The 144,179-nt window shown below is 44.4% G+C and overlaps 4 protein-coding genes and 1 long non-coding RNA gene across 5 annotated transcripts in view; 4 read left to right on the forward strand and 1 right to left on the reverse strand.

The window, feature by feature from the left end:
• Positions 1 to 6,135: 6,135 nt before the first annotated feature.
• LOC142378146 (sialoadhesin-like) lies at positions 6,136 to 37,011 on the forward strand. Its single transcript, XM_075462374.1, has 19 exons — positions 6,136 to 6,199; positions 6,942 to 7,298; positions 7,394 to 7,621; positions 7,888 to 8,151; positions 9,025 to 9,285; positions 9,390 to 9,653; positions 14,914 to 15,174; positions 15,279 to 15,539; positions 20,177 to 20,258; positions 20,356 to 20,416; positions 20,572 to 20,753; positions 31,041 to 31,246; positions 31,342 to 31,566; positions 31,833 to 32,099; positions 32,868 to 33,128; positions 35,137 to 35,230; positions 35,328 to 35,388; positions 35,544 to 35,725; positions 35,891 to 37,011. Exons 1-19 carry the CDS (start codon positions 6,145 to 6,147, stop codon positions 35,949 to 35,951), a joined length of 3,633 nt encoding a protein of 1,210 aa, XP_075318489.1. The 5' UTR covers positions 6,136 to 6,144; the 3' UTR covers positions 35,952 to 37,011.
• Positions 24,395 to 25,447, forward strand: LOC142378597 (uncharacterized). Its single transcript, XR_012769618.1, has 4 exons — positions 24,395 to 24,480; positions 24,943 to 25,013; positions 25,121 to 25,232; positions 25,334 to 25,447. It is a non-coding gene; the product is annotated as an uncharacterized LOC142378597 (long non-coding RNA).
• A 10,112-nt stretch (positions 37,012 to 47,123) lies between the features above and the next one.
• gpm6ab (glycoprotein M6Ab) lies at positions 47,124 to 76,485 on the forward strand. The gene is made up of 7 exons (XM_075463291.1): positions 47,124 to 47,331; positions 62,096 to 62,288; positions 63,081 to 63,237; positions 65,704 to 65,857; positions 67,935 to 68,011; positions 68,093 to 68,158; positions 71,234 to 76,485. Exons 1-7 carry the CDS (start codon positions 47,295 to 47,297, stop codon positions 71,384 to 71,386), a joined length of 837 nt encoding a protein of 278 aa, XP_075319406.1. The 5' UTR covers positions 47,124 to 47,294; the 3' UTR covers positions 71,387 to 76,485.
• A 1,952-nt stretch (positions 76,486 to 78,437) lies between these two features.
• LOC142378599 (docking protein 1-like) lies at positions 78,438 to 86,802 on the reverse strand. Its single transcript, XM_075463292.1, has 7 exons — positions 86,686 to 86,802; positions 85,843 to 85,921; positions 81,317 to 81,450; positions 81,134 to 81,244; positions 80,277 to 80,349; positions 79,674 to 79,846; positions 78,438 to 79,566 (listed from the first exon to the last, which is right to left on the reverse strand). Exons 1-7 carry the CDS (start codon positions 86,740 to 86,742, stop codon positions 78,640 to 78,642), a joined length of 1,554 nt encoding a protein of 517 aa, XP_075319407.1. The 5' UTR covers positions 86,743 to 86,802; the 3' UTR covers positions 78,438 to 78,639.
• A 13,277-nt stretch (positions 86,803 to 100,079) lies between these two features.
• glra3 (glycine receptor, alpha 3) overlaps positions 100,080 to 144,179 on the forward strand; it is a 74,850-nt gene continuing 30,750 nt past the window's right edge. The window contains exons 1-6 of the mRNA XM_075463293.1: positions 100,080 to 100,371; positions 118,138 to 118,268; positions 119,572 to 119,639; positions 136,653 to 136,876; positions 138,198 to 138,280; positions 141,999 to 142,136. Of these exons, the coding sequence (XP_075319408.1) occupies positions 100,307 to 100,371; positions 118,138 to 118,268; positions 119,572 to 119,639; positions 136,653 to 136,876; positions 138,198 to 138,280; positions 141,999 to 142,136 (709 nt within the window). The 5' untranslated portion in view covers positions 100,080 to 100,306. The remainder of the gene's footprint in view (positions 100,372 to 118,137; positions 118,269 to 119,571; positions 119,640 to 136,652; positions 136,877 to 138,197; positions 138,281 to 141,998; positions 142,137 to 144,179) is intronic.

Genomic DNA, 144,179 nt, shown 5'->3' on the forward strand with positions numbered 1-144,179 from the left:
CCCAAGTCATTTTTTGGCATCAAAGGTGTGGTCCAAAAAATGCCCAAGTCATTTATTTAATCTTAGTTTTTATGAAAAACAACAAGCGTTCTTATGTCAAGCATCCTTTGATACATACTTACTGACTGAAATTATTATTTTATGCTATAATTTAACTTTTGTGTTTCCTGAAAAACCTGAAAAAATGACTTATGAGATTATTTTAGGAAGGTGACGATATTTGAAAAGATATTTGTAGCCTACTTTGATTATGAATAAGTTGAAATTGACTGCATGTGAGTAAAACTATCTAAATGTAACTCCATGCTCCTCCACTGTTTCATTGTGTGTGTGCGTGTGTTTTTGTGTGTGCAGATTTAACATGACTGGGCCAAAACGGACATGGCAGCAAGTCAAAGTGAAATATAAGAACATCCTGCAGAATGGTAAGTCCCCTGACAAATACTTAACAAGTGTACTTTTTATTAAGAATGTGCCTGCCCACACATTGCCTGTACTGTGCATTAATTGGTTTAACATCTTATCATTTCAGATGGTCTGCAATGCTGACTATTTGTTCAGTAATGTTGTGGCAAAGTGGCCCGGCTCGGTCCACGACTCCCGAGTGTTTCAGAACTCAGAGATCTATCGGCGCCTATCACAAGGTGAGCCACAGAACCTCTATTGATAACCACTTTTAACACCATGGCTGTGTTAGGAATGTCACTACTTAGGAGGTTGTGATGGTAACATTTTGTATTCACAGGTGAATTCCTGGGTGTATTGCTGGGTGACAGAGGGTATGCCTGCCAGCCTTTTCTGCTCACTCCATTTGCAGACCCTCTGGAGGCACAACTGGCATACAACCATGCCCATGCCAGAACAAGGGCCGGATAGAAATGACATTTGGCCTACTGAAGGCATGCTTTCAGTGTCTGACCCACCTGAGAGTCAGCCCAGACAGGGCATGTGATATCATTGTGGCCTGTGCTGTCCTCCACAATGTGGCCTGCCTGAGAAAGGAGAGGGCCCCCAGAGTGCCAGCTCTCATAGACTGGGACAATCCTGCCATCTTCCCGGATGACGACTGTGGTCGGCTGGTCAGAGACCAATATGTGTTAAATTATTTTAATTAATATTGCATGTTTATTTAAGTTGGGCCTGCAATGGCAGAGGAATTTTTGTTAGGTTTTTGTGCTGTATAGGCAAGGCAATTTTATTTGTATAGGCCATTTTTACAAACCGTTTGTCTCAAACTGCATGCTTTGATTCTGTGCTTTTTGTCTTGTAGAGCACTGTGTGACTTCAGTTTTGAAAGGAGCTGATGGTTTACTTACTTTGATTCATCCTTGTTCAATAAAGGAACATCGTGGTACACTCTAATGTGTATTTATATTTATATGGTGATGTACTTTATGTGTAGTCTGTGGGAAACTAAATTATCTAGTGGTTCATCTAAAATCATCAGTTATCTAAAATGATTGTAATTAATGATCACAAATGTTTCAATAATGATAGTGGGTATAGTTAAATGTTTTAACAATATGTTCTAGGCAGTGGAATAAATATTGGTTTCCATTTGTGGCGACCGCTGACTGAGATAAGGAATGAGATTAAATAGATCCTGGAACTTAGCCTGGTCTGGAGCAGGCTAGCTTCACAGAATAAATCTCCATGGTAACTTACGTCTGAACATATCCCACTTCCCTCTATCCCACTTTTGTGCAACTGGATCACGGATAAGTTGATCCAGGATAGCCAACATATCCCGGCTTAATCCCTTATCCTACTTTTGTGCAACGGGCCCCGGGTTGACGAAATTAACACTGCAACAGTGTTGTTGAAGCAACTGAAATGCATCCAGAGGGGTTCAGAGAACTCTTGCAGGATGGCTCCATGTAAAACATGACAACTGTATCTGCAGCAGACTTCAGTGTCCTGCAGCAGCTGGACTTTATAGGTCTGGCGGTGGGTAGGGTAACCCCTAACCCTAACAGGATTTTCTTGACTCAATATCTTCTTCAGGAAAAATGTAAAGATTATTCTGCTCCGGAGACAAATATTAACTATAGACCTTCCCAGAACTATTCTCCAGGCCCAGTTACATAAAGGTCAGACAGATCTTCAGTTCTACACCAAACTCCGTGGCAGCTATCGAGTGACGGAGGGAGACACTGAGAACATTCTCACAGACCTAACCCTTCTGAACATTGTTTCTTCACACCTTCATTCGAAGATGATGTGCATGGCCGCACGCAGGGCCCAAAAAATACTGAGGTCATGAGTCAGAACTTCTAGGCGGGTTCGGGGGCACAGCATATCATCTCTGGCAAGGCGAGTCAAATCACCCTAGCAATTAACTTAGGCTCAGTGCCGCAACGCAAATCATCAGGCTCGTTCAGGGTCACATGGATTTAAGACCACATCTTTTCCAGGGACGTCCATGCATTGTTCAAGCAGACCATGTGTCACGGATCACAGCTATCTGTGAGATGCAGCTCCACACTACTGTTACTTCTACATATCCCATCGACGACCAGGTGGATTATGGGGTGTTTATTACAGCTCTTTTTCTGCAACACAGCATACAGCACCGCAGTGGTGGGTGAAAGTTAGCGTCACAGTCTCGGGACAATCAACAACACCTGACGCAAGGGAAAACATTTAAGCTCGTTTAGCAACATTAACAACTCTGTAAACATACTTTTTAGTCTAATAACTCCCAGTAAGCGCTCAAAACAGTTAGCAAAGGTCACAGTGAGTACATGACACAGTAAATTCTAAAGTATAAACATCTGCAACGTAATATGAAATAATTAATTATCCCGGACCACATAGGGACGTCTTACAAAAGTAATATTATATAAAGTCCTCTTTTCTCTGTGCTGTACCCAAGCCAACCACTACGCCAATAGATTGCGGTGTTGCACCTCTTTTTCTAAATTTAATAGGCACAAATCTACTCTGTTACAGATGTGTTGCCATTTCAACATCATGTATTTAGATGTGTCAGAAATCTTAAAAAACCTTAAGGGCGGTGCGGAGCTTTTGAAAATTTGAGGTAAAAATGGGGCATTCTGAGGCTTTTTGATGGACCATTATGGTGACTCATGAAGTAAGGGCAAGTTACCACAGAAAATGATTTATTATTATTATTTTGAAAATTAACCGGATATTTTATTTTGTTTCTGCACACGACTTCCTGTCCCGCACGATCTGCTCTGTGCCGTGTTGCTGCGTTGTGCTCCGGCATCCGGCAGAAATATATAACAGGTTCAACATCCAACATTGAGAAATAAACGTTTCATTTTCAACTGAAGACGTCGCTGACATATCAATCGCAAAATGAATGTTGATTCAACCGGTGGAAATTGATTGACGAGCGGTACTGACGGAGTTAACCAAACTTAAACTTTGGTTCTATGTTTCCTTGCTATCTGAGCAGTAACCTGGGCTGCAATAAAAATATTTCCACATGAAAATGCATTTTTTTTCTCCCATTCATCTACCTCTTAAGCTGCTCTCCACCTACACTTTTAGCTTGATGTGCTCCTCTTCCAGAGACTGGTGTGACTGACTGTGTGGTAGTTACCAGAGTGGCGTCAAAAGAGCTTAGCAACACTCCCATAGACTTTTAGAGAAAGAAAGGAATGCGGAAGTCACCTGGGTCACGGAGCCGCCGATAGTTCCGGAGACACCATCGAATGCAGTTGTTTCTGAAGTATTTTCTCCGGTACGTTGATGAAATTACAACATTTTTGGGCATTGTGAGGCATTAGCTGACTGGTCTTTAACTAATCAAGTAAGTTTTAGTTAATTAATCGTATTAACCAGCTAGTTGTAGTTTAGCTGCAAGCAAGACGGGTTTAAACGGGTCTCAAGACATTTGCCTATTACTGTCTATTTCAGCTTTTCAAAATATTCATTTAATTTTGAAATTGTATAATGTTTGTATAACTTTCATAAAAATAAATAAACTATTATCAAACTATTAATTTCAGCCTGAATGTAAAATGTTCCGCTTCTAATAAGTTTATTTAATTTTCTTCTGATTACACAAGTTAATTCCTTCAAAGAAACACCTATTGCCATCTTTTTATTTCAGCATGACTTTGCAGCTGTGATCATGAATTTATTCATTTCTCTGTTGTTGTTGTCAGGGAGGTCAGCAGATGTGGTGGTCGCTGCTGTCATGGATCAACCTTCATTAGGACTTCAGCACATTTCTACAATGTCGAAACCCTTGAATTTGATCAAATACAGTTCATTGTTGAAGATTAATCTACCCAACAGTATAAATAGCAGTAAAATAACTTCTTTATTAAGGCTTGTTTTACATTTTCCATGATGACATTTTATAATAAAATGTTTGGTTGAAATCTGTTTGTTTTTGCGCAATTAACACAATTGTGTTGTCATTTAATAACAGAAAATGTTTGATTTAGATTAATATTTTAATCAATTCATTAATATTTTACAATAGTTTTCTGACTTGAAGCACAAACATAAACAGGGTTACAGATGCATGTATTCAGTTCACATGAGAAATATAGAATAATTACGTCTTCTACAGAAAATAAGAATTCATCCCGGCTCATCAGTCAACGCATCTACAGCCACACATTTCCCTCCAAGTAATTTAAAGCTTCTTTAAAATGATTTATTCAGCTCAGCTTTGCCATTCAGCTCATTTTCCATCTGACACCAGAGAGAACAGACAGACTGAATGACATCTTCTACAGATGGAGTGTTTGGGACAACAGGAGTAGATCCTGGGAAACAGACGGTAATATCATGCTCTGTTGAAAGATGTAGATCTGAAAGTAAGCTGGGCCACTGGCATGATGAAGTTTAAAGGAGGACGAGGTTAGCTGTCCCCTCTACCATTAAAACGGTGATAAATGTGTCTCTACTGCTCCAAAATAGAAAAATGTTGATAAAATACATAGTCAGTGTAGTAATCAATGCACATTATTGGTCAATATTTACAAAAAATTGCGTTATGAATCTTAGGCTACGGCTACACGAAAACGAAACGAGGTTTTTTTTGAAAACGGGTTCGAAAATTCTTGCGACCACACGGAAACGCGCTGCTGTCCAGACGAAAACGATGAAACGAGGCAGTACACACGCCACTGTGTCACGCCACACTGTGAGACAATAGAGAAGTGTTAAAATTGGCTCCCAGCGTCAACGTGTGACTGACGCAAAAACGTTTTAGCTGTAACAATGGAAACGAAACGAGGCCGTTTTCAAACTTTCCCACTCTGGAACCCGTTTTCAAAAACTATCGTTTTGGGGTAGTGGGAACGCCGGCTCCGTGTGGCCGCGACAGTGAAACGATAAGAAAAAGTATCGTTTACAGTGAAAAACGTTTCCGTGTAGCCGCAGCCTTAAAGTTGTTGTTTTTGGGCTCCGTTCCGCTAAAACCCGTTCAAACTGACTGACAGCGCTGTGACGTTGGAACCAGGTTGGAACTATTGGGGCGTGACCGGCTTGTTCAAAGAGTGTCGTAACTCTCATTTTATAAGGCTCTGGTAGTTACCATAGCGACATTGCGTGTTGTTGATGCACTTGTGCCCAGATTCTCGAGTGCTCTACTCTTGGCTCTTCAAGTGTAAAATCACCTTACGGTTTTGTGGGAGACCAAGATCATCGTCCTGCAGTCAGTTTTGCGTGTAATTTATTTTGAGTTCATATTCCACAATTTATGCAAAAAAAAAAAAAAATAAATACAGAGGACACGGCCTCGATGTCCTCAATGGTGGTTATGGTCTTGATGATGTTAAACTGTAATATGATCTGGATGTGATTCAGTGAATGCATTGGACACCTCTTTCCAAAGTCTTCCTGATGCACAGAGAGCTGCTGTACAGCTACACGTAGTCAGTTATTGTTAAATGTTGTCAGATAATTCTCACTTCATACTAATTAAAGGAAAGAGGAAGGAAATATAACTTCACGGCTCTCCTTCTGCCTTCAGCTCACTGCAGACACACAGGGAGCTTATCTGTACAGACGTCTCAGTCTATCGTGAGTTCAAATGTTTATTCTTCATCATCCGTGCACATCTTGTTACATGATTGTTGCTCATTACAAACATCACTGAGCTGCTGACATGTTTTATTGTGTGTGAGGAGTCCTAGACAGACGAGAGGAGCAGCCATGAGTTTAACTGCAGCGCTGAGTGGATTTCTTGTCGTCCTTCTCTCGGTGTCAGGTACCGTATGTCTACATTTACCTTCACTGGAATCAGAGAGACCAACGTGGGCCAACATGGAGTCTGTAAACTGGGGCTGAACCTCACTTTATGATATGATATGTTGAAATGGACGGATCAGAGCTGCGTGAAGAGGAACTTCATTAAAATGCTGGATGTTTTTATCCAAGTTAAACAGTGATTTTACTTTGATGGATTCTTCATAACTGAACAAACTTTAGTGTTGTTAAACAGTCATTTCTGCCTGCAGCTTTATGAGCTGATTCAGACTCTGAAGCTGAGACTCTCTGTTCCTGATGGTGGAGATCATGATGTTTCCATGCTCTGTGCAGATAACACAAGACAGTTTAGTTTTTACTCTACAATAGATGCTGTCAAGTGTTTCCTGTAAACTTTATGCTTTACATTTATCTGACTCTCACATTTAACTCAGCAACAAGTCGAAGGCAGAGAGAACAAACGGGCTACAATAAGCAGAAAGAGTGTGATAATAAAGCTCTTCCTCTTTCTCTGCTCAGTAAACTGAATCAGAGTTCTCTGGTTCACCACTTCTCTGTTCCTTCACTGCATCCTGACACTCTATGATCTCCTCCCTCAGAGCAGATTGAGACTGACTGTGGAGAGCATGTGTTCATCTTCCAGTCTTCATCACACTGACCATGTGGAGCTGAGGGACCACTTTGTGTTTGGTTCCTGAGGCTGTTCGTTCTGACTGTGGGCTCTGATGTGCTCTGTGTTACAGCGGTTCAGGGTCAGAGTGACTGGAGTGTGACTTACAGTCGTACATCGATCTGTGCTGTGAAAGGATCAACAGTGGAAATCAGCTGCACCTACACCCATCCAGACAGAAAAAATGATAAAGTTATTGAAGTTATAGAAAGATTCTGGTTCAGGGAAGGTGATGATAAAGCTCCTGTGGATCTGATGACAGACTCGGACTACACAGGTCGTGTTCAGTATTTCTTTACAGGGAATGTCTGGTCTCTGAGAATCAAAGACCTGAGAGAGAGCGACTCAGCTCAGTACAAGTTCAGATTCATAACAAACCAACAAGGAGGACGTTTTACTGGTTCACCTGGAGTCTTTTTGTCTGTCTCAGGTAACATTTTCTCTGAATCATCATTTGGCTCCAGATGCTTTTTGCATGTATGTAAGAACATAAATGACATTTCTGTTGTTTCTTCATGTGTTCAGCTCTCCAGGTGCAGGTGATCAGATCATCAGAGTACAAACGGGGTTATTACTGGGCAGAACTGAAATGTCACAGCAGTCGTCTGTCTGATCATCGTTCCTATGTCTGGACCAAGAATGAGCAGATAACTCTGAGAGGAACATCTTCTACTATTTCAACCTCATTTTATCCTGCAGACAGAGTTTCCTGTGCTGTAAAAGGATACAAGGAGTGTCCCTCTCCATCAGTGTGTGAGTTCACTCAACAGTCTTCCACCAACTTTTCACCATCTAGATGAGCCTTTAACATATTGTACTGCAGCCTAACTAGTAGTTACACAGTTGCTGATTTAAGAAGAGACAGTTTTATTCAGAACTGGGTGTCAAACATGTCTGGATGTTCAGGAGATTCAAACCACCAATGACACAGAAAACCACCTTTAAGGTTTCAGATGCTTCCACAGACATAAAAATCTCACGTTATTAGATGTTAAATGTGTTCATGTTTTCTCCTGCAGATGCTCCAAAGCTTCCCTCTGTGTCAGTGAGTCCCTCTGCTGAGATAGAGGAGGGCAGTTCAGTGACTCTGACCTGCAGCACTGATGCTAACCCAGCAGCTCAATACACCTGGTACAAGGAGAAGAATAATATTAAACTTCTCAATAAAGACTCACAGCTCTTCTTCAGCTCCATCCAGTCCTCTGACTCTGGACAGTATTACTGTTTAGCTGCAAACCAGCTGGGGCGGAAGTGGTCAGGATACAGACGTATTGATGTGAAATGTGAGTAAAAGAAATGAGATTCATGAACATGTTTCCTTCAGCTCTGTCTGTTTAACACTGACATTCTGCTGCTGGACTTCACTGAGCAGCTGAAAGAGGAAGTTTTATTCCCAGTTGGCTCCCAGAGATAAATTCAGGAGATTCAAACCATCAGAGATCCTGAAAACCACCTCAAAGTTACACATGACTGAACAAACATGAGCACACATTAATCCAACCTGTGTCTCCTAGAAATGATGTTTCTATACTGCTGATTTAATGAGTCAAACACATTTAGAAGCCTCATGTGGCAACATTCAGTGGATGGTAGGAAGGTCAACGTCTTTGTTCCCCTCACAGTTATATTACAGAACAAACACCACAAACCATCAAATGATCTCTGTGACAGTAAATCTGAAGAAGAATGTTCACAAAAGAAAACATCAAACACACATTGATCTCTTAGTTTGGACTCACCAGGACTGTAATATCAATAACTGTATTGATCCAGCTCTGAATATCAATAATCAGTCAGACCATCGCTGCAGACTTTCAGACACATTTCAGACATGTTTGTGTGATATAATCTGACTGTGGTTACCTTCACAGATGTGGAGAAACGTTTAGTCCAGATGTGGCAGCAGCTGCAGTCAGTTTGATGAATTATGGAGACAGAAGTTTATCTTTAAAGGATTTGATTTCTGCTCTTCTTCACTGCTCATTTAGCTCAGACTTACTCATGTTAAAGACACACTGTGGACTTTTGCAGCTCTCTGTGCATCAGGAAGAGACTGGAAAGGGGGGTCCCATGCATTCACTAAATAACATCCAGATCATATTACAGTTTAACAAACACATCATCTTCTAATGAACATTTCATGTTTTCTCCTGCAGATGCTCCAAAGCTTCCCTCTGTGTCAGTGAGTCCCTCTGCTGAGATAAAGGAGGGCAGTTCAGTGACTCTGACCTGCAGCAGTGATGCTAACCCAACAGCTAAATACACCTGGTACAAGGAGGATCAAACACTGCATCATGAAGCAGGAGGAAGTTACCGTTTCACCTCCATCAGCTCTGAGGATAAAGGGATCTACTACTGCAAGTGTGAGAATCAGCATGGATGGATCAACTCTTCATCTCTCTTCTTAAATGTTCAGTGTAAGTCACATGAGGCTGTTTTGTTTTATGAAACAAAAGTCCTCCAATAATTTAGAATATTTCTAATAATTTCAGCGATGTGTTTCTGCATACATGTTCTCCAGATGCTCCAAAGCTTCCCTCTGTGTCAGTGAGTCCCTCTGCTGAGATAGAGGAGGGCAGTTCAGTGACTCTGACCTGCAGCAGTGATGCTAACCCAGCAGCTCAATACACCTGGTACAAGGAGAAGAATAATATTAAACTTCTCAATAAAGACTCACAGCTCTTCTTCAGCTCCATCCAGTCCTCTGACTCTGGACAGTATTACTGTTCAGCTGCAAACCAGCTGGGGTGGAAGCAGTCAGGATACAGACGTATTGATGTGAAATGTGAGTAAAAGAAATGAGATTCATGAACATGTTTCCTTCAGCTCTGTCTGTTTAACACTGACATTCTGCTGCTGGACTTCACTGAGCAGCTGAAAGAGGAAGTTTTATTCCCAGTTGGCTCCCAGAGATAAATTCAGGAGATTCAAACCATCAGAGATCCTGAAAACCACCTCAAAGTTACACATGACTGAACAAACATGAGCACACATTAATCCAACCTGTGTCTCCTAGAATTATGTTTCTATGCTGCTGATTTAATGAGTCAAACACATTTAGAAGCATCATGTGGCAACATTCAGTGGATGGTAGGAAGGTCAACGTCTTTGTTCCCCTCACAGTTAAATTACAGAACAAACACCACAAACCATTAAATGATCTCTGTGACAGTATATCTGAAGAAGAATGTTCACAAAAGAAAACATCAAACACACATTGATCTCTTAGTTTGGACTCACCAGGACTGTAATATCAATAACTCGGGTCGGGAATGAGATCCTTCCCCAAGTGGAGGAGTTCAAGTATCTCGGGGTCTTGTTCACGAGTGAGGGACGAATGGAACAGGAGATTGACAGACGGATCGGTGCGGCGTCTGCAGTGATGCGGGCTCTGCACCGGCCCGTCGTGGTGAAGAAGGAGCTGAGCCAGAAGGCGAAGCTCTCGATTTACCGGTCAATCTATGTTCCTACCCTCACCTATGGTCACGAGCTGTGGGTAGTGACCGAAAGAACGAGATCGCGAATACAAGCGGCCGAAATGAGTTTCCTCCGCAGGGTGTCTGGGCTCTCCCTTAGAGATAGGGTGAGAAGCTCGGTCATCCGGGAGGGGCTCGGAGTAGAACCGCTGCTCCTCCGCATCGAGAGGAGTCAGATGAGGTGGCTCGGGCATCTGGTGAGAATGCCTCCTGGACGCCTCCCCGGTGAGGTGTTCCGGGCCCGTCCCACTGGGAGGAGGCCCCGGGGAAGACCCAGGACACGTTGGAGAGACTATGTCTCTCGGCTGGCCTGGGAACGCCTCGGGGTCCCCCCAGAAGAGCTGGAGGAAGTGGCCGGGGACAGGGACGTCTGGGTCTCTTTGCTCAAGCTGCTGCCCCCGCGACCCGATCCCCGGACCAGCGGAAGATAATGGATGGATGGATGGATGTATTGATCCAGCTCTGAATATAAAAAATCAGTCAGACCATCGCTGCAGACTTTCAGACACATTTCAGACATGTTTGTGTGATCCCTGCAGAGGAAGCGCATTTTCGACCGTTTGTATCCGCAATCTCGTTCTTTCGGTCACTACCCACAGCTCGTGGGTGAGGGTAGGAACGTAGATTCGACGACGCTAGCAGAACCACATCATCCGCAAAAAGCTGAGACCCGATTCTGAGGTTGCCAAAACGCCCTGGCTGCACCTAGAAATTCTGTCCATAAAAAGATTATGAACAGAATCGTTGACAAAGGGCAGCCCTGAGGGAGTCCAACCCTCACCGGTAACACATCCGACTTACTGCCGGTAATACGGACCAAACTCTGACACCGGTAATCCAGAGACCGAACAGCCCCTATCTAGGGGTCCGGCACTCCATACTCCCGGAGCACCCCCCCACAGGACTTCCCGAGGGACACGGTCGAACGACCACTCTGATTCAGATGGGGGGGGGGGCCGTTCCTACCAATCACCCCCCTCCAGGTCTCACTGTCATTGCCCACGTGAGCATTGAAGTCCCCCAGCAGGACGAGGGAGTCTCCTGCAGGAGCACTCTCCAGTGCCTCCTCCAGGGACTCCAAAAAGTGTGGGTACTCTGAACTGCTGTTTGGTGCATAAGCACAAACAACAGTCAGGAACCGTCCCCCCACCCGAAGGCGGAGGGAGGCTACCCTCTCGTCAACCGGGGTAAACCCCAATGTGCAGGCACACAGCCGGGGGGCAATGAGTATGCCCACACTCGCTCTGCGCCTCTCACCACTGGCAGCTCCAGAGTGAAAGAGAGTCCAACCCTTCTCAAGGAGACTGGTTCCGGAGCCCAAGCCGTGCTATTGAGAATGAGGAGTTGTCGTCATAGTACAGAGCCCCGCCCCTATCCGCCATGTTGGCAGAATGCTAGCGAGAAAACGCCATTCTCTCCGTTCGTTTACAGTGTACGCGTGTGTTTTTAAATCAGTAAGTTTAAACAGTGCGGAATTGCAAGAACATGCCTGGAAATCACTGCTGTGTGAAGAACTGTTCCAGTACCTCACATAATACGTTTGGGAAACATAGGAACAACGAAAAACATTTTTTTCGGTTTCCTAAATGGATGCAGCATCAGGGAGAGCAGGCGTCTGACCTGACGAGGAGACGCCGGGTTGCCTGGCTGGCTGGACCTTACTTTCGATTGCACCCCTCCGTCGATGAGAGTGTGTTCTCTACATTTTCACTTGGGTACGTTCTCTAAAAATCTCTTTATGTTGTTGTCTCTTAAAGCTACAAAGTTACTTTATGTTGTTGCAAACCCTGAAGTGCACCTGACGTTGCTGCCTAGCTAGCTAACTAGCGAACTGTTGCCTCTTCGAAAATGCTCAATTTGCAAACTGTTGCCTCTTCGAAAATTAATGTTAACTACCCCCTAATGTGGCTAATGTGTTAATGTGTACCCCTTCAGCCCTTTTGTCATACCATGAGCAGCGTTACCCTCTCAGTCTGTATCTTTATTTTGCATGTGTTCTGTGATGGGTTTGCCATTGATTGCATAGGTTTTTTTCATAAACTATTTATTCTGTTGTAGGTAAGCCATCATATGAGATGTTGGAGAACCACGCTGACTGGACAAATTCAGCTTTTTACATTCAACTGTACCTGTGCACATGCTGCTCAAATGTGAGGGTGAAAACCTAATGCCTTTAGATAAGATTGTCACTGTTTGCTGTGCCTTAACGAACATGTGCAAAAGTGTTGTTTGAGTTCATTCCTCATTGTTCATTACTTTTTAATTTGTTTGAAATAAATGTTTGAGTGCCTTGTTCATTACCTTTTAATTTGTTTGAAATAAATGCTTGAAACAACTTGATATGGCTTAACAATGTTTATTAACAGAACAGGAAAAAAGAATAAGGGCGCAAGGTGCAGAATGCAATATACCTCTAGGAAAAGTTAACAGTGCAAAAGAACATGTGTGCATTCAGAATAAAAAGTATAAAAATTTCCAGCATGTAAACATCGACAACAAGCAATAATAAAATAATACTGTTACTAGTGCAAAAGAACAAAGAAACACTATTAAGCACAAGAAGAGCAAAACCATGGCGTGTCAGCGGAGGGTCTGTCCACAAGCCCCACACAACTGAAGTGATACCACTGGACTGGTAAGTGGAGGCTCAGAGTCTCCGTGAATGCAGGACCTGTAAAATAAATAAAGTGAAATAAACTAAACAGTAAAAAGCATTTATTTCAAGTTACAGTCTACACTTTAGACACATTGATAATGGCTGTAATCTAACCAGGACATGTACACCTTGCATTCAAAATGTTAATGGCTTAAATCTAACCAGGAATGTACGCCTTGCAATCACACATAAGTACCCTAGCCAACCCAGAACTGGTTTGTTCACTTTGCAGCCCCCAACACAATAACCTGCTACAGTATGTGTCGTTGGGCTAAAATCAAATGACAACTAAATACCTAAACATAAGCTTTAGCATACATCAAAACATTGGAAACGTTTGTGTACATTGAACATCTCGTTAATCTAGTGTTTACAAAACAAGTCGCAGTTAATTACGTTGTCATTTTGGTCAAGAAGTGTCTAAATGCAATGTAATTACAACACACTAAAATGCATGACAAGAACCTTACCTTTGCCAGTACAACGCTGTTATCATCACCAGAGCCACCTGGAGGCTTGTAGATGGCCAAGTCCTGCACCCAGCCACAGCAGAAAGTCTCGTACAATTCCAAAGATTTGTGACTTTTAAACTCCTGCATAGTGTAGTAACTTACACCAAACACAAGATAATTGACTATGTCCATATATGTGCACGGAGGTAACTGGTCCAGGTCTTTGTGCCATTCTGCTGCAGGGAGCTCGTAAGGATCAATATTTTGGATGCTGGACAGTTTCTCCAAATACCGCTGCTTTGCGCTTGTAATAAGCTTGTCCCTGCAAGGTCCCTTTTCTTTCGCCTCATCTCTCTCCATTGCTTTGCTTTCTTTCTTTCTTTTGTATTCGTCTCTGCCCTGCCGAAATGACAAATGCGGGAGGATATCCGTTAAGTTAATGGCGTTGCCCCTGGCAACCAATAGATTCTTCTGCCAACATGGCCGATCGGCCGACCGGAGTCACGTGAGTTCTCATTCTCAATAGGCGCATTCCATCTGTAGGACCCTTTGGCAGTTCCTATAACCTTTTCAGGAACGGGGACGTTTTTTCCCGTATTCGGACATACAGGAACTCGGGACCATCGCCCTCAGTTCCTGTAACCATTTAGCTCCTTCTCCGAGGCTGGGTCTGTTCTGGGTTCTATAGGAACACATCTGACGGAGGTGTTTGGTGGTCGGTAGCTACGCCGCTTGTCATGTTGTGACGGCTGAAATGTTTCCTCATAGGACACGGACACAACCTGCGGGTGTTTAATAAGTTAAACTTACACGTCGCCTCCTTTGTCTGCGGCGCTCTGCTCTCCTTCCTTCATGAAACCAAGAAGTATCGCCTGCGCTCGATCCTGCCTCTCTCCGTGTGCTCTTCCAGCCTCGACGTTAGACGCCGATGTGATCGTCCATGATTAATATCACCATCATGCAGACCATGAACACGGTGGCCTCCCCGCTCTCCATATTAGCTTCTTGGTGGTGTTTTTTTCTTCTCTCCTTACTTTTCGCGGGTTTTGTTTTGTTCTGTTTTGTTGTTGAATGTGGCGCTAAAGTAACACGTCGCTGTCGCAGACGGCTGCGCCGCATCAGTCTCTATTAGGGTCCCGACTCATGTGCGAATGCAAAATGAAACAGTTCCCCTGGGGAAGGGCAGTTATTAGAACAGAATTCCAGGTGGACCGTTCCTAGAACTGCGTTCTTAGAACTGCTCTGTCCGAATGCGGCTTATATCTAGCTGGAACCGCTCAGCCTCGTACACCAGCTCAGGCTCCTTCCCCAACAGAGAGGTGACGTTCCACGTCTCAAGAGCCAGCTTCAGTAGCCGAGGATCAGACCGCCAAGGTCTCCACCTCCGGCTGCCACCCAACTCACATTGCACCCGAACAAACACATCATCTTCTAATGAACATTTCATGTTTTCTCCTGCAGATGCTCCAAAGCTTCCCTCTGTGTCAGTGAGTCCCTCTGCTGAGATAGAGGAGGGCAGTTCAGTGACTCTGACCTGCAGCAGTGATGCTGACCCAGCAGCTCAATACACCTGGTACAAGGAGGATCAAACACTGCATCAAGGAGCAGGAGGAAGCTACCGTTTCCCCTCCATCAGCTCTGAGGATAAAGGGAACTACTACTGCAAGTGTGAGAATCAGTATGGATGGATCAACTCTTCATCTCTCTTCTTAAATGTTCAGTGTAAGTCACATGAGGCTGTTTTGTTTTATGAAACAAAAGTCCTCCAATAATTTAGAATATTTCTAATAATTTCAGTGATGTGTTTCTGCATACATGTTCTACAGATGCTCCAAAGCTTCCCTCTGTGTCAGTGAGTCCCTCTGCTGAGATAGAGGAGGGCAGTTCAGTGACTCTGACCTGCAGCAGTGATGCTAACCCAGCAGCTCAATACACCTGGTACAAGGAGGAGGAAGAGTCCCCAAAAGCTTCAGGACAGAACTTCACCATCGCTGACGTCAGACTTGAACACAGTGGAAATTATTCCTGTGAAGCTCAGAACACAAGAGGAAGTCAGAACTCCACAGTTCTTCTGACGGTTGTTCCAGGTGATCTTTTATATTCAGTTAATATTTCATGTGGTTTTAATGACTGATTGGCTGTGATGAGGTCATGTGACTCGGGTCGTTTTATTTCACAGTACCTAGAAGGTGCATGACCTCCTTCCAGATAATCTTCTTATAAAGTTCACATTCTACCAAAACTGTAAATATTCTGTAAATAACTATAATTTCATCATGTTTGATTTTCATATCTGAAAATCTGTGATGCTGCTTTTCTGTAAAAACATCTATTTTTTATCCAGAAGAATCACTTCAACATTTGATCCTCCTGAAGCTTCATCCATTTTCTTTTCCCAGTTAAACTGAAGTTGTTTTTAAATATCTAATTTGAAGAACTGAGGGTTGAACAGACTGTAAACTCTCCTGAGGTAAATGTGTGATCTGTAACCTTCAGCTGCTTATATAATATTAATTTGGCTTTTTACTGAATTATCCAAGATATGAATCCACAATGAAAATAATCAGCCACATCCCAATAGTGAGAAATAAGATTTTATAATTACAGCAGGTAATGAAATATATTGTCTGATGGTTTGTGTTCCAGATTATTTTAATGTAGTCTTTGCATGTGGTCCTGTAACACTCAGTCAAGTTAAGGTTCCTCCAATGGACACGAGAACATTACATTACATTACATTACGGTCATTTTGCAGACGCTTTTATCCAAAGCGACTTACAATAAGTGTGTTCCACATCGGTAGGCAAAAGAACTTCAGGTCACAAGAAATCATAAGTGCATTTCCTTCCAAAACCAAACAGCTAAGAGCATAACTAGTGCCAGAGTAAATGCGATAAGTTAGGTACCTAGACAAATGGGAAGACAATTTAGAAAACAAAGACAATTTAGGAAACAAATAAGTGCGTAAGGAGCTAGGACGAAACAGGTGATGTCCTAAGAGGGCGGATCAGGGTAGTGTTTCTGTGAAGAGGTGGGTTTTCAGCCTGCGGCGAAAGATGGGCAGCGACTCAGCTGTCCTGACATCAGTCGGGAAATCGTTCCACCATCGGGGTGCCAGAACAGAGAAAAGCCGTGACCGTGTCGATCGTGCTCAGGGACCGCTGAGTGACGGGGCAGCCAGGCGCCTGGAGAGCGAAGTGGTCGGGCGGGGGTGTAGGGCTTGACCATAGCCTGGAGGTATGAAGGAGCTGTTCCTTCCACTGCCCTGTAGGCGAGCACCAGAGTCTTAAACTGGATGCGAGCAGCTACGGGGAGCCAGTGTAGAGAGCGGAGAAGGGGAGTGGTGTGGGAGAACTTGGGGAGGTTGAACACCAGACGAGCAGCAGCTTTCTGAACAAGCTCCAGAGGTCTGATGGCAGAAGCCGGGGCGCCAGCAAGGAGGGAGTTGCAGTAGTCCAGGCGGGAGATGACAAGAGCCTGGATGAGCTCCTGTGCTGCCTTGTCGGTGAGGAAGGGGCGAATCCTCCGGATGTTGTAGAGGAGGAATCGGCAGGAACTGGTCACTGATGCGATGTTTGGCGAGAACGACAGTTGGTCGTCCAGGGTCACACCCAGATTCCTCGCGGTCCGAGTTGACGTCACCACGGAGTCATCCATGGTGATGGCCAGATCTCGGAATGGGCAGCCGTTCCCCGAGAGAAACACCAGCTCAGTCTTGTCCAGGTTGAGCTTAAGGTGGTGCATCGACATCCACCCTGAGATGTCTGCCAGGCACGCAGCAATGTGTGCTTCCACTTGGGTGTCAGAAGGGGGAAAAGACAGAATCAGCTGGGTGTCGTCTGCATAGCAGTGGTAGGAAAAGTTATGGGAGTGGATGACAGAACCAAGAGATGATGTGTAGAGGAAGAAAAGAAGAGGACCCAAGACCGAACGTTGGGGAACCCCAGTGGTGAGCCTACGTGGCTTCGACACAGATCCTCTCAGTGTGACCTGGTAGAAGCGATCTGTCAGGTAGGATGAGAACATAGAGAGTGCAGAGCCAGAAACCCCCATTCCCTCCAGGGTAGAGAGAAGGATGTCGTGGTTCACTGTGTCAAATGCTGCAGACAGGTCCAGGGTTAGGGTTAGGGTCCAGGAGAATCAGGACAGAGGAGAGAGAGTTAGCTCGAGCAGTTTGGAGTGATTCAGTTACTGCTAGAAGGGCCGTCTCAGTTGAGTGGCCCACCTTGAACCCGGACTGGTGGGGGTCCAAGAGGTTGTTCTGGTGGAGGTAAGAGGACAGTTGTTTAGCACGTTCAAGAGTTTTGTTAAGAAAGGGTAGAAGGAATACCGGTCTGTGGGTCAAGAGCTCTCTGAAGGGTCAAGAGCTGGTTTCTTTAGAAGAGGAGTGACTCTGGCAGTCCTGAAAGCAGAAGGAAAAGAGCCTGATGTCAAAGACGTGTTAATGAGGTGGGTCAGGTAAGGAAGAAGATCAGGGGCAGCAGAATGAAGGAGAGGGGAAGGGAATGGGTCAAGGGAACATGTGGTGGGGCAGCTGGATGTTACAAGGTGAAGGACCTGATTTGCAGAGAGGGGAGAGAAGTGGGGCAGAGAGGGAGGTGAGGGAGAAGGTGGTAGGGAGGGAGGAGTGGGAGAGCGACAAGTGTGGGTGGTGTGGACAGCTGGGGGTTGAGGGAAGGAAGATCAGATATCGTTAACCTTCTTGTCAAAGAAGTCGGCGAAATCGTCAGGGAGGAGGAGGGAAGAGGGGTTTGGGGTTGGAGGAGGGCCGAGAAAGTTTGAAAGAGTTTTTTGGGGTTGGAAGCAGAAGTTTGAATTTTGTTACAGAAGAAGGCAGTTTTTGCAGCAGAGAGAGAGGAGGAAAAAGTGGAAAGCAAGGACTGGAAGGCAAGAAGGTCCTCAGGGTTTTTACTTTTCCTCCATTTGCGCTCAGCCACCATCAAGCTCCACCTCTCAGTACGCACTTAGTCCGACAGCCAAGGGGCAGGTGGAGCTGAGCGTGCAGGCCTGGAGGCGCTAGAACAGTGCCTGGTGAAGATAAGGTCCAGTATGTAACATAAATAGTTTGTTTGATAGACCCTTAAATACGACTCTTTCTGGTGTCCTGTAAAGTACCGCCCCTACAAGCCGCAGGAGGGAAATACGACTTCTTTAAGTGTTTCCACATCAGAGCAGACGTTGTTCTCTTTCATTTAAAAAGCTACAAAGTCCTCATAAGAAGGAAGGAGGGTGGTTGGATGTAGCAGCGGCACAGACTGCTTTCAATCATGCACCTCTATGTGAGGTGAGATCAAGACCAACATACGACAACTCTTTCCTCTTCTCTGACTTCCATTCAGTCTATAATATAGCATCATATTACATCATCCATCCATTTGAACCTTTTTTTTTTATATATATATTTTTTGGGGCTTTTTTATGCCTTTAATGGATAGACAGTTGGAGAGAGACAGGAAACAGGGGGCAGAGAGATGGTGAAGACATGCAGCAAAGGGCCATCCGGTGCGGGACTCGAACCGGGGCCAGCTGCAGCGAGGACTGTAGCCTCTGTACATGGGGCGGCTGCTTAACCCACTACGCCACCGCCCGCCCGCCCCCATCCATCTGAACCTTAACTGGGTCCGGACAGTCTAAGCAGAGATCCCCAGACCTCCCTCTGCCCAGCCTCCTCCTCCAGCTCTTTCTGGGGGATACCGAGTTGTTCCCAGGCCAACCGAGGGATACAGTCTCTCCAGCAGCTCCTGAGTCAAACTCCTCCCGGTAGAACATGTCCGAAACACCTCAGTAGGCAGGCGTCCTGACCAGATACCTGAACCACATCAACTGGCTCTTTTCGATGCAGAGGAGCAGCAGCTCCACTCTGGGCCCCTCCTGGATGACCCAGCTCCTAAGGGTGAGCCCAGCGACCCTTTGGAGGGTCATGACCATCATGACCATCGGTCAGGGTTGGAATGTAGATCGAATGGTGAATTGACAGCTTCACCTTCTCTCTTCACCACAACAGACCGGTCCAACACCAGCAGTACTGCAGATGCTGCCCCACTCCACCTGCCAATCTGCCGCTCCTTTATACCCCCACTCGTGAACAAGACTCTAAGATACTTAAAATCCCCCACTTCAGGCAGTGACTCATCCCCAGCCTGAAGTGGGCAGAAGATTTGGGCCAACAAACTGTCATTAGGAGCATAAACGCAAGCAACAGTCAGCCCTTTCCCCGACCCAAAGGTGCAGGCAGACCACCCTTTCATCCACCAGGGAAAACTCCAACATTTGAGCCCACAAACGGGGAGCTGCAGGTCAGCCAACCCCCGCTTCCACCTTTCACCCAGGGCAGCTCCAGAGTGGATAGAAGTCCAGCCTCTGTCCAGTAGATTGGTTCCAGATAATAACACAACATTATTTCACTGAAACACTTTTATTGTTTCCTGGTTGGCTTCAGGCAGTAACATGACTGTGTTAGGGTCAGAAAACAATCATATTTAGGGCTAAAATACATTCTTTTTACCAGGCGTTCATCAGCATCATCAACACCATTTTTCTCATGCTGTTGCTCTCACGACCACTAGAGGTCTCCTGTTCTTTGAACATAATTATAGATAGATAGATAGATAAATAGATCAATCTATCAGGGGTTGTGTTTCTTGTTTTGTGGGTCCAATGAGGACAAACCTGCTGTCAAACTCGATGACGTGTCAGAGCCTGATTCTGATCCATGTTTGTTCAGGAGCAGTAAAATCTACAGCTGCTGCAGTAACTGCTGCTGTTCTGCTGCCTCTCGTCTTCCTCTCTGCCTGTCTGTGGATCCGGTGAGCAGCTCTGTTACATTATTGTTCATTAAACTCATTCAGTCATGTTCAGAGTTCATATGTTCAGCTTTCGTTCATCATCGATTCTCCTGAGCAGAACAAAGAGGACCTCCAATGGATCATCTGAGCCTGAGCTCAGAGCAGACGGCAGGGAACAGGTGAGGACACTTGTATCATTGTGGTAGAAAACTACAACATTTGGCTTTGGACTCATTATTCTGTTGTAGAACTAAAAACTGACTCCACTGAGAAGAGCCTCCCTTTGCTGTTTGCTGTCCTTCTTTAACTTCCATGTGTTTTACCACATGTGAAGTGTGTTGGTGGTCAGGGAAAGCCAGAGGAGCAGGATGAGCCTCAGTATGCCAGCGTCCACTTCAGCAACAACCAGGCAGATCCTCTGTACTCCAACATCAGAGCAGCTCAGCCTCACAGACACTCAGAGGAAGTTACTGAGTACGCTGCTGTCAGGTTTCACAGAGTCAGTCCAGCCCCAAGGTGAGCAGCTCCTCACACTCTGACATCACCACACAGACTCATTTCTGCTGCATCTTCCTGCTCTGTTGTTACGTTTTCATCATTCATGGGATTCAATGGGAATGACATCATTTACTGCTGTATCTGCACAGTCAGCTGATTTCTCTTTTTGTCTCCCTGAACCAGAGCTGAGGAAACCAGAGAGGATGCATCCGTGTTGTACAGCACCATCAACAAAACCAGATGAACACAACAGGAATTTCTCAGCTGAAACTTTACATTTTTTCTCTCTTTTTAAATCTCATTTGAGCTTAAATCTAATTGTTACATGTCATACATCTGCTGTAATGTTTATAGAGAGATTTAACTCATTTCAGGGTCTGTGTCTCTGACGTTTGAGTTGTTGACTTTTTTATTCTTATTTTATTGTATATTTATCATATCTTTTGGCACTTATTTTTATTGACTTATTATTACTTCTTGTACTTATTCGGTCTTTATTGCTCTTTTGTCTTTTATCTCCTCTTCTGTACAGCACTGTGGTCCACTGTGGTTATTTTAAGGTGCTTTAGAAATAAAGCTGGATTGGATACAAACACAAAGTGTAACTTCATCTGAAAAAGCTCCAACAGTGCAGTGTTAATTTCGTCAGCTTTTTTTAATTTAGTCTTAGTCACAATGTCGAAAATCAATTTTAGTCTTAGTCAAATTTTAGTAATTTTAGTCAACACTGTACATAATAGAACTTCTCCACACATGGCGGCATGATCAATCATTATCATGCAGGTTGTTTTGTTGTCCTTCGCGTTGTAAACGAAATGGCTCCATTCATCCAGGGGGGTATTCCACGAAGCTGGCTTAGCGGAAAGCCTGGCTTATTTCACTACTTCTGGCTAAATTTAGCGAGAGTTCCGTTCCATAAAGGTGGCTTATTTGAACGCTCGCTGAGTAACCATGGTAGTTTATGCTGCTGAACTAGCCTGGTTCCTGGCAGGCTAAAGTTGAAGCTTAGCTTAGCTGCAACTAAAAAAATGCTGAAACAGACTCCCGAAAGAAATGTTCACCAAGAATTCTGCGCTCCCGCAATCATGTCTAAAAAACGAAACAAAAACTGTGGTTATCATATCACCACTTTCACTGTCTCGAAAAATCAATCAGTCGGTGCCAGTGCAACTCAAGAAACGCAACTATACACACGTATTGAACATGAAATTAAATGAGAGAGAACATGGTATTCATTAAAACTAATCAATACCTAACAAACATCCGATCTACACCCACGTAGGACCCGACTCAGAAAAATGGGGGACAGGTAATAATGTTAATGAATTATTGAAAGCTCGTTTCAAAACAGTCAAGGACTGTACAAACAAGATATTAGATAAAACGCAGGAATTAAAACATCATACCATATTAAAAATACACAGAACGGAGCAATAAATGGAGGTAAGCAAAGTTAAACGGATGGGTTTTGAGTTAAGACTTGAACAGAGGGAGAGTGTCAGTATTGCGAATACCGGGGGGGGGGCTTTGTCCTTTCAGACTGCTGCTCCACATTTACAGTAGCCGATAATGTAAAACAACCTACTGGCTGAAGAATTTGCATTAAGTTCATCATCTCCCTCAGGCTTCCCTAATGTTATCGGTGCACTTCACTGTACCCATGTACGCATCCAAGGCAAGGCAATTTGTAGAGCACAATTCGTACACAAGGCAATTCAAAGTGCTTTACAGCTACATAAAATCACAAGGCGCCAATAAAATCATTCCAAAAAACAAAAAAAATCATTAATTAATTTAAAAGTGAAGAGTGCAGATAAAATACTTTCAGGTGTCATATGCACATCTAAATAGAACTGTTTTCAGTCTGGATTTAAACATTGTCACATTGTCCAGGCCCCTGCTGGACCCGTGGAGGCTGACTATGTAAACCGAACATTTTTCCATATCCTAAATGTACAGGTACACTTGGGGATAATTGTCCATAGACTCTGAACTGGATTTCTCATTTTGAAAAATACCACATCAACCCCTTTGAGTAATGCTGAGCAATGTTACATTTATGCCCTGTGAAACCTCATCATTGACTCCTTTCCTGCGTGCATACAGATGATCTGTGATGGAGGTCATTTAATTTCCAACACTGAGGCTAAATGGCCGGGATCAGTTCATGATTCTTGGATCTTCCGAGCATCCTCACTGGCACAGAGGTTTGCACAAGGCGCAAGAATTTTACTAACCCGAAGGAGTGTACTTTTGAAGTAAGGTGTAGCATAGGCAGAATTTTGGTAATGTAATGAGAGGTCAGGTGTAGAGGTCATCTTAAGGAATTTAAAGTGCTCGTCATACTTTATTATAGATAGCCATATAAGGCACATATTGCATCAAATTGTCAAGTCTTAACACATGTATATCCATCCAACATTTCTCTTATTCTGCAGGAGAGTTCAGTGGTGTCCTGCTTGGGGACAGAGGCTATGCATGCTGGCCGTACCTCCTGACGCCATATCCTGATCCAGGAACAAGGGCATGCACATGCACATGCTAAAACAAGGGCACGGATAGAAATGACCTTTGGCCAAATTAAATACAGGTTCATTGCTGAAACTTCTCCACCATGGCTGACTTCTGACAGAGCCATCTTAAATTAATAGTATACTTCATATTTTATACATTTTGTCTTGTGGACAACTTTGCAGGCTCAAGTCTTTTCTTCGTTGCGTCCCCCAAAAAGAGCATTAAACATCTGCAGCTCATCCAGAACGCTGCTGCTGGAGTTTTAACCCGGACTAAGAGATCTGAACACATCACAGCAGTTTTAAAATCTTTACTCTGGCTTCCAGTCAGTCACAGAATAGATTTTAAAAGCCTGCTGATGGTTTACATCTGTGATATGTTCAGAGAATATAAACCCAGCAGAGCTCTTAGATCCAAGGACTCAGGTCAGCTGGTCCAGTCCAGAGTCCAGACTAAACATGGAGAAGCAGCATTTAGCTGTTAAGCTGCAAACTAGTGGAACAAACTGCCAGTGGAGATTAAACTTTCACCAAATGGAGACATTTTTAAATCCAGGTTAAAAACATTTCTGTTCTCATGTGTCTATGCATGAAATCTGTGCGGTATCTTCAACACATCATCAAGAAACACTTATATTAACAATTACAAATTACAAATTAATTATAAACAATTACATATTTTAATGTCCATTCGTCCATGGCTTGTAAATTTCGTTTTGTCTTAGTCTCATTAACGAAAACCATTTTTTATTCTCGTCATATTTTTATTTTCTGGAAGCAATTTTGTGCGTCATCGTCTCGTCATCGTCACGGGAAAAAGGGGCGTTAACGAAATATTTTCGTCATCGTCCGGGGGCTGTTGCACAAAAGTAGGATTAAGACATCCAGGATGAATTACTTAGCCAGGTTCAAGGAATCCAAAACATGGGCGCCCAGGCTTAGTTGGTTGCACAAAGGCCAAGCCAGGATGAGCAGACACGGATTCATTAAGCCAGGTGAAAGCGATCCTGGATAAGTGCTGCACACGGCTTGCTTAAATAGACCCCACGATCATCATAGATTCACTGATTCACCATGGCAACAAGGGCGGCGTATTTCTCCCCAGCGGAGCAATAATTATTAATGGAAACCTATGAAGAGGTGAAGGAGAAAATAAAACAAAAAGGAAATACTGCCACAGTCAAAAAACAAAGGGAGCAAGCGTGGCAAACCATTGCTGACCGCCTGAATGCGTAAGTAGTGCACAAATACACACTCACCACTCCACTGAAACTATCACAATTAGGCTACAATCCAAATAAAATGTTAATTAACATATCGTCACCTTCCTAAAATAATCGCCCAAGTCATTTTTTGGCATCAAAGGTGTGGTCCAAAAAATGCCCAAGTCATTTATTTAATCTTAGTTTTTATGAAAAACAACAAGCGTTCTTATGTCAAGCATCCTTTGATACATACTTACTGACTGAAATTATTATTTTATGCTATAATTTAACTTTTGTGTTTCCTGAAAAACCTGAAAAAATGACTTATGAGATTATTTTAGGAAGGTGACGATATTTGAAAAGATATTTGTAGCCTACTTTGATTATGAATAAGTTGAAATTGACTGCATGTGAGTAAAACTATCTAAATGTAACTCCATGCTCCTCCACTGTTTCATTGTGTGTGTGCGTGTGTTTTTGTGTGTGCAGATTTAACATGACTGGGCCAAAACGGACATGGCAGCAAGTCAAAGTGAAATATAAGAACATCCTGCAGAATGGTAAGTCCCCTGACAAATACTTAACAAGTGTACTTTTTATTAAGAATGTGCCTGCCCACACATTGCCTGCACTGTGCATTAATTGGTTTAACATCTTATCATTTCAGATGGTCTGCAATGCTGACTATTTGATCAGTAATGTTGTGGCAAAGTGGCCCGGCTCGGTCCACGACTCCCGAGTGTTTCGGAACTCAGAGATCTATCGGCGCCTATCACAAGGTGAGCCACAGAACCTCTATTGATAACCACTTTTAACATAATGGCTGTGTTAAGACTGTCACTACTTATGAGGTTGTGATGGTAACATTTTGTATTCACAGGTGAATTCCTGGGTGTATTGCTGGGTGACAGAGGGTATGCCTGCCAGCCTTTTCTGCTCACTCCATTTGCAGACCCTCTGGAGGCACAACTGGCATACAACCATGCCCATGCCAGAACAAGGGCCGGATAGAAATGACATTTGGCCTACTGAAGGCATGCTTTCAGTGTCTGAACCACCTGAGAGTCAGCCCAGACAGGGCAGGTGATATCATTGTGGCCTGTGCTGTCCTCCAGAATGTGGCCTGCCTGAGAAAGGAGAGGGCCCCCAGAGTGCCAGCTCTCATAGACTGGGACAATCCTGCCATCTTCCCGGATGACGACTGTGGTCGGCTGGTCAGAGACCAATATGTGTTAAATTATTTTAATTAATATTGCATGTTTATTTAAGTTGGGCCTGCAATGGCAGAGGAATTTTTGTTAGGTTTTTGTGCTGTATAGGCAAGGCAATTTTATTTGTATAGGCCATTTTTACAAACCGTTTGTCTCAAACTGCATGCTTTGATTCTGTGCTTTTTGTCTTGTAGAGCACTGTGTGACTTCAGTTTTGAAAGGAGCTGATGGTTTACTTACTTTGATTCATCCTTGTTCAATAAAGGAACATCGTGGTACACTCTAATGTGTATTTATATTTATATGGTGATGTACTTTATGTGTAGTCTGTGGGAAACTAAATTATCTAGTGGTTCATCTAAAATCATCAGTTATCTAAAATGATTTCAATTAATGATCACAAATGTTTCAATAATGATAGTGGGTATAGTTAAATGTTTTAACAATATGTTCTAGGCAGTGGAATAACTATTGGTTTCCATTTGTGGCGACCGCTGACTGAGATAAGGAATGAGATTAAATAGATCCTGGAACTTAGCCTGGTCTGGAGCAGGCAAGCTTCACAGAATAAATCTCCATGGTAATTTACGTCTGAACATATCCCACTTCCCTCTATCCCACTTTTGTGCAACTGGATCACGGATAAGTTGATCCAGGATAGCCAACATATCCCGGCTTAATCCCTTATCCTACTTTTGTGCAACGGGCCCCGGGTTGACGAAATTAACACTGCAACAGTGTTGTTGAAGCAACTGAAATGCATCCAGAGGGGTTCAGAGAACTCTTGCAGGATGGCTCCATGTAAAACATGACAACTGTATCTGCAGCAGACTTCAGTGTCCTGCAGCAGCTGGACTTTATAGGTCTGGCGGTGGGTAGGGTAACCCCTAACCCTAACAGGATTTTCTTGACTCAATATCTTCTTCAGGAAAAATGTAAAGATTATTCTGCTCCGGAGACAAATATTAACTATAGACCTTCCCAGAACTATTCTCCAGGCCCAGTTACATAAAGGTCAGACAGATCTTCAGTTCTACACCAAACTCCGTGGCAGCTATCGAGTGACGGAGGGAGACACTGAGAACATTCTCACAGACCTAACCCTTCTGACCATGTGTCACGGATCACAGCTATCTGTGAGATGCAGCTCCACACTACTGTTACTTCTACATATCCCATCGACGACCAGGTGGATTATGGGGTGTTTATTACAGCTCTTTTTCTGCAACACAGCATACAGCACCGCAGTGGTGGGTGAAAGTTAGCGTCACAGTCTCGGGACAATCAACAACACCTGACGCAAGGGAAAACATTTAAGCTCGTTTAGCAACATTAACAACTCTGTAAACATACTTTTATAGTCTAATAACTCCCAGTAAGCGCTCAAAACAGTTAGCAAAGGTCACAGTGAGTACATGACACAGTAAATTCTAAAGTATAAACATCTGCAACGTAATATGAAATAATTAATTTTCCCGGACCACATAGGGACGTCTTACAAAAGTAATATTATATAAAGTTCTCTTTTCTCTGTGCTGTACCCAAGCCAACCACTACGCCAATAGATTGCGGTGTTGCACCTCTTTGCCTTAATTTAATAGGCACAAATCTACTCTGTTACAGATGTGTTGCCATTTCAACATCATGTATTTAGATGTGTCAGAAATCTTAAAAAACCTTAAGGGCGGTGCGGAGCTTTTGAAAGTTTGAGGTAAAAATGGGGCATTCTGAGGCTTTTTGATGGACCATTATGGTGACTCATGAAGTAAGGGCAAGTTACCACAGAAAATGATTTATTATTATTATTTTGAAAATTAACCGGATATTTTATTTTGTTTCTGCACACGATTTCCTGTCCCGCACGATCTGCTCTGTGCCGTGTTGCTGCGTTGTGCTCCGGCATCCGGCAGAAATATATAACAGGTTCAACATCCAACATTGAGAAATAAACGTTTCATTTTCAACTGAAGACGTCGCTGACATATCAATCGCAAAATGAATGTTGGTTCAACCGGTGGAAATTGATTGACGAGCGGTACTGACGGAGTTAACCAAACTTAAACTTTGGTTCTATGTTTCCTTGCTATCTGAGCAGTAACCTGGGCTGCAATAAAAATATTTCCACATGAAAATGCATTTTTTTTCTCCCATTCATCTACCTCTTAAGCTGCTCTCCACCTACACTTTTAGCTTGATGTGCTCCTCTTCCAGAGACTGGTGTGACTGACTGCGTGGTAGTTAGAGTGGCGTCAAAAGAGCTTAGCAACACTCCCATAGACTTTTAGAGAAAGAAAGGAATGCGGAAGTCACCTGGGTCACGGAGCCGCCGATAGTTCCGGAGACACCATGGATCGCAGTTCATTTGTGATGTTTCTGAAGTATTTTCTCCGGTACGTTGATGAAATTACAACATTTTTGGGCATTGTGAGGCATTAGCTGACTGGTCTTTAACTAATTAAGTAAGTTTTAGTTAATTAATCGTATTAACCAGCTAGTTGTAGTTTAGCTGCAAGCAAGACGGGTTTAAACGGGTCTCAAGACATTCGCCTATTACTGTCTAATTCAGCTTTTCAAAATATTCATTTAATTTCGAAATTGTATAATGTTTGTATAACATTCATAAAAAATAAATAAACTATTATCAAACTATTAATTTCAGCCTGAATGTAAAATGTTCCGCTTCTAATAAGTTTATTTAATTTTCTTCTGATTACACAAGTTAATTCCTTCAAAGAAACACCTATTGCCATCTTTTTATTTCAGCATGACTTTGCAGCTGTGATCATGAATTTATTCATTTCTCTGTTGTTGTTGTCAGGGAGGTCAGCAGATGTGGTGGTCGCTGCTGTCATGGATCAACCTTCATTAGGACTTCAGCACATTTCTACAATGTCGAAACCCTTGAATTTGATCAAATACAGTTCATTGTTGCAGATTAATCTACCCAACAGTATAAATAGCAGTAAAATAACTTCTTTATTAAGGCTTGTTTTACATTTTCCATGATGACATTTTATAATAAAATGTTTGGTTGAAATCTGTTTGTTTTTGCGCAATTAACACAATTGTGTTGTCATTTAATAACAGAAAATGTTTGATTTAGATTAATATTTTAATCAATTCATTAATATTTTACAATAGTTTTCTGACTTGAAGCACAAACATAAACAGGGTTACAGATGCATGTATTCAGTTCACATGAGAAATATAGAATAATTATGTCTTCTTCAGAAAAGAAGAATTCATCCCGGCTCATCAGTCAACGCATCTACAGCCACACATTTCCCTCCAAGTAATTTAAAGCTTCTTTAAAATGATTTATTCAGCTCAGCTTTGCCATTCAGCTCATTTTCCATCTGACACCAGAGAGAACAGACAGACTGAATGACATCTTCTACAGATGGAGTGTTTGGGACAACAGGAGTAGATCCTGGGAAACAGACGGTAATATCATGCTCTGTTGAAAGATGTAGATCTGAAAGTAAGCTGGGCCACTGGCATGATGAAGTTTAAAGGAGGACGAGGTTAGCTGTCCCCTCTACCATTAAAACGGTGATAAATGTGTCTCTACTGCTCCAAAATAGAAAAATGTTGATAAAATACATAGTCAGTGTAGTAATCAATGCACATTATTGGTCAATATTTACAAAAAATTGCGTTATGAATCTTAAAGTTGTTGTGTTTGGGCTCCGTTCCGCTAAAACCCGTTCAAACTGACTGACAGCGCTGTGACGTTGGAACCAGGTTGGAACTATTGGGGCGTGACCGGCTTGTTCAAAGAGTGTCGTAACTCTCGTTTTATAAGGCTCTGGTAGTTACCATAGCGACATTGCGTGTTGTTGATGCACTTGTGCCCAGATTCTCTAGTGCTCTACTCTTGGCTCTTCAAGTGTAAAATCACCTTACGGTTTTGTGGGAGACCAAGATCATCGTCCTGCAGTCAGTTTTGCGTGTAATTTATTTTGAGTTCATATTCCACAATTTATGCAAAAAAAATAAATAAATACAGAGGACACGGCCTCGATGTCCTCAATGGTGGTTATGGTCTTGATGATGTTAAACTGTAATATGATCTGGATGTGATTCAGTGAATGCATTGGACACCTCTTTCCAAAGTCTTCCTGATGCACAGAGAGCTGCTGTACAGCTACACGTAGTCAGTTATTTTTAAATGTTGTCAGATAATTCTCACTTCATACTAATCAAAGGAAAGAGGAAGGAAATATAACTTCACGGCTCTCCTTCTGCCTTCAGCTCACTGCAGACACACAGGGAGCTTATCTGTACAGACGTCTCAGTCTATCGTGAGTTCAAATGTTTATTCTTCATCATCCGTGCACATCTTGTTACATGATTGTTGCTCATTACAAACATCACTGAGCTGCTGACATGTTTTATTGTGTGTGAGGAGTCCCAGACAGACGAGAGGAGCAGCCATGAGTTTAACTGCAGCGCTGAGTGGATTTCTTGTCGTCCTTCTCTCGGTGTCAGGTACCTATGTCTACATTTACCTTCACTGGAATCAGAGAGACCAACGTGGGCCAACATGGAGTCTGTAAACTGGGGCTGAACCTCACTTTATGATATTATATGTTGAAACGGACGGATCAGAGCTGCGTGAGGAGGAACTTCATTAAAATGCTGGATGTTTTTATCCAAGTTAAACAGTGATTTTACTTTGATGGATTCTTCATAACTGAACAAACTTTAGTGTTGTTAAACAGTCATTTCTGCCTGCAGCTTTATGAGCTGATTCAGACTCTCTGAAGCTGAGACTCTCTGTTCCTAATGGTGGAGATCATGAGGTTTCCATGCTCTGTGCAGATAACACAAGACAGTTTAGTTTTTACTCTACAATAGATGCTGTCAAGTGTTTCCTGTAAACTTTATGCTTTACATTTATCTGACTCTCACATTTAACTCAGCAACAAGTCGAAGGCAGAGAGAACAAACGGGCTACAATAAGCAGAAAGAGTGTGATAATAAAGCTCTTCCTCTTTCTCTGCTCAGTAAACTGAATCAGAGTTCTCTGGTTCACCACTTCTCTGTTCCTTCACTGCATCCTGTCACTCTATGATCTCCTCCCTCAGAGCAGATTGAGTCTGACTGTGGAGAGCATGTGTTCATCTTCCAGTCTTCATCACACTGACCATGTGGAGCTGAGGGACCACTTTGTGTTTGGTTCCTGAGGCTGTTCGTTCTGACTGTGGGCTCTGATGTGCTCTGTGTTACAGCGGTTCAGGGTCAGAGTGACTGGAGTGTGACTTACAGTCGTACATCGATCTGTGCTGTGAAAGGATCAACAGTGGAAATCAGCTGCACCTACACCCATCCATACGGAACATATTATAAAGTTATAAAAAGTTTCTGGTTCAGGGAAGGTGATGATAAAGCTCCTGTGGATCTGAGGACAGACTCGAACTACACAGGTCGTGTTCAGTATCTCTTTAAATGGAAAGTCTGGTCTCTGAGAATCAAAGACCTGAGAGAGAGCGACTCAGCTCAGTACAAGTTCAGATTCATAACAAACCAACAAGGAAGAAGTTTTACTGGTTCACCTGGAGTCTTTTTGTCTGTCTCAGGTAACATTTTCTCTGAATCATCATTTGGCTCCAGATGCTTTTTGCATGTATGTAAGAACATAAATGACATTTCTGTTGTTTCTTCATGTGTTCAGCTCCCCAGGTGCAGGTGATCAGATCATCAGAGTACCAACAGGGTTATTACCGGGCAGAGCTGAAATGTCACAGCAGTTGTCTGTCTGATCATCGTTCCTATGTCTGGACCAAGAATGAGCAGATAACTTGGAGAGGAACATCTTCTACTTTAACCTCATTTTATCCTGCAGACAGAGTTTCCTGTGCTGTAAAAGGATACGAGGAGTTTCCCTCTCCATCAGTGTGTGAGTTCACTCAACAGTCTTCCACCAACTTTTCACCATCTAGATGAGCCTTTAACATATTGTACTGCAGCCTAACTAGTAGTTACACAGTTGCTGATTTAAGAAGAGACAGTTTTATTCAGAACTGGGTGTCAAACATGTCTGGATGTTCAGGAGATTCAAACCACCAACGACACAGAAAACCACCTTTAAGGTTTCAGATGCTTCCACAGACATAAAAAACTCACGTTATTAGATGTTAAATGTGTTCATGCTTTCTTCTACAGATGCTCCAAAGCTTCCCTCTGTGTCAGTGAGTCCCTCTGCTGAGATAGAGGAGGGCAGTTCAGTGACTCTGAACTGCAGCAGTGATGCGAACCCAGCAGCTCAATACACCTGGTACAAGGAGGAGAAGGATTATATTAAACTTCTCAATAAAGACTCACAGCTCTTCTTCAGCTCCATCCAGTCCTCTGACTCTGGACAGTATTCCTGTTCAGCTGCAAACCAGCTGGGGTGGAAGCAGTCTGACTCCATCTTTATTGATGTGAAATGTGAGTAAAAGAAATGAGATTCATGAACATGTTTCCTTCAGCTCTGTCTGTTTAACACTGACATTCTGCTGCTGGACTTCACTGAGCAGCTAAAAGAGGAAGTTTTATTCCCAGTTGGCTCCCAGAGATAAATTCAGGAGATTCAAACCATCAGAGATCCTGAAAACCACCTCAGTTACACATGACTGAACAAACATGAGCACACATAAATCCAACCTGTGTCTCCTAGAAATGATGTTTCTATACTGCTGATTTAATGAGTCAAACACATTTAGAAGCATCATGTGGCAACATTCAGTGGATGGTAGGAAGGTCAACGTCTTTTTTCCCCTCACAGTTAAATTACAGAACAAACACCACAAACCATCAAATGATCTCTGTGACAGTAAATCTGAAGAAGAATGTTCACAAAATAAAACATCAAACACACATTGATCTTTTAGTTTGGACTCACCAGGACTGTAATATCAATAACTGTATTGATCCAGCTCTGAATATAAAAAATCAGTCAGACCATCGCTGCAGACTTTCAGACACATTTCAGACATGTTTGTGTGATATAATCTGACTGTGGTTACCTTCACAGATGTGGAGAAACGTTTAGTCCAGATGTGGCAGCAGCTGCAGTCAGTTTGATGAATTATGGAGACAGAAGTTTATCTTTAAAGGATTTGATTTCTGCTCTTCTTCACTGCTCATTTAGCTCAGACTTTACTCATGTTAAAGACACACTGTGGACTTTTGCAGCTCTGCATACATGTTCTCCAGATGCTCCAAAGCTTCCCTCTGTGTCAGTGAGTCCCTCTGCTGAGATAGAGGAGGGCAGTTCAGTGACTCTGACCTGCAGCAGTGATGCTAACCCAGCAGCTCAATACACCTGGTACAAGGAGGAGGAAGAGTCCCCAAAAGCTTCAGGACAGAACTTCACCATCACTGACGTCAGACCTGAACACAGTGGAAATTATTCCTGTGAAGCTCAGAACACAAGAGGAAGTCAGAACTCCACAGTTCTTCTGACGGTTGTTCCAGGTGATCTTTTATATTCAGTTAATATTTCATGTGGTTTTAATGACTGATTGGCTGTGACGAGGTCATGTGACTCGGGTTGTTTTGTTTCACAGTACCTAGAAGGTGCATGACCTCCTTCCAGATCATCTTTTTATAAAGTTCACATTCTACCAAAACTGTAAATATTCTGTAAATAACTATAATTTCATCATGTTTGATTTTCATATCTGAAAATCTGTGATGCTGCTTTTCTGTAAAAACATCTATTGTTTATCCAGAAGAATCACTTCAACATTTGATCCTCCTGAAGCTTCATCCATTTTCTTTTCCCAGTTAAACTGAAGTTGTTTTTTAATATCTGAGTTGAAGAACCGAGGGTTGAACAGACTGTAAACTCTCCGGAGGTAAATGTGTGATCTGTAACCTTCAGCTGCTTATATAATATTAATGTGGCTTTTTACTGAATTATCCAGGATATGAATCCACAATGAAAATAATCAGCCACATCCCAATAGTGAGAAATAAGATTTTATAATTACAGCAGGTAATGAAATATATTGTCTGACAGTGTGTGTTCAAGATTATTCTAATGTAGTCTCAGCATGTGGTCCTGTAACACTCAGTCAAGTTAAGGTTCCTCCAATGGACACGAGAACATAAATAGCTTGTTTGATAGACCCTTAAATACGACTCTTTCTGGTGTCCTGTAAAGTACCGCCCCTACAAGCCGCAGGAGGGAAATACGACTTCTTTAAGTGTTTCCACATCAGAGTAGACGTTGTTCTCTTTCATTTAAAAAGCTACAAAGTCCTCATAAGAAGGAAGGAGGGTGGTTGGATGTAGCAGCGGCACAGACTGCTTTCAATCATGCACCTCTATGTGAGGTGAGATCAAGACCAACATACGACAACTCTTTCCTCTTCTCTGACTTCCATTCAGTCTATAACACAGCATCACATTACTAAAACCATTCATCCATCCATCTGAACCTTAACTGGGTCCGGACAGTCTAAGCAGAGATCCCCAGACCTCCCTCTGCCCAGCCTCCTCCTCCAGCTCTTTCTGGGGGATACCGAGTTGTTCCCAGGCCAACCGAGGGATACAGTCTCTCCAGCAGCTCCTGAGTCGAACTCCTCCCGGTAGAACATGTCCGAAACACCTCAGTAGGCAGGCGTCCTGACCAGATACCTGAACCACATCAACTGGCTCTTTTCGATGCAGAGGAGCAGCAGCTCCACTCTGGGCCCCTCCTGGATGACCCAGCTCCTAAGGGTGAGCCCAGCGACCCTTTGGAGGGTCATGACCATCATGACCATCGGTCAGGGTTGGAATGTAGATCGAATAGTGAATTGACAGCTTCACCTTCTCTCTTCACCACAACAGACCGGTCCAACACCAGCAGTACTGCAGATGCTGCCCCACTCCACCTGCCAATCTGCCGCTCCTTTATACCCCCACTCGTGAACAAGACTCCAAGATACTTAAACTCCTCCACTTCAGGCAGTGACTCATCCTCAGCCTGAAGTGGGCAATCCACCCTTTTCCAACGGAAGACCATGGCTGATGATCACATGAGTATTGAACTCCCCAGTAGGACATTGGAGTCCCTAGTTCTTTCCTGCACCGAACCCAGAGACTTCAAGAAGATTGGGGCCAACAAACTGTCATTAGGAGCATAAACGCAAGCAACAGTCAGCCCTTTCCCCGACTCAAAGGTGCAGGCAGACCACCCTTTCATCCACCAGGGAAAACTCCAACATTTGAGCCCACAAACGGGGAGCTGCAAGTCAGCCGACCTCCGCATTCTTTTTACCAGGCGTTCATCAGCATCAACACCATTTTTCTCATGCTGTTGCTCTCACGACCAGTAGAGGTCTCCTGTTCTTTGAACATAATTATAGATAGATAGATAGATAGAAAGATCAATCTATCAGGGGTTGTGTTTCTTGTTTTGTGGGTCCAATGAGGACAAACCTGCTGTCAAACTCGATGACGTGTCAGAGCCTGATTCTGATCCATGTTTGTTCAGGAGCAGTAAAATCTACAGCTGCTGCAGTAACTGCGGCAGTAACTGCTGCTGTTCTCCTGCCTCTCGTCTTCCTCTCTGCCTGTCTGTGGATCCGGTGAGCAGCTCTGTTACATTATTGTTAATTAAACTCATTCAGTCATGTTCAGAGTTCATATGTTCAGCTTTCGTTCATCATCGATTCTCCTGAGCAGAACAAAGAGGACCTCCAATGGATCATCTGAGCCTGAGCTCAGAGCAGACGGCAGGGAACAGGTGAGGACACTCGTATCATTGTGGTAGAAAACTACAACATTTGGCTTTGGACTCATTATTCTGTTGTAGAACTAAAAACTGACTCCACTGAGAAGAGCCTCCCTTTGCTGTTTGCTGTCCTTCTTTAACTTCCATGTGTTTTACCACATGTGAAGTGTGTTGGTGGTCAGGGAAAGCCAGAGGAGCAGGATGAGCCTCAGTATGCCAGCGTCCACTTCAGCAACAACCAGGCAGATCCTCTGTACTCCAACAACAGAGCAGCTCAGCCTCACAGACACTCAGAGGAAGTTACTGAGTACGCTGTTGTCAGGTTTCACAGAGTCAGTCCAGCCCTGAGGTGAGCAGCTCCTCACACTCTGACATCACCACACAGACTCATTTCTGCTGCATCTTCCTGCTCTGTTGTTACGTTTTCAGCATTCATGGGATTCAATGGGAATGACACCATTTACTGCTGTATCTGCACAGTCAGCTGATTTCTCTTTTTGTCTCCCTGAACCAGAGCTGAGGAAACCAGAGAGGATGCATCCGTGTTGTACAGCACCATCAACAAAACCAGATGAACCCAACAGGAATTTGTCAGCTGATACTTTTAAATTTTTTCTCTCTTTTTAAATCTCATTTGAGCTTAAATCTAATTGTTACATGTCATACATCTGCTGTAATGTTTATAGAGAGATTTAACTCATTTCAGGGTCTCTGTCTCTGACGTTTTACATCAAAACTCCATCAGATGGAGCTCTTGTATCTTTTTTTCTGATATTTGTAAAGTAGTGGAACATCAAACCATCACTTTGGATCTGATCTGCTGTTATATTCATGATATTGACAGTCATCCATCATCAGGTCCTTTCTGACATGTAAACCCGTTTCACCCCTCAGATGTATCACAGTTCTGTTATTATTACAGATTACTGTTCAGGTGAAACTGAAACTCAAATCCAAAATCAAAAGCTCTTCTACTACACCTCACCACTCTCATGTAACCTGTGGTGTGGCAATCAGAGTATAGTTCAGATGTATGCAGACACATGTGTCTGGTGACTGTTACTCTTGTGCTTTTAGATCTAACTGCTGCATCTGACACAGTGGAACATACTGTTTTACTCTCTGGTTTGGAGCAGTGGGTGTTGGGGGTGTAGCGCTGGAGTGGTTCAGACCTACTGGGTGGAGCAAACATTCTGTGTTCGCTTTGGTGAATTTGCATCTTCCCCAAGGGCTCGGTTTTAGGTGCCCTCCTCTTCTCTCTTTATCGGCTCCCACTTGGCTCAATTCTGAGGCACCACGGTATTTACCTCCAGTGTTATGAAGATGACAGTCAGGTTTACGGAGCTCTTAAAAAGAAAGAAGAATTAAAAAAAAATAAAAATCAAGTCTTTGCTCTCAAGTCCAAGTCAAGTCCAAGTCCTAAGATTTTTGTTTCGAGTCCCAACCAAGTCCTAACAAATCGATTATAATTAATGATACGGATCATGACCACGCCTCAATTAAGTTGTTTATATTTTATTGTTAATGTTCTGCCACTTATTCATTTGTTTATTTTTATTAATATTGTGTTTAGATGCTTCGTCAATATAAGCACTGCCTTCTTGTGCCAATAAAGCTATTTGAAATTGAAAAAATTGGGCGATATCTTTATAGTATCTTTTTTTGTGTGTATTGGCATTAATTATCCAGCCAAGACTGATAACAGGAGTGCATTTGTAAATCAATAGACAATAGACTTTGGGAGGTATTTCTCCTTTTATTTCTACACAAACTTGCAGAAACTTGCATCACTGTGCACTGGTAATCCATATTAAATTTCGTTGCGAAAAATTGCTTCTGTCGTGTTTTATTTGACATTTTGTACTGGATGTTAGTTGATATTACTCCGCCACTGCTAAGAAAATAGTGCGAGCATGAACGAGCTGCCAAATAAAACATGACAGAAGCAACTTTTCGCAACGAAATTTGGATTACCAGTGCACACCAGTAACCACTCCGGTGAGTTGATTATTTTGAAAACGGACGTTTATTGTGCTTTTACGGACCTTTTTGGACATGCGCATGACTTGCCGTTCTGAAGCAGGTTGCGATGAATCAAAATTAGGCAAATACCGGAGACAGCAGTAAACATTAAAAAAGCGGTGAGGGGGGTTCTAAAACATTGCAGACGACTCAGAAAAGAGGCTTAATGTTGAAAATACCGCAGTTCCCCTTTAATGCGCTCATGTGCGAGTTTCAACACGTTTTTTAGAATTAAGTGCAACACCGCTGCAGCAGCAAAAGCGTAAGTTTAAATGTAGTCCTTTGCAATCACAATAATATTACAGGGAAACTGCTTGAATGGTAGCCCATTCATTTATTTCATTTAGGTGCAATCCCGTGGGGGAGAAGCGCACTTCAAACAGGTGAGACCTCGGCATGGAGGCTCATTTTGATCATGTTTTACACTGTAAAGTAAATATTAAGTGGCTATTTGACTGTGCAGTTATTTTATTCCCAACATAATGCTGTTTTCACACACATAAACTATGTCTTCTCATCTATATCTTCCATCCATCCATTATCTATACACCGCTGAATCCGTCGGTCGGGTCGCGGGGGGGCTGGAGCCTATCCCAGCGGTCAATGGGCAAGAGGCGGGGTACACCCTGGACAGGCCGCCAGTCCATCACAGGGCCACATAGAGACAAACGAGACAAACAACCATACACACTCATAGTCACTCAGAAGGACAATTTAGAGTCATCATCTATATCATGTTCTGTTAAATAATTAAGCCTATTTAAACTAACACAGACTTCTACTGAGCCAACAGAAAGAAGGCAGATGCCAGTAAAACGGGTGGTGGCCACCACCTCTAACAGGAGGGCAGTGGGTGAGGGAATCCCCGGAGGGAATCCACCCCCAGGACACGAGTGCCTTTATAAAATATAATAGGCCTATATATGTATTTTTTAAGCCTATTCATACAAATATTTATTTGTCTTTTATGTCTTTTTTTCTTTTGTCCCAACACATTCTGATGGTGCCGCTCAAAAAGATAATTGTCTGTAAATGCAAAAATCTATGCGCGGTCTGATAACCATCTCCTGATGAATATTTATTTCTCTGCGCAATAATGCTGCACCTTCATCCACGGGATCGTTGTCAAAAGGACATGTTGGTGAAAAAAGTCGCCTCCTACTGTGCCTAATGGACTTCTAGAAGTAGAAGAACTCGCTCTGCTGACTGAATGAATGAGGAAATCAAATGGCGTGTGTGGCTGAATGAGGGCGGAGACAGAAAGAAACTCGAGGTTTCTTGAGGAAAACCTGGTCCCGACCAGGTTAGGTTCAGAGAGTCTGTTACTACGGTAACTGACCGAGAGGTTAAGTTACCTCTCTTTGTGAAACAGGCTAGAGTTACCCCTCTTTCTCGGGGTTGAGTTACCTCCCTTTGTGAAACGGAAAACTCAGTTTCCCTCATTTCAGGGTTAACCAACTCAGAGTTTTCACTAAACCTGCTTCATGAAACGGACCTCTGGTTGAACCACTGGTCACAGCTCTGGTTCCTTTTAGTGACGAATGTCAAACGAGTGATTAACACAGCTAATCATCAATCAGGTCATATGTCATATGTCTTGTAGCATTATATTAATTGCAAATGAACTTTTTAATCTTAATTCCATTCTCCCTCCCTCCCTCCCAGACCACCACCTCTATCTCTCATCCCATTTACAATGTTAACTATAGGCAGGGGTCATCAATATGACTTGGCCTTAATGGCCTCTGCCATAAAATTATAGGCGGAAGTGGGCGTGGCCAATTAAAAAAATCTTCAACTCCATTCAGGGAACATGGTTATGTATAAAGTTTTTGAATTTGCGACATACGGTAATTCACCAAATGCTGAGGGAATTTTAAATGTCTGTAGGGGGCGCTATTTCGCCATTTTGCGTTGAACGTGTGCTAGCAACCAAAAATATTGAATTTTGGATCCGGCCGCAAGACTTGCCAAAGTTTGGTGAGTTTTTGAGCACGGGAAAGGGGCGAAATTGGGGCACGAAAAGGGTAAATAATAATAATAATAATAAAAAACATTACAATTTCAATAGGGTCCTTGTCGGACGAGCCCTAATAAAAACGTGTGCTTACTGTAAGACGTCGGACCCCCCCGCTCCCTCCCGCCTATGGTTCAGGGTGTTTGGTTTGGAAATGATTTATTAAAAGGCGCGTTTTCACCATAAACCATAATAACCATAATAAAATTTTTCACCATGTTACTTACATTTCTTTGTGTCGGCTAGCTTTAGTAGCGCCGAATTCGTCGGAACAAAATTGGAAATAGCCGGTATTTTGTCAGGTTTTCAACACGTTGGGGATCTAAACGACTACTTTCTCGACTGAAAATGTTTCAAATGTTGCTAAAGTTTACAGAGTTTAAAGCTTAAGCGAAATCAGCTTCAGGCTGGCTGATTTCGGCTCGGGCAGGAGCGAAATGCATTGTGGGTAAACGCTCTGTATACTGTTTGATCGATGTGCAGTATGGAAGTATGCAGTTTGCAAGTATGTAGTATCTAGTATGCGGTTTCGAACACAGCCATACTGTCCATACTGGACTTGTCGGAAGTACGGACTTCTGAGTACGCAAGTACGCTCATTGTGCATTTGGAACGGAAGCGTACTTGATTATGTACTTGATGATGTCAAAGACGTCGACGTTGCCGCCAAAAATAAAAAAAAACGTAAAACGATTGTTTTTGATTTTTCTGTTCATTGCTGCCCATGTGTGATTTCAACAGCAAAGAAATATCAAAACTTCTAAATAAGATTGAAAATGGACCGAGCCCCCTAAACACATCCTGGATTTCTTCCTTGCCTCTTCCAAAAGTCTGTTTACCCTAAGTGCTCCCCCTGCTGGGCCCCCAGCTGCTATTGTTTCTTCTTATCCAAATCCACTGACTGGACTTTACTGCCTCATCTGACACTTCCTTCACTATTTTCCTCACACTCTGTTCACTTACACCCAGCTCCCTCAACAATGAGACCACTAGAGCTGGGACCACGTCACACATGTGCAAGTCTCAAATAAGTCCCAAGTAATTCTTTCTTGGGCAAGTCAAGTCAAGTCAAGTCCTGTAACAGGTCAAGTCAAAGTCAAGTCACCTTATTATTACAATTTTACCTGCAGAGTCTGATCTTAATAAAGTGAAAAGACAAGATATAAGTAACTGTCAGTAAACATCATTGGCCAATGTGTCCAACCTGTCCACCCCGTATCATATCAAGCTAACATTAGCTAACTGCCGACTAGGCTAACAAGATAATATTAGTTAATATGACAAGCACTTACTGGTCAGAATGGATCTTCAAATGACAAACAAAGTTTGAAGTTGTCGTCTGGCTGTCCGAGATGTCTTGCACTGTGCTGTTCGTCTTTTGCTGTCAAAATGGTAATTACAAAAGCCGAAGACAATGACTCTCTGTACCCCTCCCGCTGACATGTTGATGCATATCTGATATGAGTTTATTCTCTCCAATAAACACGTAAGGTATGTAGAGAGGGCTTGACTGATTGACAGGATAGTGATTCAATCATGACGCCATTCTCAGCCTGCGCTCCTACCGGGTAATCAATATTATTAGGGACCGAGCAGTGAAACTGCAAGGACCCTATTGTATCTGTATGAGTTCATCTATATTCTTATTCTTTCTTTCTTTCTTTCTTTCTTTCTTTCTTTCTTTCTTTCTTTCTTTCTTTCTTTCTTTCTTTCTTTCTTTCTTTCTTTCTTTCTTATTCTTTGCAAAAGGTACTCGAAAACTCATGAAATTTTGCGAGCACCACCTGCCAGTCGACGACATGAAAAAATCTAAACTTTATATATTTGGGAGTCGCTCATTGACTTTGTAGCGCCCCCTACGGTGCTTAAAAATGGTCCCCGCATTGGGGTTAGTTTCGCGTGGGACGACAAAATTCGGTACACTCATTCATCATGCCCAGATGAATACAATCATCATCGCAAGGTCATGACACTTGGCACACACGTCCACCCTGTCGACCTCATACATATGTAAAGGGTATCGTGTGTGGGCGGAGCAAAATGGCTCAGTGGCGCCCCCTAGAAATTTTCAAAAACCCCTCCGCATTGGGGTTATTATGTGCTTGTACGTACGCAGAGGGTATCGTGCGTGTGGGCAGAGCTGCGCGACTACGACGTCCAGCGCATGCCCCAACGTACGCACATCTCGGTCCCGCATACAGCTGCTTGCAGCTTTCTAGTTTTATATTCAAACTGAAAACATGAACTGAATAACACTCAAGTCATTTAAGTCATCGTGTCTCAAGTCAAGTCAAGTGCTGAGTCTTTAACTTCCAAGTCCGAGTCGAGTCTCGAGTCTTTTATTGTTTGTCAAGTCAAGTCACAAGTCATCAAAACAGCGACTCAAGTCGACTCGAGTCCAAGTCACAGTGACTTGAGTCCCCATCTCTGGAGACCACGGACTTTGCAACAAATCCTCTACATCCTACTTCCACTGGACAGATCCTAACTTTCCATCCTCGCTGCTTTGCTTCTGCCCCCAACTCCACATATCTTTTTTAGCTTTTTCCTTTCATATGCTTCTGCTACTAATTCCTCCCAAGGAACAGTCAGCTCTATGAAATAGACTCTCATTCTACTCCTAGACCACAAGACTATATCAGGCCTTAGATTTGTAGAGGGGGAACAACAAGCTTATTTCCTAAATCTACCTGCATCTCCCAATCACAAGCATCCTCCAAGCTGCCTTTCCTCCTTATCATCTTATTAACTTTCTCCCCAGAGAAATTCTGAATGGGGATTCAGTAGTATTCATTCACTTTGTGGCCTTGTGTGGGAACAATCAGCTCATCTTAAACTGTCTCCATCCAAGGTGAAGAGGTGGACGTGGTTGAGGAATGACACCTGGGGGTTCACCTGGAGAGCAGACTGGACTGGAGATGCAACACTGAACTAAGACTTGGTACTTCGTTGGCTCTGGAGTTTTAAACATGGGGTTCACCACATTTTAGCTGGTCTGGTTGGTCTCCATAACCCCAACCTCAACTCCTGACATAAATGGTTCGAGCACTCATGTTTTGGTGCCGGAGTGAGAGCTTTGGTGGTTGAAACAGGAAGAACTGGCTCTAAGTTCGCCTCTGGCTCCGAACCAGCTTTGGGTCTGCTTTAGTGGAAAAACCCTCCATGAAACTTTTTCTTATGTCCAGTTTGTACTTAACCTATTAGTTCCAACATGTTCATCCAGCTGTTTCTTTTTAGGATCACTTCTAGTAACTTTAGTAACTTCTTTTTGCCCTTGTTTAGACTTTTTTGGGGTCACACTTATTCTGAAGTCGTTTAAAGTTTTGAACAATCGTTGAACTCTTACTTTATTAAAAAAACAGAAGCAAACAGATTTATTCTTTAGTTACTTCTCTGTTTCGTACAAACAGTGACGCGTGTGACGTGCACTCAACATAAATCTTTATTTTCTCTGTTGTTGGAGTCTTTAACTTCCTGAAATCAGTTCTGTCGGCAGCAACATTTTGCTTTTCACGTCCTTTTCATTGATCACATCATCAGGTCAAAGTTCAGGTCACTCTTGGTTTTTATCTTTATTGATTTGTTCCATTTATTTAGCTACTTCCCTGCAGCAGCTGCTGAATCAGATGTGGAAGCAAAGAGTTGAGCTCAGTCTGTTCATGCCTCCAAGGAACTCTTCCTAATGTGTGCAGATATGCTGCCCTCAGCTGGAGGCAGGAGGAAGCACCCAAACACTGAGAAGAGTTGACTGAGATTTTCTTCTGCTCAGCATTTAACTGCAGTGATCGAGATCCATTCACCTCAAAATATGGTTTCATCCACTTTACATGAACTGTTTAACCACTGAAAGAAAAGAAACCTTATTTTTAGGACTCACATTAAAATTACAGCAGAGAACTGTTTGGCTCCTCCTACAGTAAAAACAAATCCCTGTGACCGCTGCACATGCACACCCATACAGGAGAATTCGTCAAGCAACAAGGTAGAGTGATGTTACAGGACTTAGAATAAGATATTTTATAATAACTTACATTTATGAAGCATTTGAACGAGGAGTGTATGTGAAATAAGTACATGTGCAACATAATCCGTGTTGTGTTGAAGTGCTGTAGGATACCAGAGAACCTGTTGGAACCTGCTGCAAACATTTTAACATGAGAAGAACGTATTTCTGTGTTCGTCTGAAACTGACCTGAGAGGCTCACTGAGGCCTCATCTGTGGGTCAGAGGTGAGAACGAAAAGGTTAGAACTTACGTTTAAACACAGAACAGGGATGAACACACTGCTGCTGGAACCTGTTTATTGTTTATTGTCAACCAGCAGCCACAACTGAAAGAAAATAGTGGAACATTTTTGCACTTTTATAAAATATATATTTAAGGTTTTCCACACAAATATCCGCTCCCCTTCCCTGTCACCACCTCAGATGGATGCCTAACCCTAAACCCAACACATTTCCCTGTTCTTTGGGATTCTGGTCTGGATTCATTATTATTTATCGGTTCCTTGGTTTGCTCTCTGTTCCGTTTGGTGTCTGTATGTAGATTCTTGTTCTGTCATTACTCCCAGTTACCCTCAGTGTGGTCCTCAGCTCCACTTCCACATCTGTCTCCACTCAATCAGCCACAGCTGCATTATTTCCTCTGTGTAAAGACTCCTTTCAGTCCTTGTCATATCTTTACCACTACTTCATCAACTGTTGTCTGACTGACTAGTTTATTTATTTAGAGTTTCGCATTCCCGGCTCGGTTGTTCGTGGTTTGTTTTATAATAAAGATCTTAGTTGTTTGTCTCTTACTTCTGGACTGCTGCCTCCTGCATCTGGTTCTTCCAGCATCATTCACCCCTGATCATTGGGACATGACCTAATAACCTAACCCTTACATTGAATATTTAACCATGTTTTGAGCCTTAAAAATCCCTTTAAAAAAACTGGAAAATCACAAAACCACACAAATATAACAGGCTTCACCGCCAGAGGGTTCCTGGTTCGAATGCCTGGGTCCTTTGTTTGCATGTTTTTCCCTGAGTGTGCGCTGCTCGCCTCCAGGTTCTTCGTCTATCTCCCCCCTGCCAGAAACATGCATGTTAGGTTGATTGTTGATTTTAATCCTCTGTAGGAGTGAATGTGTGTGAACGTCTTTGTTTGGTCCTGTAATGAACTGGCAACTTGTCCAGCCAGCGTGCACCCCGCCTCTCACCCAATGGCAGCTGGAACAGGCTGCAGCCCCCCTGCCACCCTGAATTGGATTAGAGAAGTATAGAAAATGGATGAATGGATGGAAGTACACACACACATCTATGAAAAGCAAAAATATTTTTTATCTTCTCACACATGGAAACAACTCTTCAGCTGGTACAATAACTCATCATAACGAATGTTAAAAACTACCAGAATTATGAGAAGAAATCATTCCAGCAGCACAAACAGGAAATGTTAATAAAAAATCTGTGTTTTCATAGAAAAAAGATCAGAAAATATCAGGAAGATACAAGAGCAGCTGGCTGCTGCCGTGAGTACGCCACCATTAAAGAAGTAAAATGAAGGGCAACTCTGAGCAAAAAGGATGTTTAAGGTAAAGTAAATATTTTAAATACTGGAACAAATTCAGTTGTGGAGACTGTCCTCCTCCACAAAACATGCAACTGTGCCTTCATCCAGGCAACTAAACGGTAAAAATGGCGCCCGTGTTGGACTATAAACAGGTTGTTTTCTGCTGTATCCAAGTAGTTTTGATGCTGTGTACACAAGTAGACCTGCAAAATGGGCTCCATGATGGTTATGGTCACCATCCCCCCATCCCTCCATCCATCCATCCCACCATCTCACCAATCCTCCATTCATCCATCCCTCCATCCATCCATCCATCCATCCATCCATCCATCCATCCATCCATCCCACCATCCCACCAGCCCTCCATTCATCCATCCCTCCATCCATCCCACCATCTCACCATCCCACCAGCCCTCCATTCATCCATCCCTCCATCCATCCCACCATCCCACCATCTCACCAGCCCTCCATTCATCCATCCCTCCATCAATCCCACCATCTCACCAGATTCATCCATCCATCCCACCATCCCACCATCTCACCAGCCCTCCATTCATCCATCCCTCCATCCATCCCACCATCCCACCATCTCACCATCCCACCATCTCACCATCCCACCATCCCACCAGCCCTCTATTCATCCATCCCTCCATCCATCCCACCATCCCACCATCTCACCATCCCACCATCTCACCATCCCTCCATCCCTCCATCCATCCCACCATCCCACCATCTCACCAGCCCTCCATCCCTCCATCCCTCCATCCATCCCACCATCTCACCAGCCCTCCATTCATCCATTCTCCATCCATCCCACCATCCCACCATCTCACCATCCCACCATCCCACCATCTCACCATCCCTCCATCCATCCCACCATCTCACCAGCCCTCCATTCATCCATCCCTCCATCAATCCCACCATCTCACCAGATTCATCCATCCATCCCACCATCCCACCATCTCACCAGCCCTCCATTCATCCATCCCTCCATCCATCCCACCATCCCACCATCTCACCATCCCACCATCCCACCAGCCCTCTATTCATCCATCCCTCCATCCATCCCACCATCCCACCATCTCACCATCCCACCATCTCACCATCCCTCCATCCCTCCATCCATCCCACCATCCCACCATCTCACCATCCCACCATCTCACCATCCCACCATCTCACCATCCCTCCATCCCTCCATCCATCCCACCATCCCACCATCTCACCAGCCCTCCATCCCTCCATCCCTCCATCCATCCCACCATCCCACCATCTCACCAGCCCTCCATTCATCCATCCCTCCATCCATCCCACCATCCCACCATCTCACCATCCCACCATCCCACCATCTCACCATCCCTCCATCCATCCCACCATCTCACCATCCCTCCATCCATCCCACCATCTCACCAGCCCTCCATTCATCCATCCCTCCATCCATCCCACCATCCCTCCATCCCATCATTCCTCCACCTTCCTTCTTTCTGATGAGGATGTTGTGGCATATTTTCCTCATGCAGCTTGTGGGGCAGACTTGTTAAACTTGTTTTTTGTGTGTAAAGCCAACCTGCTTTCACTAATGTTCATGAAACTGTCACAGAAAGAAATAAAAATAAAACATTATCTACTGATTAAGAAGCCTACCTTTGGAGTTTTGTTGGGTTATGACGGAGGATCAACCTTCTCATGGGTTCTTCTGTTAAGTTTGAAACTCAAGTTTTGTTCTCTGTTTGATTAATTATTAAATATAATGCATTCAAACAGGAACTCTCTCAACTCATCACTTAAATACAACGTTAACATGTTGGGTGTTTCCTCCTCTGCAGATGACACAGTGAATAAATAAACTAATGAACACAACGTGTGATTATTTCACACTTTGATGAGTCTCAGTCGTGTGTTTTCACTCCTGGAAGTTCTTGTGATTTGAGGATGTTTCATTTAATCTGTTGCATGTGTTATTATTGGTTTATCACTTGTCCACACATGCATTGATGGTTAACAGCTCATTAATGTACCTGTATCTATTGCATGCTACATCTTTATAGCTCAAAATTATTAGGATCTACATCTCTGGCATTCTTGAGACATTTTTCAGGCTGTTGACTGATGCTCAGGTGTGATGCTGGAGAAGCCCACATCACATCACCAGTGAGGAGAGAGCATTGAAACAGGGACTTCCCTGAGCCTCCATCATCTGCAGGGAGGGAAAAAGCACTCGCACACACACCGCCTCCCACACACACACACGCACACTGTGCTGAGAGCTAGCAAGAGGCTTTACAGCTTCACACGAAATCGAGACAAAGGGACTGTAACCTGCCACAATGGAGGAAAACATGGATGAATCTCAGAGCCAGAAAGGTAGGACCGAGGAGTAATTTCTACGTTTTTATCTTCCATCAGCTGCTTCTTTCTGTGATTGTTCTGTTTGTTCATCCCTCTCGGTGTCAAAGGATTCCTTTGTGTGAGTGTTTTGGTCAGATAAAAAGAAGAAGCGTTCATACCCTGCAGAAGAAAACACACCTCACATTTCTGCACGTTTAATTTGAACAGTTCCTCGCTGCAGTTAGCAGAAATGATTTTCCTCGTCGTTTTTCTCAGCAGAAACAAAGAGACAGGCTGTGAATTTTAATGGAGCCATCTATATGTCTGCTGCTGATAACACCCCAGCATCACGGGAGCTGGTTTTCCCGAGTGTTTGGATGAATGATGCAGAAAAAGGCAGATTGTTTGGGTAGAGCATGAGAGGAGCTGATAGACACTGGAGGGTCGTGTTGTTTGGGAGGCTGAATGGACAGATGGACGGACAGATGGATGGATGGAAGGATGGAAGGAGGAGGTGGGAGTGGCTGGGGGGAGGAAAGCGGGAGAAGTGGGTGACAGAGGGAGGGAGCGTGGGGCAAAACCTTGAAATAAAGAGTAAAAATCAGAGGGAGGGGGGGATAAGTGGGGCAGTGATTGATGCCTCCTTTGAGATTTTCTTTGTTAGCCTCCATTGTTGGCGCTTCACGCTTGTCTGAACGCCTTTCCCTCACCCTTCTCCCTTCTCTGCATGCCCCCCCCCCTTCTTTGCTGTCTGTGTCGCTTCCTACCCTTTCCCTCCATTTTCTTCCTATCTCTCTATCAGCAGCCCTCTCCCTTTTCTCAGCAGATTTCAGGCAGAGCGCTCTGCTGCTTTCTGTTTCTGCCTCTTCTGCTTCGACTCAGCGTTGGCATGGTTCCCTCTTTCATCCCATTTCTGATCTTTTCAACACATTCCATGTAAATCAGATCTAATCTCTCACAGTTTTCTGGAGGCAGCGTATTGATGTTTTCAGGCATTCTCTGAAAATGATCATTATTGTTGTTGTTGTTGTTGTTGGCGCTCAGAATGGGCGTGTCCGTCTTCTTCATCGCACCTTCTCTCTTAAATCAAACGTACACGGCGCTGCTCGCACACATTCAGACACAAACCATACCTGAGGCATTGTTCAAACATATCACCTTATTAACGTTTATTAACACTGTATCTATGGTAACACCATTAAAGCACTGTCTTCTGTTTTGTGATAGGCTGATTTGTGTGTGTTTTCTGGATGGAACCTGTTTCAGCCAATCAGAGAGCTGAATGGTGTTCAAGCAAACGTGATTTTTCTTTCCTGCCACTTTTTTTTTAAGCTTTCACCCCCACTCCTTCTGTTCATCCATTTAATCTGTTCCCATCCTGAAAGCGCCACCTTCTCTCATCTTCTGTTCAATTTCTCTCCATCTTCTCTGTATCTTCTCTCTCCTTCTCTTCAATTTCTCTCCATCTTCTGTTAAATTTCTTTCCATCTTCTCTTTAATTTCTCTCCATCTTCTGTTAAATTTCTTTCTATCTTCTCTTTAATTTTTCTCCATCTTCTCTGCATCTCTTCTCTATCTTCTCTTCATCTTCTCTCCATCTAAATAAGGATACATTTCCTTTTGATATGGAAAGTAAATTGTTATCATCAATAATGTTGTCTGACTGGCAGCAGAACAGCTCATGAAAAAGATGAGAAACTTCAGGTAAAGATAGTTAGAGAGTTAGAAAGATAGAAAGTTAAAGTTTCTGTTTGCAGCAGCTGCCAATCAAAGTCCACATTTACCTTCATTCAACAGCGTGCTGAAGAATCTGAGGCACCAAGCCTCTGTGGAGCAAACTGTGAAATGTTCAGCGGATGTTCTCACAAAGTACAGATCGGATAGTGAAAGTGACTCACAGTTGGAGCTCCTGATTAAACACAGGTGATAAAATGTTTGGGTCTTTCATACAAAGTTGCAGGTCAAAGAAAACAAGAAATTTTGTGAGATGCCACCTAAAGAAAGAGCTGAAATACAACACCTGAAATGAATTTCCTCTATAATTTGGCCTGGATGTGAACAGCCTGGGGAGCTCGAAGGTTTCTGTCGGTGGAGGCCCCCTCCCCCCAGCCCCCCCCCTCCCCCCCCAGGACGAATCACACATTCCATCGGGTTCGGGAACACCTCGGACACCTAAACAGTGAAAGTGTTGCTGGATACGCTGCGTATGCTGCAACAGTGATGGATGAATGACGGCTCAGTTTCAGCTAACAGAGCTAAAGCTCGTAGGTTTAGTTGTTCTTAGATTCATTTAAATTGGTTTTATTATCTTATTATAGAATAGAATAGAATAGAATAGAATAGAATAGAAAAGAAAATTATGTAATGTAATTATGTAAAATTATGTAGTACAAAGGAACAGTCCATGAATTATTCATCAGTATACAATAAGATTTACGAGGCATCATTTAATTTGCCTTCTGGCTGTAAACAAAATAAACCATAGAAGAAGCACAATGTTTTAGAATTGATGGTGAAGCTCGTCAGGCCTCCTCTGGGTTATACTGACACACGTCCGTGTCGGTGGAACACTCAGCTCCGACTTTCCTTCTCTGTTTTTCACAGCTGTGGATAATAAATCATTAAAGTCTCATGATATTTAATTAGCTCTGAAAGTTTAACAGCCACAGAATGACAGCTTTAGATCCATCTGAGCTCCTTAAAAGCATCTCAAGCTGTTTGTTCAGGTGCATCTTTTTTACTTCCCTTTCATTTTTACAGTGAATGATAATCTGCTGCAGGTCAGTTTTCTGCTGCTCGAGTTGTTATCATGAGACACATTTGCATGATATTTATGTGGAGCTGTGTGGAACAGGGGCCTGGTGGTGCTTTTAACTGTTGATGATGGCAGGTTTGAACCCAGCCGACATTAACTGTAATGGTAGTTTACAGTATAAACCGATGGATGATTTCTGTCCTCCACACGACTCGTGTAGCCTCCATATTTGTGAATGAAAGTGATGGAGCAGGGTTCACAACTGCAGCCTGAACGCTGCCATTAGTATTTGCACAATTCAGTTTCTCATTTTGTGCAAATAAAAAAACACATTGAACATTTTTAATTGAACATGTTTGTTGATTCTGTCAATAAAACCTTTACAGTGGTCATCACGCAGTCCAAAACTCTGATAATTGAGTTCAACACTGAGCAAAAATGGATGTAAGTCAACAAAAATGTGGAAAATGAGTTGGATTGCATGAACTTACTGTAATTTGTGACAGAGAGCATGTTTTATTCTTCGGGTATCTGATGGCTTCCTCTGCAGTGGATTCACCCACAAAATAATCTTCTTTAGGAAATGACACGTCTGGATGATCCAGCAGCTGAATTCGACTGTTCTGCCCACAGTGGGTCTGCATCCCTGCTGCTCCAACAGTCCAACAGTAGGAGGAAAACTAAAGGTCTGTCCCTGTTAATGAGAACTGGGACAGGGAAAAGGGGAGCAGACAGTTTGAGATGACAGGGTTCATCAGATAACAACACAACACAAAGAGCAGCCTGCAGCAGACTGTCTGCTGCGTTTGTTTGATGGTTCCTGTTTGATCTTCAGCTGGAATTATGTGGCACTCGGTTTCTGGTAAATTTAGTTCCTCAGAAAGGATTTTACCCAGGAAACTCTGTGTGTTTCACACAGAATGTGCACCTACTCTGATCATCTCACTCATAAACCCCAGTTAGATAGATAGAGTGGTGACAGATAACAGGGTTTCAGGTGTGTTTGTGGTGTGGTGTCAGGCTGCTGCTGAAGTCTGTGTGAACACACACTGTAACTGATAGCAGACTTGGAGTCTTTGCCCCATCCTTTTCATTATAGTGACCACTAATGGAAAGGAACTTAATGCAGAGGTGAATAAGTCGATACAAATGGACTTAGCAGGGCAGGGAGGGAGGAAACAGGGACCGGAGAGGCAGCTGAGCCTCTTTTCTGTCTTTCTGAAGGGAATTTCATCTGTTCAGCTCTGCAGCCTGTCAGTGTTTCACCTTTACTGACAGGGAGCAGATGGCTGAACGCTGTGTGTGGAGCAGGTTAACTCTATATATAATTGTGACATGTAGTGCTGGTGGAGGTTTGACCCACCAGCTCTTTGAACCAGATATTCGCAGTTATTTAATCGCTGGTGCTCAGGTGAACTGACACTCTTATCACACATCTACAGCACGTCTGGTTTCTGTGGGAAATCGGTGCTCGTGTCGGAGCAGTGAATGTTTTTGTGCTTCCTGTATCAAAATAAAAATCCTCTCTATCTGTGAAACAACAAGCGCTGCTGCTTTCTCAGCGTCCTGGCAGCGTTGCCTGTTCGTGGAGTCGCTCCAGCCTCAGTCTGAGGATGACATCATCACCACAGTCTGTCTCTGTGCTGCTGCTCTGAAGGGAGGGGTTCAGATTCTCCATGAACATCACGACACTAACGGAAAAACGACACTTTTTTCCGTCTAACTGTAGCTAAATCCTGCATATGAATTATTGTTGAAATGCTGGAGTTGGAGAGGCTTTCCTCTGCTGTGAATGATCGTCTTGGTCTGTTTGGCTTGTATTTAAAGGTGCACACATGCAGTTTATTCAGGGCGGTGTTTGCACACTGAAAGATGTCATCACATGCAGTTAACTCCTGTGACCTGTCCTTGGTGTACCTGCCTCTCACCCCCCAGGTGAGAGGAGGAAGCCAGTACAGAGCATGGATGGATGAATGAATGACACAATGAACTACAGTTATCTTTTCATTCAGTCTTTCTTTTTATCATCCTTTTCTCTCAATTCGGTATCTTTGTTTGTAATTGTACGAAAAATATCTGAATTTAGAGATTTTGCACTTTTGACAGTAATATTTTATACAAGATCCAAAGAGACCCGTAGAGGCCGCCCGTAGCCCGGAGAGGCTCATCGTGAGTGTGCGGAGTGATGAAGAAGAAAGGAGGACAGCTGAGAAATGGAGGATCATAAATCAGCACAGTCAAAGAAGAGAAAACCTGAAGATGGAAAAGAATGATCAACATGAATGAGGCTTTTCTCTGGGTGGAAATCACAGATGAACTTCAGGTCTGCAGAGTTTTTTCTCCTGATCAGGTTTTGGTCTCAGACGTTGATGCATTTTGATGTGAGATGGTGGGTGGACGACGCTTGAGATAGTAGCTCTCTCCAAATTAGATGGCAGTAAATGCATCACACTCCTCCTTTAATCTGTAATCCATTTGTGGAGCTTTTCATTCTGCAATTCGGTCCGCAGAGTTTAAAGAGATTAACTTCCTTTGTGTTCTTGATGACATTTGACCAGATGTTGATCCAACAGCTTCTCAGTTCAGTTTGAAGTTAACTGTATCTTTAAGTCAGTGCATGAAATATCGAGATGGTTTAAAGAAAGTTACCCTTTAAAAGTGTAGTTTAACCTCACAGGTAACTTTGAGCAGAGCCTGACCCGTCAGCCAGTTCAGTTTTCAGTGCCTCCAGGCAGACTGAACTGATTGGCCCCGCTGGGTCTCCCTCCTGAACCTTTACAGATCTGTATTGAGCATCTCTGAAAAAAACACAAATGGCAGCTCAGTGTAATCTGAGAGATAATCTGTTCTGGAGGAAAGTGAAGATGCCTGTGAGGATACCAATAATCAGAGTATCGGCACAGAGTGAGAAACCTTTTTTATGCTGAAGTACTGATGGGCGTGTTGTTGGCTTGCTCTGCTGTTTCATTCACTCCACCGGTAACACCTGGATCATTTTACAGGTAAGCGTGTTACCAGAGCTGTTAGTTTGCTGGTGTTAACTGAAGGAACACAGTTCTGTGTGAGCGATAACAGACCGTTTGATTGGCAGCTCAGAGATCGTTTCAGGACAGGAGGCCACGCCAGCAGAGGCTGCTGACTGTTTCACAGCTTTATATATATATATATATATATATATATATATATATATATATATATATATATATATATATATATATATATATATATATATATATGTATGTACAGGGAGCTCCTTTAGAAAAAATTAAAGCATATTAATCCTTCCAACCTGTTCAGACACACCTGCTCATGTTTGATTGTCTCCAGTCTAAATATTCGCCTGTGTCTGGGTTACACTTGGCTGTGCTGAACACTTCTTGGCCTTGATGTTGCAGTGGGGCTGAACTTGTCATTTTCCATTAGAGTAGGACTCTGAGTGCATCTTCAGGCCACTTTGTGTGTTTGTTTCGTGCTGTAGTTGTGTCTGTGTGACAGCTCTAAGACACAGACACAGCTGCTATGTTTGTCTGTCAGCCGATCAGGCGAGACAGACGTGTCCAGATTGCTTATGGCTCACACAGTGATCACAGACTGAAGATCCTCTTCTTTCTCATCTGCTGATCAGTTTTTCTCCCACAGCTGAAGGTGATGTCGTCACATGAACAAAGTCTAATGATTTAATAAAATACGGCTTCTCTGGACCCTCACAGAATAGTTCATGATTTTAGAATTTAAACACATTTCTTCAAATGCTTCTCAAGTTTGTGCGCAGATGGTGGTCCTTTAAAAAAAGTCTAAAATCAGACCCAGACAACACTCTCCAGCTCCTCCTGGGGATACCGAGGAGTTCCCAGACCAGTTGGGATGTATAATCCCTCCAGTGAGCCTGGATAGGTTTAGCCTACAGGTGTAGCCTGTGCAGGTGTAGCCTGTGCAGGTTTAGCCTGGATAGGTTTAGCCTGTGCAGGTGTAGCCTGTGCAGGTGTAGCCTGGAGAGGTTTAGCCTTGACAGGTGTAGCCTGTGCAGCTGTAGCCTGTGCAGCTGTAGCCTGGGCAGGTGTAGCCTGGGCAGGTGTAGCCTGGGCAGCTGTAGCCTGTGCAGGTGTAGCCTGTGCAGCTGTAGCCTGTGCAGCTGTAGCCTGTGCAGGTGTAGCCTGTGCAGCTGTAGCCTGTGCAGCTGTAGCCTGGGCAGGTGTAGCCTGGGCAGGTGTAGCCTGTGCAGCTGTAGCCTGGGCAGGTGTAGCCTGTGCAGCTGTAGCCTGTGTAGCTGTAGCCTGTGCAGCTGTAGCCTGTGCAGGTGTAGCCTGTTCAGCTGTAGCCTGGGCAGGTGTAGGCTGTGCAGGTGTAGCATGTGCAGGTGTAGCCTGTGCAGCTGTAGCCTGTGCAGGTGTAGCCTGGGCAGCTGTAGCCTGTGCAGCTGTAGCCTGGGCAGGTGTAGCCTGGGCAGGTGTAGACTGGGCAGCTGTAGCCTGTGCAGGTGTAGCCTGGGCAGGTGTAGCCTGTGCAGCTGTAGCCTGTGCAGCTGTAGCCTGGGCAGGTGTAGCCTGGGCAGGTGTAGCCTGTGCAGCTGTAGCCTGTGCAGCTGTAGCCTGGGCAGGTGTAGCCTGTGCAGCTGTAGCCTGGGCAGGTGTAGGCTGTGCAGGTGTAGCCTGTGCAGCTGTAGCCTGGGCAGGTGTAGCCTGGGCAGCTGTAGCCTGTGCAGGTGTAGCCTGGGCAGGTGTAGCCTGTGCAGCTGTAGCCTGTGCAGCTGTAGCCTGGGCAGGTGTAGCCTGGGCAGGTGTAGCCTGTGCAGCTGTAGCCTGGGCAGGTGTAGCCTGTGCAGCTGTAGCCTGGACAGGTGTAGGCTGTGCAGGTGTAGCCTGTGCAGCTGTAGCCTGGGCAGGTGTAGCCTGGGCAGGTGTAGGCTGTGCAGGTGTAGCCTGGGCAGGTGTAGCCTGGGCAGGTGTAGCCTGGGCAGGTGTAGCCTGTGCAGCTGTAGCCTGTGCAGCTGTAGCCTGGGCAGGTGTAGCCTGTGCAGCTGTAGCCTGGGCAGGTGTAGGCTGTGCAGGTGTAGCCTGTGCAGCTGTAGCCTGGGCAGGTGTAGCCTGGGCAGCTGTAGCCTGTGCAGGTGTAGCCTGGGCAGGTGTAGCCTGTGCAGCTGTAGCCTGTGCAGCTGTAGCCTGGGCAGGTGTAGCCTGGGCAGGTGTAGCCTGTGCAGCTGTAGCCTGGGCAGGTGTAGCCTGTGCAGCTGTAGCCTGGACAGGTGTAGGCTGTGCAGGTGTAGCCTGTGCAGCTGTAGCCTGGGCAGGTGTAGCCTGGGCAGGTGTAGGCTGTGCAGGTGTAGCCTGTGCAGCTGTAGCCTGGGCAGGTGTAGCCTGGGCAGGTGTAGCCTGTGCAGCTGTAGCCTGTGCAGCTGTAGCCTGGGCAGGTGTAGCCTGGGCAGGTGTAGCCTGTGCAGCTGTAGCCTGTGCAGCTGTAGCCTGGGCAGGTGTAGCCTGTGCAGCTGTAGCCTGGGCAGGTGTAGGCTGTGCAGGTGTAGCCTGTGCAGCTGTAGCCTGGGCAGGTGTAGCCTGGGCAGGTGTAGCCTGTGCAGCTGTAGCCTGTGCAGCTGTAGCCTGGGCAGGTGTAGCCTGGGCAGGTGTAGCCTGTGCAGCTGTAGCCTGTGCAGCTGTAGCCTGGGCAGGTGTAGCCTGTGCAGCTGTAGCCTGGGCAGGTGTAGGCTGTGCAGGTGTAGCCTGTGCAGCTGTAGCCTGGGCAGGTGTAGCCTGGGCAGGTGTAGGCTGTGCAGGTGTAGCCTGTGCAGCTGTAGCCTGGGCAGCTGTAGCCTGGGCAGGTGTAGCCTGGGCAGGTGTAGCCTGTGCAGCTGTAGCCTGTGCAGCTGTAGCCTGGGCAGGTGTAGGCTGTGCAGGTGTAGCCTGTGCAGCTGTAGCCTGGGCAGGTGTAGCCTGGGCAGGTGTAGGCTGTGCAGGTGTAGCCTGTGCAGCTGTAGCCTGGGCAGCTGTAGCCTGGGCAGGTGTAGCCTGGGCAGGTGTAGCCTGTGCAGCTGTAGCCTGTGCAGGTGTAGCCTGGGCAGGTGTAGGCTGTGCAGGTGTAGCCTGTGCAGCTGTAGCCTGGGCAGCTGTAGCCTGTGCAGGTGTAGCCTGTGCAGGTGTAGCCTGGGCAGGTGTAGCCTGTGCAGCTGTAGCCTGGGCAGGTGTAGGCTGTGCAGCTGTAGCCTGTGCAGCTGTAGCCTGGGCAGGTGTAGCCTGGGCAGGTGTAGGCTGTGCAGGTGTAGCCTGTGCAGCTGCAGCCTGGGCAGCTGTAGCCTGGGCAGGTGTAGCCTGGGCAGGTGTAGCCTGTGCAGCTGTAGCCTGTGCAGCTGTAGCCTGGGCAGGTGTAGCCTGTGCAGCTGTAGCCTGGGCAGGTGTAGGCTGTGCAGGTGTAGCCTGTGCAGCTGAAGCCTGGGCAGCTGTAGCCTGGGCAGGTGTAGCCTGGGCAGGTGTAGCCTGTGCAGCTGTAGCCTGTGCAGCTGTAGCCTGGGCGGGTGTAAACCTGTAGCAGGTGGTAAGTTGCACAGATTGCATGTTGTTGAAAAATGAAAGTTGGGATATTAACTAAAGTAGTGGACTGTTGAGGCAGAAGAAACTCACCAAAAACAGTAAAACAGTAAAATGAGAACTTTCCCTAAATCCTTTCCCTGTGAGTTCGGTCAATTCCATCGTCATTACTTTTTATTTCCACACTAACACGAGATCTCAAGACTTACAGCGGCCATTATAAGTGGAATTCATACTAGCACGTACATAACCATCTGTGATGCTCTCGCCCAACACAGAGTGAAGGATTGTGGGTATTATTTCAACACAAACGGGCTTGCATGCAGTCTCAGGCAGACGCTAACAACGTTCGCTACACGTAAGAAGCTTAAGGCCTCAGGGGGCCTGTGACAAAAGCAGATCTCTGACCACTACAACTCCCAGAGAAAAGCTAAAGAACCAACACAGCCAACAGTCCACGTCTTAGGCTGTACCACATATTCTGAGACTGCTTGCGAGTGGCAGCAAAAGAAGCTTCCCTCTCTCTGGTGACCTCCTCCAGCTCTTTCAGGGGGACACCGAGGTGTTCGTTAGCTAGCCAAAAGATATCATCTCTGCTCTGGAGCCTCCATTTGGAGGAATGCATGAACCACCTCATCTGGCTCTTCTCGATGTGGAGGAGCAGCATTCCACACTGCTCCCGCTGGATCCCTGAGCTCCATATCCCTGAGGGAGAAGATGGGGGAAGTTGGTGAAATCTGCATTCATAGTGGCCTGGAGGAGAGGTTGACTGAGGCGGGCCTTGTAGTCAGTCCATGGAGTCTGAGCGGGCGTATCCTAAACGAGCATGAGACCACCCTCCTGGGGACCCACCACCTCCAGGAGGCTCCTAAAGGGTCTGGTTGGATGTGATTATGGGCAACAGGCCTGGGCGGTCTGATCCTCGGCTGCTGAAACTGACCAAACCAGTAAATATGGTAACTACATTTTCCTCCAGTGATGAAATAAATCCACGTCATAATATTTCAGTCACGTTCTTTGGTAAAAACACAGCTTCTCTGGGTCACAGAAGAGGTTACTATGACATACAGTGATTACAGTAATCCGTGTCACGGAAATCTGCTTCCAGCTTTTTTGTGATCATCTTCTCAAATAATCTGTTATTGTAACAAAGCAGCGATGCTGAAACGAGAAGCCGGTTGGACGAGTTTGATATTTCAGCTGGATTCATTTATTTATTACTTCACTATTTGGTTGAATATATTTTTACACTTTAATCTCTTTATAAAGAATGGCTCCAGAACTGATAAAGTAGGCATTGCATTAGTTGGCTGCTGTTCTATAAGTCAGTGTAAAGCTGATTAATGGGTGCAGCACCAGACTACAACATACTGAGAGTGATTTAGAGAGAAGGTTACACCAACGAGTCAGTCCATTCAGAACAGGTGGAGTTTGAGCAGGTGTTGTAGCTGTGAGTTAATGAATAAAAACTACAGCCCGTCATCAGTTACAGTTCATGATCCAAACATTAATAAAAGTTTAAAGCATCAGAAATATGTTGCCAACCGTTATCCATGAGAGGCCACCATCTGCCCGTGTTTTTAGCAAGCACATGAGATTTAGTGTGTACTTTACTAAATGAGCCTCATGATTTGACCTTATCGACCCTGCAGTAATTTCATTTGATGGAGCAGCAAATCGATGCTCGCTGCAGTGTCATCTGAAGGTATTTCTCTCAGCCAAACAAAGAAAACGTACGGAGACGCAGCGCGCAGCCGCTGGAGTTCAGCCTGTCCCAGTTTTTACCAGGTCACTGGGTCTTTCCTGCATTTAAAGCCCAAACATGGAGATATGATGAGGATTATAACATGGCTGGAATTCAGGACATACACTCAGTCTGAGACACAACTGCACAGTCAGACTCATGCAGATATGTGCACATAATGAAAATATTTATTTGCAACATGCTGCACAGCCTCCCCCACCACACACACACACACAGAGGCCCATAACACATTTATATCACAGCATCAGACTCCTCCTCGTGTGTGTTCGTCCATCTGAGCTGTGATGAATCTTTCTCTGTCTGCAAATGTCGGAGCCACATGGACATAAACTGACTCACAAGTCTGTTCAAAGACACAAAATGAGCATGAACCTCTTTTATTAAATGGAGTCAGTCAGAGCAAAATGGGACCTTCTTACTGGGCACAGCGGCCATCTTTGTTGCTCAGTTGGGGCCTCGCCGTTTGTTGGGAAACACGGTGAACGTGCGCGTCGTTGTTTCAACAAACTGAGACAGAAACGCTCGATGAGAGCAGACGAAAAGGCGGAGATGAAAATGGATGCTGTGTGTGTGAAAGTGTACATCACTGTGGCTGTAACACTCGCAGAGCAGCGCTGTTGCCATGACAACGCTACAGGCAAAGTGGGTCAGCAGGCTCCTGCCACACCCCTGTTGGCATGGCAACTAGGCTGGTCAATTAAACCTGTGCAGCATGATGACTCACACACACAAACCTTCTGTGTGCAACATGGAGGTGAAGCAGTGAAGCGATGAATGTGTGAACGTGTGAATGTCCTCGTCTGCTTGTAGGCTTCACTAAGTTGGTGTAGCTGCACGAATGCGTGTGCATGTGTGTGTGTGCTCATCAGGATTTGTCTGAATCAAACATCTTCATCATGTTTGTGGACAGACAGTCTGATGGGTGGAGCTGAGGAGGGATGAGCGAGCAGGAGACGGCTGGATGTGGTTGGCTGATACAGCTGTCAATCAAGCAAAGAAGTACCAAAATCCCTATTCAAGATTTTTTATAATTTAATTTAATTCAGTTCGATTCCGTTTTATTTATATGTCGCCAAATTACAACATTATATCATCGTATCAACTCCAGCCAGTTGGAATCGATTTATTGTAACACATAATCCATTTCATGAAATAGGCCTATAACAGCTTAACTATGGGATGTGTCAGGGTCACCTGAGCCATCCCTAACTGTAAGCTTTATCAGAAAGGAAAGTTTTAAGCCTGATCTTAAAGGTAGAGAGGGTGTCTGCTTCCTGAAGCCAAACTGGTTCCACAGAGAGGGGCCTGATAACTGAAGGCTCTGCCTCCCATTCTACTTTTAGAAACTCTGGGAACCACAAGTTAAACCTGCAGTCTAAGTGCTCTGTTCGTAAAGTATTTTTATAATGAGACCTTTAAGATATGATGGAGCTCGGTCATTAAGAGCTTTATATGTGAGGAGAAGAATCTTAAATTCTATTCTGAATTTAACAGGGAGCCAATGAAGAGTGAAACTGGTGGTCTCCTCTCACGCCTCCTGTTTGAGGGTCGTGATTCTCCTCCATCCACAGTCGTCTTAGGGAACGTTGTTGCTCGTTCATCAGTAAACACTTTGCAGTGATCTCTTCAACACCTCAGAAGCTTTGACAAAATGGAGGGTTGTTAATGTTTGTCAGACCTTTATGGAGACAAACTTGACCAGATCGGACCGGTCAGCTGTAGCTGCCACCTGATAAAACCAGCTACAACTCTGCCCTCAAACCAGACCAGGTCTCCCTCTTAAGATGTTACATTCTGCCATGTCCTTGTTATCACTGATATTCTTCTCCTAAACATGTAGTTTGGTGCCTAAACCTTAAGATTGATGTTGTGTTGTGCTGTGTTCTTGCACAGCTGTTGGAGAAACTGGACGAGCTGAAGTATCTGTGCCACAGCAGTTAGAACAGATGAGATTTTTGAGAAGACCTGTGTGGCCCAGCGTTGTGTTACACCACAGAGCTACGACCGAACAAAGAAAAGTGGGATGTTAAAGTCTTTCTGGGCCCCCCACACTCCCCCCTTATCTGGCTGCAGCTACAGTGAAATCACAGGCAGCCGCACAAGTGAGTCACTTGATGAAGCCTGAATTGTTGGTGCAGTTATGTAATGTGGCAGGTGCAGAACTCCAGTTAATGAGTCCAAACAGGAGAACGCCACAGAAAAAAACAGCAACCCTTCACCAACAGCGAATCGTTTGATGGTAACAACTGTGCAGAAGCAGCTATTATGATGATAAAATGAAGGCAAAGCAACAGCATCTGCACACTTAACATCATCAGGATTATTGCTGGAACGGGTGATGCTTTTCTTTTCAAGTTGAAATGTGTATATTCTTACAGTTCAGGACACTTTCTTACACAGCTAGTCTTGAAAGTTCTGAAGAAAATCTGCAGCATCATGGCAGGAAAGAAAGTTAAAGTTTTAAGTTAAAGCAGCCGACCGTAAACAGCTTGTGGAGTGGCAGCGGGATCATTCCTTAACTTGTGCTGTTGGTACATTGGCAGATTCCCCCGGATTCTGGTCATTAAAGGCAGCTAAGCTGCAAAAATCCTGGCTGCATCTCTGCACTGGGCAGAGAGGGTCCTTTCATAAGCACCTGATTTTACTTATTCAGCTGCTACAGATTAATGTGTGCACCAGAGCTGAAGTATTATTCAGGCTTTGTCTGTTAATGATATTTTTCCCTCGGTAAGCTGCTAACCAACCCGAGACCTCATAAGAGAATCCGGCTGCTCGCTGAAGCTTTCTGTCTGTGCTGTCATGAATAAAACTGTAAATTCTTCCTCTTTGCTGTAAATGCTGCTGTGCTTCACTCAGAGGAGGAATCCTTTCTGCCATCGATCTCTCTTTAGTTTCACCGCTCAGTTCCCTTTTTTAGAACTGGTTTGAATCTTCCTTCATGTTTGAGGGCTTCTTCCAGTTTCTCATTAAACCTAAACTCAAACACAACCTTTTGTTTTAAAGCACCACCTTCTCCTTTGATTATGGAAATTTTTCTGTGCCATCAGTTTGAATACGAATTTTTAATATTGAATTTTTACAGCATCAAAATCAGACTTTGAATTTGAAAAACCAACAGTGTAAAAAAATATATATATATATATATATTTCTAAAAACAGAAATCAGTGTAAAAAAATTCAACATCTAAAAAAAAATTCAACTTCAAAAAATTAAATGGAAAAAAATTCAATGGTAAAATATTCAATGGAATATTTGATTCTTTGACTCTAAAAGTCAAAGAATCAAATCCAGAATCAAATAGGCATGAAACAAACATCTTGGTACTTACGGCCGTTGATGCAAGTTATCCAGCTCTACTTTCACAGTCATGTGTTTCATGAGGGTTTCCTTCATGTTGGAGTGGGCTCCTGAGGGTCTATTTATAGAGACACCTTAAAACTAATCAAGTGGTTCAAACTGCCAGCCAAACAGCAAGAGAAAGTGGAGCTTTTGAGACTTTGGGGACGGCTCTGGAGCATCTGGACCTGATTGTGCAGAAAAGATATAACACAGAAGCTGTTCAGTCAGAGGCTTCTTCAGCTCTGCACCATAACCTGTTAAACTAGCTGCTTAATTCTTCTGATGCTTTTATTATGCGTATGTTTCTGTTTATTATTCTGTTATTATGATATTATATAGAGTTTGTGTGTTTAAAAGGAGGGTGTGCTGTAACCATCACAAGAACATGTTAAAGATGTCACAGCTGTCCCTGTTTGTGTGTCCAGGCTGCAAGGAGTGCTGTGAGCGATGTGTGGGCAGCCTGCCCTGGGCGTCTCTCATCGCCACCATCCTCCTCTACATGGGCGTGGCCTTGTTCTGTGGGTGTGGCCACGAGGCTCTGACCGGCACCGTCAACATCCTGCAGAACTACTTTGACGTCATCAGAGCTCCTGGAGATACGCTGGACGTGTTTATCATGTGAGTGACCGTCTGTAAAGACTTAAAATTGTAAAGATTATTTCTGTTTTATGGATGTAGGTGTTTCATTCTGATAAACAGCGGCGTTCTCAAAGCATATCATGGAAAACTCAAACTTTCACACTTTGATAAAATAATCTCACACATGGTAACTGTGTCCAACCTGCCACAGGTGGAGTTGTTCAGGGGTCTCTATTACAAACTTCCTTTGGGGAAGGAGGGCATCTCTGCACCGGCTGTGTTCTGACAGAAACTGATGTTTAGGACAAAGCACTGTGGTGATAAGACAGCTCACATCAACAGTAACAGCAGATAACTTTGGTCTTATTGAGAGGTCTTATCTGGCCGAACTTTCTTTTCTCAGTTTTAGCCTCCATCCACAATATTTGGCTGCATTCCTTCATGATTTCCCAAACTACGGCGCGGATCGAGGGTCACGTTCAATTAATGTGCCAATGTTCATGTTGTGTCAAAACAATTAGTGACATTAAGAGGAATTTACATTCTCTTATAATTAATGCATTCATTTTGACATCCCTCATGAACCAGGCAAATCTTATTGATCCGACAGTTATCTGCCGATCATGAGGGGGCCACAGGCCCCGCCCACTGTCTCCACAACCCTCCATCCCACATCTCAGAGTTGTTTTTGGCCGTCACACATGGTGATTAAGCTGAAGATGCACAGTTTGAAGTGTGCAAACATCAAGATGCAGCGTGGCATGTAAACAGATAAACACTCTGAATCACTGACACTGAGTGTGTGTGTGTGTGTGTGCGTCCTCTTCACAGCATCGACATCCTGAAGTACATCATTTATGGCCTTGCAGCTGGATTCTTTGTGTTTGGAGTGCTGTTGCTGGTGGAAGGATTTTTCACCACCGGAGCCATCAGGGATCTCTACGGAGAGTTCAAGATCACCGCCTGCGGACGCTGCCTCACTGCATTTGTAAGAAAACCCCGAAAGTCCCTAGCCTGGGAATTCCCATGCTGCTTTGCGCACGATTTCATTCACACTGCAAAGGCAGCCTGGAAACCACCGCCCTTATTTTTGCCTGAGTTAGGGAACCAATCACAGAACGGGGGGGGCAGCAAGACGATGACGACGTCTATGCGCTACACCGAAGCTTGTAGAATGTTAATCCAACATGGCAGCGGACACAACGTTACCGTTCGATGCAGCCTTAGAAAGTGTTTTAAGTAGCTTAGAACGCAAGTTTACTTTTATTTTACTTTTTTTTCTTCTTCCTCTTCGAATTTCTGTCGCTTTACATACGTCATCTGGTATAAGTGATACAATTGGCTATGAATCGCGCGCAAAGCAGCATGGGAAGAACCTGACGCCATTTGATAGACATTCGTAGCGCCCAATAAACGGCTCTAGGCATTCGTAAACCACGCCTCAAATACGAGAAAATGCACACCTAGTTCCCAGACCACCATCTCATCGAGATGTGGACGCGTCAGCCAGGCTAGAAAGTCCCAGAAACTAATCACATTTTAGATAACAGGTGCTAAGGAGATGTTGGGGAGGTCAAAAGTGACAAAAAGTACCATCAAACAACAGGCCAAGTGATCCTAAAGCTCCTGTCAACGGATGAAAAGATGATAAACATGAATTCACCCTTTTAACAGGTAACCCAGGTACAGGAAAGATGAATATCTATCAGCTGTACGTTTTTTCACCTTAACCAAGTATTAAACTGTGGAGAAGCTGGATTTTTATGGGCACCATCAAGAAGACATAGAAGCTTCTTTCACATATTTTATGTTCATAATTCAGGAAACAGGGAATCTCCACAGTGCAGTGAAAGAGATCTGAAATGACTGATTAAAAAGAGGCTACAGTTAGGTGGCAGCAGGATTCTCAGTAAATAAATGGCTATCGGGACGGAAATGTAAGATTAGATTATTTCAGTCTCTTCAGAAAACATGTGACAGGTAAGTTTGTCCACATCAGTAAAACAAAGTGTTGGTTATCTGTTCAGTCGCTTCCAAAGAACACGACAGGAACCCCAACACTGTGGGTTTAACCCCGAGTCGTTAACTAGCTAAAGGGAAGGCGGAAAGTTAAAGGATTGTGGAAGACTCTAAGGCTCTGTTTACATTAATTCATTTCACCATTTCTTCGTGTCGGCGTCTTGCAAACTATTTACATTTACACTGAAACGGGGATCGGCTGATTCGCTAGTCACATGACTAATCAGCCATCACATCACATGATCGCCCTTGCATCTGGAGCATGAGCAACTGCTTTATATTAACCATTCTTCGGCGACAACAACTTGGTCCACGAAATTGTCCCACCATGCGCTGCTTCTTCCCGGTCTAACCCAAAAGCGGCGCTCCATGTACGGCTTGCGTTGCTGCTGTGGCTGGGTTCTCATTATAAAAGCCGAGTAGCTAGAGCTCAGCACTGCGTATCCCCGTTTCTCACCGTTTACAACTGCTAAAATCAGCATCGTATGCGAATGCTTACGTGGGCTCCGGCGTCTTTGAACCCTTCCACCTATGAAGTCGTATTCCAGTATTTTAATGTAAATGGACAGTGCATCCGCGATAGAAACGATATAGAAACAGATTAGTATAAACGGACCCTGAGCAGGGTTGGTCACAAATTGGCAGCGTTAATGAAGTAGTTAGTGAAGTAGTTCGGCTGCAATCCACCAGGTTAAACAGGTTAACCAGGTTAAAGGTGTGAAGTTTGAACCGGCAGGAGGAAGTACTTGAGTTTTACCCAGGCTCCGCCCTCGCAGTGACGCAACACCTTCGGCTCTGCTACACTTACTCAGGCAAACTGCTCATTCAGGTGGATTCGAGTTCCCGAAAAAATGGGAACTCCACCCACTTTTTCGGGAAGCAATCAACTTTGAGCAGCGGCAACGGCCCAGGGTGGAGGCGTGTTCAAGGTAGTGACGTGGTTGAACTGCCACTCAACCCATGGATTGTACACGGAAGCGCTTCATTCAATACCAACATGGAGCAGCGTCAAGCTTTTGACACTGCTGTAGATGCTGTAATGAAAGTGTTTGACGAGAGATTCTCGTTAAAAATCGAGCAAAGAACAGCCCTTGAATCATTTCTTGACAGGAAAGACGTTTTCGCCTTGCTCCCTACTGGCTTTGGTAAGAGTTTAATCTACCAGTTAGCCCCGCTGGTAGCTAAATCATACGTCAGAGGAAAGAGTGGTGTGATTGGCTTAAGCTCAGGCACAGCCTTTTCTGGCCACAACCAGTAGCAACCCGAGGGAGGCGGGTTGACCAGGCCATTTCGAATCGTATTCGTTATGGTCTTGGTCAGACCAGAATCTCGAAGAGATTTGAAAGTCTATGTTAATCAGGCTACTTGAGTTTACCAAAAGCCCCTAAATGGTTCAGTCGCTCTGACTCATGGCGTCTCACCTCTGTGTTCACAGCTGATGTTCCTGGCCTACCTCTTCTTCCTGGTGTGGCTCGGTGTGACGGCTTTCACCAGCCTGCCGGTCTTCATGTACTTCAACGTTTGGTCCATGTGTCAGAACAGCAGCTCGATGGAGGGAACCAACCTCTGCCTGGACCTGCGTCAGTTCGGTACGTGCAGCCATGACAGACTGTTAACGATGTCTCCATCTATTCCGATGCAGAAAGTGTTCAGACCTCTACTTTTTTATATCCTGTAACTACAGTTCTATTGATTTTAAATGATTATATTTGTTTTTTTCCCCCATAAATCTACCTCCTATAACCTGATATAACTATTCAACAAATTTAGGAAAGATCATGACCTGAAACTTGCTGCTGAAAGATGAACTATCATCCCAGCCTCCAGTTTCTTTGAGCAGGTTTTTGTTAAGAACTGTCCTGTATTTGGCTGCATTCATCCCTCCCTCAGTTCAGTTCCATATAACATACTGCCACCACGAGCACCGGTCGGACCAGTAGTCAGACCATCAGTCGGACCACCAGGACCACCAGTCAGACCAGCGGTAGAATAGAAACATATTTCCTATTAATCACATAAACAGAGAGGTTTTACAGACAATCCTCAGTCCTCTGGTGATTTGGAAATGGTGTCAGTTTTCTTAGAATCACCTGATTTCTGACTGAGCAGACATGCTTGGATCAATCTGCTGAGCACAGACAACTCAGTGATGACTCATCAACATTTCAAATGGCAAACATGATGGAAAAATCAGCATGTTTGCCACAAGAATGCCAAACTGGCAGTAAAAAGGCCCAGTGTTCCATGCTCTCTAATGGCAGGCTCGGATCAGACACTCGGCTCCTGTTTGTGTGTTTATGGTTAATGTGTGAAGTTACGACTGTTTTTCCTTTTTAAAGGAAGCATATTGTGCATAAGGTGGTTTACATGTTGCCTCTTTTGGATAACCTTGGATGTCCCCAACTGTTTATGTCTAAAGTCACATCGTGATGTATGCAGACAAGGTGAAGGGATTTTATGAAGCTGAGTCTCGCTTCCCTGTAGAAGCTTTATCTGCACACGTCCAACCGTAGTGTTGTCACTACCCAAGCTCACAGACGACAGTGTATCCCGAGGACGCTGAGGGTGTCCAGGTGACACGATGGGAACGTGTCCACCGAGCGGAGTGTGAGGGAAGCAGAAAGGGAAGCAGATAGATGGGGGTTCAGTCCTCTCCTTCCTCCTTAAATAAATAATGCAAAGTTAGGACATTTCAGGTTGTGAGAAGAAGCAGATGCTTTCAGTATTTAAAAAGACAAATGAGAGTAGTGAAAGCGTAGTTTATGTTCCATGTGTAACTATGAAAATAAAACACGATGCGCTGGTACCAACGCTGCTATAACCGGTTCTGTTACGAGACAGAAGAAGAAGAATAAAACACAGATTTACAGGGTGAATAACAGGATCAAGTCCAAAAAAAAGAAAAGAAAATGAGAGAAAGTTTCGGCAGAAAAGTGGAAAATCCTTTAACTTAAGTTCAAACTTTGCTGCTTCCTTCGTGTGTCGGCAGCAGCATTTAGGGCAGAGTGACCCAGTTCAGGTTCTGTGCAGGAGTACAGTTACACAGAAACGAGGGCTTTAAAAAGTCAGAACTCATGAACCAAAACAGGAATAATGCATTTACATGTTAAGATGATTAGATTTTGATGGAGAACTTATGATGCAGACATTTAGATATATTAAAGTATCATTAGATGCACAGGCTGCACTGAAGTGTTCATCAGCGGCAGAAACGCAGAAAAAGGGTCAATCTCCTCATTAATTCTACTGATGCATCTTTGTTAATATTTTCAGTGCATTTCCATCACATGCTGCAGTGGTAACGTATGATTTACACGATGTAATCACAGCGCTGTCCACCATGTTGTTCTCACATCAAACCAGAAGAAACAGCGAGAGGCATTTTGTCCACTGGTGGTGCTGCCATCTAGTGTTCAGAGCTGCAAACTGCAGACAGACCCCCTGTCAGCGGACTAATTACTGCATCTAATGAGCTGCTCTCTGGGGTAGAGCATTAAAGAAACCTGGCAGTGCAGAAGGGCTTGGACTCAGAGATGTGGTCACACCGGGCGGGAGCAGCGACGTGTTCATTCAGTCAACTTTAATTAAAGATGCAGCGGAGTTATTCCTCCAGCCTGCTGCCACAGATGGATGTGTGAAGAGTTCTTGTGTGTTTGTGTTCATCAGGAGCGGTGACCATCTCTGAGGAGAGGAAGGTGTGCACAGAGTCTGAGAAGTTCAAAAGGATGTGTGACTCCAACGAGGTGAGACCATGTGACTCAGAGGTAAACGAGTGTTTACCTGTCAAAGAGCCGTAAAATGACCCCTGTGTGTTTGTGCTGCAGCTGGACCTGACCTTCCATCTGTTTGTGTGTGCGTTGGCGGGAGCTGGAGCTGCTGTCATCGCCATGGTGAGTTTCTGAGGGTGGGTGGTCAGAAGACGCTTAAAGGTGTCTGAAGGAACATGAGCAGAACACGGTTCAGTATATACATGAAGTGCTGCTTATATAAAAAACAGGATTAAATGAACACGGGTCCCTTCACACCAGCAGCTTAACTGGAGATTCAGTTCTGCCTCCAACCCACTGCAGCTGGTGAGGCTGTGTTCACATGTGATCTGTGATGTGGACCTCAGACATGAAAGGTTAATGTTGTCAATAATGGGTGGATTGGTAGGACATGGATGCGGACTCAGAGATGTAAAACAAGAAACTGGGTTTATTTACAAAGTTAAACGAAAGGCGCGGCTGAGCCGGATAAAATAGTGAGATGTTATCTCACTATTTTAATTTGTCCCATGTTAAACTGTGGGACAAAAAAAAACATGACTAAGGAAAAACAAAACAAGGAACATTACTTAGTATAACATGAATAACACTTAACTTATCGCGCCGTCTTGGCATGAAGGGGTGAAAACCAAGGAAAGGAGGACAGGGGAGCCTGGAAACTAAATAGGGAACTGGGAGTTGTTGGTGAATGAATGCAGCTGGGAACAATAACAAACAGGTGACGTGAATGACAACTAATGAGCTAGTATGTGAAGTGAGGGGAAAAGCAATGGCAAAACATGAATTTAAAAACCAAAACACAACCTAAAACATGATAAAACATAGGACTGAAAACAAGGGGAAAATCCCCTGGACGTGACAAATGTGACCTGCATGAAATGGCCCATCGGATCGTTTTCACCTTGATTATGAATCTAAATACACAGATGGAGGCATCATAGAGGAAGTTTAATAAGCATCCGTAATGCATGTGAACAGGGCTCATAAGGTGTCCAATTCTATCTTCCTTTATCGATCCAGAATCTTTTTCTTTTCTCTGTCTTTTTACATCTTTGACAAAGTTGATTGATTGTTCCCTCAAACTTCAAAGAGAACCTCGTCCAGCCGCTGATTCCTTCACTTTCTGCTTCCTCATCACACTCTCAACAGAGCTCTTCTTCTCTGTTCCTTTTATGGTGGTAATATGGTAGCTGCAGATAGTTTTTTAGACCTGACACTTCTTCTTTTGTCCTCCACTTGTCCAGTTTCCTCAAATGTTTTAAGGACACACTGCACACCTTGCTGAGATATGCCAAGTTTTCAGCTAACAGCTCTTTGGGAATCACCTTGTTGCTGCAGAAATCCTGTTTTCTGTCTGTCAAACTGTGTTATCTTTGCTGTTTTTCATAGATGCAACTAAAGAAATGGGAACAAATGATGTGTCTCTGTGACAGGTTGCTGGTAACAAAGTGCCTAAAGATCCAATTTAAAATGGCTTCTTTGCTAAGTTGTCTGTTATGTGTGGACACAACACTGGTTCATCCCTTGAGTTCGGAGCCTTTTTTCTGCCTGAATGATTCATAGGTCAGAGTTAAGTGGCTTAACAAAGAAAAAACACATTCCTCTGAAGATGCTTAGGTACAAGGACTGGACTGAAGATGAGGGAAAAAGCAGAATATGTCCAAAGAAAAACTCTGAAAGAGCTTCAGGAAGCTGGAGAACTGTTGATCAGGACACTCTAAAGGTTACAGGAAAGTCTGGCTGCTTGGAGAGAAACAGGAAGAAATGAGGCTGATCAGAGTTAGTTTGTTCAGGTTATAAAAATGAATTAAGCTCAATGATTTTCTGCTGCTCGTATCCGCAGCAGATCGTAAACTTTATGAGGACAGAAACAGAGTAAACTTTGATCAATATGTGGTGGATTCTCCAGGCTTGTTCTTTATTAAATAATCATTAATTCAATTCAATTCAATTCAATTCATTTTTATTTATATAGCGCCAAATACAACAAATGTCATCTCAAGGCACTTAGATAGTAAGTCCAATTCAAGCCAATTGGAATTCAATTAATTAATAATAATCATAATTCATAAAATAATCCAATTCGTTCATATAGAGCCAATTCAAAAACAATTTCCTAGCTAAGAAAACCAACAGATTGCACTGAAAACTTTTTGTTTTTCGGTCCAATCTCCCGGCCTGAGCGTGCCTGAGGCGACTGTGGAGAGAAACGACTCCCTTTTAACAGGAAGAAACCTCTGGCAGAACCAGACTCAGGAAGGGTGGCCATCCGCCTCGACCAGCTGGGGTTTGAGAAGACAGAAAGGGGGGGGGGGGGCGCAGCGGCGGCGGCACTGTACACCATTCAAAGGATATCTGTTGGAACAGGGAAACACGAGTTAATGACCACAATAATATCACATATACATAAAGAGAGTAAAGTGAGGAAAGGTGTGACAGATGAGGCCCCCCAGCAGTCTAGGCCTATAGCAGCTTAACTATGGGATGTTTCAGGATTACCTGAGCCATCCCTATTCAAGGTAAACACAAGAAACTTGTGCTAACGAAAAAATAAATAATAAAATAAAGGACCAGACTCAGTGAGTAATTCCCTATACTCCCTATATAGATCTGCTCCTCACACCACAACAACCATCTTTTTACAGCCACAAGCTACCTCAGCCTCTCACCAACTGCACACCAGTCACAGCGGGGTGGGGATGCAAACCCTGGTTCGGGTAGGGGGAAAAATAAAAGAGGTAAGATAAGCGGGAATGGGATTCAAACCCTGGTTCGGGTAGGGGGTAATGAAAGTATAGAGGGTGCCAGAGGTGGAGGCAGGACAAGACACACTAGCAGATACACTATCAGATTCAACAGACCTAACTATAAGCTTTATAAAAAAGGAAAGTTTTAAGCCTGGTCTTAAAAGTGGAAAGGGTGTCTGCTTCCCGGACATTTACTGGCAGCTTATTCCACAAGAGAGGGCCCTGATAACTGAAGGCTCTGCCTCCCATTCTACTTTTAGAAACTCTGGGAACCTCAAGTAAACCTGCAGTTTGGGAACGATAATCAGTACTGCTAAATATTACTGAGGTACAAACTGACGCCACGACTGTACAATTGTACACAAAAGAGAGATTTTCTTTTAGAAATCCTGTTCCATGTGCACCGGAGGAGTCCTTGCTGGTATGAAACCTGACCGCTCCTCCTCCTCAGGTCCACTTCCTGATGGCTCTGGCTGCTAACTGGGGTTACCTGAAGGACGCCAGCCGGATGCAGAAGTACGAGGACATCAAGTCGAAGGAGGAGCAGGAGCTGCACGACATCCACTCCACGCGCTCCAAAGAACGCCTCAATGCCTACACATAAACACGCAGCCTCCAGAAAACACACACTCACCTGTCAGACACACACACACACACACACACACACAAACACACACACACACACGAGTCACAGAAAACACAAAGACACACTCAGACATGAGATGAAAACCAATAAATGATGAACACACAGCCACCTCGTCATCCTCGTGTCTGCTGCAGGTCGTCGGCTCCGGTGGTCCGTCCAAACTTTTAATTCCTGACTTCTGCTTCGGACTGAGGAGAAATCTTTAACTCCACCTTAAAAATGAGGAAGAGGAACGAACTGACGATGCTCTACAAAGAGTTCCTCATCGTTAAAGCTCTAAATTTACTAACTTTTTCATTTCAAATGCCCAACTTTCAGTAGAATAATGCAAAGAAAAGACCTTCAAATCAGGAACAATTACAAGAAAAGTTATGAAATCTTATTTTCTCACAGTTCAGTATTAGTTAAAACCAGCATAACAAAGAAAAACCAAAAATGAACGACCAGAAAAACCCAAAGAGAGTTTAATTTCTCATGTTTCATCGGGCCGTGCGTTTCTGTCGCGGTCGTGTTTGTGCTCGTGGTGTCGCCGAAGCCAACGATCCACAGCAGACACGTGAATGAGCTCATCATTTACTGTGGAGGTGGGGGGGGTCCCTGATCCCTCCCAAAGCCTGCAGCACACACACACACACACACACACACACGTAGATGTGACTGGATGGTCGGTGTTGTGCAGGCAGTGTTGTTCGGTGGTGTCATGCTGTGTCGTGTCGTTTCACCACTTTGATGACTGCTGTTGCAGAGAAATAAGTTCCCTTAGGAAATGTGTGCCTCCTGGGTACAAATGGGGTAGCTATGGCAACTTTTCCTCCTCCTCCTCCTCCTCTTCTTCCTCCTCCCCCTCCCCCTCCTCTAATCTCTGACCTTTGACCTCTTCCCCCTCCTCCTCCTCTGATCTCTGACCTCTGACCTCTTCGTCCTGAGCCCAGTTTCATCAGTCGTTCCTCACGCTCTTCTTACAGGTTGAGTTTTTCCCATAAATGCACTTAAACCAGCTGATGATGATCACTGATGGATGACTTCATGTTATTGCCGGACAAAGAGCACTTAAATGATGGCTGTTCATGCAACTGATGAAACAGGGCTCCCCCCCTCCTCCTCCCCCGATTGTATAAAACTTGTGATTTGTCCTCAGAAACAGCACATCTTAGCAGCACAAAGTCTTTTTGTCATGTTCTCATCAGTCTGTTAAACAAGGATTTTCTCACTTTTTGGGATTTTGCCACAGTTTTGATTATTTATGTGTGATTTTAGCACTGAGGGTATTTAAAGGGGCAGGGGTTGGGTGGGTTGGGTTCTGTCACACGTTCATGTTATGAATCTGTATTTCAGTGATTCTGCACACACACACACACACACACACACACACCAATCATCTTGAAGGTTTCGTTCTGTTACTTTTTATCAACAAGCCCGAATGTGACCAAACGTTCTTTAGAAGTATGTTTTGAACAGTAAACTCGTCACAGAGGACGTGATAAGATGGATGTCTGAGCGGCCTGTGCGCCTGAAAGGCGGAGCTTATTGTTTTTCTCCTGAAAGCATCGGAACCTTTCGGTCTTTGTGAGGAGTTTAGAACATTTCTGATGAAGGAGGTGCTGAAGGGAGCTGAAAATGAATGACAACCAGCTCATAAGCTAACTGTTCAGAGAGGATTTGCTTTACTCTGGAGTTTTATGCTTTTTATTTGGTGTCTTACATAACGATCTCCTCAGGTGCTTCTGAGTTTGATGCTGTAATCTGGATCTTCTTGGATCAGCGGGGCGACACCAGCAGCTCGGGGTCATCTGGTTGGGAATATGTCATGTAGAGTCTCAGTCATCCAGGTCATGGTAATCCTAAGAGCTTGAATGAGGTCAACTGGACTCCTTCTCCTTGGTTCTTCAAGATGTTCCACTGGTAGGTGGGAAGGATCAACTTATAAGTAGAAGAGGGGCTGTTCAACGTCTCCAAGAACCAAGAAGAAGTCCAGTTGCCCTTATTCACGCTCCCAGGATCCGCTGAAATAAGTTTGTTCTGACTGAGTTTTTGGTTTTCTGCTGCTGCTGCTTTCAAAGATCCAGAGATCTCCCTGATGAGCAGCTCAGTTTCTGTCCGATGCTGTTTACACATCACAGGAGGAATATTCCATTTTCAGGGCTGTTGTGTTCACTTTGCATTCAGCCGTGTTGAGCCAGTCTCTATCTGCCAGTAGAGACGATGGGAAGGAGTTCTGCTCGTCTCCAGAAAGCATGTGATGAAGATGGTAATGTCGTCCGTTTGATTTGATGAGACAACCAGCGTGCACATGCACACACGCACACACACACACACACACTCACACACACACACACACACACACACACACACACACTCCAGCACCGCCATCCCTCTGAGCCATAATTCGTTGCTCTTTTACTTTCCACTGATAACATCTCACTATTTTATTATCAACTTTTAATCTTTGAAACTTTTTAAATGTGAAATCATTTAATTAGAAAAGAGAAATGTGTTTTCTTTCTTTCTGTGTGGGCAGTCTGAAGCACTGCACCTGCGTTAACTCTGTATAAAGATATACATATATGTGAAACGGTGGAGGCGAGCAGCCGGGAGGACAACTTCCTATCGGTTACAGAGTCTGGAGGAGGCGGCTCAGTCCCAATGTCCTGAGCCTCTGCTCCCTGCAGGAAGCTGCATTTACACCAGTCCCACAGCGTTGGATGGAGGCTGCATACCAGTAGACGTATTAACTGAAAGTAAACATATCTAAAACTAGTCGTGTGCTGTGAAACTACATCAGTAAATGCTGTGCACAGCGTCAGTCACACTGTGGTGCCTCAGGAGCTGATGAAAATGGGCTTTTTTTTCCCATATTGATGACCAATAGGAAGAAAAGCCTGTGATCAAAGGTCCGATGTTTGGTAGTAAAGCTGATGTTAATCAGCCTGATTTAAGGAAGCTGAGCTGAAGGTTTCCATCTGGTCGGACGTGTAAATGCAGCTGAATGTGACAAACAGAAAATTGCAGGTGTGTCGCAGAAGGGAGACTCCAGCAGACTCGTGTCCTGTTCAGGTGTGTCTCGGCTGCAAACAGTCAGTATTTTTAAGGGTCTAGTTTTACAGTAACAGTATTCTATCATTTCATTGCCTGACAATGGATGTCTTGTCAGTGTTTTTAACCTCAGATAAAAGAAAAAATAGTTTTTTGTGCACTTATTGACCATTGTGAGCTCTCTCTCTCTCTTATTCTTGGTGTGTAAGTGCATTGAGCTCCCCGCTGTGGGACCTGTGTATAGTCTTGCAGCATTGGTTATAACCTGAAGAAGTAATGATGAAAACGAATGAATTCATAATAATGAAGATAATCTTATTCTACATAAAAAAAAAGACAGTGAATCTAGTTGTTGTTTGTGGCATGGTTATGCATTCAATGGTCATAATTTTAATGATTAAAATGAGACAAAAAAAATCCTTCTTTTCCACTGACGCTGTTCTGCTGTTTTTCTTTGATTTTCCACTTTCAGTGTGCAGTATCGCAGTTCCTGTTGCTAATGGTGTTGCTAAGCTAGCTTGCTTGCTCAGTTGTTTACCACCAGAGCAATATATTGTAGCAGTTTGACTAAATCAAGGTGTAAAACAAGAAATCCATCCCCTTAAATTTCTGGCATACAAGTGCATGAATCTCTGATTGCAAGTCTTAAGTGATATGATTATGGTGTTCTGTATTGTTTATCCTAATAAAGTGGATTTGCAGATGTGGTGTAATGTATTGCTCTGGCCATCCACCATCCTGCTCCCACCACTGCTCACATCCTCCTCTGTCTGCAGGCGTTTAGGCTACACTTACCTGATCTAAACTCACAGTCAACAGCACAACTGCAGCTCCACGCAGCTGAGCACAGCTCAGAGAGCTCAGACAGCCATCTGCATCTGCAGGGCTGCTAAAACGGAAGAGCTGAAGCTTCTTCCCGTGCTGCTGTGAAGACTGGGCTTCAGACTGAGATGACTGCTGATTCACTGGTAGACATCTGGTTGCCAAAGCCCAGAAAAGACCTAAAATGTCTCATTTACATTTGAACAAAGATCAGATCTCCATCCTCAGGGTGTGTAAATGTAGCCTAAACAAAGCTAAAGTCGGTGGTTTGCTGCCCGTCTCACAGGAAAGTGTCACAAATATGAGAACTTCGCTGATTCATTTCTGTGACTTTCAAGGAAAAGTCTTGTTCATGTGTGTTTAAGGGAAGCAGCGAGTGTTCCAGGGCTTCAAGACCTAAGAAATGTTGTTTTAATCTGTAAAACAGTGACTCAGAGCATGTGTCCAACATCTGTCCAACATGTACCCCTCACCTTTCTGAGCTTCCCCACATGCTGAATGTGACACAGTGATTGTTTTGTGACTTTCATTGGGAGACCCTGTGCTCTTTGTGTGCACCAGCCTGAAAAACATAAAGAATTGTGACATGAATCCGGTTTGCTGTGAGGCGGCTTGTTTTCTGGGGGAGGCTGTGAGCAGCTCGCTCTCCATCTGGTTCGGTCTCCTTGTAACGTTGACTGTGTGTCTCACGTGTTCATCCTGCGTCCTCTGTGTCTACCCGCTGACCACGGCTGAACATGGGCCCACGCTCCATTCCAGGATCCGCTCAGGATTCACACACTGACCATGTCAGCGTAACAAAGCATGAAACCTGACCTCCAGCCTCCTGTGAGGAAGATTTGACCTGTTTCTGCAGCTCTTGGAGCTGGACGATCAGATCCTCTGTGCCTGAGCAACTTCAGCTCTTGTCCATCATGAACTGAACACGCATCTCACAGCTGATGTCACGTGTTGCAGATTCATGTAGTCAGGTTGGACATTTTGGACGCCAGAAGTCTGTTTTTTCTGTTCTCCATAGTCTTTTTGTACTTCACTCTGGCTGCTTAGTAGCAGGCTTTATCTGATTCACTCCTCCATTTTTGTACATATCTGTGCCAACAGCTTGGGCAGACAGTGGCTTTTTTTTATTTGTAAAGACATAAACTTGCTTGCATATATAAATAAAATGAAATAAGACACTTGTGTACTTGTTAAAAAGGGAACATCTGGAGTTTGTGTCTTTATTTCACATTGAATTGAGTTGAAATATGATGACGTTTTTACCTCAGAATCATCAGAATCATTTCTGGATGAAAATATAACTCCTGTTATGAATAAAAGTCTCTTCTATCAGAGCTTACAGCTGTACCCTGAACAGGACGCCCACAGCAGAGTGAGACGTCTCAGACTGGAGAAGATGTTCTCAAACCATCTAATGGACTCATTTCAGTTATGAATATAAAGTCATCATGCAGTTCAAGTTTGAATCGGGTCATAAAAGTGGAAAACTACAGTCTGAATGCAAATAATGAGCAAATTGTTAAGAAAAGAGACAAAGAAAAGTCAGGATTGATCTCACGAATCCACCTAATTCCCCTCAGTGACTCAGGTTCATGTTTCAGTCAGTTCATTGGATCAAGCCTCGACTTCTTCGTCTCACGTGTGGAATATGCTGAACCCACAGTGGCTCCTTTAAATCAGGGATGATGTATAACTCTGGTGGAGAATCCATGTTAAGTATTACGAGCAGCAGTAAACTTTGGTGAAATCCCATCAGAACATGTTGTGTTTCCTCTCTGTCGGCTCTCAGTGACCCTGAATCTGAACGTTACACAGAAGGCAGCTTTAGTTTCTGTTTTTATCTCCTGAATGTATCCAAACAGTTTCAGATTCAGAAAACTTTATTTATCCTAAATGAGACATTCAGTCTGACAGCTTACGCAGTTCTCCCAGCTCTCCGAGCTCTCCGAGCTCAGATCAGCATCTGACACCCAGCAGCTGCCTCATATGAGGAGATAATCAGCTGAGAACAACATCAGGGGTTAAAAACATTGTCTGTATTCAGCAGAATCAGAATCAGAATAACAGTTTGTTTCCTCATCACAGCGCCTCCCTGAGGGCATCAGAACTAATTCTCTGGAAAGAACTGGGCCAGATTGACTAATAATTCCTGGTATCTTCTAAAGTGAACACAGCTCCTTTAACTGGACTCCAATAATCTGTTTAATCTGTTTCTGTCCTTCACAGACAGCCAATAAAGCGTAAAAAACCTGATAAAAAGTATTTCTAGAAACACCAGAAGAGTTCAGCGTCCTCATCAAGTGGATTCTTTGTTGTTCTCTCTCTGTAATCGACTCTGTTTGCATCAAACTTCAGCTGGGGGTCAAACTCTGTTCCCAGATACTTGGATGTTCTCACAGTTTGGCCTCACTGTGTACGAAGCTGAGTTTTGGGTCATCAGTGTTGTGAACATTGTCCCGTTTACATGAAGAAAACACAGCAGTGCAGAAAAGGATAAAACACCTGGTCTAAGTGAACGTCTGCAGGTTTCATTAGGCTGAGACTTTCCTCCACCTGCCACCTTCTAACCGTGTAATGACGTCACTTTGCTCGTATCTCAGAGACGCTGCAGGTTTGACGAAATGGCAGCATTTGATGCATCAGGAGTGGGAACAGGTAGATTTATTTGTGTTTTCTATTATGGCCTCTGGGTTTTCTGTGGTGAGTGTTTCTCTGTTGAACATGTACGGAGCATCCTGAAGAGGAGAATCAGACGACAACAACCAGGGACTGCTGAAGAACGGACACAGATTTCTCTGAGAAACTGCAATAATCGGTGTCCTCAGCTCCCAAACACATTCTCTCAAAGAAATAAAGAAATGACAGATTGAAGGTTGCAGCTTTTGTGGAAACGAGGCTTGTTTTGTGCTGTTGAATCTTGTTCAGTGTGCTGAATCAGCTGATGTGGTGTGCACAAACAAACAGACTCATACGCATAAATCATTCACTGCAGTTATTGATGTGTCAGTAACACTGAGTGTTCATGTAACAGCTCAGACAGGTAATAACACACAGAGATGATACTTTAAAATACTTAATATATTTTAAATGTTTTGACTTCTTTAAATGCAGGTTACATCTCCAGAAATGAAGAAATTATCTCTGTGAAAGTATGAACATCTGAAGCTTTCACCTCCTTTATTCAAACATAACCAGCTGTTGCGTAACACAAAGGACAATTTATTGTGGTGAAACTCTGAACTGAGGGCTGATCCTCTCAGGCAGCTTCGTGTGTGACCGTGTCCACATGGTCATGATGTAATCTCCTGTGTGAGCTCAGCACCTGTAACAGGAAGCACATTCAGACCCAGCATCAGTTAAATGATTCCCAGGTTTTCATAGATGACGTCATCACCCCCGGCGTCGGCTCTGGCCAAACCGACGCTAACAGAGGAGGAGGAGGCCGACGTGGAGGGGGTCACAGAGACCGAGGGAACGGGCGATGGCACTTTTTTGCAGACTTGAGCATAAAGGTGTGCGAATGGGTCGGGTTGGCTTTCACCTCCCTGCATCACTGAGTCTGCCTTGCTCACTGGCTCGGTGTAAATGGGTTCATCACCTGCAGAACACTCTGTTTCACCTGCGCTCGGGAGGACGGTTTGTTTGTTCTGGTCCGGACTGATTTTGTCAAAGACATCTGAGTAAACTGAATCCAGAACATCTGCCGTATGGCCGGGATGAGGCGCCGAAGAGGTGGGACGGGGCGTCTCGGATTCTTTTGCACCCGGAGGTTTGAGAGGAAGAAGGTTTGCAGGGTCGACGTACAGAGCTGTGGTCGGACGGAGCTTCAGGACGGATGGGACGCAGTCAGACGGGTCGGCATAAATGGCATCTGGTCGGCTGTCGTGATGGTCTGCAGAGGTTCTGCCACATGTGGGGACCAGCGGGAGCGGCATGAGGGTGATGGGAGCAGGAGCAGAGTCTGACTGACCGACCGAATCAGCCGGTGAACTATCCTCTAACGCAGGAGATCTCCTGTCCTGTGTCCTCAGCTTGCTGTCCAGCATGGCAGCCATGTTGGTCATATCTGGTATTTTGGGGAGGGGGGAGTGAGCCCGTATGTTGCTCACCGTCACCGAGACGGTCTCTCCCTCCTGAGTTTGGATGCCTGGCGCGGCTGAGGAGCTTTTCTGTTTGATGGTACTCTGAATCAGAGAGAAGATCTTCTCAGCCTGCTGGGTCTCAAAGGAGAAGGTTCCAGGACCAGAACCGCAGCGTCTGCCCGCTTCGATGCTCAAGGCCAGCTGGCAAGAAAACAGCAGAGAGGTGAGAAGACTCAGTCCAACACAAAGAGCCCTGCTATCATGTCAAACTTTAAGGATTCTCTTCCTCTGGGCTGCCTATCTTGTACCTTGTCTCTTCCGTATCGCCTCAGCAGCTTATACGGCCATTCTCTCACGATGTTCTTCTTCTGCGTGTCTTTCAGCTGCAGGGCCTCCTGTCCCACCTGCAGCCAAAACGAGCCCTGCAGGCCACATCGGACCGCTGCATCCGTCCTCTGAATCACCACCCAGAACAGGGGGACTGAGAGGAGAAAGGGGAGAATCGTCTCATTACACAGATACATCCACAGAAAGAGCCTCCACATCCATAAGAAGCGGGCTGAGCTCCCTGAAGATAACTGACACATACGGTTGTTCGGTGCTGTGCGTTTATAAATGGAACCAAATGGATCCGACTTTCACAAAGTCATGTGTGCGTGATGCTGTCAGGTTGTCACCCTCATGGCTGTGAGCGAGAACTTTTCCAACTCATCTGCACAAGCTTCTGCTTCAGCAGGCGGTCGGATGGGTCGGCATAAATGGCTCTCAAATCAAACATGTCAAAACAAAAGGTCTTTTATACGTTGCTGACTGGAGGCAAACAACCACAATGTGCAGATTCAGAATCTGGCTTTGGGCCCTGGATAAGACAGAATTAGACACAAATAAAAGCAGAGGAACAGAAGAATTACCTTCATCTGCCGACGCATAAATCTGGTTCTCCTCCATGAGGAGCTGATCAGGCCCAGAGCCGCCTCCTCCTCTCTGAGAGACACACAGAACTGTGTCAGATGGTCTGTACATAAAGCTGGACACAGTGGAGCCAACGAGGAATAAACCCAAAAGGGTAGTTCAGAGTAGCGGCAGACTCACCGCGTTTCCCAATCACAAGAAAAAAACGTACCTTTGAAACGAAGCACGAGACAACGAGTTTAACAACGTTAGATTCTTTAAGGAAAACTAAACGTTTGGAGTTCCATGAAAGAGGGAAAATGTGGCTGAGTTCTAAGTAAGTATGACGAGTCCAGCTGAGGTAAAAGCCTGTTTCCATTTGTTCCGTTTTATCGATAAAGTTTTATTTTTAACAGATAAAAACAAGTCAAAATAAATTATTCTCAGAGTCTTCACTGACCAACAGAACCAAATCCAGAACCTGCTACAGCAACACTCTGTAAAAGTTGTTCTGGAGTCACAGAAAGACAGAAAGTTTACAGAATCTACAGGAACAGCGTTCTGGAAGCTTCTCCAACCAGCAGGTTACCTGTTGACAGGTGAGGGTGTCAGGGTTGGGTATAACAGCAGCATCCACCAAAGGTTTAGTCCCTCCAACAGGGATGGGTCGTGGCTCACCACTTTGGGCCATTTTTTTCACAATATTCTGCTCTGTAGATGCAGAAAAACCAACGTTCTTTACAATCTTTCTTCTCTGACGGAGTCAAAGTGGTGAGCCACGACCTGCCGATGCTCCAGGACAGTTTTAAGTTTTAAGGCTTGCACACGTCTCTGGTGTTGCTTTACACGAAAGTGTTTAAAGTGAATTTTTTCCAACCTGAAAGCAGCTCTTGCAAAGTTTGTCCACCCAGTCCACACACTCATCTTTGAGAGCAGCAAACACCATCGTTCTGTCCTGGGTCTCCACACAAAACGCTGACATGTTCTCCTGCAAACACAGAGCAGCTCGCATGATGGATTTTATTCAAGTGACACATGACAAACAGGCAGAGTGACTGACCATGGGACAGGCCTCGGCGTTCGGGGGGAGTTTGAGGACGCTGATCAGCTCCGACAGCCGGACCACCTTCACCCTCCTGTCCCCGAGAGGCTGGTGTCTCCAGGCGGAGCCGTGATCACCTCCTGCCCCGCCTCCTGCAGGAGGAAACAGCAAACTCACAATGACTCTGCAAACCACTGCTGAGGAGCATCAGACTGCTTAAAGACAGCTTGCATTTACATATTCATTTAACCAACATGATGAACGTGGTTCAAACACGGAGAAATGACCCCGACATGAACAAGATAATTCAGTCACTGTGAAAAGAAAACTTCCAGCTGAGAAAGTTTCCATTTGAGCTGCACAAACCTTTCAGGAGGAGAATCAGTATGGAGCAACTTTTTTTCACCAATGAAACAGGAAACCAAGTCTTTGCTTTGAGTCCTTCTTTTCTTTCTGTTTCCAACCAGCAGAGGTCGCTACAGCCCGTCCTCCTCCTCTTTCACACACAGCGCGCCACACCTCCTTGGATCGCCTTGTTGCTGAAAAGTGCTATATAAATAAATTTCACTTCACTTCACTTCTGTTCTGCCGTCTGGTGTCCAAGTTTTTCTCCTTCAAGATGTGCTGGAGCATCTTGTGTTTTATGGTTAAAACCTTTGGACTGTTTAAGTGTATCAGTTGTAGTTTAGATTCCCTGGGATGGATGTGCTCACTGTGGCTAAGTTCAGGCTGAACGTGGCAGCTGTGAAACCAACATTAGTTCTTCTTCCCTCTGCCCTGAAAGGCCAGCTCTTCCAATCAGCACAGCATCTTGGTTCGAGTGCATCTCACAGGCCTGTCAGCTGTAATTCAGCTTCACTGTTTCTTACATCTTCCTGGTTGCGTTTATCCTTTAAAACAAACTAACCTTCAGGTTAAACCGCGAGGCCTTTAAATCATCTCCCATCTCCGCTGCCTGTCCCGGATATTTAACTGACCAGAGATATTAATGATGCACAGGAGCCAACACAAGATGCTGAGATGGACCAACACATCACGCGCTCCACTAAAAGAAGAATTAATTACATGTGAGAATACAAACAAAAAAGTAGAGCTCGACATTTTCCCATTTATGTCTTCAGCTGAGCTTCAACAAACACACAGATAACCTCTTATTTGGGGTGTGTGTAGATGGGGTTTATACTTCATAAGAAGTGTTCAAAGAGCAGAAAGATCAGTTCATTCTCTTCATGAACAAGTCATCCTTGAACCCAGATCTCTCTTATATGATAATCTACTTCCAGTAGATGGTGCTGACTGGCAATAAGACACGAGTGAACTGTGAGTCCAGCTTTTAATAGTTTACATTTCTTTCATCCAGAATATTGCAGGCGAGGTTCCGTCCTCGGGTTATGATGAAGAAGAGTCTTTCCTCGGCCCGCTTGACAACAGCTCAGACACTTTCAGGTCAGCTCACTCACTTGGAAATGTTTTAATCATCATGTCGTCACATGACGGCACGTGTTCATCAAGCGCATTATCCAGACACAATGCGGTACGCAGCGCTTTGTCAACCTTAAACTTCCTCCGTCACACTTTACTCTCACGTCTCTTTAATGAGTCGTGTTATTCTGAAGTCCCGCTGTGAGTTACCTTTTGTTTCCTGGATTATCTGCTCTGCACAGGACATGAAAAGCTCACAGCTGCACGTGAGCTGGGACGGACCGCGCGGGACCATCTGCACGGTGCAGATGCAGCCACAGAGCTTATGTAACACCATCAGCATTCTGGGCTCTGCTGAAGCTGTCAGATTCACTGCTTATGTTCTGCACCCTGCACCCACCAGTGGGCTGTTCCTCCGTGATTCTCCGTGACACAACACGATTCTCCCATCTCCCTCACTCGTTTGGTGTCAGACTGTTAGTCTCGAGCCGCTCCTCTTCTTCACTTACACGGGTCAGAAAGAGCGCTGATGATGCTCACCAGGAGGAAATGTTCAACTGAAAGCGTTTTAAATGAACAACGTTCAACGATCCCTTTGACAGGAAACCAGTTCGTCATTAAAGTTTCTGTCCTGTGTCCAAAGTTTTGGTGATTCTTCTGCGCAAAGAGAGTGTGTATAAAGCTGAGTTTAGCATCTCTAAAAGTATAAAGAAGTGTAAAGAAACACAAGCAGTGAAACAGCTGCTCAGGTAAATGTCCACAGACCTGCCTGATCTCCTGACAGGAAGAGTAACAGCCGCGTTGGTCAGCAGCTCAAGGCTCTATAACCCTGGATTTACTTTAGTACCCATCTCCTCTCCTAACTCACACTGACTTTGAACTTGTCAGGGGCGATTTTAGGATCTGGTCTTTAGGGGTGCCCAGCCCCCAGTGCTCACGGAGGCACATTATTTCTCACTAATTGAGGCGAACTAGTAGCCTGACTACGTCATACTCACGATTCTAGTCAGAATGTGAGTCTGATACCGCTCGATAGAGATTTGAGTATGGGGCGTGTTTCAACCGAACCAGGAGAAAAAATGCCTCTTCGCTCAATTGGATAGACCTACAATCAATCAGAGCAACGTAGTATGTGACGTAGATTAAGCAACACACACTTGTTGTAGGAAGGACGGCAAAAACATCTTTTCTATCGATAAAAGCCTTTATCGCGTTCCTCTGTTCGTCTTTCAAAATGAATGCAATGTGGAGATCCTGTAGAACAGACTCGATGGCAGAATCTACACACCCTAGCTCTCCAGCGGCAGCCATGTTTGTTTCAAACAAATTCAAACCAAGCGCTCTTTAGTGACGTAGTCGATAATGTCCCTGTTGATCACCTGTCCATCATCGTCTAAAGCCCGCCCTGGCAATCTGATTGGGTCGACTGTTTTGATGTCGAGCATAGAGATTTCCCAACTGAGCAGAGCCAGACCGAACTTCCCGACCAAACATTTTATGGGCGGGGCTGAGTTCGGCTGGCACCCAGGCTAGCGAACTAGTACATTTATAAATTTTGGAGCCGTATTAGTTTTGCTTTGAGCAGTGTTTTCCCCTACAACATTCAATTTTGACCTCTTCATTTCAAAAGACTGTGGCTTGACAGGGATAACAGAGAGCCTGAGACAAATATTGAAGATAACTCAACATTTATTTTGGGAGTAAAGAGTTAAAACAAAAACAAATGCTAGAAAATAAATAAAATGGTCACTAAAATAATGCATCCTTGAGCAAAAAAAAAGTGTTTTTGCATAATATAATATTTTAAAAATGTGCTGAGCCAGGGGGTGCCGAGCTATCTCACGGTGGTGCCTTGGCACCACTAAAAATACCCTAGCCTCGCCCCTGTCTGTCAGCAACTTCAGCGTTAATCATCTGGTCTGGAACAGTAAACAAGGTTAATTCGGATGTCTTATCAGGACGCCTGGGCAGCTGTGACAAGATGCACCAAAAGCTCCCACAGGATTTCGTTGTGTTTATGAGGAGAAGATGAGGAGAAGAATAGCGTTAGGAGCCCAGATGTGATCTGAGTCAAAGTGAAACGTGGGCAGGTGTAACCCCAGAGTTTTCCCTGGTGTTTGACCCCAGCCTCACCAGAAACTGTGTGACAGGTATGTGTGTGCACAGCACAACAGGGTCATTGATTATAACAGGATCATAATCAACCCATTGTTTATGCGAGGCGGCAGCTACATGACATGAACCCAGAACTAGTCAGCTGCTCAACTTCCAAGCTTTTATATTCTTATAACCCAAACTTTACAAAGTGACGTTCAAGCCTCAAAGTTCAAGTAGAACAGGTACAGAAGTTCCAGGGGCGAGGCTAGGGTATTTTTAGTGGCTCCAAGGCACCACCGTGAGATAGCTCGGCACCCCCTGGCTCAGCACATTTTTAAAATATTATATTATGCAAAAACACTTTTTTTTTTGCTCAAGGATGCATTATTTTAGTGACCATTTTATTTATTTTCTAGCATTTGTTTTTGTTTTAACTCTTTACTCCCAAAATAAATGTTGAGTTATCTTCAATATTTGTCTCAGGCTCTCTGTTATCCCTGTCAAGCCACAGTCTTTTGAAATGAAGAGGTCAAAATTGAATGTTGTAGGGGAAAACACTACTCAAAGCAAAACCAATACGGCTCCAAAATTTATAAATGTACTAGTTCGCCTCAATTAGTGAGAAATAATGTGCCTCTGTGAGCACTGGGGGCTGGGCACCCCCAAAGACCAGATCCTAAAATCGCCCCTGCTGACAGACCTCTTCTTCTCACTGACTTCTCTGTTCCCTGCTGGTGTGATTCATCAAATACAGCATGGCTAACACTCCTCTTTGGCCTGTTGTTGCCTGATGCCTCTCAGTACCTAGCTGACAGACACCAGAAGGCTCCCGCACCACTTAAGAGGAAGCCATCTCAGGTTGAGCAGTTTAAACTGTTAGTCATGCTGCTCGTCCAATCAGTGCTAAGCCGACGTAGCTAACAGAAATTATGGTTAAAACTACCAGAAGAAGAGTAAAGTTGTGATAAATTGCACCACAGATCTGTGGGGAGCAAGGGAATATAAGTCCAGAAACATTGATGTACCTCCTATGTCCTGGATCTCCAGTCGGCCCACCCCACTGCTGCTGTGGGGGAACAGAGACAGCCACACTAGCTTCCATTTCTGAAACGAGGGAATTACAGAGAAAGATCAACACGGTTCAGAACTCAGTTACCAGCAGGTAAATATATCCACGTCTTATGGATGACTTTCATATCTCCTCCCACTTTTACACCGACACACCTGCACTCCTCTCACCCAGAACTTTTCTTTAGAAGTGGTTTCAACCTCCCACATGTGACACAGAGGTAAACATTAGTCACAGCTGTGCCATGCATGCAGAGAAACGTCAGAGAAACGTCAGAGAAACATCAGAGAAAGGAGGAACCACCCACACACACAACCTCAGCCTACAGAAGCTGCATTTCTGTGTTTGTAAAACAGAAAATGTCAAATTAAGATCTACCAACTCAGGTTAGCTGTGATGAATCCATCACATTTTATTGGGACTAAACGGCTGCTTCAGTTACTGCTCTGCACAGCTGTGTGTGTCGTGTGTCAGTGCTGTGCAGGAATGTGTCGTGTTTCAACTTGTTCACTCGGATTCCTGGAGTCTCAGTTTAACAGCTCACAGAGAAGAAGAGATCTGTTCTGTCAGGGAAACCCGTCCTTTCATCTGAAGTCTGAATGGAACTGACATGATGTCTGTGGATGTGTTACTTCTAACATGTTGAGTTCCACACCGGGACAGAATATCATCCTTTTATCTCTCTTTCAGTTACTGATTTACTCTGGCGTTAGTTTAGGAGAAGAGGGTGAACAAGGCTTCAGATTCGATCATATAAATGCTTCTAGCTGCATAAAGTAAAAACCAGACATGTACTTACTTTGCCAGCTTTGTGAGGTCGGAGGTAAACCTTCCCTGTTTTGGTCTGAGAGTCCATGAAGGGAGGAAACGCACCTCAGTGCTGCCTTTGGATCCAGAAGCACGAATGAGGCTTTTAGTTTTTTTTCCTTTGCTGAAAGATAAGGTTGGGCCGTGCCCACACAGAGACATTCCTGAATGAAATATGATCCCCACCTGAAGCACACACACAGCTGCAGGAAAGACAGAAGCAGCAGGACAAAGGTCTTATTAAGTGTTTCAGTGTCAGATAAGGAAGTCATCTGGATTTAAATCATTCAGAAGTGTAAAATGAAAGTATCTTTACTGTTTTCTGACTTTTCTGTGTATTCAACAAAGTTGGGACACTGAGTAAAATGTAGATAAAACAGAATATGATCACGAGCTAATTTTACTATTTTTTGAAACATATGACCTCATCTTGAATTTGATCTCAAAATAGATGGGAGAGGCACAGCAAAAGGCTGGAAAAGTAAAAAAGAAACATCTGGAGGAACATGTTGGAACTAATCAGCTTAGTCAGAGACATGATTGGGTATAAAAAAAGAGCACCTTAGAGAGGCAGAGTCTCTCAGAAGTAAAGATTGGCAAAGATTCAGCAATCAAATCGAAACTGTCTTTGAATGTTCCATCATCTACAGAACATAATATGATCGACAGATTCTGAGAATCTCGAGACATCTCTGGCTGAACATCAGTCCTGGGTGTCTGTGACCTTCAGGCCCTCAGGCAGCTGTGTATTAAAAACAGACCTGATTCTGTCCTGGAAATCCCTGCCTGGGCTCAGGAACACTTCCAGGAATCACACCTCACATAACATCCATAGATGATTGTTAAAGCTCCTTCAGGCAGAGAAGAAGCCACATGTTCACATGATCCAGGAACTCTGCCGTCTTCTCTGGACCAAAGCTCATTTAAAATGGACAGAGGCAGAGTGGGAAACTGTTTTGTGGTCAGATGGATCAGAACCTGATGCTGCGTCCTCCAGACTAAAGAGGAGAGGGACCATCCAGCTGGTTATCAGCTCTCAGTCCACCAGCACGGCCTCGTAGTAGAAGAGTCCGGCTGCTGGACTGACCTGCTGCAGTCCAGATGTTTCACCACCAGAAAACATTCCAAATACAAGAAAGAAGCCAGGAATCCTCCATCAGACAGGAATGGGACAACATTCCTCTCCCAAAGGTCCAGCAGCTGGTCTCCTCAGTTCCAGATGTTTCCAGATGTTGTTAAAAGAAGAGGGGATGCTGCAAAGTGGGAAACATTGACCTGTCCAAGTATTTATGAAGACAAGATGAGCTCAAATATCTCATGAAACAGTAAAATGTCTCTTTATTTGTTCTATTGTGAATAAAATATTGGTTTGTGAGATATGAGTCTTAACGGTCATGGAACTGGAGTTATACATGTTCTTATGTCTAAAAATAAAGTTGGGGTAGAGATTATGTTATTTTTGTATATAAAAGCTCTGTAGATGTCTGCATACCTAACAAAGTCCCAGAAATGATAAACACATTTGTTGCTCACCCTCAGTGAGGACATCTGAACACCGTCGTGTAGCATAAATGCCAAATGGGGCTGGGTTTGGTGTTACACGAGGAGATGATAATGAATTATCCAAAACGACACCAGGTTATGAAAGCTGCTGCAGGAAAGGTCATTGCTATATTTATTGAAGATTCCAGTTCACAGACACAGGGACCAAATCTGCTGCAACAACATGGCGGCTTCGTCCTTTCTCTGCAGATTTCTGCTCAGCTGCCGATTTAACGAGTTTAAAACTCACAGGAACACAATGTTTGTGAAGGAATGTGTCAGCGCTTAGAAAGAATAGGACCTCAGAATTACAATGAAAGTATGCTCACAGGGATGATTCTGCAGATGACGGTTGGTCTGTAAGATGTTTTATGATGTGATGAAACTCCTTTTATGGGAGGATTTAATGAAGCGAGGAGCAGTGTGTTGCTCTGCATCTAATCCTAACCTTGCTCAGGCTTTTAAAACTGTCCAGTGCAACATGAAAGCTCCTGAATCTTCCTCCTGTTTCCATCGTTCAGCACCATGGGACTGAGTCTGTGTCCCAGAACAAATACTCAGGAATCCTACAGGATGAAGCTCTCGCTCTTTCAAAGCTCACATCCAGCAGCTGGTGAAGGAAAAACTTGAGTTAAAAGAGGAAAAACATGTCACTTCATGTACAGAAGAGGCTTCGTCATCCCTCAGTCCTGCTGTTTGGATCTGAAACATTATCCCTTACAGACACACAACAGGAGATCTCAATAAGGATGATAAAACTATATCTAATGAAGAGCAAGTTCAGTTTATTACACTGTGTGTTTGTGTAAGCCCTTTAGAAGTGTGTCCTGTCTCCCACTGATGGGCTCAGTACGTGAAAAGCATTCAAACCTCCGTGTCTGAGGAGCTCAACAACTGGAGCTCTGAGACAGATTTTACCACCAAACCCCCCTGGAAACTGACCGAGGCCTGTGGTTTTGCTTCGCTTTTTCCACCTCGGCCTGACACCAACCATCTGATGAAATATTCATTCGGGACTCCACAGTTTTCTCTTGACTTGAATAACTGCTGCTGCACAAATAAAACTGAATCCATACATTTTATATCCAGTCTGTCAGCAAATATTCTGCCCTGTATGAAAGAGGACTGAGTCTTTTATTCCCACATGTCAATAAGCTGCAGTTCCCAGAGGAATTCAGAAGGACTGAGGTTACATTTCCTCCCTGTTATGAAGCTGTTAGCGGGACGCTCTCAGCGTGTTGTTCCACGCTGTCTCATCAGCTTTGATTTAAGCTAAAGAGGCATGGTGTGCAGGACGTAAAGTTGCTGAATGCAGTGATTAAATCAGGCCCAATGAGTCCACAAAGCCGAAGGGATCAGCAGGATCCTCTCAGGAGAAGGTTTTCACATCCCAAATTCACTGTTGACATTAAGATTAAGCAGATTAAAGTCAGCTGGAGGTAGCGAGACATGATTAAGCGCTAAATGTTACTGGATGTTTTGTCTCTCTGACCACAATCAGGTGACAACACACACATCATGACACACCAGCAGTGAATCACTGCAGTCTGTGACTCAGAGAGATTTTACTGTCATTAAAGATAAATCACAGCCTCCTTTCCATTCAGCCAGTCTGAGTTCTGCTGTTAGGGAAGATGCAATGATCTGTTGAAGCAAACCATACTGGACCAGCGCAATGATGCTCATTTACCAGATGATATCCTTTGTGTGTGGACCGGAAGCAGATCCGTGGAGGAGCTGGTGCTCTACCAGCTCAGGGAAACACACTTTGGGGTTATGGAGGAGCTCCACCTTCAAACAGCCAGCCTGCTTCTGTGCTGCGGGGCTGCTGTGGTTACACACCGAATATCATCGATGACCTCAAAGACAGCCGCGCTGGAGGTTTCGTCACCGTGCACGAGCGTCGCTTTTACAGGTTCTGGAGAGAGACCCAGTTGGACTGTTCTCAGTGATTATTTTCTCAGTAAATTCTGACTATAACAGATGGATTCTCAGGCTCGGAGCTGGTGTGAATAATGCAGCCTAATAATTATGAGGGTTGATAAAAGGCTGGCGGCGCGTTCGGCTGTTAACGGGCTGCAGAACATAAACTATGATTGGTTTAACATTTCACTGTCAGCTGGAGAATGGCCTAAATGAGGGTCGTCCCTCACTCAGGGGAAGGTCACTTCCACACACTCCACACTCACTGTGTGTGTGTGTGTGTGTGTGTGTGCATGTGTGTGCATGTGTTTGCATGTTTGTGAAGTGCCTGCTGTTTGCTGCACGTCGAACATGTCATGACCGGTTTGCTCTTCTGGAGGATCATTTGCCAAAAGAGGAAGTCAGTTATGTGTGTCAGTGGTGGCATAATAACGCAGTTACACGTTAGAGCTTCACATGCGCGGTGATTTATCCCAACCAGGAACTGAAATTCAGCAAAACTAAGGTCATCATACGGCCATCTCAAGCCTCAAGCTCCAGAGAAAGAGAAAATCCATGTTTTTAGCTACTCTCTCCACTTATTATTCATATGTGAACCTAACCATGTATTTTTGATGGAAAAATTAGAAGTTATTGGACAATACTGGGTCAAACAGGACTCAGACTTGGTCATTATAAGGTTTCTGAACATCTAATAATTGTGTAATGAAGTAAAATGTATGTGTCCATGTAGGTGAGTAATTTGAGAGTTTCTGCATGTGTGACAGTTTCATGTGATGCATGTCACGCTTTAAAAACAATGATTTGATTTTATAAGCCAGAACATTCAGCAGCTAAACACAGTCTGTTGGCTGTGACGACTCCTTTCTGTCAGAGAGTGTTGACCACGTTTATCCAGAGAAGAAGAAAACATCTGCTGTGATCAGACATCATCGTCAGTCCTGTCCTGTCCTGATGTGCATCAACGAGACTTAAAACCGACACCTAAGTCGATGGACTTTTACTTTGTTTAAAACTTTTTTAAATCTGGGTCGTCCCCTCTCAGCACTCATCATCTTTCTGCTTTTTCTGCTATCTCAGACATTTCAGACACAAAGCTGCACTTCCATCTGTATGATTCAAGATTAAAGATCAACTTTTTTACTGAATATCTACACAGAAAAATAAAAATAAGACACGGCTGAACAAAGAGCAGCAAATTTATACATAATAAAATGGTAATGGATTCATAAAGTGCTTTGCTGTATGATGATAATAGTTTGGTTCAGGTGGAGTTATGTGGAGGAGGGGAAGGACAATCCGTTAATGATCCTGACCGTCTGCAGTCATCCTGCTGGATCTGGAACAAATACTGCGGTACCTTCTCCCAGATGGCTGCAAAGAAAACAGTTCGCGAACAGGATGCTGAGGGTCCCTGATGCCAGCCATAGCTTTGCTATCCTGGTAGTTAAGCAGCCCGGTCTGACTCACAGATGACTTCCTTTATGCTACAGTCAGTGAAAGAGGAGCCTGCAGCTCTCTGTGCTGCTTCCATGTAATTTAAACGCATCATGTGCCTCCATCACATAACGCGCTGTAAAGAAGTTATGCTCACGTTAAGAATTTCACAGAAATGTCTGCATGTTACAGTCGGAAATGAGTTTGATGAACCAAAACAGGTTTGGTTGGTTGTGGACCAGAAACCAAAAACAATGAGCTACTGAATCACTAAATCACTCCACTGAGCAGCACATATTACATTTGTTCTATCAGCCATGTGACCTGTTTTTAACACAAGAATACTCAGGAAAATAGCTCTTTAGCTCTGTAAATAGACCAGGAAACAAACCCACATGATGTCAGCATAACTGGGTGAACGCTGGACTCGGGGGCCTGTGCGTGCACGGTTACCTGAGGCTCAATGTTTTCATTCTTGTTTCTTGTCAACAAGCGAACTGATGATCCTCAGAGTCCAGCCTGTGACCTTAGGAGGCTGAGTGATGCTACATGGACGCTGTGCTGTGTGTCCTGAAGGATGTTTACTAAGAGAGCAAGGAGGAGGTCTGTGGAGGCCAGGGGCCACTCTGCCACACTGTTCGAACTTTTACGTGGCTCCTGGCAACGCTATAAAAAGTTCTGGGTGATGTGCCTGACAAGCTGCAGCTATCCATGGCAGAGTTACTGAGAGCCGAGCGGAGGGTTTCATCTGTACAGGTGGTAACAATGGAAGCAGTGATGACAGGATGGGATGGCTGGTCTGTTTTGGGGCCATAGGGCCAGAGCAACAGAAGAACTGCTTTGGGTTGATTTAAACAGTTTGTTGTGCAGTGAAATCCAGCAGTTAGTCGTGCATCACGGGTTCTTAGTTTAAAGTCTTCACCAGCTTTGATACCTTCTGGGCTGCTGTTAAAATAATCTTTGAATCATTTAGATGAGACTCAAGTCACTCTGGATTCAAAGGGCATCAGCATCAGCAGAGTACACAACAACCTTGACGATGTTGAGGAGGGAAGATAAACCCGAACAGGCTGCGACTGAAAGACATTTACACATTCATGTGTTGAAGTCTGTTTATTAATTGAGGATTTGAGCTACACATATTATTTTTTGGTGGTAAAATGAATAAAATGTTGATTCAATTACAGCAGCGGATATAAAGTGGATGGATGTAGAATAAAACCTGGTCTCACTGTAGAATAAAACCTGGTCTAACTGTAGAATAAAACCTGGTCTAACTGTGGAATAAAACATGGTCTAACTGTGAAATAAAACCTGGTCTAACTGCAGAATAAAACCTGGTCTAACTGCAGAATAAAACCTGGTCTAACTGCAGAATAAAACCTGGTCTAACTGTGGAATAAAACCTGGTCTAACTGCAGAATAAAACCTGGTCTAACTGTAGAATAAAACCTGGTCTAACTCCAGAATAAAACCTGGTCTAACTGTAGAATAAAACCTGGTCTAACTGTAGAATAAAACCTGGTCTAACTGCAGAATAAAACCTGGTCTAACTGCAGAATAAAACCTGGTCTAACTGTAGAATAAAACCTGGTCTAACTGCAGAATAAAACCTGGTCTAACTGTAGAATAAAACATGGTCTAACTGTAGAATAAAACCTGGTCTAACTGTAGAATAAAACCTGGTCTAACTGTAGAATAAAACCTGGTCTAACTGCAGAATAAAACCTGGTCTAACTGCAGAATAAAACCTGGTCTAACTGTAGAATAAAACCTGGTCTAACTGTAGAATAAAACCTGGTCTAACTGCAGAATAAAACCTGGTCTAACTGCAGAATAAAACCTGGTCTAACTGTAGAATAAAACCTGGTCTAACTGTAGAATAAAACCTGGTCTAACTGCAGAATAAAACCTGGTCTAACTGTAGAATAAAACCTGGTCTAACTGCAGAATAAAACCTGGTCTAACTGTAGAATAAACAGCTCTGTGAGAAAACGCCCGGTTGATGAAGCTCTCCTTTACTGCTGTCCACTCACTTGTGCTGACAGTGGATAGAAGAGGCGATCATCAGCTCCGGGCAGAACAGATGACAGGAATACATTAAAACTTACATGGTGCTGTGTGTAACACCCACAACCGGATGTCTAATTCATAACTTGCACATTAGTGTGATGGGGATGAAGGCTGAAGGTCTGACTGACAGAACTGCAGAGTGTGGGAGTCTCCGATGGGCTTTGTCACCTTGAACACATCAGAGTAGCACAGCTGTGGCCACAGTCAGCCATCCAATTTTATGTGATTTCTCCTTACACAATATAACAAAACACTGCTGTTTGACTTCAATTCAGCCTAAAGAGTTATTTAACTAATGGAAATAATACCATCACACAAATTTAGGCTTTTAAATATAATCTCCCTTTCTGACTTTCACTCACTAAGACAAACCTAATCCTAATCGATTTGTGTTAAGATGGCGCTGCTGAGATCAGCCGCCGTCTCGACTGCTCCGTCCACACTTTTTCTTTTTTCGCTAATTTATCTTATTTCCCGTTCGTTTTTTGACTTTTACTTTGCAACATGGTTCGGATTAGTTATGATAGAGACACACATTGAATACCGGCGGTTTTTACAGAATTATGTCGTAGAATCCCAGCGTTCTAAACCATTTTTTTTTTACGTTTTTTGTACAGTCACAGCATATTATGTGATAGGGCCACTGAAACATGTTATGGCTCGTTTGAAAGCTGAGACTTTAAACTCTTTGTGGGTCAAAACTGCGTGTCTCTAGGTGCCGCCATTAGCGAGCTATCCTTAGCTAAACCAAGGCGGGTATCCACCAAAATCAACAACAAACTGAGATATCGGGGCTTTTATGAAACGTGCACTCTTTCAGCCTGTCGCACTTTAGATACTTACATATCCGGGTCAGAGGATTTGCGTCGTGTCGCATGTTGCAAAGCTAACCTGTTCATAAGACCGCCTCCTTAGACTTGTCGCGTGTCTTCTTCTCCTTCTTGTTGTTTGTTTATGTTACTTTACCACCACCCTCTGGAAACCGACACGTGCGATTGGACAAAATGCGGAAATGCACAACAATCAATGCAGCGTTATCAAAATTGTTCTTGAGTTGACGCAAAGCCATTGGCGTAATGATCAAAATGTTCAGATAATGACACCAGTTTTTGACTGCCATCTATGTCAGTTCTGTTCATCACATAATTACAAAAATCACACAGAATGTGCATTAGAATGTATAGATTCAGAATCCATAAAAAAAACGTAAAAACGTATTTTTACCATGTGGGAGCCAACGCATGGGCAGTAAAAACTTAGTTTTACGTGACTTGGGAGTCAATGTGTTAATATACAATCCGCTCACCTTACCTCGCTTTTAACCCCGGATCCGAGCTGGCCGAGTGAGACCCTGAGGAACAACAAAGGTCGCGAAACAAAGAAGCGGCGACGGCCCTGAGGGAAGCGAGCCGGCGTCAGGGACAGGCTAAGGGCCACAGCACACCGTGCACCCTTGCCTAGTATCCTGCTAGCCAACGTCCAGTGTCTGGAAAACAAACTCGACGACCTCTGGGCCAGAATCAAGTTCCAGAGAGACATTCGGGACTGCAACCTCCTCTGCTTCACCGAGACCCCGCGGTACCCAGCGGTACCGGACCACGCCATCCAGCCAGCCGAGTTCTTCTCGGTACACCGCGTGGACAGGACAATGGACTCAGGGAAGTCAAAAGGTGGAGGAGTGTGTGTTATGGTGAACAACAAGTGGTGCAACAGTGCCAATGTTGTGACCCTCGTGCGCTCTTGCACAACCAACATGGAGCTTCTCGCCCTCAAGTTTCGTCCCTTCTACCTTCCTCGGGAGTTTATTTCGGTCATAGTCTCTACAGTCTATATTCCACTACAAGTAAATAAGGACAATGCACTGTGTGAACTTCATGATGCTCTCACACAGTTTCAGACGCATCACAGGGACGCTGCACTCATTGTGGTTGGAGACTTTAACAACGCCAACCTCGTTGGCGCAAAACTTCCACCAACACATCACTTGCTCCACCAGGGGCAAGAGTACACTGGATCATTGCTACACATCACACAAGGACAGTTATAAGGCGCAGAGGCAGCCTCCGTTTGGAAAGTCAGACCACGCCGCCATCTTCCTCATGCCAAAATACAAACAAAGGCAAAAACAGGAAGTTCCGGTTCAGAGGGAAGTCACGCTGTGGACGGACCAATCGGTGGCTGCGTTGCAGGACGCTCTGGACGATGCAGACTGGGACATGTTCCGGAGCAGCTCTGATGACATCAACGTGTTTACGGAAGCGGTTGTGGGATTTGTCGGGAAACTGACTGATGAGACAGTTCAAAAGATTACTGTCAAGAGGTTTCCCAACCAGAAGCCGTGGGTGGACAAAACCATCCACGATGCTCTGAACACCCGCACTGCTGCCTACAACGCGGGGCTTATCAGCGGGAACATGGACGAGTACAAGGCTGCGTCATAAGGAGTGCGCAAAGCGTTAAAAGAGGCGAAGCGGCGCTACGGAAGGAAACTAGAGTCACAATTCCAGCACGGTGATTCTAGGGACCTGTGGCAAGGACTAAGAACAATAATGGATTACAAGAGCCCACCCTGCAGACTGGTGAGTGCGGACTCATCTCTGGCGAACAAGCTAAACATCTTCTATGCTCGTTTCGAGGCTGCGGTTAGCAGTGCTAATGGCGCTAACAGTGTTAATCACACTAACGGTGCTAATGGTGCTGCTGACAGAGGAGAGTGTGTCAGAGATCAGAGTCCCCTCACCATCACAGAAAGAGATGTACGGAGAGTGTTTCAGAGAGTGAATACCAGGAAGGCAGCAGGACCCGACAGAATCTGCGGACGAGTCCTGAAAGCCTGCGCAGACCAGCTAGCTCCTGTATTCACAGACATCTTTAATCTCTCTCTGACGCAGGGCATCGTACCAACATGCTTCAAACAGTCTGTCATTGTTCCTGTCCCCAAGAAATCCCAGCCCGCATGTCTCAATGACTATCGTCCAGTAGCCCTCACATCAGTGGTGATGAAGTGCTTTGAAACACTAGTGAGAGACTTCATCACTTCTGCACTGCCTGCATCCATGGACCCACTCCAGTTTGTTTACCGCCCCAACCGGTCTACAGACGATGCCATCACGCACCTGCTCCACACAACCCTCTCACACCTGGACACTGGGAGGAGCAATTATGTTAAAATGTTGTTTGTCGACTACAGCTCAGCATTTAACACTATTATTCCCTCAAAACTCACCACAAAGCTGGAAGATCTGGAACTCCACCCATCCCTGTGTCAGTGGATCTCCAACTTCCTGACAGACAGACCACAAGCTGTGCGTGTAGGCAAACATGTCTCACGCACCCTCACCCTCAGCACTGGAGCACCCCAGGGCTGTGTCTTGAGCCCACTGTACACCTCTGACTGCGTCGCCACTTCCAGCTCCACCACCATCATTAAGTTTGCTGACGACACTGTTGTGGTAGGCCTGATCTCAGACAACAACGAGAGGGCCTACCTGGAGGAGATTGAACACCTGGAGAACTGGTGCCAGGACAACAATCTCCACTTCAACGTCAGCAAGACAAAGTAGCTGATTGTGGACTACAGTAGAAAGCAAAAGAGGAGCTACCACCCTGTTCTCATCAATGGTACGGCAGTGGACAGAGTAGAGAGTTTCAAGTACCTTGGAGTTCACATCTCACAGGACCTTTCATGGACCTGCCACATCAACGCAGCCGCAAAGAAGGCCCGTCAGCATCTCTACCACCTCAGACGTCTAAGGGACTTCAGACTGCCCTCCAAGGTGCTGCAGAACTTCTACTCCTGCACCATCGAAAGCATCCTCACGGGGAACATCACAACCTGGTTCGGGAACAGCACCAAGCAGGACAGGCAGGCTCTCCAGAGAGTGGTACAATCGGCTGAACGTATCACCCGGACCAAGCTTCCTGACCTGCAGACTATCTACAGTAAGCGGTGCTGGATCAGAGCCAGGAAGATCGTGAAGGACCTCAGTCACCCCGACAATAGACTCTTCTCCTTGCTACGCTCTGGGAAACGCTTTCGCACCCTGAAGGCGAACACAGAGAGAATGAGGAGGAGCTTTTTCCCACAAGCTGTCCGTGCCCTGAATGAGAACAGAGACTAGTTCACCACCTCACTCACACACAACCGGACTGCATTTTCTTGCATTTTTTGCACATTCAAACAACAAACTGCACATTTTTGCACATATCCCAGACTTTAACCTGTGCACATACTTATATTTACTTTACTTTACTTTATTTTGCACTCTATTTTATTCTATATGTATATATTTTTAATCTTATTTTGTACTTTAATCTTGCTTATATATTTTATATATTTTATTTGATATTCTACTAGTCTAATTTAGGAATTTTTAATTTAACTTTCCATTAATGTTACTTTGCTACCTAGTTTATATTTTGTATTTTATAGTTTGTATTTTGTGGACGGCGGTCAAAGGTCATTTCACTGCATGTTGTACCGTGTATAACAATGCATGTGACAAATAAAACTTTGAATCTTTGAATCTTAATTTAGGCTGTTCTTTGTAGAAACCCCTGAGAAGCCCAGGTGACGGGGGAAGTTACAAATAAACCAGTCCAGGAGAAAAAAATGAAAATGTTATGATTCATTTTTAACTATTTACTAACCTTCCCCAAAGGTAAAGTAAGGAAGCTGAGATCCAACGCTGACTTCAAAGTCATCAGGATCCCTGGCAAGAGCCTCAAAAAGCTCCAATACATCCAAAACAGCGCCGCCAGGATCCTGATGAGAGTGCGTAAGCGAGAACACATCACACCCATACTCAAATCACTCCACTGGCTTCCCATCGTATCCCGGACCGAATACAAGATTTCCCTGCTAACCCATCAGTGCATCCATGGCAACGCCCCCTCCTACCTCAAGGAACTAATCTCCCTTCAACCATCAACACGTAACCTCCGCTCTTCAAACACCAACCTCCTCAAACTTGTCAAAACTAAACTACGAACTGTGGGCGACCGGGCCTTTTGCTCGGTTGCCCCTGAGCTGTGGAATGCTCTTCCTGCACACCTCAGAGCACCACAGTCAATTGACACTTTTAAACGAGGACTTCAGACCTACCTTTTTAGTAAAGGCTTTCCATGATTGCTTTGGTTTTACTTGTCCTCACGTTTTAATAATTTCTTGATTTCTATTTCCTTAGTTGATATTTGTTTTCTTGCTTTTTTGTTTTTCATATTCGGTAGCACTTTGAGGTTCGGAAGAATGTAAAGTGCATTATAAATCAAATCCATTATTATTATTATTATTATTATTATTATTAATAAAGAAAAAACATCTCTGAAAGAAGTATCTCTAAAGTCTGATGAATCCATGGGGAGAACAAACAAAGTCCACCTAGAAAAATGAGAGAGATTTGAACCAGGAACATCGTGCAGATAGATTTAGAAACCTGAAACATTAGAAACAAAGTCTGACATCTCATGTCAATCTCCTAAATTTGTACATTGGAATGCACTAACACTCATTTCGGGGTCAATTTAGAATCACCAGTCAGCCTAACATGCATGTTTTTGGGTGGTGGGAGGAGGCTGGAGTACCCAGAGACATTTCCACATAGAAATAACCATCTGAGATCAGAACCAGGAACCAGATAGAGCTAACCACCACACCATGCTGCCTGTGGACCTGCATGTCCATATTTGTTTAAACCCTGTTTACCATATTTTTCTGTTTTAATTGTGTATTTATTGGATCTTATTGGTTTTTAGACTGTACAGATAAGTAAATAAGTGTAACCTCGAACTTGAACAAAGAATCTCAGAATCTGTGATGTGCTTTCCCAAATTTCTTTCATATCATTCTATCATAAAATTCTGACTTATGATGAATTATTCTGATTTTTTCACCACAGTAGCCTTCCGGGCTTAAAGCACCTGAGGTGAGGCTGCTCAGCCTCCTCCTTTAGGTTCAAAGTGTTCCGTGCAGCTTCACATCCACAGTCCTCTCACTGCACATCCCTGCCCCGGGGCTTTGGATGTAAATCTTAACTTTAATAAGCATCTCTGCCTCTCACGCCTACTTTAGCCACATATGGCCGACTGTCATCCACTCGGGCCGCTCCGGAGCCGGAAATCCCAGCCACATGCGACTCAGTGTGAAGCTGCCCAACAGAGCAGAAACAGATGGAGCAAGAAGCGGAGAAGAAAGGGAGCAGGGACGTGTTTACGTCCCTGTGTGCACGCGCAGCAGAAAGCGTAATAATGTATATGTGGGTGTTACATTTGATCCGCCTCGATGGACTAATTTCAGAAGCGACTCAGCGGAAAAAATTAACAACACCGTCTCCGATTGGCTGAGCTGCCTGCCACTCATGCCATCCGGCCTGTGGGTGGGTCTCTTTGCTCCCTGTGCCTCACGAGGGCACAGCGCGAGCCCACAGTGTGAGCAGCTGTCGCGCGCTCGTTTTGCGCCTGTAATGCCGCTCCGGTTTTATCGCTCTCAGTGATGGGAAATAACGGCACACCTTGAGTTCAAGGAGTCTTCCTGTCGCGGCAGTATGTGCGTGAGTGTTGCCCCGCGCGCTGTTTAGCGCGAGCGCTGTTCGTGGTGCTGAAAGGAGGTTTTCCGGAGGTTTCCGGGCGTCTGGACGGAGATGGGGAGAGAGCGGCTCTCTGCGGCGGGCTCTCTGCTCGCCTGGAAACTGCTGCTGCTTCTCAGGTGAGCGCTGGTTCCGAGTGCACTTACCTGGCTGTGTTTGAAACACACCTGGACAAAGTTTCACTCATTAAACAACAGAGGGACGCTCCGGTTTTAGAAGGTGTGTGTGTGCTCAGATGTGAAACGGCTCGGTCGCGGTGTGTTCCCATGACACCTGGTCGCAGGTGAGGGTCTCAGGCATGCAGCTGTCTGGGTTTCTCGGTATTTTCCTGTGTTGTTTAAGTATTCAGCTCCGGTACTTCAGTAAAAGTACATCAGGAAGGTAAATAATCACAAAATCCTGCATGAGAGTCAAAGTGTTTTTGTCGAAGAAGCAAAAACTGATCAAAAATCTTCATGTAAAAGTTTGGTTCCTCAGAGTTAATGACAGTTTACATCCGTTAGATGCTTCACAGAAAAGGAAAGAAAACAAAGTTCTGACTGATTTACACTATTTTTAATGTCTGATTGGAATGATTAATAACGGGCTGTGGCATAAAAGTGGAAATATTATCCAGTGATTTTATGTGTATATATATATATATATATATATATATATATATATATATATATACAGTAAAATGATAAAGTTAATGTTGTTGAATGGAGAATAAAGCATTTTTCTGTGAAATGTAGTGGACATATAAGCTTCAATGAAATGATAAAATTAAAGTTAGTGTGAAACATAATGACATCTAGTGGTCAAGTTGGAGATAGCAGCCTCCTGGAATCATATCTGTCTGTAGGCATGATGACCACAAACTGTCTCCTTCTCACAAAACAGCAACTGATTCCTCCGCTTTCTTCTTATTCGCCATCTGCACAGCACTCTTCTGCCACACACCTTTTATGGCAGTAATAAGGCAAAACAGACAAACGTACTTCTTGTGATATTCTGAGTACTTGAGATTTCTTTGTGAGGTTAGGATTTATCAGCCCAACATCAGCATCGGTCCATGTTCAGCTTGTTGACTGTAATCAGCTAAAAAGTGGTCAAAGTTTATCTGATGTTGGGCTGATTTGGTCCTGAAACTGACAGGATCTGTGCAGCAGATATCCAGCAGGTGGCAGCACATTTATTTTGGCTGATAAAGTGTTAAAGTCACTGAAAAGGTCAAAGTTTAACCGGCTGAATGGATGTTTTTAATGTGAAAGATTATAATGAAGACTGTTTAATACGTTTGTGCTCATTCAAAGGTCTGAAAATACGAACTGTTCCATTATTTCTTTTTAACATTTGACAAATGACATTTCAAAGGTATAAAAGCCGCAGGCACCTGGTTGTTTTCCTGCCTTTGATATGGAAGTTTAATCAAGTGGTGCGGAACCAAAGAAAAGAATAAAAAGTGAAGGAAAGAACATCATTGACAACATCCCACAGAGTTAAACAGTGATGCTTAAGATGAAACTACAGCTTCTCTCAGGTGTCAGCGGGCGTGTATCCCAGTTTGTGATAAACCAAAATAAGAAACACGTGGAGCTGCTAAAGTCTGCTGACTTCAGTTCAATAAGGAGAGCTCGAGCTGTCTCACATTTATAATCTGAACAAAGTTTGGTGGTTGGACTTCGATGCAGCATCAAGGCAGAATGTGACTTCTTTCATTAATACACAAACTTTTTGTAAAAACTAACTAGTTTATCTTTAGACTTTAAAATGAAAAGTTTGTGCAAGCTTTAACATGAAAAGCAGCTAAACAGATCAAAGCCCCGGAAAATCTTCTTAGTGGGTCATGGATGGATTCAGAGAGCAAATTTAACAGGCTTATCGTCTGTCACTCAGAGGGAACTGGGCTGGATCCCAAAGACTTTCTCTCTTTGTCTTCTCCTTTTTCTTTGTTCTGCTCTGTCTGAAGTCAGAGGAATCTGCTGCTCTGATCTGAGGGAAATATTTCATATAACTTCTGTGTTTTTGTGCCTAATGCAACACACGTGTGCACGCAGACCTGTCGGTCTTTAATGTTTTAGTTCTGTCTCCTCCTTTCTGTCCACGCCCTGTAAGCTATGCCCATGGCCTCAGGTCTTCTGGGATGAGTTTTGAGTAATCTGTGGGCTAAAAGTTGTTTCAGAGGCTTTTCTGCCCAAAACTCTGTGTGTGGAACAAATGAAAGATTGCTCATATCTCAGTGGATGAATTCAAAGTATATGTGATCCAAGATTTGTCAGAAATAGGCAGAAATAGATCTCACGACTCAGCCTGAGTGAAATCCATGATAAATGTGGCCTCAACACTGATTCAGAATCAACGACAATGTAAAATTCAGTGTATTATTTCAGAAACTGAATGTTTTCACACCTAATCTGGCTCTCCTTCAATAAGCTTAAACAAGCACTCAGCTCTGGAATGAATATTCGGGGTTGTGTGCAGCAGCTTTGAGCAGTTGGTGCCTTTCCTGCAGCAGACCGTGATCAGGCTGCCTTCAGCTGCTCAGGAACACGTTTTCTCCATCTGAAACAGATTTGAAGCACTTAAAATGAACTCCATGCTGTGGATTTTTACACTGCGTCACCGTTGCATTAGATGTATTCACTTTTCTCAATAAATAACCAAGAACGTCCGTGTTTCTGTAGCTGAGGCGGTCAGGAGGCGGCACAGCTCGCTGCTATGAAACCCGTTTGGTCTCATTGTGGTTCTGGGATAAGACCACAGCCGTCACAATGAGAGACGACATGATGTAAAAGAACATTATTATGTTTTAACCTGACAGTTTTGAGCTGTTGGTTTAGCTTCCTGTCAGAGTTCCCTCCTGATTCTTCAGGATGAGAATGCTTTGAATGCTTTTAAAGGTATAGTTCGCCTCTTTTGACATGAAGCTGGATGACATCCCATATTAGCAATATCATTTATGAACATTGACTTACCCCCCGCTGCGTCCTGTGAGCTGCGTCTTGCTTCTCAAAACAATATGCGTTCAAAAGAGTAATACATTTGCATCACAAAATCGTTGTGCAGGAAAAAGTCAGACCTCGCATCGCTTGGTGCCATTTTTGCCTCCCTTGATATCAATGCGTACAGCCACCTAGCGATAGCTGCACCTGTTACGGTGTTTAGTGCTCGGAAGCAGGGGACTGCTGGGTCTGCTCTTCGGTCTGCACAGTTTACATTGGATGCATTGATATCAAGGGAGGCAAAAATAGCGCCAAGCGACTGTGAGGTCTGACTTTTCATGCAAAACGACTTTGTGATGCAAATGTATTACTCTTTTGAACGCATATTGTTTTGAGAAGCAAGACGCTTTATTTGTTTAGCCCCAGCCAATTAGCCGGACTACCTTCGTCAGCGCCAAAACTCTCCTGGAACTCGGCTCACAGGACGCAGCGGGGGGTAAGTCAATGTTCATAAATGATATTGCTAATATGGGATGTCATACAGCTTCATGTAAAAAGAGGTGAACTATCCCTTTAAAGGTCAGACACAGACTGCTCATCAGGACTTCACACAGCTCCAATTAAAAACAGCCATGAGATCCCTTTATGGCTGACTCGTCTCAGTATGGTTCTGTAAGAAAAGAGCTTCCATATTTCCACAGTTTCCTCATGTTTGTCAAAACGTGATCTACAAGAATGAGACAGATTATTACTTTTAATAATCTCCAACTGTGTGAAATGAATATACCTAAAAATGATGCCATCGTGTTTGTTTGCATTCTGCTTTCTGCCTTCATCTACAGAAAACAGCTGAATTCCCAATAAAGCAGCTTTTACTCATATTTCTGATGTCAGACAGCGAAATGAGAATCGGCCCATTAGGACTGAGCGTGGCTAAGTGTGAGGCTGTGGCTCTGCTCTGATACAATCCTGATTTCTATCATCTCAGAAAAATAAATGAAAGACAAGCTCAGCGCAGCATCCACATGTCCTGTGATCAGTCAGAGAGAAAGTTAGAAGCTGCAGCACATCAGGGATGTTTTCTCACACAGTTCACGCTGAGCGTGTGCAGGCAGCCTCTCTGCTTCCACTAGATGTGCATCCACAGAGCCTGCGGTGGGCTCCCCCCGACCCCCCACCTCATGCTGCCGTAAAGGAACGGACACTGAAAGGATTCATTCTGAAAACAAACAGGAAACACTCAGCATCAGTCCTCCAGAGATGGAATAATGTAAAATAAGATGAAGTCTATCTGAGTAACTCCTCCACCAGTAAATGTCAACAGAAGTTTGTTCAGCTTGATGTGGCTTTATAAGCTGACGTAGCTTTGTACAGTGAGATGCCTTCAGTGTTTGCGTCAACCCAAAGCAGGACGTCAGGAAAGGCAGAAAAAACGCCCCCTGTGAGCAACGGCTCCAGAGGCTCCCGGCTGTGGTTTCTTCATTTATCAGCACAGAGGAGTGCAAACATGTGAGCGCTCTGATCCTCGCTGCCACTAAGTTAAACCGATCCAAGGCACAAAGAGACAGAAAATAAGGTGAATCCAACAGTCAGACAGATTTAAGGTGCAGAAAAGTGTCAGAAAGTCCTGCTGAGAACACGTTTTACAGGCTGAAGTAAGAGCAGGAGGAAGTGTTTTCAGGGACATTAGCTTCACATCCAAATTCAGGACGATGCTGGATGATTCCTGGAATGTCGCTGAGTGCCCGACACGAAGCAGCAGGTTCATCGTCTTTAGGTGGAAGACAGTTGTGTTTGCTGTGTGGCTGTTACTCAGAGCTGCTGCTCTTATTCTGTCTGATGTTGCTCATTAAGCTCACATCAGTCTCAGTTCTTACCTAGAAAAGTAAACGTTCCGTCTCGTCTCTTTCTCAGTTCCTCTGGTAGTTCATTCTTCTTCTTCCTCAGTTTCCCCTCTGGCCTGCGGTCAGTTTCCTGACAGTTTACACTCATCTGCTCTCATGTCTCACGTATTAACCTCTTCTCATTGCTGGGGTGTCACATACTGCTGATAGTGTTTAGTCAAAGCTCCTGTTGTCCCTCGCTGTCCTATGATGTCAGAATGTGACGAATCCTCCAACATTACCTGGTAAACGTGAGCTTGCATGATAAAGCTTGGCTTTGATTAAAAGTGGGAGCAAATTCCTCAGAACCCCTCTGACCTGAGACGTTCTGTTGGGAGATTCATTTTGTCTTTAAGTTTTGCTTAAACCTGCTGTGACGTGCACGTGTGCACGTGTGAACAGAAACTGTGGAAAGAGTTCAAATTGTTCATGTTCCTCTGAAGATCCCCGTGTTCTAGCTCAGGACCGCATTGCAGCTGCTGTTTGGGCTCCTGTTTGGTTTGCTTTCAGAAGTCACATAATGGGAGTCTTCTCTGCATCTGGAAAGCTGGAAACAGAGACGATAATTGATCCCGCACTCTGACCTTTTACATGCCACCTGAGATTCTGGACTTTTATTTGGAGCCTCCACTTGTTCTGAAATCCCCACCAGACGAGTCAGTAGCAGCAGGTGTTCCAGATTTACTGTCACTCTGCCTCATCGTGTTCCTGTCAGCCCCGCTCAGGGAAACCAGTCTACCTGTGTGTGCTCTTCTGCACCAGCTCTGGTCTCTGGTGCAGAATTATCTCAGTTTTAGATGTGATCATCTCAGGCTGCACTGAATGCAGAGATGTGACCCTGAACAAACACACGAAAAACTTCCCTGCACTGTGTGAACTTACCTGAGTCTGTGTTGGTCCTCCTGGCTGAACTTACAGCACAGTCTGAGGTTTAAATCCTAAAACAGCTCTGCCCTGTGCGTGTGCGTGTCACTGCCTCTGTTTGACCACAGGAGCACTTGTTACTGCTGAGGGAAACATTTGGCTTGAAAGCTCAGCGCAGTGGTGCTGTGCCTGGCTGTGTGCATGCGGTGCTGATGAGGTGACGGGGGGGCAGGGCAGAGAGGAAGAGCTGGCTGTCTCCACGCTAAGTGAACATTAGGCCTGAGGCAGTAGCCGACCCCATCCCTGTCCCAGCACCGGTCCATCCTGGGCTGGAATGCAGAAAATACCCAAGGGGTGACTGGAGAATGTTTCTGATGTTTGTGTTAATCCAGCAGCAACTGCAGCTGCAAACAGGCTAAAGAGGTCACACATTTACCCAAAACAGGAAGCCAGGCAAGACGTGTCGTCACCTTAAAGTGTCTGACGCCCTCAAACTGTTCTGAAAAGAGCAAAAGTTGAAATGAGTGATGATACTGAGCGTGTCTCCTGGTCATGTGTCTGCGCTGGCATCAGCAGCCTGATTACAGGCGACAAACCTCTCCATCGTTGAAGGAGTCGTGCTGCTGTCCCCGATGAAGCTGGTGAAGCCAACACTTCTGTGAGAAGTCCATCCATCCATTATCTTCGCTTCTTCGGGGGTCGGGTCGCGGGGGCAGCAGCTTTAGCAGAGAGACCCAGACGTCCCTGTCCCCGGCCACTTCCTCCAGCTCTTCTGGGGGGACCCCGAGGCGTTCCCAGGCCAGCCGAGAGACTTCTGTGAGAAGTTTGGAAATGAATTCAGAGGAGAGCAGAAGTCGACTCACTGTCATTATGCAGCTAGAACTGATCTGATCAGACTGCACCTGTTAAACTCCAATCCAAAGGGTCGTAGACTGAACTCAGACTGAAAGCAAAAGTAAAATGACAGTTTTTAATCGAAAATGGAGAAAAGGGTGGTTTCTGTTGAAGAATCTCCTGTCTGCAGAGGCTGTGTGTTTTAGCCCCTCAGTGCTGCCCTCCTTTATCTAAACTGACCGAAAATAACTAATATCTAATGGAGTTTAGACATTAAGCTACAGGCCGGAGCCTTTACCTGCCAGAGTTACAGAACCAGAACTGGAGAGACATGAAACAATAGAATATTGTGTCTATTAAACGGAACCCAGCTGAAGAAGCGAGAACAGTCAGACCCCATCCTGTAAAGATATGATCAACACAATGAGGAACCAGCAGGTTTAACCACACACACCTCTGTGAACCAGCCAACAACAGTGAGGATGATCCACTTCCTCTTCCTCAGCAGGAGCTTCCAAAAATAAAGCCAAAATCTAAAGAGCTGCAGCTAAAAATCAAACGCTTCAGCTACGTTGCTCAGCTGACAGAGCTGTGCCAAAGGATACGCCTCAGCTCAAATCTGATTGGTTTAAACATCACTTCCCCTTCTGAAGGCCTCGGGGAGACTGCAGAGGCAGAAAGCTGATTGCTCAAAAAGTGCTGGAAGCATCAATGTAATGAGATTAACAGACTGATTGGAACGAAATCTGGGAAATACATCAGGGTTTTAATGAAAATGTGTGTCAAGAACAGGTTTGATTCTGAGCATCTGTTGGCCAGCAGAGAAGCTTGACTCTCCTACGAATGGATCTTTTTAGGTCTTTAAACTGAGCGAAGGAATCCGTGTGTCCACTGACAGCTTAAACTCTGGGATCCACACATAAGATCTGTGACATTATTTATGGATGGTATGGATCAGACTTCCAAGAACATTGACAAGTTCTGCCAGTTTGACATTACAGCTTAACTTTGCAAGTACAAAACGTTTCCACGCTGAATCGTCCTGGTTGGAGATTTATCTCAAGGTTGGATAACTCCAGAGAAAGTCTGCAACCAAACGTTACATCACGTGGAAACGTGGCTCTTCAGCTAATCGTGTTAACAGCTCTGCAGGACTGACTCGGACCCATAACTTCGGCACATCCTTCTAGATTCAGTTTGCACTCGCAGCTTTCACTCGTTCATCCAAATGCGTAGAACCCATATGTTTTCAACACATTCAAACATGGCAACACAGTGTCCCGGGCTGTGTGGGTTGTAGCCTACGGCGCCACCTGCTGACCACACGACACACAGACCAGACAGATGGGTGGATTTGAAACATGGCTAATGAAAGCAGTCTTGTTGTGCGTCTTGTCCTCATTCGGCTGACGGTTAGCTGTTGGTGCTCGGGCAGGCCAGGCGTCCTGTTTGCAAGCCTGAAACTTCTCACTGTGATGCATCACGCAGTTCTGAATCTAACCACGCTGACTGGCCTCTGTCTGAGGTAACGGTGAGCAGCCCTGCAGGAAATGATCACACATTCCAGATCTGCATGGCGTGGTTGGAGACTGTGGTGATGTCAGCGCGCCAGCTGATGACTGTTTCCTCTCTGAGCTCAGCTGATCTGAGGTTCAAACAGAAGAGCCAAAAGCATGACTGTCATAAAGCTGACGAGGCCCAGAAAACATGCACGCAGAACAGATGTTGTTCTGTCTTCTCTTCTCTACCTCTTCAACGGTACACAAGAACACTTTCACTCAGGAAGGAAGAAAATTGATTTTTGGTGTTCAGAGAACCCGTCTGACAGCAGCAGCAGCATGCATGCATGGCTAAATAATCTGAAGCTGCAGCAACATCAGGCGGGACCGACGCTGCGAGTTTACAGCAGATAAACAGTAAATAAGAGCAAATATCAAAGGGTTTAGGTCTGCGCTTCCATCAGAAAAGGTCGTAGATGGCTGGAGCTGTGTCACATGTGCAGGTAAAAACAGATGATCTCATGTGGCAGAGACGCACTGCATCTGTAATTCTGCTATAAAAACATGTTGTTCAGGGACGATTGAATGGAATCTAAATATCAGTCCATGTTTGACTCGGACAGATCGCTGGTTTCACCTCAGAGCTGCAAACACTTTCAGTTGAGTTTCAGGCAGAAAACATTTTTCCATCTTAACGTTGTGCCTGAATCGTGTGGAAGACGAGTTGATCTGAGTGAGTTCTGCCTGTATTTCGTGCTGCAGAGTGTGTGGATCAGCAGCAGTATCCCAGCTTCATGCCCTTCTTTTTCAAACCTGACCGCTCCGATGGGTTTTCTTCCAGCTTGTGGCGCTCAGGGCTTACACGGCTAACTGCATCGGTGACCGTTTCTGTTGCTAAAGCCACAGCTCTCAGGCCCTTTTCTCCTGATTTAATGCTTTAATGAACACTTTTCAGTGATATATTCAGTGTTAGCACCTGCGTGACTCCTCTATCAGCCAGCTCACACATTGCAACAGTTACATGAAGTGATGCTGATGATGAAGGACAGTTTAATTCATGCAGATATCAGCAGCAGAGAACTCTCTGAGTCCAGATGCATTCAGTTGTTTCTACCGATGATCATCAGGTTCATTCAGTGATCACACGGATCTGCTCAGATGTTTTCATCCTCTCATCACAGACATGAATCTGTGGTATTATTTAGCTCCAGTGATCTGTTAAACTGTTTTTCTGAGTCAGATTCTATCGAACAGAAGATAATCTGTGCAGCGGTGTGCTGGTCTGTGTGCTCCTGTCCAACACACTTGTTTCTTTAGATAAACTGATTTTAAGGCCCAATTTCACGTTTAATTATTGTATGTTTCTGACCTGCTGGAATAGGTTTGCATGCTTTCATGTTCAGCTCATTGCTGCAGCAACTCTTCCTACTTGAAGGCCTAGTCTACTCTGATTGGCCTGAGGCAGACCAGGGTGTGACATGTGGTGACATCATAAGGTGAAGGAGGAAAGCTCTGCACAACAGATGAGGTGTTTCCAGCTTCTGTGCCACAGAGTTACTGTGTTTCCATCGGTCAGGGGACGGAGGTGCCTCGACGAGTTGAGACATCTTGAACTTTTATTTGATAAGTTGTGAAATCATCTGTCTCAGAAAAACTGTTCAAACTTCCACCCCGACGTGTTCATGATGAAAACATCTTCTCACTCAGAAGATTTGAAGCGTTTTAATCAGCGGCTGAAGCCTTAAACTGACCTGCAGATGTGGCCGGATGTTTGCGGCGTCGCTGGGCTTTTTAAGATCATCTCTAAAGGTCAGAACCGTCCAATAAGCGTCCTCTGTTTATACACTGGAATAATGGGTTGTTTCCCGGGATGATTGGTCTGAGGCAGCGTGGCATGCCGTGCTGATAGGGGGGAATGTTACATAATGGTGGGCATAAACAGAGGTCTCCAGATGCAGAAGGTCTCTCCTCTCTGTCGCCCCATGTTGGCTTCATGGGGCGACAGAGCTTTGGTCTGGTTGCATAATCAGAGAACTATTTATGAATAAATCTGTCAGCACTTCATGCGTCTTCCAGCCGGTCGGGTCTTCTAACGTCTCAGATGCAGAGAGCAGGTGTTGATTATAAATGAAGATGAATCCTGATGCTGAATGTTTGTGATTCTCTTTGAACAACCTTTATGATTGTTGCTTTATGCAGATTTATCTGAGCTTTTGCTTGTTGGGTGATTTGGACGTTTTGTGCTCAGTTTGCGGACATGTTGAGCGGCTAACTGTAATCTCCCTCAGCTGATTAGTAGAATGCCAGATAGGATCAATACTGACGATATTATGGCCACGTCTCAATCTCCTCCCGAAGGCCTCATCACTGAAGCCTCGCAGAATTAACCGGCTGAGTGTAGGTTCATAGAAATGGTGTAAAAAGGAGGACCAACACAGCCGCAGTGGGAGGAAACCACAGCTGTCGCATGCATCTCTTGTTTTATCTCTATTCATGATTCTGTCACATTTATAATTTTAAAGCAAACTTCCAAAAGTCAAGACAGCCACAAACTAATTCAGTCTCTAATTCCCATCATGTTTACCCTAATCAGGCCGTTTTAATACCTAAACCGAACCGAACTAAACTGTGACTGAGAGCAAAGATGATTGGTCACAGTGACAATGACCTCAGAAAGCTCTGGATGGAGTTTCCTGACGAGCAGCCACATTCCTCACCCACCATCGGTCTTTTTCTATTATATTTCAGTGATGTCTGAGGACATGAAGAAGAACCTCAGTTCCAAACCAATAATTTATTCACAACAGAACATGGAAAACATATGAAATGCTGAAAGTGAGACATTTTCTATGACAAAATCAGCTCATCTTGAATCTGATGGAACTGTTGGAACATGAGCAGCAAAAGGCTGGAAAAATAAAAAGAAACAGCTGGAGGAGCATGTTGGAACTCATCAGCTGAATTAGCAACAGGTCAGTAAGATGATTGGGCATAAAAAAAGAGCACCTTAGAGAGGGGCGGAGTCTAGTGCCTGGAACTGTAAACCTGCACATCTGGAAAGGCTCCATCAGTGCTGAAAGGTATAAACAGGTGTTAAAGCAACATCTGCATCTTCTTCAGGGAAGGCCTTGCATACTTCAGCAGGACCAAGTTAAACCACATCCTGCATCTGTTCCAGCAGCACGGCTTCGTAGCAGAAGAGTCCGGCTGCTGCACTGACCTGCTGCAGTCCAGATGATTCACCACCTGTTCTAGGTTTATGAGATTTGAAAATCATTCTGCTTTCATCTTCATTCACATATAATCCCAACTCTTTTGGAATTGGGGTTGTGATGGATTATGTTTCAAACTTTGTTTTGTATGCACATAAAACATCTTGTTGAAGCTGTCCACCATCCCCACACATTGTTTCTGTACATTTCTTTACGCGTTGAACTGTCTAAAAGGGCGTAGAGTTGGATTAAAGTGGCCACATCTGAGCCCTTCCACTCTCAGAGTTACCTGAATGGTTAACCATGACTGCTCTCTAATCCTAAACAAGTGCAAGTTAACCAGGAGGTGACCAAAGTCAAATAAAGTGGGTTAGGAACATAACATAACCCAAACAGTGTTTTGGCCTCCCATGGCTGAAAGCACCGCTCATGACTTTAGTTTGGAGGGAACCCTGCGTATTTACTGTGGATTGAAGAAGCAGCTCTCTGCAGGTTTCACCCTGTAAAATGTCTGTGCGACGCCTCCTGTGCTGTCCTTCCTGTTTCTGTGACAGCCCGGTCCCACGTGCCTGCAGCAGCGGCGTCGACATGCATGCATCAAATAAACTTTCTCTTCACCGTTTCCAGATGAGGAAGTGCTGTGCAACGGAAATCAGCTGAATGTTAGAACTGCAGCCGTTGGGATTTCCTGCTGTGACGATGCAAAAAAAGAGTCACTTTCTACTTCAGATGGGACACAAAACTAAAGACTGGACCTAAGATCTGGTCTTTGTTGTTTCTTCATCTGCTGGCTCATACCCGATCAGACGCCCATGTTTGCTGTAACTTCTCTCTGTTCCTCTGATCCTCAGCGAGCACTCATATCTGCCCTTGTAATCTCCATCCTCTTCACTACTTCTGGTGATGGAATAGAGATGTTGCTAATTCTGTTTTCAAAGGACTTCTATGACTTTCTGTGTTTTCATGCTGTACATGCTTCACGTGCACTGTGCTTCCTGTATTTTACTGTGAAAAAGGTGTCAGCGTGCTGCAAATTCATACAGGAACCTTTGCATGAATGAAACATTGTTTTCACATATTCTGTCTTCTTAGAAACCAGCAGTGTCTCCATCGTTATGTGTGTTTTATAGATGCAACAATACAGCTGCTAGTAGTGATGGTAGTATAGCCACAGCAGAGTAAAACAGGAAGGAAAAACAATGAATTAAATATATTCAGCCGCTCTCTTTAAGTTTCCTTTGTGTGTGAGACACAAAGCTCCAGCTGAGAAGCTCCTACATTATTGATGAGGACTGCTACGCCATGTCACTTTATGTGTCCTCCATTGTTCTTTTATGTTGTAAAAGTGGGTAAAGGACAGAAAAGGGGGAAGAGAGGAAGGAGGGGAGTGTGGAGAAGATGGCGACAGGTAGCGCCACAATGACCTAAGGAGCTTAGCATTTAAGATGCTGTAAGCTGACATCTCTGCTTGGCTGTCACTGTAAACTGTTCTGTCTGAAGACAGAGTGCTGCACTGACTGACAGAGGAAATAATAGGTCTTATATCTTAATGGAGGCTTCACTCTGAGTTCAAAAGAAGCATCGCTTTTGATATGTTGCATGACTTTCCATGGATTCCTAAAATAAACTCATGAATATCTTAAAAAAGATTATTTTTGGTTAAACGCAGAAGCAGTGAGTGAAAAACTAAGTGAACCCTTCCTGCTTCCACAGGAACTAACAGGGTAAGTAGCAGCAAGGAACTGCTGATCAATGCTCTGATTAACTGATCATCAGTCAGTGTGAGCAGCTCTATAAAAGCAGAAGTTCTGTCAGTTTGCTGCTCTGCAGCATTCAGGTGTGTGTTAACACGATGCCAAGGAGGAAAGACATCAGCAATGATCTCAGAGAAGCAGTTGTTGTTGCCCATCAATTTGGGAAGGGTAGTGAGGCCATTTCCAAACTATCTGGAGTCCATCATTCTACAGAGAGAAAGATTATTCACAAGTGGAAAACATTCAGGACAGCTGTCAATCTTCCCAGGAGTGGGCGCCCCAGCAAGGTCACCCCAAGGTCAAAAACCCAAGAGCTACATCTCAGACTCTGCAGGCCTCAGTTAGCATGTTAAAGGTTAAAGTTCATGACAGCACAGTTAGAAAAAGGCTGAACAAGTATGGCTTGTTTGGAAGGGCTGCAGGAGAAAGCCTCTTCTCTCTAAAAAGAACATGGCAGCACAGCTTAGGTTTGCAAAGCTGCATCTGAACAAACCACAAGACTTCTGGAACAATGTCCTTTGGACAGACCAGACCAAAGTGGAGATGTTTGCTCATAATGCACAGCAGCACGTTTGGAGGAAACCAAACACAGCATATCAGCACAAACACCTCATACCAGCTGTCAAGCATGGTGGTGGAGGGCTGATGATCTGGGCTTGTTCTGCAGCCACAGGACCTGGGCACCTTGCAGTCATTGGCCCTCATTTATCAAGCCGTCGTAGAAAGCATCGTTGATATGAGCGGAGAACTCGTCGTACGCAGAGGCTCAAGTGAGATTTACAGAACATGCGTACCACACCAATCCCATCGTAAGACCGAGCGGCTGTTGATAAATCCGGCGGCTGAAATCCATCGTAATTATTCTAATCATGCCTTCTACAAAAGGGGGTTGAGAGGCCGCACCTCAAGAATTTGCGACATGGATAGATGAAAGGCGGCAAAGAAACGCTGTTGACAGCTGGGAACGGCTGTCAACAGCGTTGGCGATGTAAATCGCAGACCGGACGAGTTATGTATTTTCCCCTACTGTGATGGTCAATAAAATGTGATAAACTCCAGATTAAATGAAATCTAAAATTTAACGATGTTTTACTTTTTCTCCAATAAGATCAGGAAGAAGTGGTCCGATATGAAATTGGCCACAAAAAAGGTTGCAGCTCTCCGACGCAGCATGTCACAAACGGGGGGGAGGAGCTCCGATCCAGGTTTGGATTTGAGTGCCTTGGAGGAGAGGGTGGCTGGCCTGATCGGAGCTACGTCTTTTTTCCTTGAATAACAGAATGCTTACCAAAAGTCAGAATCGCTGAATAAGTTCCTCTCTCCTCCTGAGCGCTCTTGGCTGTGCAGGCTGGTGGTAGGGAACTCTGGGTACGGGGTCCTCTGGATGTACATCTGGAAACGGCACTCCATGTTTTTGGGCAATGTATGGAGAACCCCGCATGCAATAATAATATTGCATACCTTTTCAGGCGTATATAGAAGGGTTCCCCCCGCAGCCGAGAGACAGATCCACCTGCCCTTTAGGTGCCCTAACCTCTCCACAGTGCGCAGTGTTAAAGCGCCTCTCCTGTTTGGTGTGAGGGTGCGCGGTTGAATAATGAGCCATCACTCTTCCAATTACGGAGTTGTACTTGTTTAATTTATTTAATTTGCGTTTATGTTTATATTTATGTTGAAGTCAAATAAAACATGGGCCTTCTTTGAAGTGATAAGTCTGTAATTTTAACCTAGGGATTTGTTGCGACTCATGAGGCACGCACTAGTGACGCTGCTGTGTTGCAGTCACCGCAAGTCAAAATGGAAAAGTGCGTACACACCCTCAGACCTTTCGTGGCGATTTCATCTTTCCTGCGCTCACGATGGATTTGATAAACGCCAACCTTTGCGCAGAAAAGAACGTACACACAACCTACGCACGCTTTTCGTCTTACGCAAGTTTGATAAATGAGGGCCAGTGAGTCCACCATGAACTCCTCTGGATACCAAAGTGTTCTAGAGTCAGATGTGAGGCCATCTGTCCGACAGCTAAAGCTTGGCTGAAACTGGCTCATCAACAGGACAAAGATCCCAAACACAGCAGCAGATCTACAACAGAATGTGTGAAGAAGAAAAGAATCAAGGTGTTGCAATGGTCCAGTCATGGTCAGAATCATGAAACCAGCTCGCCTCATGTCAACAGGGTGGAATCCTCTCATAGCTCCATCACAAAGGATAAAAACATCATGTGACCATCTGGTTTCGTGACTCCGCACACAGATCAGAATCCAGTAAAACCCCTTTAGCTGTTGTAGAGGATCAGTTGGGCAGCATGACAGAATCTGCAGAGCTGATGTGATGACTCGTGTCAACATGGAGCAGAAACAGACGTTTTCATCATCTTCATCACGAACTGAGAGCAGAGGAAGGACCAACACAGGAATATAATATGATTTTAAATAAAGGGCTCAGAGTGTAGTAACAACATAAAACACTCAGCTGTTTACTTTTTCCTTCCATGTGCTGTGTTTCATCTTGTAACTTCTGTTCATACTCTGAGGGCTGCCGTGAAGACACTAAAGGGTCCCTGAAAATGACTCTAAGCTTTCGATCTGCTGCAGTATGTATCACTGGATCTGAGCCGTCCTCCACAGACACCTCTGCAGCACCTGCATCCTCCGCCATGTGGACGTACTGCTGGGTCGTGGTGTCGAAGGCTGAAAGACAACACACGCACTTACACGTCCACGATGCTGCGCATGACTCATCCTCTCCTGGCAGACTCCCTCAGACAGCACACAGAGTGCGTGTGATGATGCAACAACCAGGAAGCAGCTCCACGCTCGGGCCTCAGCATCATGTTCGTGTGTCGGCGCTCTTTGGCCCGGCGGCGTGGCGTGGCATTGTGTAACTCACGTGATCAGGTTCATGATCCAGGTTATGTCTGATGAGGATTTCTTCTGCAGTCCGAACAGGCTTAATAAGAGTAATTCATGCAAACATGAACCTCAAAGTGTTGTTACACTTGTGCGCTGAGTGACGGGACAGCCAGGCGCCTGAAGGCCACAGAGCGAAGGGGTCGGGCGGGCAGCAGCTTTCTGAACAAGCTCCAGAGGTCTGATGGCGCCAGCAAGGAGCGAGTTGCAGTAGTCCAGGCGGGAGATGACAAGAGCATCACCATGCTGTCGCACCGTGTCTTCACATAAAAGTTACAATTAGAAAAGGTCCACAAGAAAAAGATTATTGAAATATTCAAAACAGCTTTCATCAATATTTGATGGCTTTGCTTCTGGAATTGTCATGTTTTCATGACCTTTAAATGAACCTGTTATATTTGTATGTGTCACAGGAGAGCGTCTGTTAGAGCCATAGGCCAGCAGAGGAGGAGGAATTAGAGGCTGTGGGTGCTGCTTTTTAAATTTTCAGAAATGGAGGATCGTTCCTGTTATGTTATTAAATCGCTCTCGTCAGAGAAGAGAAAACATGAAGCGGAGGAGAGAATTCAGGATAGATGAAGGCAGAGAACCAGAACATTGATGCTGCTTTTACCAGATAGAAGTCACAGATGAAGAAGTACATCAGTGCAGGAATCTGCTGTAGGAGGTTCCTGGGTTCTCTTTGTACATGTCTGGGTTTTCCAGCTTCCTTCCACCATCCCAAACACGCTTGTTAGATGAACAGACAGCTCTGTAAGGTGTGAATGTGAGCACGTACGGTTTGGTTTGTCTTGTGTTGGCCCTGTGATGGACAGGTGACCTGCCCAGGTATACCATCACTCTCACCTGGTGATGACAGGGTCAGACTCCAGGCCCCCATGACCCTGACGAGGACGAGGCGGCTGTAGATCATTTGAGATGATTGCCATCTCCAACTTAGCACTCGACCTCTGTTTCCTTGTAAAACTGAGCCTGTGTTAGACTTAGAAACCGATCAAATGGAAACACTCCGTTTGACTCGTCTGCTACTCATCTAACTGCAGATGAACGAGCTCCCGTCTGTGCGTGTTCACAGAAGGTTAAATGAGCGATCAGACGAGTCAACGAGCATGTTCGCTTTCTCAGGATTGTGAAAGGTTCATTCCTGCTGGGGAAAGTTGTTGCTGCCTCCAAATGCCAAAGTAAAGCTTGATGATCCTGAAACAGTGTCTGCGTGTTGGTGAACGGAGGATGTGTGAGAGTTATTCTGGGAAATGTTCCTTCATATCCCAACTGACAAACACACACATGCACGAGTGTAGTTTCAGGATCATCAAGCTTTGCTTTGCTTTGGCATTTAGACGCTTCTCCCCCATTCACCCCAAAGAGACGCACACACACACACACACACACACACACACAGACACACACACACACACACACACATTGTTGTGGCACATCAGCACAAATTGACTCTAAGTTACTGAAATACCAGCAGGGCTGAATGTTGAGGGATTAACCAGGTGATACCGACACATCAAACTGACAGAAAACCGAAAGAAAGCTTAATGTATCAGGACATTAGTGAAAAACTAAGTGAACCCCTGATCCAACAGCTCGTAGAAGCACCTTTAGCAGCAGTAAGTTGAAATAATGGTTTCCTGAACCAGAAGACATATTTTATTTTTTCATTGGTTCCTTTTACTTGTTTCAGTAAGCCGTTACTGGTTAGGCAGCGTCCCCTCAGTGTATTTATTCTCTGGTGTTTCTTTTTCTGACCAGTTGTCCTTTCAGTTCCACTCAGCCTCATTTTGTCTCTGCAGCACTTTGTTTATTAAAAGTTTATTTGTTCCTCCTTCTTCCTGCCTCTGAGTTTTGGTCCTCCGCTGCTGACTGAAATGACAGAAGCTTTCCTGTTTTCACAGCTCACTTGCTGAGCTTTTATAACTTCAGTTTACATTGTGTTCTACTTCCAGACATCCACATCCAGCTGTAAGAATGTAACATTTGTTTTTCAATGACAGTGTGAGTTGGTGTAAGGAGATGGACAGTGCTGCGAGGGCACGGCATGCACCCATGTCTCCCTCCGACTTTCTGGACAAACTGATGGGAAGGACGTCTGGATATGATGCCCGTATCAGACCGAACTTTAAAGGTATTTATGAAGCACTTCTTAACTTGAACACATTCTTCTATAACTGGGGTTGATTATGATTGTAGCTTTTTCCATGCAAAAACGTTTTGAGGTTAAATTATCTTTCAAAACATTAGAGATGAATAAAGTAAAAGAATTTCACCGAGCTTCTACTCCTCTGTCATGGAAGTTATTGTGCAGAATATGGTTGTGTGGTGAATGTGGTTTTTTTTGTATCTTAGCAACAACTTAGCTGACGATGTCACATGATGATGTCCTCCTTTCCTGTTACCGCTCTGTCTGCAGTCTCTGTCTGCCCGGATAGTCTTAAAGCTGAGCAGAGAGCTGTTAGAGCTGTTCCTGCAGCCAGGTCTCTGCCTGATATTCCTACTGTGTCCTCATCAGGGCTCCAAGCTCGTCCATTTCATCAGTGATCTCACATTTCCCATGATGATCAGGGGAAGAAATGCTTTAACCTTCCTCCTCCTTTTCCTCCATTTTGTTCCTGCTAATGATCCTAGACGTCTCTTCTTCAGTTCATCTGAATTTGGGGTCTTATTCCAGGCATTGCTTGGGCTTTGGAAAGCTCAGTTAGCTGCTCCGGCATGCAAAGAACGATGTAAAAAGCAGAAATCGTTCCACAGCTTCCAAACAGAAACAGAAACGTGTTTCAGAAATCTGTGTTTTCACAGAAAAAACTCAAGAAGATGCAAAGAAAGACGCAGTTTGTCCAGAGCTGCTGCAGCAGGCAGTGGTGCCAGAAAGTTACACTTTGATAAGATAACAGAAGGAAAAAGAGAAAGCTGGCTCCTACACCCCTGCCTGCATGTTGCATCTATCGAACGCGTAGTGTTAACTCCCGAGGATGTGCACACCAACGCTCTAAACCAATGCAGGACATGAGAGGCAGCCTTCAGACACATGCAGACAGGTGACTAAAACAAATACAGTATATTCCAGGCTAACATCAGAAGAAACGTCTACAGAACAAGTTTAATTCACTGAATGAGTCCACTGGTAGTTACGGCCTGGAGTACCTGATGAATTGGACATAAACTGGATTTTCTCTAGTTTTTGGTTCAGTTTAAATTCATTAAAGATGTGTGAAAAATGTTAATGAAGTTAACCTTTCCCAGCTGGAAATGCTTTGTTTTGAGGCGCACACTCTGGATGCATGAACACACCCGCCGAAAGCTGAACTCTGTACAGAAAGTGTGTTCATTAACCTAGAAGGAAAAGCCCACGGTGTGTTTGAGTAGTTTCTCTTATAAATGCTGTAACATTTCTGTTCTGTCCAGTCTAACCAGTCTGTGGCCTCCTGCAGGTCCTCCGGTCAACGTTTCCTGTAACATTTTCATCAACAGCTTCGGCTCCATCGCTGAGACCACCATGGTGAGTGGAATCCCAGTAAATTACCCAAAGTTGTTTTTCTTCAAGGGATGTTCTGACCTTAAATGATTTAAGACACTTTCCATAATGAAAGATGAATTTGTAGGTTGGTGAGCCATTAAACATGGAAATGTTGTGTGCATTTTACATGTGACCGCTGAAAGGCTTTTTGCACTCTGCAGCTGGTTTCAGAGCACATTTGTCTTTGAGAGAACGACATAAATAGATGCAGGAAGTTTTATGTGGAGGGCTGAATGCTTTGGGTCGCACTCGCTGCACAGACAGGCTGCTGCTGGATCAGACGGCATTAAGTCAGAATGTGGTCTGAGGGCAGTATTGATGGTCTGAGACGGCTCGTCTGCCTGCTGAATATGGTGGAAACTCTTCTGTTTATTTATGAACTGCAGCTTGTAGGAACACCTGCTGATCTGAAGCCTGTAGCCTGATGGGCTTTTAACACGCCCATGGCCTCCCTGATTAGTATTACATAGTCTTTGAAATGAGATCAGATTAAATCAGATTTTTCATGTCAAGCAAAGCTCAGTTTAACGAGTTAACAACTCTTTTACCACCTCAGGAAACTGTGATTGAGGGACGCAGAGGAACAGAATCACTGGTCGGTCGGAGGCCAGTCTGTCATGAAAAATGCTGGCTAGTTTTTTTTCCTGGGACTGCAGATGAGCTCATGAGAAATGTTAATTTCCCAACCAAACATACGTAGTTATCTGGGTAACAGCACGGTCGATATGCCAACAGCAGAGTTCTGTGGTCCGTCATCACAGAACAAAGCGAGCCCGATACGCTGTGATGGATCCTCCGATCTCCAAATGCTGGACGTGAAGATCATCCACTTCATTATCTGCAGCCAGATAGCATTAGGCTGGTAGGGTGAGGGCCACCAGTTAAGGATGATTTAGCTCGAAGTCTTACCTCATGGTTCCATCAGATGTAGCGGTAACATTCTGGCTCCAACATGGCCGAGTTTGACCATCAAGCAGCTCCTTCACACACCAGAAGTGTTTCAGGTTCTTTTCACAGACAAAATCACATAATTCTCTGTTATCACTCTGTAGTTCACCTCATTCTCAGGTTCAGTTGTTGAAAACAGCTTGTGCTGTTGGCTGATTTATCTGTGCAGCTGCAGTAAACCAGTCGGTGGCATTTAAATACAAAAGTTCTTGCATTTCAGGCTCTAACGTAAATCCTGACAGTAGATTTACCGGAAACTGGACCACAAACCATTAAAATGTAACTATGTTTGATTGTTAAAGCAATCACAAAATGTTCTTCATACTCTGTGAGTTTAATTTGTAAAAGGAAGGCCACAGAGCTTAAAAATGTGTCCAGAGAGGAAGTCGCGGTGACAAATAGAGATAATGACAGAGAGAGGCAGACAGAAACCAGAGGAGACAGATGAGCAGACAGGAATAGCAGATGTGCAGTGAAGACATTTACTGACTCTGACAGCAAATACTTTAAAGTGACAGGAAGTCGGTCCAGGCTGCACACAAGCTGCTTCGTGCATCGATATTATTCACACACGCACGTAGGATCAGAGTTTTGTGTGTTTTACAATATAATGTATTAAACTCGCAGAGATTCGGTCTACTTTTCACTCGCAGGAGGAAACGGATGTTACAGCCACTTCATCTCCTCCAGGATTCAGGAGAGCTGTCTCAGCCTGTTAGGAGTCGCCCAGCCGGTGGCGAACTGCGGGACAAACAAGCGCTAATTTCAGTTCATGGAAAACAAAGTCTGCTTCAGAGAAACTGGTGGTTGTCATCCAACCCTGCCTCCAGTACGAGCTGAGTCATCAACAGGGATGCAAAGCAGCCAAGGTGGCCCTCAGTATTTAATGTATATCAGTTCATTCCTATGTGTCGTCATGTGACCGCTCTTATTTAGATTAGCAGGTGCTCAGTCAGCTAACTGTCAAATGTATGCTGATGATACAGTAATTTATGTGTCAGCCAGAACATCAAGCACAGCAGCAGACGTCTTGACTAAGGAGATGGAATATGTATCCCGCTGGCTCAAAGACAACCATCTCACTCTCAACATCAAAAAGACAGTATCTATGTGCTTCTCTATAAGAGGAAAAGCCACCTGTTCCATCAAAATTGACCAGGACACAATAGACGAAGTTAATGAATTTAAATTTTTAGGAATCATTTTAGACTCTCAGCTTAAGTTTAACAAACACATTAAGAAACTCACTGCAACACTCCGAACAAACCTGAACTGTTTCAGAATGATAAGGCATCATATACCAGTTAAGGCAGCCTTATTGTTCTTTCATGCAATGATACTCTCTCATCTGTCCTACTGTACCACCGTATGAAGCCAAGCCTCCCAGACATCAATCAAACCTATTCTATCATTATACAAACAGGCATTAAAGATATTGGATCAGAAACCTAAAATGTGGCACCATTGCCTCATAGTAACGAAATATAACCTCTTAAGCTTTGAGGATTTTATGAAGTTTTCTTTTCTTAAATTGATTTTTAGATGTGCAAATAATCTTGCTCCTGCTGTACTGTGTCCTTTTGTGAGAAAAATAAGCACAAAAAGGGTGGCCACCAGGGGAGCAGTGAATGGCAACTGTATAGCAGAGGTGCGCAAAACCAGTTTTGGACAGTCCAGTTTTTCAGTTATTGGAACTCAAATATGGAACAAATTACCAAATGAAATAAAAACACAGACTGAGTTTAAAACATTTAGCAGAAAAGTGAAACACTGGCTGAAGGAAAACCAAAACTGTAATCATGATGTTACACAATAGATAACACACACACATGCACACACAACACATACAGTTCACACACATTATATTGTTTTTCTTTTGACCAAGGTTTTAATGCTAAAGGATGCATGTTTTAAGATAACATGCAATTGAATATTTCTATGTTGTATGTGATTTATATGATGTTTAATTAGAATAGGAAGCCTGATCAGGGACTGGGGTTGCAAATTAGTCATCTGGCTACAAACCTTTTTATGTATTCACATCTGCAAGTTTTGTCATGGCCTTTGCCATGTCATGTTTGTAATAATGTGCACTGCATTGTCCCTGCCAAATAAACTACAAATAAATAAATATTATGAAATGACCAGATATGAGGCCTTGATATGAGGCCTGGTTTCTACATACGTGAACGCCTCTGATTGATGGAAACATACATTTGTCTGTAAGCCAGTAATGATGCTGCACTGTCTGTCGCTCTTACGTAATGAGCTGAGCTGGTCGAGCTTCTCCAGAGACGGATGAGTGGATGGATGATTGAAGCGACAAGGTCTAAGAGCTTTCTGCCCCACCGGGAGTTGTTCTCACGCATACACCATTTGTATGTTTGTGTGTTTTCCTGCCAAGAAGGAAATGTCACCAGAACAATATTGCTTTAATTTGACTTCTATTATTTATTGGGCCCATGTGAATGTTTTATGGCACGCGTGGATGACCTGGCTTTGTTTTTTTTTATGGCTTCTGATCGGTAAATAACTGCAGGGAAACATCATTATCATAGTTCATCTTGTTTTGGTGTTAGTTTAAAGGAGATTTCATGCTTACAGGAAGGCGGTGAAACAAAGAAAAATAGCTCCAATTAGCCAAAAACCTGTCACCTTTACTAATGAATGTGTAGCTGCATTACTGTGACTATGTGACTAATAGATTAACTTGTCAAAAACTGTGTTTGTATTAGTATTTAATGGCTTTGCTAAATTAATTGTCATGTTTTGTGTCCGTAACGTTAACTATTTATATCTGTTTGTAGTGAGCGGCCATAAAAAGCACGTAGAGACGAGTGCAGATCAGAGAGAGATGAGGAAGAAAGCAGAGTGGTTATAAAAGCTGTCTTAGGACAGGTTTTAGGGATCACGTTTAAGGATTGGAGGATCTTACTTATCTTATAGTTCAAAAACAAACAAACAAAAAGAAAAGGAGGAGAGGATTCAGATCGATAAAAGCAAAAAATAAGCAGAGTTTCAGTTTTAATTTAAGCTGATTCTGTTCCCTCCAGGTTGTTCAGCCTACAGATACAGTTTGTTGGGTAGTGGGGGGACATTCAATGAGATGGCTGCTATCTCCAGCTTGACCACTAGGTGTCAGTAATGGCTGCACACAGCACGGTTTACTTTGTCGTAATGTGTCGATTAGATCCAAGTGGAAATGTTTTTTTCTTCAGTTTGATGATGGAGACGGTGAGTGACTGTATATTTAAAGGGTTTTTCCCGACCAGCGGTTGTCATCCTGACCCCACAGCGGTGGAGTTGTTGAGCTGAGGGTTGTACTTTCCTTATAAACGATGGTTTATGACCAAGGAAGCTGGATTTGTTCACGTCTTCTTCCACTACTCTGGCTATCACCAGATAACCAAACCGCTTTAAATGTGTTTGACAAATGTGCCAAATCAATGATTCAAGATCAACTCGCTGTGGCGACCTCTGATAGAGGGAGAGGCCGAAAGAAGAAGAAGAAGAGTTTTAAACGTGTTTGACAGTTAGAAACACACCACATGTGTTTTTGGTTGTGGATAAAATCATTTTAATGTTAAAGAAATCTCAAGTTTCTTTATTCAGTTGAACGCCATGTAAACAAATGCTTGTAGGAAACTGAGATGTGGTCATAGCAACCACAAACATGTGGAGCTGAACAAAGATCTGAGATCATGAGTTACCAGCACATCCGTCATGAGTTAAAGCTTCTTTCTGTTGAGTGATTTAAACTGAGAGTGAGGTCAGAAGGTCAGCTGATGGAGGACGTGAAACACAGTGAGGTTACACTGTATAGATCCTGCGTATATGCAGGAGCCATATGTCACATTAGGATTAAGACCATCTGTGATGACAGAACAGTGACAGAACGTCAACACGTCAGTCTGCTGTAATGTCAGCTGCCTTTAACTCTGTGAACTACTTTCATGCACATGCTGAAAGGACAAAAGAGACTTCTTTTAAAGAATGAGTGCTGCACTTAATGAGGCAGAGTAGTTTTAAGTCTCTGATGTTGCCAGAACAAACACATCTGAGCCCAGTTTTTCTTTACAAAACAATTGAAATAGATAAATGAAGATGGGAGAGCTTTGTGGAAAACTTATCTCAGATGCTTCCATTTCCCTGCTCTGAAGTTCAGGCTCTGAGAGTTGGAACTGATCCCTCTTTGTGGCTCAGTTTCTTCAGTCCTGCGTTGAACTGAACCAAGTTGTTAAAACAGTGGGATGAAAAGTGGCTGCTGCACATCCACAGTCTTTAGCTAACTCTGCTGGAACATTAGCCTCAGATAGAGTTTATACACTGGGCTCTGATATCCTCTGAGGCTGCTGCTGGATGGAAGATGCATGCTCCTCAGTGCAGCTGACAGCAGAACATTTCCACCAGAGGCTGGCTTCATCCGTCCAGCAGGGTGGATGTGAGTGGGCGGGGCTTAGCAGAGGAGGCCGAGTCAACTTAACGAGTGACGTACTTTAGAAATGATAATCAGTTAAATGAGGAACTTTCAAACAAAGGGGAACTAAATAAATACCAGGGTTGTGTTTTTGGGGAGTTTTACACCTGCTAGTGACTATAGACGCCCTGATATATGCTCCCGGGAACAGGAAGAAGAGAGTTTTACACCTCGGACGCCCTGATATATGCTCCCAGGAACAATATGTCACCTTAACTCATTTGTGGAGCCTGTACTGTGGTGGCCTGAAATACATGAACCTGAAATAAACCCAGAAATAAGTTGTGTGTTATAATATACAGGAGAGGTTCAGAGTTAATGTTTTAACACACATACAACCACAGAGGGCTCAGGGCCAGGTAGGTTCCCTCGGGTCAGAGCTACACGCCATTGACCATAAACAGATTTACCACCGTTAAACTCTTTTTTTCAATCTCTACATCCCTTTTAATCCATCCTGTTTGTGAGAGTGTGTTCGGTTTATCTGTCTGCCACAGGTTTGTTCTCACTGAAACCAATTCAATTTAAACTCTGTGTCAGAGCCATTCTGCTCTTTTAAGCTGTAGTTTGAAGTCCTAAAGCTGCATTTGGGAACCCATTATTGAAGCCAGCTTGTTGCAGACATGTTCCTATTTATAGAGCAGCAGACACAGATCATCATTAGCATGCATTTGGGGTTTGTGTCCTGCCAAGTGTGAAGATATTTGCTGCTCTTTCAGCTCTGTTTTCTGTGTGGGATGCTGCTCACTTAATGGACTTTGGGTTTATCAGCTGCAGCACACAGCTGAGAGAAGAGTCAGAGCTCCATGAAACCACGACTATGACCTAAAAGATACTTTAAAGCTCTGTGGAACTGAAGGCAGCTGAACTGCTGATGATCCGTGAAGTTCTTACTGAAACTTTAACACTGAACATGGTCATGAGATCAGTTCATTTGACGTTATTGTATTCCTCATTGAAGCTCAACGGTTTAATCTGGACAAAGACAAAGAAACTCGTTGGATAACATGTTGCTAACTACATTTACAGACTTTTAGCATCTTTTTAGAAAGTATCAACTGAAAATGTATTTTGAATCAACATGAATGACTTTATGTGAAGGGCAGTCGCCATCTCTGCTTCAGGCACAGAGAGGAGGACTTATATAATGATCATATGGGCGCCATGTAGCAGAAAATAAGTTATTCTGTTACTTCTGATCTAATAACAGTAACTGAAAATATTAGCAAAGAACCAACGCCCTCCCCATGGGTCGGATGGAGGTCAGATGTTGATGCCATGATTACGTGAGAAGAAAATAAACTTCAGGAGGTCATGAAGTCAGCAACGCCATGTGAAGCGTAAAAGTGGCGTCCATGAGGGCCTCATTGTTAAGTCTATTTTAATTCTAAACACGGTCATTTTCTAATTCCAACCAAGCAGTTTTCATTTCTCATCCCCCTCAAGCAGTGATTGACATGTTTGTTTTTTTGCCTAAAGCCAACCAGGAAGTGACAAAGTTACACTGAGTTGCGTTAACATGTAACCAAGGTAACCAGCCAAATGAGTCCATTTGGTGACGGCCTCCTTGTACAAAGAATGTATTTTAGCCCTAACTAGAATCTTTATCTAAACCTAACCAGGCTATGTGATGGTGTAAGCCAGCGGTCCCCAACCGTTTTTGCGCCACGGACCAGTTTAATGTCAGACAATATTTTCACGGACCAGCCTTTAATGGTGAGAGCCGGTCGCCGCATATTATGCAGAGTGGGCTTGGTGCATGGGAATCACCTGTCACGATAAATCCATATTTTAAGTAGGTCTCCTGGTGTTATCTGTTAAATGCAGCTTTCTTTTTCTTAGTGGTCATAGGTTCTTCTTCTGTGTCATCACTGGGCCTTTTCCTCTTTGCAAAGAAACTTTCCAAAGTCTGTTTTTTACTCATTTTGCTAGCTTGTGGGTTTAATATTAGCGTTAATGTATCACGTGACCGAGACAAGCATCTTGACACGTGTCAAGAGTGAGTCATAGACGGATGCAACGGAGAGAATTTGGTTATTTTTCAAAATAAAACATTGGGCCTCATGCAAGAACATTTTCGTATTTTTATTCTAAATTTCTCTTACTTTTTTCGTACGAAGGTCTCGTACGAACACTCCACGTCAGATTCAACAAGCGCTCTTAACTTCGGAAAAAGTGTGTAAACGACCTATGTAAATGATGAATCACACTCGTGCGTATCTAAGTTCACGTGCACGAGGATAGTAGATTTGCATACTCCACGCCCAAAATTATACCATATAAGGCTGTGCTTCCTCGCTCCTGTGCCAGGAAGTGTTGAGTCATGAGAATGTCATCAAGAAGCTAAAAGAACAACTTTACGGGCTCTGAGATTGAAGTTCTGCTTTCAGAGATCCAAAAAGGAAAATCTATCTTTTTTTGCAGTGTCAGCAGTGGAATTACGGGACCTGCTAAAGCGAAGAAATGGGAAGCAATTACGAGTGCTGTTAATACCATGTCACCGAAATAAAAAATAAATGGTTTGATATGAAAATGGCTTATAAAAAAACGTCTCGCCATGGGCAGGCGATCGATGACTGCAACTAAAGCCGTGCAATCAGTTGTTGCCTCATCATGATGACTCTTTGATGGGGTGGTCCATGAGGGGGGTCTTCTGGCACCACACCTTCTGGTCTGCCTGGGCTGGTTCAGGTTGTAGGAGACCCTCGTTCGTGGCAATATTGCGCCATGAACGAAGTATCGAGACACACCCACCTGGCCTTCAGCTCAGTGCGCTCCACGACAGAGGCACGGGTGTTTTGATGCGTATATGTGTCTCGTGCTCCAATTATGATTGGCAGTTCAGCCACGAGATGAATGTCCCTCTTAATTTATACTTGTTGGACAGCGGTGTATGGGTATTTGATGTACCATGGGTGATAAACTGATGAGAGCTTTGATGACCAAGGGGAGCGCACGACTCACAGAGGACTGGGACACCCCCGATCTGTCTCCAATCTACCCCTGAAAGGTTCCAGTGTCCAAAAATCCAAGGGTGGTGAGGACCTGGACGTGTGGTGGAATTGGGTTTGATCGGCGTGTTTTTCTCTGGAGTTGTGGCTCTAGCAAGCTGCATATTTGTAGCAGCACAGTCCTTGGGAATCTTAATCGCGATGTCAGCCATTCGTCTGTCTCCACACGCTCTCTTCCAAGAGCCTGACGCACTAAGGCATCCAAAAGTAGCAAGTCAGCCGCTGGTTACGCTTCCCGTTACAGATTCAAATGAACCTTCAATTAGTGCACAATTTAAGTCAAACAGAATAATGTCAGCATAATTATGGGGTATAATGTATATTTATTTATGTTTTCTTCAAAGTAATTAAATATACAATCCATTAGTCAAGCAAACGTGATTTGAATAACAGCGGACTATTTTACGAAACTCCTACTACAGGTCTGGATCACTCGTGAATTCTGTTCGTACCTGAAAGACAAGGTAAAATACGAAAAGATTGGTGAATGCGCAAATTCTCTTAAATCACTCGTACGGACGATTTAAGAACAAATCTGTGCGTACGAACGGTTCTTGCATGAGGCCCATTGTTCAGACTCGGATAATAAATAAAACTGAAATAATGTAAGTTATTTATTCTTTCTGTGCGGCCCGGTACCAAACGACCCACGGACCGGGATCGGGGTTGGGGACCGCTGGTGTAAGCCAGCCAGGTCGGGTTACAACCCATGGTCTAGTTTCTTTCCCTGTCCAGGATTGGCTGGATTTCCCTACCCCGCTCCACCCCTTTGTGCTGCTGCTCCAATGGATTGGTCCTGTATCTGCCACACCAATGGGCTCATGGAGCAGCTGCCGGGTAGCACCCCTGGGTCACTGACACGTTTGTAGCTGACTGTAGACACCTGGGGCCTCATGTACAAAGCTACGCACAAAATAGTGGCGTATGCACCTTTTCCCGTCAACGATCAGATGTATCAAGAGCGAAAAGACTGTGGAAATGTGCGGTGCCTCACGGCAGCTTCAGGGCTGGCGTACGCACTTTTCTGCAGCTGTTGATTCTTTGGCGACACCTAAGGTGATGTTGGGAAACTGTTATAATAAATAAATGTGAAAACAATTAGTCCTCAGACTGTGATGTGCACATTTGAGATACATGAACAATTAATACTGATAAACAATTAACACACCCATGTGTCTGCAATTACACGAGTGGATATAACAGCAGCGCAAAGTGGTGCAATGCATACCATTAAAAACAATGGCTGCTTCAGCAGTATTAGAAGACTTTGCAAATGGTGCAATTCGAAGAGAGCGTGTGTTCATTACAACAGAGAGGATTAGCTGGCATATGATGGCGACTGACTCATTAGCCGTTTTGAGGGAAATCCTCGTCGAACTGTTCTCAGAGCTGCGGCCGGCGTTGGAGCGCAACACAGCGAGGAGCCATGCGCTGCCTGTGCTCACAGGTGATGTGCGCACTGGGGTTCCTATAGCAACCGGGGCATTCCACAGGTGATGTGCGCACTGGGATTCCAACCGGGGCATTCCAGAGGGAGCTGGCCAACCGATTGGGACTGTGCCAGTCTACCCTGAGCCGAGCCATGCCAGCCGCGTGGGACAGAATTATCCGCATCTCAGCCACGTATATAAAATTCCCAACAGGCCAACATTAAAGCTCAATTTGAAGCGAGAGCCGATTTTGTAATCGGAGCTATCGACTGCGAACACATTGCTATAAAAGCGCCATCACATGATGAATTTGTATGTTAACAGGAAACATTTTCATTCGATCATGTACAGATCATTTGTGATGCGTAAATGCAATTAACCAACATTGTGGTGAGGTGCCCTGGTTCAACGCACGATTCATACATTCTGAGTAACAGCATCGTTGGGAACAGACTACAGGGTGGCACTGTGCGTGATGGCTGGCTTCTTGGTGAGTAACTTTATTCTTGTAATTGTCCTAATATTATTCCCCGTGACGTGCATTGAGTATGTGCGCCCCCAGTTTCTATCCCGTCTTCACAGCATCATTATTATATTATATATATTAGTCGGTGGTTAAAGTTAGTTTCTTGCTGTTTCTTGCTGGTTAAACTTCAGTTTAAGATCTTTCTAACAAGCCTCTGATCGTCTCTGTGGGCAAATGTTAATAACCCCGTGCGTAAAGTGTGAAATGTCTCAATCAGCCTCACCTTTTCCCCGGCGCACTTCTGCACGTTACTGTATGAACACGTTGTTGTGAGTTACACAAAAACATCGGTATTTACCCCGGGGGTAATCAGAGTCCCCCACATGAGCTCCCACCACCCCAGAGAGAGCAGTGTCACCCATTGTTGCCCCGACTCTCTGTTCAAACAGAGTCGGTCACCCCCCCCACCCGCCTGTTTTGGCCACACTGCGGCGGTGGGCAGCCAGTTCTTCTTCACCTCTGCTTGTGAGGCTTCTCAGACCCCACAGCATTGACAGCCTCAGGCTCTCCCACCCACTCCTCTTGCGTTTGCTGCTTATGCCGGAGGACAGCATGTCAAAGAACACATTTTTGCGGGCCTTCACCTCAGAAAGTAGCACCAATATCTCGCTTTCCGTGAAGTTCTTCTTTTTCCCGTCTTATTCATTATTTTTTCTTTGTTTTCTAATCGTACATAGAGGGGAATCGCAGGTGCAGGGCTCATTTAAATATGATTTGAGTATTTAAGTAGGGGCGTGGACAGGGAGAAGTCGGGTGCTCCGACATGTGCGCTCAGTTCCACGTTGATTGGGATGTACAAATTAAATGTGCTTGGATTGATGCGTGCGCACAGATTCATACATGCGACGTTGGAGGGCATTTGGGTTTGAGCGTACGCCAAGTTTCAGTAGGAAATCCACGCAAGTCTTTGTACATGAGGCCCCTGGTCTGGAAGGTTTTCATGCAGCACCTTGTTTATGTGAGAGGCTACAGATCTGCTGTCAGTGTTTTGTTTGCTTGAAGCTCTTCTTAGAGTCGTGTTGTATTTGGAGATGGGAGCAGAAAAGAGGAGGTTTTTTATACCCTGCTCCCCCAGTTCTGTTCTCCTTCTGCATCTTTTGTTCCTCTTTGGTTAGAATAGTTTTATTATGTTGAGTAGCTCATTTAGCTTCTGTAATGTTTGGACTGCTTTTGGTTTTTTCGTCATTTGCTTTGATTATTTAAAGGTGGGGTATGAGATGTTTTCTGGAGCATTTTTTATCATATTGTCTGAAAACCTCCTCACGACCCCATTGCACCCACTAAAATAGAATGTTTGGGAAAAAAAAATAATATTTTACTCCATTGTAGAGGGTGTCGCAAGAGGAAATGTCTGACCAATAGAAGTAATGATGAGAGTTACTTCTATTGGATTCTGACATGCCAATCAACCGTCAGCCCCCCTCACCCCTCCCCCCTGCGCGTTCACAGACTCGTGACTCGTTCATGTGTTTTGAAGGCGTGGTTTCGAGGGGTGGGCTAAAGGGAGAGGCAAGGTTGTGTATTTTCAATGTAGCTTGCAGGAACCGTTTTACCAAGATCTCATACCCCACCTTTAACAGATTATTGTTGTTACTTTGGGAAAAAAAATGTTTTCTTCTCCCCTGAAGAGCTGGGGGGACTGTAACAGTCGTATTTAAGGGTATGAACAATGCGCTATATGGATATATTGATTGGAGGACTTTATGAGAACCCTGGTAGTCGTAATTTTGCATCCAATGGGCTGCTTTCCTAAAGCACCCTGGATGGTGGGCTGAACCTTCTAAAGAGATTGGATCTGACCAATCAGAGCAGACTGGGCTTTTCCAGAGGGTAAGGTACCCTCACATGAGCTGTATATAAAAGACTACCAAGATGCTGACTTTAAAGCCTCCAACTGGCCGCCGGACAAAGACGTCTTAAAAGGCTCCACCTCTCCTGCAGAGGACTGAGAGTGCAGCCACAGAGCATGCAGATAGGATGTGTAGTTACATCACGTGTCCAGATGTGTAACGATGTGTACGTTTGCTGTTTAGCTTCTCTGATGCTTCTGTCTCATATCTGTTGTGTTGCGTCTCTTTTCCTTAAGTTTTAATCTAATATTCTGTTTACTGTCTCAGTTTGTTTCTCGTGTTGCTTTTTCACATCATCATTTAACATCTTTCTGAGGATCATTTCTTATGTTTTACATTTCTTTCCATTTCTGTCTGAAACATCTGTGAATAAGTCATTTCACGTCTCTGTTGGCTCATTAGTGCCGCACTTTAAGTCCTTTGCTCTCTCTTTTTGTCTAATTTTGGAAGATTTAGTGGTCATTTTGCCTTTGTTCTGTAGTTTTTCATTTACTGTTGTCCATCTCTTTGTGGTCAACTTGGTCCTTTGATCATTTTGGGTTTCTTTGACTATGTTGAACCTTTAATATTCTTTTTGTGTGTGTGTGTGTGTGTGTGTGTGTGTGTGTTTGTGCTTCTTATGTCTTTGTATATAAGACAAAAAGGCCAAAAGATACAAGTTTATGCATCTATGTTTGTGATGAGACTCCCTGAGCCTGATGAACATGTTCAGTGATCCGTCGGTAATTTCAGGTATTGTGAAGCTTCGTCTTTGAGGAGTAAAACCAAACTCTAAACTGTATTATGTCCTGATAGGACACGTACTGACAGTACGAGTCGGATTATAATCCACAGCTGGAGTGCTGGAGTATTGCACCAGCAGAATATTTTAAGACCTGTGAGAGAAGATTGTTGTTTTAATGAACGCGGCACAGACACTGATAATCAGAGGGCCTGAAATAAGTGATAGCTGAGCCGCTGAAACATGGGCCTCGCTACCTGCCAGCAGAGATCACATCTGCATGAACATTCTGGATCACCCCGGGCAGGCGGTGAATCACTACAGCAAATTGTATTTCCACCACTGATTAGGTTTGTGCATCAGCGATCACTGAGAGCCTCATGAATGTGAAACACACAGAGCAGCAATGGAAACATTTGTTGGGTTCGGATGATGGGCTGTGGCAGATAATGCTAAATAAACAGTTCGAGTGAATGTGGATGTGAATTAAAGCCAAGAGTCTGCACTCAAAGCCCACGTTCATTATGTAACTGCAGCTCTAATATGTTTTCTAATCAGCTTGGTTAAGAAGAAGTGTGTGAAAATAAAACTTGCATGTTCGACTCGTGGAGGCAGAAACTAACCCGACCCACTTTATCTCACAAAAGTCCAGCTTCTCGTTGTTTTATTTCATTTCCACATCTGTGTTGTCCGTACGCCGACTCCAGCTCAGTTCTAAGGGCAGTGAGGTGGAAGAGTGGTGATGTCACTTCCAGTCAGTGAGCATGGCGAGCAGAGATGTTCACTGCTTTTTACAGTGCATTCTGGGAATCTTCCAAGGAGCTCGCAGTGCAGTGGAGTGATACTGGCATGGGGCCATCGGGTCATCACTTAGTCCCACGTTCTCATCAGACGGCTGCGCTGCTTTCTGACATCACACCACGGAGAAAGGAAGTAAAAAACGAGAGTTTTCACCTTTCTTTAAAGGTGATAGAGAAAGGTTGAATGGGGCATTAATCCTTGTTCTGTGATGTGATATGTAGCCCAAAAAAATTGGTTGGGTCTGTAATGGCTCAGAACCTCCCTAAAAGGCTCTCTGAAACAGCTGTCACTATGCTGGGTTTAGAATGCGTCGTTTGCCCTTATTGGCGTCGTTTCAGAGCTTATCTGGCAACCTCATTATGAAATGCAGGTAGGTGTTGGCGCTATTCGGTTGCCGTTGCTTGATTGGCTGCCCTTGCTCTCACTGAAAAGAAAGCTCATTCCCTTTAGATGAACAAGCCAGAGCTAATGTGCAATTCTTACAACAGGAATATGGCACAACACACATTTAAAACAAAATAAAATGTGATACTTACAGGCTGTACTGATTGCTGGGGTTGATTTTGTTGCAAAGTCGGAACTGACCCTCTACTGAGCATTAAATTCCGACTGAAGCCTGCTCGGAATCGTGCAAGGTTTGTGAAACTGTACTCCGTGAAATGCGCAGAGCAAAGGAAAAGTCGGCGGTTGTATGTACTGGGGATGCTGTTAAAAATAAATAAAAGCCATTGATCGCGAACATTGCTTTCCGGGGGAACGATCGTAGTCCCCTTTCACAGCCTTGGAAGGCACACCTGTTTCTGTTTCTCGCCGAAGGGGCGTGTCTGAAAGGGGGTGGCTGTGGATTTGGGTGTGGGGGGCGATTGCGCCAAAAGATACGTCACTTAATGCTCAAACACGGATTTGCCCATTTTCTGGCGGCAATTCAAAAAAGGGGAGTACTTGAAACAGAAGTTCTGACACTTGCTGGCACTTTGTGTGTACTCCCCACAGCGGGGAGACTCAGAACTAACACCAAAAACGTGAAAAAGATGATTTTGATTCTCTATCCCCTTTAAAAAAACAAAGCCGTCCTCTTAAAGCAGGTTAGATCAGTTTCCTTTTATTCACACACAGAGGAGCCTAATTTAACAGGTTAAAGCACCTGGCAGGACAGTTCTTCCTTTGTAGTGAATCTGAAGGTGACGTCACACCGTGTTGGATTCTGGGTAATTGAGGATAATTGTCTTGTTTGAATCCTGTTTGAGTGTGTATCTTGTGTGCAGGGACCCTGCACATCCTGGTTTTATTCACACACTGTAGGAACCAGGTACAGTTGTGCTTCACAGGACTGAATTCTGAACATTTCAGTCCTCTGAAGGTTAAAAACAGGTTTTTTAAAGCTCCAAAGCGCTTGAGTTACAACCTTTGGTGGTGCCGCTCTTCTTCTCCGGCTCCAACCATTTTTTGAGCGTTACTTTTTCTAAATGCAGGTTGATGTGAGCCTGCTCCTGCTGCTGCTTTGTTCCGCCTGATTGGACCGGCGCCCCGGTCCTGCTGTTCCAATCAGGCAGCAGTACTCACCTCCACCTAAAGGAGGGCTATTCAGCCAGTCACACAGCACCTCTTTGACCTTTGTCAGAGTTTCTCTTGTTTTCAGGGGTTAGGAAGTTGAAGTGTGTTCACACTACATGGTTTATCTGTGACAGGCTGTCACACACTACAAGAAATTCACCAGACTAAACTGCCAACTCACCTGCCTGATCTCAAAGCAGCAGTTCCAGCTGCCAGTCGGACAAGTTTTACCGTCTGTTTATTGATGTTTGAGAATGAAACGAGTGTTACATGTTGGCACACAGACTCAAACTAGATCCAGTTTTTAAACATGATTTAACACGCTGGGTTTGTTCAAAGATTATACAACGTTCCATTTAAGTGTTTAGAATTAATATTAAAGTTTATTGAAGGACACATCCTAAAATCCTTTAGAGTGAAAAGAAAAATGTGTTTGGGCTCTTTGAACACCCCTCGTTTGGTTTCATGCAGCTTCAGTGTGTTACTCCTGTTCGTGGTTTTTAAATGTATTCCTCTTGTAGATCAGCCTTTCATGCACTGAATAGCTCAGAGTCTCTGCTGTAATTATGTCTTTGTTCGGATGAGCTTCCGTCGGCTGTTTACCTTCCTCTGTGAGCTGAAGACGTAACAGAAGGCTTCATTTGACTGGCGAAACCCTCTGCCTGTGACTCAATAAATTCAACAAGCAGCTAGATATATTTGGAAGTTTTAGTTTCATAACTGGGCCAGAAGAAGGGGTCAGACCCTGCAGATGAGCAGGTTGTAGAAAAACAGCAGAACGGTTCATGTTCAAACTCATACAACAGACAAAGTTCTGCTGGTGCATGTAAAGATGGAACATCCAGTTTATCCATGTTCAGTGTGATTCCAGCACTTCTGAGGACAAACACAGCCGAACAGATGAGCGTAATCACCGGAACAGTCAAAGCTCGGGGTCTGAAATCAGTGGCCTGCCTCTGCCTCATCAGTGTTCGCCCGAAACAAGCTGCAATCAGGACAGAAGTGGCATTCAGCAGCTTGGATGATTGATTATGAGCAGTCAGGGATGGCATAAAATGACGTTGTTGTGGCCATTTCTGTTTAATTTTTTATTTTTTTTTGTAAATCATAAGTTCTATCAATTTAGTTTTCTTTGGGCAGTTAGAATATACTTTTGTTAGTTTGGAATCAAAATCTGTAATTCATTTTTACATTTGAAATTGTTTAGATTATTTTGATAACTTTTAGACCCTCCCATTAATTTGAGAGATTAAGAACACACTGGGGGATGTGATGGAGAGATCTTTTTGTTGGTGAAATGTCCGGTGTGAAGACGGGAGGTTTTGGTAAAATAATTTTTTGACCACTTTTTGAGCTTGTAAAATCAGATTAACTTTCGTTTTCATCTAAGTTGTAAGAGGATTTTAGTTATTGTTTTGTTCATATTTTTTGTTGGAAATAAACTACATATAATTTTTAAACAATCAAAAAAATTAAAAATTAAAATTAAACATAAATGGCCACAACAGACGTGTAGATTTATTGCGTTTACCATATTTGTGGAAGATAATTGCTGAGTACAAACACTCGTTTCTGAGTCTTTGTGCCTCTCGATGAACATCTCTACACGTCTTTCTGTTGTTTGTATCTGTTCCTGCTCATGATTCGGCTGAGTTTAACGGTGTCTTCTGTCTGCAGGACTACCGTGTGAACATCTTCCTCCGTCAGCAGTGGAACGACCCCAGGCTCGCCTATGCAGAGTACCCCGATGACTCCCTGGACCTGGACCCGTCCATGTTGGACTCCATATGGAAGCCAGATCTGTTCTTTGCCAATGAGAAGGGAGCCCACTTCCACGAAGTCACCACAGACAACAAACTACTCAGGATATTTAAGAATGGGAATGTTTTATATTCCATAAGGTGTGTGTGTGTGTGTGTGTGTGTGTGTGTGTGTGTGTGTGTGTGCGTTTGATCTGATTCAAAGTGCCACGGTCTCTTTGAATGTACTTCGGTTGTCTTTAGCTTGATCAGAGGGTCCTTTGCTCATGAATCAGGAGCAGTGTGCATGCATGGTGATGCACGCTTTGCATTTTCATGCCTAGAGGCAGGAAAGAGGAGCAGAACTGTGTGTCTGTAGAAGCCTTTTTATGACTAATTTGTATGAAAAAAAGACCAACATCCTTTTGTAAATTCACAATATGTTTACATATTTTTAGTATACAGTGCATGCATCATCGTGCATGATTACCCAAACATAATGCACAATGACTCATCCGACCCAGAGTAATGAGGAGCAGATTAATCATTCAGGACCAGAGTAGCTTCTGACATAATAAGAAGTTAAATTAAAAATATGCTCAAAGTCAAAGAACTTGAACAAATAATTCCATCCGTCTCACACAAATCATCCCACAATGATTTATGTGTCTGACAGCTCTTTGACTTTAAGCCATAAGTGCAGAAGTAACTGAATGCAGTTTTTTATGGAAGTCTTATCCACTGCATGCCCTCTCAGCTCTGTGTGCTGCAGATGGTTGTACAGGGTGCAGGGATCCAGCCAAAACCTCGGTCTACAAATACTCACAAACCTTTGAAGTAGATGATCAGCACAGAGAGTGAAGCATGCAGTCCTGATCCGAGCTTTAGGAAGAGTCTGATCGGGAGCTGAACTGGTCCAGGTTGGGCAGCAGGAAGGTGTTAGATAAGTAAAAATGTTGTAATTCCTCAGTCACCTATCAGCTTCGTGAACTCTGAAGTCCTCCTCTGGGCTTTAACTTTTTGGATGTTCACCTTTAGAACTGTTGGTGAAACAGGAGACTCTCCCGTTGTGCTCTTCCTCCTGGATTCAGTTACAGATGAAAACTACACAACTTTGAACTGGGAAAAATATAAGAAAACACCAAGAACAAGTCAGCTTTTAGTTAACATGCAAACCAATTTGTTATTCGTGATCTGAGGAAACATTAAAGAGTTTAATGGCAGGGCTCATTTCTTTCTCAAGTTAGTTTAACTGTATAACTGCTGATGAGAATTAGCAAAGGAGTTCTGACTTCTGAGGTTCAGTGAATGCCGCATTGTGTGAAGTCAGCAGATCTGAACCAACCCCTGAATGAGTTGGTCGTCTCTAATACTTCTCTAACCCTAATACGCACATTTGTACTTTACACGAGTACAAGGTTTATAACTCTGTCTCCATCTTTAATTACTTTTCACTTGTTCTCGCCTCTCTCTTTGCTTTCAGACTAACATTAACTCTGTCATGTCCCATGGATCTCAAAAACTTCCCCATGGACGTGCAGACCTGCATCATGCAGCTGGAGAGCTGTAAGTACTGCACCAGTTCACATGCACACTCAGTGGCATCGTAAATGTGGCAGGAAACGAGCAGCAGATTCAGCTGTTGGAGACACAAAGCCGTTGGACAGTTTCCAGCAGACTTCAGTCTGTATCTGAGCTCACAGAGATGCTCACATCCTGTTTTACTCGCATTTAATAAGCCGAATACACTTAAACTGTCTCTTCGCCCAGACTTAGGTGTGTCTAAGCCACAGGAGAGCTTTTTAAGTGCTGATGGGCAAGTCTTCCCCCAGTGACCTTATCACCGCAGCTTTCAGAGCTGCGTCCAAAATGGAGGCTCTGAACGTGGTCCATTCAGACTCCACATCCCTCCCTACTGGTTTGGGTTTCCCCGGTCTGTCCAGCAGTCTTCCCCGCCACCGGATCCAACTCCCCACCAACGTGGAGCCTCTGTCTTCACCCAAGTGTCCAACACAGATGGCTGTAGGTCTGATGGTGCGACTACAAACTCGATCATCGACACCTTGGGCCAAAGGTTTGCTGGATAGTCCAACACTGCTCAGTTCCAGTCCCTGGCCAGTCCCTTTCCCTGGCAGTGAGGCTATGTTCCACGTCCCATGAGCCAGTTTATGGCACACCTAGGGCCTCACTTCCACAGGTGTTGAGCCCACAGGGAGATGGTGTCCTGTGGGTTTTCAGGCTGAGCCCAGGCGAGCCCCAGGAGCTCTACCTGACCTGATTCCAGACGAGGCGTCTTCCCCTGACTGACTGTTCCATCGAAGTCTTAGAACCGCTCTGAGTCTGACCCGTCCCCTGAGACCAACTCGCCATGGGAGACCCTACCAGGAGCTAATGGGGATGCTCAGACTCCTCCTCCCTGATAAGGAGGTGATTCTCTGGAGGAGCCCGTCCTTAACTGACATGATTCACGCTGGATCCAGAACATCCAACTATAAATGTGAAGCTGATAACCCCGACCGATCACTGAATTTTATCAACAAAAGCCACCATCCCCGTTTGAACCTCCGTTTGATTCCATTCGGTCTGTTTCACCGTGCTTCCTCTTGTAGTTTATTATTCATCACATTCAGAGCTCACTGTGGAGCCTGTGAGGGCTTATTAACTGGTTTTACCTGTGAGCTGAATTCACTGACAACACTTGTGACTTAATTAGTCTAAGAATAGCTTTTCTCTCATTAATGGCGCATGATTCAACAACATCAGCCAGACTTTGGTGATTAATAAGTTACCATTCATGCCTCCCATGCTGCAGTTTATTATTCATCATAATTGCCTTGACTTTCCTGTTCGTGCTGAATTTACATATATTCCATACCTCACTGACTTCAAACTGTCTGAACACCCGCAGGGAATCAGACTGTGCACGCTGAACATGCATTAAAAGGGGGAAGTTGCACCACCTGTGCAGACTGGAAGTTGATCTTCCAAAGACTAAAAGCATTAAGATCCAGAGAACATCGTGTTAACTGTGACAGTGGTGGGAGGGGAGCTTCAAGCATGTGGCTTAATCAAACACACACTTTTAATTCATTCATTCATGTTGGTAAAGTAAGCTTAATGTGACGCTTCTTCCCCTCGACGTCCCCCTGATGGAAGGACTGGTGAAGCAGGCAGATTTTTATGGAAAAAATACACGAACGAACAAGGGAAAGGTTATTTATATCGCTGCTCCCTGTGATGTCATACGCCATCACGATGACACTCGCACACAGACATGATGACATGATGAATGTTTAAAGGTAAAAAAACTCCATCATCAGTTCAATGTCACACGCTACATACATGTATTTATGTCAGAAGTGCTCCTGCTGTAAATAGTTAACGATTATTAGAATATGTCTTCCTTTTGACATGTGAGCGTTTTCTCACGCTTTACTCTGAACATAGAGATATGCCGTAATCTAACTGGGAGCACCTGTGAAAAGCAGGTGCATGCCTCCTCCACGTGCACGATGTGAAAGGCTGATGAGCCCGCGCTCAACCCTCCCTACATGCACACAACTGCTGAAAACAGGCTTAAATCCCCAAATCCAGATGTGCAAAGCTCATCACTTCACACCAGAGGTGCTCCAGCTGAGCACAGAGCGGAGCCTGATTTCAGTGGAATATTTCAGGTTTTACTCCTCAAAATGTTTTCAGATGCATCCAGAATCACTTAGAATTATTCACGTTAACGTATTTTAACATGTTGCCACAGAAATAACCCATTTAGGCCTCAAACCGGCTTAAGTGTAACTGTGCTCCGATAATATGTAAGATTACGCCCTTTAATACATAATGAGTAGGTTTCATGCAGGCTGGAGGAGGATGCCGTGTATAACATGTGAGCCTGTGAGCTAAGGGATGATGACATCACACCTTTACTCCAGCTGGTATCAGCAGGATTATTTTGTGTTGCAGTCGGTGTAACCTGCAGAAGTTTTAGGGATCTCTGTTTCCACCTGAGGCGACGGTGACACTTAAAAACATCTGGAACTGAGCACAGATGTTGGAGTGGAAAGCTGCAGGCACGGCCTCCTCTGCCTCCGTGCGTGTTGTGGCTTTTCTCAACGTGCACACACTCTCACTCACTTTTAGATGAGCCTTAAGAAACAGGATGGACCAAATCTTTTGTCTGTGTTTGCAGGCTTGTAACAGGATGCATCAGTCGGTTACCTCACAGTGCACGGACTGCATGTTTTTTTGTGTGTCCTAGATTTTCTGTTGTTATCTTCAACAGCCATCTTGCTCTGAGGATGAATCATTGAACTGAATATGAGGCTGCATGTGTACATAGAATATTATGCAAGCCTTGATCCAGCCCCAATTTAGCCCATTTCTTTATTTATTTCCAGGAAAACAAGAAATACGCGCAGGTGTTTCCTGAAATATGTGAAAATATAGGTAGAAATACTAAATGCATTTCAAATAAATCAACAGAAAACAGGAGCCTTGTTTCTCATCTTGTTTGGCTGAAAAGGTTTCTAAACGGAGACGACAGGCAATTACATCGAGCACCAAAAATGATGAATTATTGTTCATCCAACCAAAACCAGACAGTGGAAATACATGTAAAAGTATTAGTCACGCTTCTCCAAACCGGACCAACATACCCAGATAATCCAGCTGGGTGTGAATCCCTCCTGCATGTATGAACTCAACTAGACTGAGATGGTCCTAGCTGCTCTGTTCATGCTCCAAAACCTTCATCTTTAGTCAAAACAGTAAAGTTTATATTAATCCAGCTGAATTCCCCTTAAAGCTGCTCTCAGTCACATATTTTTCTGTTTCTTTTGTCAGAAACTGGGACTGAAAATCAGCCCATTAAGACCGCCTTTAGTCTTGTGGTCACTGAAAGCATTTCCTGCCATGATTCATGGTTAGAGCTGGGAGGAAAGAACCCGAACGCAGGACTTAGAGGGGGAGGAGGCGGGCAGCTGAAGATAACGGGGAGCTTATTCTGAGCGAACAAAAGATGCCGTCGAGGCAGAAATAAAAACTCCAAACTGAAAACTAACAGGAGGGAGGTGATAAGTGTGCATGTGACATCATCCCCGGTTCCAGGCTGTAAATTTCATTCATCATAACACCAGAGGTGAACACAACAGAACTATCACAAGGCCGGGAACCACAACAGTGACAGGAAGTTAAACAAGGAAAGAAAGAAGCTTCCGTCAGTGAGGAGAAAGCTGGAAGAATCTTCTCTGTGACATGTTGTTGGTTATTAATGTTCTGCTTTTTTCAGTCGGTTACACCATGAACGACCTGATCTTTGAGTGGCAGGAGAACGGCCCGGTTCAGGTGGCTGAGGGCCTCACGCTCCCACAGTTCCTCCTCAAAGACGAATCGGACCTCAGATACTGCACCAAGCACTACAACACAGGTAACACTCACACTGCCATGAGCAACACAACAAACACAGCACACATGCCAAAGAGCCCACCGTGTTTGTGCCGCTGGGTCAAAGACTGACATCCAGGATGATCTCAACAAGCTTTAATGAGATCTGATCACGGACAGCGGGCCAGGGAGGATGAACTGCGACCCGCAGCTCTTCATGACAGTTTACTTTGAACACTTTGAGCACAAAGTTAGACTCTGTTGTTCGAAAAGACTCAGGCTGAAAGTGTTGTTTGGACACATCTGGCTGACTCTCTACCAAGTGGGAGGACATCCAGCAGAAACCAACAGGACATTCAGCTACAGTCAGACCTGCAAACCTGGCCCGAAGAAGCCGTTTCTGCGATAACGAAACAAGAAGAAGACACTCTCTGAGGCACAGAGATCAGATGCATAAAGCTCTGCAGAGCCAGGACTCAAACTGTGTGCGTGCACCAGATGCTTTCTGCTTGACAGATTATCAAATGCTTTCTCTTTTTTTGCCATCTAGTGTTCAGATTGAAGATAGCAACCATCTCAAAGTCCATCCACCCGCAGACTGCACCTGTACCTGCTGGCTAAATTAGCTGTAAAAGGTGAAGTGCTCCCCCTGGGTCAGGGGTGAGTCTCTGCCTCAGGGAGAGGAGTTTAAATATCTGGAGTCTTGTTCTGGTTGGGATGCGTCCTGGTTACCTCCTTTTGGAGGTTTTTCAGGAAGCCCAGGAGCAGAACCAGAACTCTAGGATTATATATCCCATCTGACCTGGGAACGCCTCAGGATCCCCCAGAAGGAGCTGGAGAGGGATGGAGGGACCTGTTGCCTCTGTGACCCGACCTTTGATAAGTGAAAGATGATGGATGGATGGATGGATGGATGGATGGATGGATGGATGGATGGATGGATGTGTGGATGGATGGATGGATGGATGGATGGATGGATGGATGGATGGATGGATGGATGGATGTGTGGATGGATGGATGGATGGATGGATGGATGGATGGATGGATGGATGTGTGGATGGATGTGTGGATGGATGGATGGATGGATGTGTGGATGGATGGATGGATGGATGGATGAATGGATGGATGGATGGATGGATGGATGATGGATGTGTGGATGGATGGATGGATGGATGGATGGATGGATGGATGGATGGATGTGTGGATGGATGTGTGGATGGATGGATGGATGGATGTGTGGATGGATGGATGGATGGATGGATGTGTGGATGGATGTGTGGATGGATGGATGGATGGATGGATGTGTGGATGGATGGATGGATGGATGGATGGATGTGTGGGTGGATGGATGGATGGATGGATGAATGGATGGATGGATGTGTGGATGGATGGATGGATGGATGGATGGATGGATGTGTGGATGGATGGATGGATGGATGTGTGGATGGATGGATGGATGGATGGATGGATGGATGTGTGGATGGATGGATGGATGGATGGATGGATGGATGGATGGATGGATGGATGGATGGATGGATGGATGTGTGGATGGATGGATGGATGTATGGATGTGTGGGTGGATGGATGGATGTGTGGATGGATGGATGGATGGATGGATGGATGGATGGATGGATGTGTGGGTGGATGGATGGATGGATGTATGGATGTGTGGGTGGATGGATGGATGTGTGGATGTGTGGGTGGATGGATGGATGTGTGGATGGATGTGTGGATGGATGGATGGATGGATGGATGGATGTGTGGGTGGATGGATGGATGGATGTATGGATGTGTTGGTGGATGGATGGATGTGTGGATGGATGGATGGATGGATGTATGGATGGATGGATGGATGGATGGATGTATGGATGTGTGGGTGGATGGATGGATGTGTGGATGGATGTGTGGATGGATGGATGGATGGATGGATGGATGGATGTGTGGGTGGATGGATGGATGGATGTATGGATGTGTGGGTGGATGGATGGATGTGTGGATGGATGGATGGATGGATGTATGGATGGATGGATGGATGGATGGATGGATGGATGTGTGGGTGGATGGATGTGTGTGTGGATGGATGGAT

The sequence above is a fragment of the Odontesthes bonariensis genome, chromosome 4 (assembly GCF_027942865.1).
Source record: "Odontesthes bonariensis isolate fOdoBon6 chromosome 4, fOdoBon6.hap1, whole genome shotgun sequence".
NCBI lineage: Eukaryota > Metazoa > Chordata > Actinopteri > Atheriniformes > Atherinopsidae > Odontesthes > Odontesthes bonariensis.

Coding starts and splice junctions, on each gene's coding strand:
- LOC142378146 (XM_075462374.1), top strand. CDS start 6,145: ATGAGTTTAACTGCAGCGCTGAGTGGATTTCTTGTCGTCCTTCTCTCG. Junction 8,152..9,024: donor CAGACGTATTGATGTGAAAT/GTGAGTAAAAGA, acceptor TTTCTCCTGCAG/ATGCTCCAAAGCTTCCCTCT. Junction 32,100..32,867: donor CATCTTTATTGATGTGAAAT/GTGAGTAAAAGA, acceptor CATGTTCTCCAG/ATGCTCCAAAGCTTCCCTCT.
- gpm6ab (XM_075463291.1), top strand. CDS start 47,295: ATGGAGGAAAACATGGATGAATCTCAGAGCCAGAAAG. Junction 63,238..65,703: donor GACGCTGCCTCACTGCATTT/GTAAGAAAACCC, acceptor CTGTGTTCACAG/CTGATGTTCCTGGCCTACCT. Junction 65,858..67,934: donor CCTGGACCTGCGTCAGTTCG/GTACGTGCAGCC, acceptor TGTGTTCATCAG/GAGCGGTGACCATCTCTGAG.
- LOC142378599 (XM_075463292.1), bottom strand. CDS start 86,742: ATGGACTCTCAGACCAAAACAGGGAAGGTTTACCTCCGACCTCACAAA. Junction 80,350..81,133: donor TTTGCAAGAGCTGCTTTCAG/GTTGGAAAAAAT, acceptor TGTGTCTCTCAG/AGAGGAGGAGGCGGCTCTGG. Junction 79,567..79,673: donor GGCGATACGGAAGAGACAAG/GTACAAGATAGG, acceptor TTTTCTTGCCAG/CTGGCCTTGAGCATCGAAGC.